The 123,069-nt window shown below is 38.5% G+C and overlaps 2 protein-coding genes across 2 annotated transcripts in view; both read right to left on the bottom strand.

The window, feature by feature from the left end:
- Positions 1-14,097: 14,097 nt before the first annotated feature.
- LOC127442208 (laminin subunit gamma-1-like) lies at positions 14,098-93,726 on the bottom strand. Its single transcript, XM_051700058.1, has 28 exons — positions 93,061-93,726; positions 50,275-50,579; positions 45,931-46,061; positions 38,793-38,959; positions 35,874-36,062; positions 34,919-35,036; positions 32,562-32,660; positions 28,985-29,121; positions 28,699-28,821; positions 28,105-28,294; positions 27,853-27,965; positions 27,236-27,457; positions 25,395-25,583; positions 24,828-25,073; positions 24,209-24,362; positions 23,962-24,104; positions 22,463-22,641; positions 22,220-22,376; positions 21,524-21,729; positions 21,342-21,421; positions 21,119-21,256; positions 20,758-20,902; positions 20,507-20,656; positions 18,457-18,571; positions 18,130-18,329; positions 17,837-17,995; positions 17,644-17,743; positions 14,098-16,697 (listed from the first exon to the last, which is right to left on the bottom strand). The coding sequence occupies exons 1-28, from the start codon at positions 93,425-93,427 to the stop codon at positions 16,441-16,443; spliced, it is 4,779 nt and encodes a 1,592-aa protein (XP_051556018.1). The 5' UTR covers positions 93,428-93,726; the 3' UTR covers positions 14,098-16,440.
- Positions 93,727-106,914: 13,188 nt separating this feature from the next.
- The window catches only part of LOC127442215 (ATP-dependent RNA helicase A protein-like), a 16,653-nt gene continuing 498 nt past the window's right edge, over positions 106,915-123,069 (bottom strand). The window contains 28 exon segments of the mRNA XM_051700077.1: positions 106,915-107,176; positions 107,179-107,455; positions 107,611-107,811; positions 109,359-109,474; positions 109,581-109,810; positions 109,936-110,063; positions 110,182-110,343; positions 110,604-110,715; positions 110,800-110,960; positions 111,106-111,258; positions 112,359-112,432; positions 113,140-113,234; positions 113,363-113,576; positions 113,752-113,849; positions 113,998-114,154; positions 114,260-114,342; positions 114,498-114,639; positions 114,745-114,936; positions 116,859-116,936; positions 117,100-117,261; positions 117,348-117,437; positions 117,524-117,660; positions 118,379-118,425; positions 119,427-119,575; positions 119,824-119,954; positions 120,139-120,253; positions 120,358-120,498; positions 120,599-120,719. Coding sequence (XP_051556037.1) covers positions 107,048-107,176; positions 107,179-107,455; positions 107,611-107,811; positions 109,359-109,474; positions 109,581-109,810; positions 109,936-110,063; positions 110,182-110,343; positions 110,604-110,715; positions 110,800-110,960; positions 111,106-111,258; positions 112,359-112,432; positions 113,140-113,234; positions 113,363-113,576; positions 113,752-113,849; positions 113,998-114,154; positions 114,260-114,342; positions 114,498-114,639; positions 114,745-114,936; positions 116,859-116,936; positions 117,100-117,261; positions 117,348-117,437; positions 117,524-117,660; positions 118,379-118,425; positions 119,427-119,575; positions 119,824-119,954; positions 120,139-120,253; positions 120,358-120,498; positions 120,599-120,709 — 3,885 coding nt within the window. The 5' untranslated portion in view covers positions 120,710-120,719 and the 3' untranslated portion in view covers positions 106,915-107,047.

Here is a 123,069-nt window from a genome sequence, read left to right as displayed (position 1 = left end):
AAAGCAAAATCTGTACATTATTCCAAACTTTTGGCCACCAGTGTATATGTGGGGAAATCTATGTTTACTTGCTACTATATGTCTAAAACAAACTTTTTAAATACCATAGAAAGATACAATTCCAATAGTGTCGGAAATTAACGGGCACTGAAATTGACAAAAATATTCCAGAAATTCAAAATAATGGGGCAAAAAGTGCCCACACGAGTTCCCGTGTTTTATTAATAATATCTGATATAGTTACAATTACATACATTGGGATCTTCTTTTGACTTTTCACAGAACATTATTTTTTTCCCCACGGTCCGGTTCCTCGCACCATCGCACGCACAGATGGGCTCTCCGCTTCTATCAATCCGCATCAGTTCGGTATTGTATTCCCGCGTTATATTCCGTAACCGTTCGTCCCTCTTGTTAAAAAATAAACTGTCCTAGTGGGTAGCACTCTCACTCATGGTGCTGTACTGTACTTCCCTGCCCTGTGCTGCTGTTTATCTGTCTGAAAAGCCTCACCCGCTAGAGGCCAAAAGTGCACAAGGGATGGATGTTATATAAAAAAGGTATGAGAAATCACAAAACATAATGTAACCAAATGCTACAATTGACATAATAATATATCAATATGTTAAATAACCATAATGTTCATTAAGACTTTATTATTACAACTGTAAAACAATAATACATATTCAGAACAACCTCTTTTAGTGTTTGAATCAATCATATCTCTCACTAAACACTGTATGAAATGTTTATTTTTGCCTTAATTTATTCACTTGGCATGTATGAGTTGATAACAGCTTGCTTAATAATCTCATTCCATATCTGGATAATTGCTGCAATATCATAGAGGATAAATTTCCTCCTCTATGATATTGCATTATAGTAGTTTTGTACAGTATGTTAACTTAATAGCCAAAATACTTGGACATATGTGAATGAGAATAAACCTGAAATAGGAATGTATTTCAGTCACAATGCACATTATGTAGTTTAGAGATGATTTAGAGACATTTAGAATGTTACAAATGGCTATTTCTATTTAAATAAATGTTGTATTCTTAACATTTTCTGTTTGTCCAAGAATCCTCTTGCAGCAATGCAGGTCTTTGGCATTTAGAAGCTGCTAGTTTAGGACCTGTGAGAAGTCAGTTTCTCAAACTAGAGACTGTGATTTACTTGTCTTTTTGTTGCGCATCTGGCCGTCCACTTCCCTCTCCATCCTGGATAGAGATTCTTCAGTAATGCATGGAATAGCCTTCATCTCTCTAAAACAATAGACTTTAGGAGAAAATAGAATTTCCGGAGAAATGTGTTTGTTTTTGCCTATTTTTAAAACCATAATTTGACTTGCAAGTGTAAAGCAACTTGTAAGTAGGGATGCACCGATACCACTTTTTCTCGGAAATCTCAGTATCAGCCGATCCCAATCCGATACCAGTGTTGTTTATTTGCATAATCAGTTTAGAATATCTTTACATTATTGTGTGGAACTAATTGGGTGTACTCTTTAATATGTAAAGAAACACAAACCTCTAACTACACATTATTTCAATATAAATGTATAGCTTATTAAGAAAAACTTTATTGTTAACTAGTATACTGGATAATGTAGCAGCAAAATTGACAGTAATTCCAGTATAAGTCATCAGTAGAAAAGAAGCCGTTTTTTGGGATTTTTTTGCAAAATTTTTTCAAATTGCATCTGGACTTTAAAGGATTCAGATCTCTTTTTTGTTCAATTTAGTTGTAAGATATCAGCTCACTTTTCATGCACACAGTTATTTTTTGGAACCCATTCAACTTAAATATGATTATAATTTGTAAACAAATGATAATAATAATAATATATTATAATAGTAATATATAGTAATATATCTCAATCGTACATCTTTTGTCATGGATCCACCGGTCTCTCTCTCTCTCTTTCTTCCTCACTGCCCTCACAGCGCTCACTCTCCCCTGAGATTTGATTACACGCACCTGCACATCATTAGTGGCTAATCAAGGATTGCATATATACCCCACTTTCACACACACACTTTGTCTGTTCTCATCGATAGTATCTCTGAGACTCCAGACCTTTCTACTATGCCAAACATACCTGTGTCTTCATTATTGCCTGCAAGTATCATAAGACTGTTGTGAGTTATCATTTCATCGTGTCTATACCCTGTCTGGATATTACTCACCTGCTGTTTGCCACTCTGCTCAACTGGATTTACTCACAATGTTTATATAACTGTTTCAATCATCTGTTCAATAAACCCTGCTACTGCCTCCGTGACACCTTTAACTTTTAAACCCTCACACTTTTATTTTGACATTCTGAACTCTCCAGGAAGTCTTGTATTTGTCTGTTTGTAGGAAAGTTCACAGTAGTTTAATTAGCTTCTTATTCAAATTCTGGTAAAAATGCACCTGCGGTGCCATTCTAAATGCATATAAGTGAACCAAACTGTTGAGCATCTACATCTGAGATGTTGTTCGTGAGTAGTGCTCAAATATTGCGCACTGCTGTGAAGGCTAAAAATAGGCGCACGTGTGTAAACAGAGCAGCGCTATTCAATAACGCGCTGGAGCTGCGCGTGCATTTTATATATTTATTTATAAAACGCAGCCTTTTGTGATTCACAGAACTATCACGTCTTCAAGTGGCTTTGAATAAAATGCACGAGTTATATGAACTACTTTAATTGTGTTCTAATGGTTCTTTTATGTCATATTTTGAGCTTGACAGTAACGAACATGACTAACACACAGTATCGGATTTGGATCGAACTCATCGGACCGATACCCGATCCGTTTAAAATTGTCAGTATCAGTGCATCCCTACTTGTAAGAACTCAATACCTCAGCAAATGGGAGAGTCGTGTGGTGCCAGGTAGAGTCGGACGTGTGAACGGCGAGCTCTGTGCACTTTGCCAGTTTTTAATACTTTTTGTGTCATAAACCTGAGATTTGATATACCCTTTTCCATAACTGTTCTACGAAGACAATATGTCAAAAAATTCAAAATCCTCGGGCTTTGGAGACATTAAAAGACATTTACGTGCTCAAGCTGATACCCCTAACAGGGCCGCAGACTGGGGACTCAGTTTGGACGGTGCGGTGGGAAAGATTCAGCGCCAACTGTCGAGCATGTCGGCAATGCTGTCGAAGGTCATTGCTGACTTGGAGGATCTTGCTGTAATACGTCGATTGATCACTGCCATGGAGACTAAATTCTCTGAGTTGGATACAAGAGTGGGGGACTTCAAGAAATGGATCGATTATCTGGAGTCACCGGAGAGGGAATTAGCTGCTAATCCGCTAGCGACCAAGGTGGACCTGGAGCGTGTTTGGGAAAAGTTGGAAGACCTTGAAAATCGTAACCGGTGAAACAACGTCCGAATTGTTGGAATTCCTGAGAACGAAGAAGGCAGAGATATGGTGAAATTCTTAGATGAGCTCTTTCCGAGTCTGCTCAACATAACAGGCCATAAGCTGGAAATCAAGCGAGCTCACAGAGTTCTGGCTCGGAGATCTGTGGAGGATGACAGGCCCTGATCAATTCTGGCCAAATTTCTGAGATCATCCGATAAAGATCTTGTGTTATGTTAGGTGAGGAGTAAAGGAAGGCTTTCTTGTTCCCAGACTTTGCGAATTCGACAAGAGATAAACGCAATTGATTCAAGGAATGCAAGAAACTCTTACATCAACGGAAGGTCGCTTTTGCACCGATGTTCCCGGCCAAATTGAGAAGAGATACTAAGGATGGCCACAAAATATTTACAGTACATGCCCACAGCAAGCGATGTCCTTTTATAAAGTCAATGGAATGAGTAAGTCATTGTGTGATTCTCTCGATGCAGCCAAGTGGACCTGACACACTGATCATTCACTTGATCGTCCGAGGAAACTGGGTGCCTTCTTTGTTTCTTTTTGTGTTGGTTCCGCCTAGCGGCTGGAGTTGTTTTGTGTAGCAGCACTCCTTCGGGACAGTTTGTGGATGTATCTGCACATTCTTTGTGCTTATGCCTCCTATTTGATGGAGTTTGTTTTGTATTTCTTGCAAATCATTAGAGTGATTAGGGCATCTGTTTCACTCATGTAATGGCCGAATGGGCCGGCTCACTGAACATTCATTTGATTGCCTGAGGAAACTGTACAGCCTTTTTTTTTTTTGTTTTTTTGTGCTGGTTCCGCTAGCGGCTGGAGCTTGTTTGTGGAGGAACACACCTTCAGGACAGTTATGTGGATAAATCTACACATTCTTTGTGCTTATGCCTCATATTGGCTGGAGTTTGTTTTATAGATTATTTTCTGTTGTGTAATTATTTTTAAGATTTTACATAGATTCTATTGGACCCCCTCTAGATTGTATAAGCTGGGTCTTAAAGACACACCCACCTGCTGGTGATGCCAATCAGAAGATGGAGACACAGCCCATGTTTTTTGGTGGTGTGTTAAGATACAAGAATTCTGCTTGAGGGTCCAGAATTTTATGGGTGACGTATTAGGTACTCAAATCTCATTTTGCCCCAGATTCTGTATTTTAGGTGATGGGGCAGTCATTGATGTAGGGGATAAGTACGTGAAGAATTGGATCCTGGCCGGTGTTATGATAGGCAGACAGGTTATCCTTAGAGGATGGAAGTCGGCTGGAGCGCCCTCGTTTCGTGAGTGGTATGCGGAGATGGGCAGGGTGGCAGCATTTGAAGAGTTGTCATATAGAATGCTAGGCAACATAGATTTGTTAATTAAGAAATTGGACAGCTATTTAGCCTTTTTAGAAGGCTCTCGGGGAGGGGCAGTGGAGGGAGACATGTTGTTTTAAATGTGTGTGTTGTAGCCTTTTTTGTTTTTGAATGTATATTTATATATACAGTATTTATACAGTTGTGCTCAAAAGTTTGCATACCCTGGCAGAAATTATGAAATTTTAGCATTGATTTTGAAAATATGACTGATCATGCAAAAAAAAAAACTGTCTTTTACTTAAGGATAGTGATCATATGAAGCCATTTATTATCACATAGTTGTTTGGCTCCTTTTTAAATCATAATGATAACAGAAATCACCCAAATGGCCCTAATCAAAAGTTTACATACCCTTGAATGTTTGGCCTTGTTACAGACACAAGGTGACACACACAGGTTTAAATGGCAATTAAAGGTTAATTTCCCACACCTGTGGCTTTTTAAATTGCAATTAGTGTCTGTGTATAAATAGTCAATGAGTTTGTTAGCTCTCACGTGGATGCACTGAGCAGGCTAGATACTGAGCCATGGGGAGCAGAAAAGAACTGTCAAAAGACCTGCGTAACAAGGTAATTGAACTTTATAAAGATGGAAAAGGATATAAAAAGATATCCAAAGCCTTGAAAATGCCAGTCAATACTGTTCAATTACTTATTAAGAAGTGGAAAATTTGGGGATCTCTTGATACCAAGACAAGGTCAGGTAGACCAAGAAAGATTTCATCCACAACTTCCAGAAGAATTGTTCGGGATACAAAGAAAAACCCACAGGTAACCTCAGGAGAAATACAGGCTGCTCTGGAAAAAGACGGTGTGGTTGTTTCAAGGAGCACAATACGATGATATTTGAACAAACATGAGCTGCATGGTCGAGTTGCCAGAAAGAAGCCTTTACTGCGCCAATGCCGCAAAAAAGCCCAGTTACAAAATGCCCGACGACACCTTGACACGCCTCACAGCTTCTGGCACACTGTAATTTGGAGTGACGAGACCAAAATAGAGTTTTATGGTCACAACCATAAGCGCTATGTTTGGAAAGGGGTCAGCAAGGCCTATAGTGAAAAGAATACCATCCCCACTGTGAAGCATGGTGATGGCTCACTGATGTTTTGGGGGTGTGTGAGCTCTAAAGGCACGGAGAATCTTGTGAAAATTGATGGCAAGAAGAATGCAGCATTTTATCAGAAAATACTGGCAGAAAATTTGCTTTCTTCTGCAGGAAAGCTGCGCATGGGACGCTCTTGGACTTTCCAGCACAACAATGACCCTAAGCACAAGGCCAAGTTGACCCTCCAGTGGTTACAGCAGAAAAAGGTGAAGGTTCTGGAGTGGGCATCACAGTCTCCTGACCTTAATATCATCGAGCCACTCTGGGGTGATCTCAAACGTGCGGTTCATGCAAGACGACCAAAGACTTTGCATGACCTGGAGGCATTTTGCCAAGATGAATGGGCAGCTATACAACCTGCAAGAATTTGGGGCCTCATAGACAACTATTACAAAAGACTGCACACTGTCATTGATGCTAAAGTGGGCAATACACAGTATTAAGAACTAAGGGTATGCAGACTTTTGAACAGGGGTCATTTCATTTTTTTCTTTGTTGCCATGTTTTGTTTTATGATTGTGCCATTCTGTTATAACCTACAGTTGAATATGAATCCCAAAAGAAATAAAAGAAATGTGTTTTGCCTGCTTAATCATGTTTTCTTTAAAAATGGTACATACAGTATATTACCAATTCTCCAAGGGTATGCAAACTTTTGAGCACAACTGTATATATATACACTACCGGTCAAAAGTTTTAAAACACTTGACTGAAATGTTTCTCATGATCTTAAAAACCTTTTGATCTGAAGGTGTATGCTTAAATGTTTGAAATTAGTTTTGTAGACAAAAATATAATTGTGCCACCACATTAATTTATTTCATTATAAAACTAAAATGTAATTTAAACATTTTTTTTTTTTGTTGAAATTGATGACTTGGACCAAATAATAAAGAAAAGCAGCCAATAAGTGCCAATCAATACTGTTTAAAAATGATCCCAGGGTGATACATCAAGAAGTTGGTTGAGAAAATGTCAAGAGTACATGTCTGCAAATTCTAGGCAAAGGGTGACTACATTGAAGATGCTAAAATATAACACAGTTTTCATTTATTTTGGATTTTGTTTAGTCACAACATAATTCCCATAGTTCCATTTATGTTATTCCATAGTTTTGATGACTTTACTATTATTCTAAAATGTGAAAAAAAAATTATAATAAAGAATAAGTGTTTCAAAACTTTTGACTGATATATATGGAGGGGCAGTGGTAGCTCAGCAGTTAAGGCTCTGGGTTACTGATCAGAAGGTCAGGGGTTCAAGCCCCAGCACCACCAAGATGCCACTGTTGGGCCCTTGAGCAAGGCCCTTGACCCCATCTGCTCCAGGGGCACTGTATCATGGCTGACCCTGCACTCTGACCCCAGCCTAGCTGGGATATGTGAAAAAAGAAGAATTTCACTGTATATGTGCAAATGTATAATGTGTGATAAAGAAAATTATAATTATATATATATTTCTAATATATGAATTGATGGAGGATCACTTTTGCACTGATGTTCCTGGCCAAATTGAGAATAGATACTAAGAATGGCCACAAGTATTTACATGCCCACAACAAGCGATGCCTTTCATAAAATCAATGGACTGAGCAAGTCATGGTGTGTTTCTCATGTGGCCCCCGAGTGAACTTGACTCGCTCAATATACTCTTGACTGTCTGAGGAAGCTTTGCACCATTTTCGTTTCTTTTTGTGCTGGTTCTGCCTAGTGGCTGGAGTTTGTTTTGTGGAATAACACTCCTTCTAGACAGTTGTGGATGAATCTGCTCGTTCTTTGTGCTTATGCCTCCTATTGGATGGAGTTTTTTTCGTGGAGCATTGTAACAACTTCACAGCAGAAGGGAAGGAAAACACAGGGAAGCGGGTTTTCCAGGCTCAGGTAAGACTTTTAATCGGCCACTTCAGTGCTTTACAACTTCACACACTCATCAGCTTCACAGGCACATAGTTACTTAAACACATCAACTTTCATAGGCACGTAGTTACTTAAACATATCAGCTTCACAAATACAACAGAACAAACGTAACAGCTTCAGGAGCACCGTGGCCTTCCTTGTGCCAAACTCTCTCTCTCCTCTGCTGGTGGCGTGGCTGCTTATATGCCGCTCTCCCCATGCTCACTGGAATTAGAGACAGGTGTTACACATTATCTAGCTCAGGTGCAAGCACCCTTACCGCTTTCTCTCTCTCCGGACGGACGCTTGACCACAACCCTCCCTGCCACAAGCATTTTTTGCAGGACACTGGAATGATTACATCATCTACTGCACTCATGAAACAGCCGACTCACTGAACATTCGTTTGACTGTCCGAGGAAAATGAACGGCTTTATTTATTTATTTTTTGGGTCCTGGTCCCACTAGCGGCTGGAAATTGTTTTGTGGAGGAACACACCTTCAAGACAGTTTTGTGAATGAATCTACACATTCTTTGTGCTTATTCTGCCTATTGACTGGAGTTATTTTCTGTTATGTAATTCTGTCTCACAAAATTTGTGGTCAGTGGCGAATGATCAGACTCCGGTCGCGGCCATCTCACTTGACGCTGAAAAGGCGTTTGATATGGTAGAATGGGATTATCTTTTGAAGATTTTGGAAATATACGGGTTCGGGAATATTTTTATTGGATGGTAAGTTACTTTATAGACACTCAGTAGAAGAAGACGAGAATCAGAATCAGCTTTATTGCCAAGTATGCTTACACATACAAGGAATTTGTCTTGGTGACAGGAGCGTCCAGTGTACAACAATACAAAAACAATACAAAAACAGCAGCAAGACATAGATAATAACAAAAAATAATTATACACATACGTACATACACACATATACATACATACACACATACATAGTGCAAATCTAATATAAATTCTAATACAAATCTGTTATATATCACAACTCTACCCAAGGTGCCACCCTGCCCATCTCCTCACACCACTCACGAAACGAGAGGGCTCCAGCTGACTTCCATCCTCTAAGGATAACTTGTCTGCCCACCATAACACCAGCCAGGATCCAATTCTTCATGTACTTATCTCCTACATCAATGACCGCCCCGTCACCCAAAATACAAAGCCTGGGGCAAAAGGAGATCCGAGTACCTGATATGTCGGCCGTAAAATTCTGGACCCTCAACCAGAACTCCTGTATCTTACAACACCCCCAAAAAACATGGGTGGTGTCTCCATCTTCTAAATGACATCGCCAGCAGGTGGGTGTGTCCTTAAGACCAAGCCTATACAATTTAGAAGGGGTCCAATAAAATCTATGTAGAATCTTAAATTGCATAAGGCGCACCCTTGCATCTCTAGATGCAGACTTGATGTCAAATTGAAATCTTCCTCCCTTAATCTTTTGAGTGATTTTAAAGCTCCGTCCCCCAGACTCTGAATTAGCAGGGAGTAATACACTGATGCCGAGTATCTGCCGCACTAGGGGGGTGCGTGTCACTCCCAAGAACAGTGCAGAGTAGGTGGCGCAGCTTTAAATACTTATAAAATTGAGATCTGGGAATCCCAAAATTTTGATCCAAATTTTCAAAAGGTCTCATTACTCCACTTTCATATAGGTCACCGAGTGTATTAACCCCCCTCACAATCCAATCCGACCAACATAAAGGGGACTTATTAATGCATAGTTTAAGGTTCTGCCATAAGCTCGAGGCTACGTTTAAATAAATATCCGAATTAAACACTCTGGACATTTTTGACAAAATTTTTACATCTAGTTGGATCAGGGAGACTGGACGGTAACTTTTACACTCGCTTGGATCTTTGTCTTTTAAGAATCAAACTGATCCGGGCTTGTGTCGTGGTTGGAGGAAGCTTTCCATTCTTTAATGATTCAGTATAAACTTCTAACAAAAGTGGAGCCAGTTCTGTAGCATAAGATCTAAAAAATTCTGCGGCAAAACCATCTAGCCCCAGAGCCTTGCCAGTAGGTAGGGACTTAATTACCTCATCAAGCTCCTCAAAGGTTATCTCAGAATCAAGAGCGTTTTTTTGCTCAGTCTTCAGTTTAGGAAGATCTAATGGTTCCACAAAGTTTCTAATATCTTCATCAGTAGATGAAGATGTGGAACTATAAAGATCAAGATAGAATTCTTTAAAGGCATTATTAATATCAATGGCTGGGGTAAAAATTTCACCACCAGCAGATTTCACTGAGGAAATGGTAGAAAAAGACTCTCTGCTTTATATATCTAGCCAAAAGCTTCCCTGCTTTGTCCCCCGACTCAAAGTATAACTGTCTTGCTCTGAATAACCAAAACTCCACTTTCTGCAACATAATAGTATTATATCTATATTTCAATTGGGTCAATTCTCTGAGGCCATCAGATGACATATGGCGCTTCAGCTCTGCCTCTGCACTTTTAATATTTCCTTCCAACTCCACAAGTTCTCCTGCTTTGGATTTTTTGGTGAATGAGGCATATTGTATGTTTCGACCCCTAAGAACCGCCTTAAGTGCCTCCCAAGCCACGCACACAGAGGATACCGAGCACCAGTTGGTCTCCATATAAACGTTGATTTCAGTCTTTAACGTTTGTTGGAAATCAGGATTTTGCAAAAGGGATACATTAAGGCGCCAACTATGTGATTTCTTTTTCTTTATGTGGCAACACCTCTAAACTCACCAGGGCATGATCCGAGACTAAAATGTTTCCAATTGAGCAATCAACAACAGATGAAATGAGGGATTTGGATATTAAAAAAAAATAAAATAAAAAATCTATTCTAGAATAAATCTTATGGGCTGATTTAAAAAATGTATAGTCTCTACCAGATGGGTTCAAAAGTCTCCAAATATCTGTAAGACCAAGATTTGTACACATCCTGTGAAGCGTCAATGTTGCTTTAGGGGGCTTACACACTTTTGCTTCACTATGATCAAGGACTGAGTCCATCAAAAGATTAAAGTCTCGTAATCGATCGACGTATTACAGATAGATCCTCCAAGTCCGCAAGTACCTTCGTCAACATCACCGACATGTTGGACAGTTGACACTGGATTCCTTCTCCCACCACGCCATCCAAATCGAGTCCTCGGTCCACAGGCCTGTCTGGGCTTTCATCTTGAACCCGTAAGTGTCTTTTAATGTCTCCAGAGCCTGAGGATTTTGACTTCTTTGCCATGTTTACCTCAAACAGTAAATGTGTAACTGGGTGTATCGAATTTCACCGGATTATATCATGAAAATAATAAAAAATTAGCAAAGTGCGCAGAGCTGTCTCTCACACGTCTGCCCTTCGCATGGCGTCACCGTACTCCCCTCACCAGTTTATATTTTAATAAGTTACATAGGCCGATTGACAAAGGTGGGCTAGGCCTACCAAAGATTTTGTTTTATTATTATTGCATGGCGCCCCTATGCATTGCATACCTTGCATATATGGTTTTTGCGCCTCTGGGCTCATTGGTTGCTTCCATCTCAGAGAGCCCCTCCCTGGTTTTGTATTGAACAGGAAGTTCTTGCCCCTATTTTGCCATTACAAAGCCTTTCTATTAAACTAACCAGAGAGGTTAAGTCTATTATCTCACATTTGCACGCAGTATGGACAAAAGTGTCCTGAGTGTTTAATTCGGACATTTATTTAAATGTTGCCTCGAGCATATGGCTGAACCCAAAATTCTGTATTGAAAGGTCCCCTTTCTGCTGGTCAGAGTGGATTGCGAGGGGGGTTACTACACTCTGTGACCTATATGAGAGTGGAGTGTTGATTTGGTCATTTAAATTTGTAAATTTGGTTCAACACTTTGAGATTCCCAGATCTCAGTTCTATAGGTATACAGCTGTGCCACCTGCTCTGTACTATTTTGGGGAGTAGCACACACCCCCCTAAAGTGGCAAATACTCTAAAAGAGGTGATTACTGCTTTTGGAAAAGGGCATGAGGCATCAATGTATTACTCCCTGTTAATTCAGAGTCTGGGGGATGGAGCTTTGACTTCTCTCAAGAGATTATGGGAGAAAGATTTAAACTTGGTATTGGAGGAGGAAGTGTGGGCTAGGATTCTAGCATCTAGAGATGCAAGGGTGCACCTTATGCAATTCAAGATATTACATAGATTCTATTGGACCCCTTCTAGATTGTATAGGCTTGGTCTTAAAGACACACCCACCTGCTGGCTATGTCAATCAGAAGATGGAGACACAATCCATGTTTTTTGGGGGTGTGTTAAGATCCAAGAATTTTGGTTGAAGGTTCAGAGTGGTATGTGTGATGTTTTGGGCACTCAAATTTTACTTTGCCCCAGACTCTGTATTTTGGGTGATGGGGTGGTCATAAATTTGGGGGATAAACATATACAAAATTGGGTTCTGACCAGTATCATGATTGGCAGACAAATTATTTTAAGGGGATGGAAGTCAGACAGAGCGCCATCATTTACGGAGTGGTGTCTGGAGATGGGGAGGGTGGCAAGTAGAAGGCTGGGGTTTCGGGACTTGTTTGTTAGGAAATGGGGTAATTATTTAGCGTTTTTGGGGGACTCTCTGAGGGAGGGGATGGGGAGAGAGAAGTTTCGTACTATGTAACACAATTTTTGTTCCTGGGTAGTAAGTGTTATTTCCTAATTGCTTATGCCTCAAAAGTATAGAAAATGGCTATTATTACCCACAAACTTTGCTTTTGTGACCAGGACAGTGATATTTTGAAATGTACATATTTCCAATGAGAAAACGGGCGAATTTGTGTCGTTTCGTTCACATTAAGTCAGAAAAAAACAACATATCATTCCAAATTAACATGTATTTATACTAAAGTAATACAAAAATGATTACAAAAGATTTAGAAGTGAGTAGTTTTTCGAGATTTAAAATTATACTGTAAATCACTTTCACGAATCGGCCCCCAAATGTAGTCTCCCATCATGTTCTCGTTATACTGTCCTTGGTAGCGGCATTCAAAGTCCAGTTCTCCTTGAATTTATCAAGATAAACATCAAGGATATGGACTTTGAGGGACATCCTACAGCCCATTGTGCCGTAGTTCTTCACCAGAGTCTCAACCATTTCCACATAGTTTTCGGCCTTGTGACTGCCCAGGGCGAACCACTGTGACAAAGCTGTTCCAAGCCCCTTTCTCCTTACTAGTTAGCTTCTTGGGGAATTCATTTCACTCCAGGATCTTTTTATCTGTGCTTCCACGGAGTACTTTTTCACTCTTGTCTTGATAAATTGGCCGCAGACATAGCAAAATGTGTCTGCTGGATGCTTGCAGCCTCTTGATGCCATCTCAGAAAAATGCAGATATGTATCCACTTAGGCAGCTGGAACTAAACTGAACTGGCTATTTATATTACTGGAAAGCAGTAGTGGATTTAGGCATGGGCGACATGTGCAGTTGCCCAGAGCGGCATCTTGCGGGGGGGGGGGGGGGGGGGCGACATGAGGCACCCGCACAGATTATTTCAAACCATAATAATATTGGCAATTAATGATTTTGGCAGTATCTTTGATCAATTTAATGCATCCTTGGTGAAAGGAAGCATAAGTTTCTTTCAAGAACAAACATTTCTTTGTGTTCTAAAAATGGAAGCACATATACTATATATAATATAATTTTCATAAAGTAACTTGTGACGTAATTACTTCTAGTTTTTCGGCAAACTACTTATTTACTCTTCAGTCATAATATTTCTTAGTACTCAAGTAAATGATTACTTCAGTAGCAGTACTTAAGTAAAAAAAAAAAAAACTGTACTCTTTCCACCACTGATTAATACCAATTACAGCCTTTATTAGCCAAATAAAAAAGGACACTGCATCTACTTGCACTTTCACAGTCAATTCAGGATGGACTTCGACACATTAATCTTACAGTTCAATCAATGTCCTTTAGTTTGAAACATTTCACATAACAACATCAGTTTATTTAATTAATACATGACTTATATTACACATCGTTATATAATATTGGCATTATATTCATGCTGTATAGCCAGAAGTTTTTCTCAATTAACTTCTTTTTTTTTTTTAACTAAAATCTTGTGGAATTTTGGGTTCCTTGCACTTTGGCTTGCTCACTTGGGGCCTAAAGACAAATAATTTTTAAAACATTATTTTCAATCACATTTTTTAATTTAAACCGCTCAATGAGGACATCATTTTCTGTAAATCTGCTTAGAATTTGGAGAGTGTAAACTGTGTAGTGAAAAGCGTTACACAAATAAAAATGACTTGACATCACACCCTTGTTGCTTTTGTGAATTGCACAATTATAGAAAAGCAAAACCACACAATTGGCGAGTCCTGTAATAACCACTGTTTATTATTCAAATGTTATGATCGGATTTACAGGCAAATGGGTAACAAGCAGAGGTGTGTCGGTCCTTTGGGGTGTGTTTGTAAAATGCCTGGATAAAAGAGGGATGGGGTGTCTTTAAAATCTGTTACACTCTCTAGAACCAAAGGACCACATAAAAACTGTGCATCAAACATACTCTTACTAAAGAACAAGAGATCACAAATACTTGATACATTATAAATTAAAAATACTGTTTTATACATAAATGAGTACGTGTTGCACTTATGTCCACACTGTTGTAGAGAGAGGGCAGAGGCCTATTTGTCTACAGTTTAAGTGGCACATTCCATAGTTTAATCTCTCAGTTAAACATTTCAAATGTTGGCTGAGGAATCGCTAAAAAAATTGTCTAAATAAGACCATAACTTAAGAAACTACTGATATGGTAATAGTAAGAAACAAACAGTGAAATGTAGAAAGATCACTTTGCTTCTTAAATCAAAGGACATCAGCATTGAGTTTCTTATAAGTTAAGATGTGATGTCCATAAGCAGAACACATTTAGAAGATTGTGACATGGATTATGTCCATAAATTTAGGCACAAGAAACTAACAATGATTAACTAGCAACATTTGATTACTGTCTCACGTAAAGCAAATCATTCAGATAAATACAAAATATTAGAGACATATAGTGTATGTTCAGACATGTTTTGGGGTGTGCAAGTTAACGGTCAATAAAGAGGGTTCTCATTATGCAATGTCTGCTGAAAATAAACCACAAGTAAAATAAATGACAGAGCTATGATGCAACACTGAGCCATGTATACAGGCAAGCATATATATATCACAGAACATATTATGTAGATTTATATATATATATTATGTGGAAGTTTTGGCTGATTTTTTTGTTTTGTTTTTTGTAAATGAACTGATGAAGTGGCTGGTTGGGTCTTGGTTTCAAATCAGCCATTCCTGAATCATTTAAGCATATTTACACAAATAACAGTTCCTCAACTCTATATTATAATAATTAAAAAAAAAACAACATTCACACAAAAATAGAACATTTGAAATAATTATTAGCACCAGTGTATCAGAAAAGGTCTTGCTACGCAAATGTACAAAGTTGCATAGGGTTGAATTTTGCTTGTTAATACGATTTGCAGTACACCTGTAGTAAGCAGCAGCCTTTAAAAAAATAAAAACACATAAACATGAAATTGTAGTGTTTAAACAAATAGAAACATGAAATGTATTGCAACCATGGTGGGTCATTGTGATGTATGAACCCATGTGAAATCAACTTGCTCTCAACTTTTAGTACTGAATTTATATACACTTAATCTGAATACTGTATTTATATATATGACAGGGTCAGTACCAGATCTAGGATGGGGTACTGAGAAAGTAAATGCGCATTATGAACAAATAAAGATTCCTTCACTGTTAGCTTTGAATGAGTAGTAATAGGCGACCAAAGTATTATAGATTATGATATATACTAACTTAAGTAGTAAACTTCCCCAAACAAACACAAAATCCTGAAGTCTCGCTTTATGGTTGGCTTCTGTGTTCATTTCATTTAATTCTGGCTAAAAACAAGCACATGATGGCCTTCCCTTAAATCTGTTGTAAAGACCAGGAAGGTTTGAGGTGGTCCAGTCATGTGGGTTTACGTTAAACTCAAGGAGGTACACATCATCTCTTGCAGCTTGCTGTAAGACACACACACACACACACACACACACACACACACGTTGGTGCAGCTATCCTTATGAGGACTCTCCATAGACATAATGATTTTTATACTGTAGGAACTATAGATTCTATCCCCTAACCTTACCCCTAACCTCACAAAAAAACTTTCTGCATTTTTACATTTTCAATAAATCATTTAGTATGTTTAAGCAATTTAAATTATGGGGACACTAGAAATGTCACATTTATAGCATATTACCCTAGTAATCACCAGTTTGTAACCTAAAAAAATTTCCTTGTAAACCACCCAAACCCACCCACCCACACACACGCGCACACACACACGCACAGTTGGTGAGCGCCATTACTTGGAGTTCTTCACGTTGTAGCATTTCTGCACATCGAAAATTAAAAGCTGCTTTCATTGTCTTGTAGGAAAATTTTGGATTGAAAAAAATAATGTCTTACAAACCTAATAAAAGTAACAAAACAAAACAAAAAAAAAAAGGTAAAAAGGATATGAAACAAAACAAAGCCTGTTTTGGTTGAGGGTGGCTTCTTGACCATGTGTCGGACATGGTAGAGGTCCACGGCATGGACAAGGGGATTAGAGCGTAAGGCAGACATAGCGGTGTAGCATGAAAGTTAAGGCCGCTCTAAAGACGGAGTGTTGAAGCAGCCCTCTGGCAGAGTATTCTTGATGTCGTTGAGGTTAGCGATGTCTGTTCGAATCTCTCGGATCTGCCGATCGTAGTCAGTGATCATGTCCTCCTGGCTCTTGGCTATGTCATTCAGCTCCTTCAGCTTCCTGTCCAGCTCACTTCCTGCCATCTTCTCCTTGGCATCTTTTAGAGCGTTATCGATCTGATTCAGCTTGTTCAGATCCACCTTATCGATGTTGCCTGGAAGAGGACAAGGTGGGGTTTTTAAACCAATATTATTCACCAGTGGCAGAAAATTTGGTGATTTTTATCAATGACTATAGTGGTATCACAACCCCTGTTTTGTGTACATAAAACCAAACCAGCCTCATGTCAGTACGGATAGGAATCATACAAATTTTTACGTTTCTGGGTCCAACTTGATTCCACACTAATGATTCTAGTTCTTAATTGGTTGAACGAATCTTTTAGTCGTTTAAAGAAAGATGTATTTGGAAATAATAAATGCATTTAATAAAATGAGATCATTTCCTTTTTTAACAGAAAAGATTCTTGCAAATGGTGTTTACACAGACTAATGGAGATATTTTATTCATTCTTCTACTTTTCTTATATATAAAAAAACAAAAACACTAATTACAACAAAACATTGTGTATCTTGAACAACACATTAGCTGCTTTTCCACTATCGAGCTGACTGGTTCTCATTGCAGAACACTGCCATTCCGTACCGCTCAGGGCTCGTGGTTAGGGCTTCTTTTTCTACAATCGTGCTGCGAAATCAGGATTAGAATGGACAAGTGACACTGGTCCCGCAGTATGTTTCGTGTTGTAGATTTAAAAGAACCAACTCATAAGAGACATTCATTAGAGAAAAACTGAGTATTTAGTCTGCATCGACGTTTAGCATTTGGAACTTTCAAGAACAGTTAAAGGAACCGTCACATCTCACTGTTTTTTCAGCGTCACACTTCTGTCAGCAAATTAAAAAGCAGTAGTTCAGAGTTGGCCAGATCACACACATGTGCAATGTCGAGTCCAGATTCTGAGCTTTTAAACGACACCTATTTTTGTCAAGTGAGTATTTTAGAATTAATTAGCTAAACCCATTAGTTGAATATCGGTTATAATTGGCCCATAAATTCCATATCAGTGCATTCCTTATTCTTCTGGATATTGTTCTTACCGAGTTGGCTTAATAAGTCATTGATTGTGTTCAGCACTGTCCTGACAGCATTTTTGGCTTTCCGGGCATTGCCCTCTGCTTCTTTAGCATTGTCAGATGCCTGTGAAGTAGAGAACAGTCAATAAAAACTCAAAGACTGCATTGAGATTTTAAAACAGGTTTTACACAAGAGGTCAAAGAAGCCATAACCCACCATGTTTGCCATCATCATGTCTGCATCTGCCTCTGCTTTCTTCTTTTCTAGCTCTTTTTCAGCAGCTGTCAGCTGGCCCATCATGTTGTTCACTTCTCCATCCAGTTTCATGGTGTCCTCAAAAGCTTTTTCTGCATCAGCTTTTGACTTGGCTGAGCCCTGAGAAACAAGCACATTGAATCATGTATGTAGTTCCAGCTTCAGAAATACACCCCGGAAAGGACACCCCAGAACTTCTTTACAGTTTTGAGTCTAATAGTTTGCAAGTTCTTTTAGTAAAACTCAATATTTACCTTCTGCACATCATTGGCGATTTTCTCAGCTTCCTCTGCCTTCATCTTGGCCTCTTTAGCATCTGCTGCTGCATTTCCTAGAGCCGCCTCGGCCCGTCGGGTCTTCTCATTGGCTGCATTGATTGTCGCATTGATTTCCGGGATTCGCTTCATGGCATCCTCGGCAGCAGTTTTGTTGTCATTTACTCTCTTGTCAAAGTCTGAAGTGAGATACATATTTGTAGTATTATTCTATATTTAAAACAAATCCAATTATATCAATTTCTAAGATATAATGTAATTAATTCAACAATCTGAAATTTTAGGCGGCGACTTTAGACCCCTCACCTCTGAGGTTGTTCAGAATGTCCTGGGCCTCCTGGAAAGTAGATCGGCCTTTTTTTGCTGCCTCCTCAGCCAAAGCCTTGGCTGCATCTGCACGTGCCAACAACTGATCAGCCGTCTGAAGGGGACAGGAAGATAAGAGGAAAAAATTTAAGACAAAGAATATGCGGGGAAGGCTTTTTTTTTTCTCTAAATATTTCTACTTTATTCACGCAATATAGAATACTCAATGCTATGCATTCATTCTCATAATTTTGACTTCATTCACAAAACATAACTTTTTCTCTTAATGCCATGACATTCACAAAATAGTCGATTTTTTTATTTTGACGTGGCACTAAAACGCCATTGAACAACCATTTAAAATCAAGTGATTCTGTAATTTGGCAACTAAGTCAATGGCTCTATTGTCACTCTCTAGTACTGCCTACTTTGGAAAACGATGATGTTAGGAAAATAGAGTTTTCAAATGAAAAGGTATAAGTGTGGATGTGGCCTAACAATGTGGGAAGGTTTGTAAATGTTGTGGGAAAACAAATACACAAGATTAATACATAGCTCTCTGGAATACTTCACACCGATTGGTCAATTGAGGCATTTCACTGTAAAATATGTTTGTATAATGACCGTTAAACTGTATGCAGTATTTGTCTGTTGTATAGAAAACAGCAGCAGCAGAGATTCTTCAAATTACCTTATTTTGTGGAAGAAAAACGTCATACAGGTTTAGAACAACATGAAGGTGAGTAAATGATGACTAAATATTAATTTATGGACAAACTATTCCTTTCAGCAGCTAAAAAGTAATTAATACTCTGAGCTGAGTTTAATAAGCACAATATTTGAGTTCATGGCTCGGTTTTTTCATTAAGAGCATGACATTTAGCTCGATCAGATTATGATGAGACTATGGACTATGACCAGCAGTATCACTCATCTCTCATCACTATCATTTATGTGACTCCTGGCTCTCTTGCTACATGGTTAACTCTTACATTCCAACCACGTGAAAGAGCAGCTGACCTAAAAGTAAGAAGTAAAAAACTCCAAGCACCACCACAAAATGATAACCCTCATGTATATTGAAATATTTACTTGTTTCAGTTCTTTTATACGTGGCTGTGCTGAATAATTGTAGTACAGAGAACATCTTATCTATGTTTAAATACTTTCTCATATTGTATTAACCTCATGCGACCTCGCGTACAACTGCATGGACATTGTATTTTGGCTTTGCTTTATGCACGCATAATTTAAATTCATTTAAACCAACTCATCTCAGTTCAGGAGACCCTGTGCTGTCAGTAAAGGGGTAAAGTTTCAACACACGAGTCATATGACAAAACAGCATGGTGCCGACCACAGTGGAGTTTGTCTTTGTGAGAAACGGCAACAAAACTACACCTGGTAAGAAACCTAATTAAGTTTTTACATTGAAAACTGTCAAAAAATTAGAGTCTCTAGTTTCATCCGAAATGCGATTTTTAAAATGAGCGATTTATCGCAAAACGCCACATTGATAAACACAATGTACACTAATGTGTACTTAAGCCCATTTTTTTCCTTAGAAATCCTATATTTACTGTGCATTTTCACATTGAGAATCAATGGGTTCATCCAAAAGCTAAACATTTTTGCTTTCAGAGGCTTTATATGGAGTTAGGATGAAAATAAGGGAGCATTTCGAACCTGTTCTGAGACCAGTGCAGACAGACAGCACACTAGAGGTTAAATAATTCACTAAATAAGAAGCAAGCAATTTGATACTTTGAATAAGAATGAATTATGCTAATTTCGGATATAATGTCTGTAACATCTCAAAAACATGAATACCAACACTCCTGGAAACATAAACAATTCAATAAAAAAAAAAAATCTGACTTTCTATAGCTTGGTGTTATTTAAAATTTCACAACTTAGTCCCGCTGGCAACATATGTTTTTTTTTTTTTGCATGTTTATTAGGTGCTGCTAGTTACAGATCAAAAAGGGAAATGGAATATGCACATGGCAGTCATGCTGTGGAAGAAACTAAAAATAAATCGTTTGGATACCTGTTGTTCAGTCTTTCCTTTCTCTAGTAGTTTGCGAACTTCAGTCTCTTTGCCCCTCAGGTCCTCCCTCAGGTCGTTGTACTCCTTCTCTGTCTTATCTATCAGTTTGTCCAGGTCTGAAGCCTCCTTCTTAATCTTATTGGCCTCATCCTGAGATCAGAGGAAAGGATATTTGATTATGGATACATCAGAGTTGATAATGCACAGAAACGTGCGAAGCAAGACAAGTCAAAAGTTCTAAAAATCAGCACCTCTAACGATTTGGTGTCAAATGGGGGCAAGCTGGTCAGGTTAGCATAGATCTTCAGAGCTTTGTTGCCAGCCTCCTCTGCTTCAGCATGCACCTTGGCAGCCTGTTTCTCAAGGTTCTTGGCCAAGTCCTTTGCCTCATTGTACCTGAGAACATATGGACAACCGGTTAATTTTAAAACATGACAGCTTTTTACATCAGTCTACAAATGTTTCCAATTAGACCCTAAATGAGCAGACTGATATTTCATGCTGACTTGGGGACTTCCATGACGATGGAAACCTTGTAGTACTCTATTTGCATCCTTACCAACTGAATAAATGTAATAAAATGTACTTTGGTAAGAAATATCAAATACATACTTCCTGTTGAGTTCATCAATGTCACTGCTCATCTTGTTTTCGCCATCCAGCACCTTCTTCAGAAGATTATAAGCTTTGGTAGAAGTGTCATTTGCGTCCTTTGCAATCTTCTCAATCTGATCTGCATCTGTTTTATGTCTGTATAAAAATTAACAGAACATGTTAAGTAACATTTGTGGTGTGAAAAAGCAATGTCAGATTAATTTTCATTAGAATAACTCACTTTTCTGCCAGTTTACGGGCTTCCTCTGCCAGAAGCGTCATATTGTTTGGATCTCCAGAAGGTGAGGGTACTTTAATGTCCTATGGAAAAAATTAAAAATGATTACAATTAAGAGATTTGGCAATTTATAGACATTCTTAGAATATTAAGGTATTTTCTCTTAACTGGGTGTAAAAGCTCACCACTTTACTGATTGCCTCCTTGGCTTTGTCCAGCTCTTCTCTGGCAGTACTGATCAGGTCCTCGGCATCACGGACTCTGTTACGAGCTCTATCTGCCTGATTGCCTGTGTCGTCTACTGTGTTTCTGATTTTCTGCAGTCTGTTCCACTGAGTGTTCAGGGTCTTATTGATGTTGTTTAGACGATCCAAAAGGCCTTTATCAACTTCTGTTTGGTAAAAGTGAAAGATGACAGAATAATGATGACACAAAGTGTCTTATGTGACACTGTTAAATACTGAATAGACGTTGCATATACCATGTGACTTCACAAATGTGTAATGCAAAAATGAAAATATTAGGAGTGTAAATATTTGCTCTAAGAATGATTTGAAACAATTACAGTTCTTTGCTATATGGTGGGATCCATCATGACATCTGAAATTTGGTCATGATTTTGGTATGATTCACAATTAATTTTCAAAAATATGCACAGACAAATGTTGGGAGGCACAAAATGTACACCAGGTTTTACATTCATAGGCTTGAGAACTGAATTTTAGAGAAGAAATTAACATGCAATATGCTATTGTAGTTTGTTATTATGGAAGTATACAAATTGATGCATTGATTTTTATTTGTCAGATTGCACTTTATACCAAAAACAATAATACAGAATAATATTTTGAAAATTTTGAAAAGACTTTGACAGACAATACCTTTGCTAGCCTGAGCCTCTTCCAGCAAGTCCATGATTGTTTTCTCTGCCTCCTTAAGTCTGTCCTCAAAGGCCTTGTCACTCACTGTATCTTGACTGTTGTCAAGATTATCAATTAAAGTCTGCAGGTCAAGAAGCTTCTGTCTCTGCTGGTTAACCTATGCAAAAAAGACAGAGGAATCTGAACTGGTCTTCTCAATTACAAACAAAATGTGTAGCTGCATTCAGAAGATTAAGCCCTTACCTTGTCCCTGACCAGACTGTAACAGTTCGGGCACTGCTGGCAGCCTGATGTAGAGCGGTTGTAGAAGTAATTCTCCTCACACATGTCACAGCGAGCTCCCACAAACCCTGGACGACACTGGCAATGCCCGTCTTCCCTGCACTGGGTGGACTGGGAGCCTTCTGGGTCACAGTCGCAAGCTGAAACAAAACCAAAAAAAACAAAATGAAACCAAACAAAAAAACCAAAACCAAACCAAAACAAACATAACAAAGAAACAAACAAACAAACAAACAAACAAACCAAAACAAAAACAAACCAAAACAAAAAACAAACCAAAAAAAAAAAAAAAAAAAAAAAAAAGCAAATCAAATCAAACCAAATAAAAAACCAAACAAAAAACCAAACAAAACAAAAACCAAACAAATAAAAAATTGCACAGATAACATGGCTATCTTGGTGAACTGCATAAATTGACTAGCAAAATATATAATACTGTTAGGGGTCGGTGGATTGACCAAATTCTTACATCACGGTATGAGTAATTTTATATCATGAATAAGGCATATGACAATATAGTTATTTTTTCCAGAAGTCCATCAATAAAATGGTTTATATTAGATAACCACATGGTTTTGCCTATTTTTGCATAACCCAGTACATTTACAAATGAAAGATAATTACACTTTTTATTTGTAACTTGATGGACAGGTGGATGCGGGTGCATATTATGGCTCCCACAGTATTCCCATCACCCATATCTGCACTGCAAGAGGCTCTGTGTGCCACGACAAAACTACTGTAGATAAAAACTAGGCGTGTGTGATGAGTTTTCAGATTACAGTTTTCTGCTTGATGTTAGATTTTGTTTTTTTAATCTAAACCATGTCCACACAACAGCTGTCCCTTTAGTGACGAGTTCTTCCTTGTCTTGACTGTTTTGGGACACGTCAGGCTCTGTACTTTCTGAGTCTTCCAGTTCTATTCGCCACTCCTACGTGTAAACGTGTAAATACCGGGGCAGTGGTGGCTCAGCGGTTGAGGCTCTGGGTTACTGATCAGAAGGTCGGGGGTTCAAGCCCCAGCACTGCAAAGATGCCACTGTTGGGCCCTTGAGCAAGGCCCTTGACCCTATCTGCTCCAGGGGTGCTGTATCATGGCTGACCCTACACTCTGACCCCAGCTTAGCTGGGATATGTGAAAAAAAGAATTTCACTGTATATGTGCAAATGTATAATGTGTGAAAGATAAATATAATTATAAAAAAAAATTATTATTATTATTAATTATATAATTATAAAAATTATTAAAAATAATATAAAGCAGTCCTGCTCACTGATAGCCATGCAAAAATAAAACTACTGCAGTATAAACGTGCAGCATAGTCTCTAGAACTTGACACATTTCTACCGTCACAAGTACACTGTCATGACCGCCCAGCCCTGTATACAGTTATTCTGCTTTTATTAGAATAATAGTTCTCAGGAGATTTGTTACGCAAATATAGCAGGAAATCTTACGTTTGCATCCAGAGGAACTGAAGCCGAAGAAGCTGACCTCACAGCGCTCACAGTGCTGACCTGTGACCCCAGGCTGACATTCACATTGACCGCTGACAATGTCACACTGGCCGTTTGTGGAGCCAATAGGGTTGCAGTTGCATCTGTGGAAACAAATTCAAAGGCACATTTTAAAAATGTGCAGGTCTGCTAACCTTTATGCTGCAATTCGGCATCATTGTAAAATGGAGAGAATTCAATTAAATACCTTTCACAGCCCTTGCCGCTTTGTAGGTTGTAGAAACCAGGCTCGCATGCACTGCAGTCTCTGTTAATTACATATGGAAGGCACTTACACTGGCCTGTCACCTGTGAACAGGTAGTCTGCCTGTTCACTGTACCATATGGAGAGCACGAGCATGCTGCAGAGGTGAAAATATACATACATATGTTATACTGTATGTGTAAATAAATATTTGCTGTTTTAGAAATGAGGAAGGATCTGAAACTTTCTACCCTGCTGGAAAATCCAGCTAAAACTAGCTATAGGTGGTAGTACAACTGTTTTGTGCAGACTGCCATAAGATGTTACTCTTGTCAAAAATGTTTACTATTTCTAATTTAGTGTATTTATTAAAATATAAAGTACATTTTGTATATAATCTACCTACCCACCCACCCACATACCAACCTACTTACCTTCCTAAAGCTGGTCTAAATGTTTATTCAGCTGGACTACCAGCTGGTGGACCTGGTTTTAACCATCTTGGTCTTTGGACCAGAAAAAAATATGTTCCAAAAAACAGACTGACCACCTTAAACTGGTATTCCATGGTTGTTCTAGCATGGTACATTCTGAGTAAGTATCACGGTTACAAAACACTCACGTATGCATTTGTCGGCTACATCTGCGGCACGGGCGTCACCGTAGAAACCCTCTTTGCAACGGTCGCAGAAGCTGCCAGCGGTGTTGTAAATGCACTTGAGGCATTGGCCTGACTCTCGGTCACAGTTACCCACAGCATTGGGGTCGATGTTGTTATTGCAACTGCATACACGACACGCCCTGACGGGACCTTTCTCACCCAGAGGGTCGCCGAAGAAGCCATCATCACACAGTTCACATCGCTTACCTGGACACAGAATGACATCAGGTATGGTTATATTTACTATAATCAATTAAATATGATCACACATAAGCACCAAATGGGATACATGCTCTGAAAGGGATAGTTCACCCCAAAATGGAAACAGTCGCCATTCACTTTCATTGCATCTTTTTTCCACACAATGAAAGTGAATGTTGACTGAGGCTAACACTTCGCCTTACATCTCCTTTAGTGTTCCTCATAAGAAAGTAAGTCATACAGGTTTGGAACAACACAAAGGAGAGTAAAAGATGAAGTTTCATTTTTGTGTGAACTATGTCTTTAAGAGTTAAAGATTCATTGTACCTGTGGTGCCACTTTGGCAGTTAGTACAGACCACCTCTTTGGTCTTGGGCACCACAGCACATGAGGCACCTGCAGGGCAGGGACAGGGTTTACAGTCTGTAGGAGACCCCACCGTTGAATCACCATAGAAGCCGTCCTTACACCTCTCACAGCTCATGCCAGCAGTGTTGTGCTGGCAGTTACACATTCCTGCAAACAGAAAACGAGGAACAACCATGTAATACTACACATCACCACAAGATGGCAACATTATACAAACACGAAGCTAAAAGTAGCACATACTGTAATCTTTATTCGGATGGGACTAGGGCTCTGTTAGGAATAGCATACTACCATTATACTTTTACTATTGCTGCAGTACAGAAAATATACTGTGCACAGTTTAAAAATTTTCTTTATCCATACAATAGCCAGATGTCTTAATTGCCTAAATGTGCAGTGTACAACAGTTTACTGCAATGATTACTGTATCCCACTAAGCAATGTGCATGATTTGACTTTCAACTGAACTAGAACTAATATGAGCCCTAACTTCAAAGGAATAGTTCACCCAAAAATGAACATTCTCTCATTATTCACTTACCCTGGTGCCATCCCAGATGTGTATGACTGTCTTTCTTCAGCAGAACACAAATGAAGATTTGTAGAGGAAGTTAGAGCTCTGTCAGGTCCTTATAATGCAAGTACACGGGTGGCAGCACTTTGACGGTCCAAAAGTCATATTTAGGCAGCATAAAAGTAATCCACACAATTCCAGTCGATCAATGAATGTCTTCTGAAGCAAAATTTTTTTTCGATTATTAAAACATTATTAACTTTTAAAAATCACTTCCTGCCAGCAGCTGACGCGAAGCATAACGTAAGTGCGTCAGTGAGTTCACGTGAGAATTCGGAAGCGCCGCTTATTTACAAAAGAACGAAGAAACCCTGGATGGAAGCGGCAATTTAAATTTACAAACATTTTAATTATTGACTTGTTTCTTACATAAACCTATTGATTTGCTTCAGAAGACATTCATTGATCGACTGGAGTTGCATGGATTACTTTTATGCTGCCTAAATGTGACTTTTGGACTATCAAAGTGCTGGCACTCGTGTACTTCCATTATAAGGACCTGACAGAGCTCTATCTTCTAAAAATCTTCATTTGTGTTCTGCTGAAGAAAGACAATCATACACATCTGGGATGGCATCAGGGTAAGCGAATAATGAGAGAATTTTCATTTTTGGGTGAACTATTCCTTTAACATTTCTTTCTTAAAGGGTCATGAAACCCCAAAACAAATTTTTGAGATGTTAACAGATATGTACAGGTTGCACATCACTGAAAACTGTGATAGCACTCATTATGTTTATTGTCAAGGGGAAAGTGGTTATTTTTTCGTTTAATTGAGCCATTTCATTCTTCCGGTTTCAAAATGAAAGTTGAAGCAACCCTGGGTAAAGCTAATTTCGTAGTTAACATATAAAGAATAACTGTCTGGTTCACCCTCATTATGGATTTAGCCAACTTTTTCGGTAAAAAAACAAAACAAAAACAAAAAAAACTGGTGGTTCAAGTACCAGGAGACTGCTAAGAATGGCAACTGTAGTAGCAGCGTCAGGTAAGATCTTAATTCCCTTAAAAATATACATCATGTTATGTTAATTTTATAGTTTATATTCAATGCGTTTCATGGTGCACGCACCCAGAGTATATGACCTTCCGGAATGCCCACATCTAGACAACAGATTTGAAGTTAATATCCAGCCTGTTACCTTGAGTCTCCTGAGAGAAGATAAGTAATAATATATCAACACTATGGCAATGCTATGGTAATAAGCCAGTTGTGATGACGAACCTGTCACAGGGTCACAAGTGTCACTGTGTCTGTTGCAGTTACAGGGTTCGCAAGGGCTAAATTGGCCCAGCTCAGGTCGACTCCTCCTGTATCCCAGATCACACTTCTCACAGTGCTGCCCCACGTAACCCTGAGGGCACACGCACTTCTCCACCCAACGAGCTGGAGTTCCAGGGCCACGACGGGCGGTCATGAGGGAAACGTTGTCCAAATAACCAGCACCTACAGCAGAAATAAAGACTTTATATCTGAAGGATTGAACTTACATACACTTGGCAGACACTTCTATCTAAAGCATCTAACAGTGTATTTAAGCTATACATTTTATTTATCAGCAGGTTTGTTCCATGGGAAGCAAACCCATGACTTTGGCATTGCTAGCGATATGATCTACCAGTTGAGGTAAATTTCAAGGTTAAAATGACATTGAGTGTCTCACAATGGAGAGCTCAAGAACCTTGTCTTCATTGTAATACATAACCAGAGTACAAATCAAATTTTATCAGTACATTTGGGCAGATAAAGTATCGTTCAACAGAGATCAAAACACCTCCATATTCTGTCTTCATAAAGTGCTTAAAAATAAATGTTAAACTACAGTGAACTAGCACACATACTTCTCTCACTGTAGGTTCCACGAATCATGGCAGAAGTCAGATTGTGCAGAAGTTTCTGGAAGTCGGAATGTTTCAGGGTGGGTCTCCAAGGGTAGTCAGGGGTGTCGTGGAGCCTGAATAATTATAATATCATTAAAAAAAAAAAAAAAAGACATTTAACATGACACTGAAACTAACTGCACATCAGGCACGTTATGTATAAATCAATGAATGAGCTGAAAATCTATTATTCTCCTAACAAAAGAAACTCACCTAAACACAAATGTTTGCATGCCTTCTCCTGGGTAGGAATTGCCCTGTGCAATAAGTGGCACAGCAACCCGGAGCCCTGCCCCCTCCAGTACAACATCCTCTGCTGACAGTCGGGCATCATGTCTCTGAATCCTGAAGTTCAGCGTGAGGTTCTGCCCATAGCTCAGCAACTGATTACCTAGAAATTTCTCTATTAAAACACAAAGAAAAACATCCAGGTTTGTTAGAAAAACACTTCTAGATGCCACTCATTTCACACATTTATTAAAAACCAGGGTTCCCACCTTTTTGACCTATGAATTTCAATGTAATTCCTGTCGTCTGTGATTAAAAAAAAAATATTCAGATTCAGATTGATTTGGTAATGAATCATTCATACCAATTTGTGAATCACTTCTACTTTTTTATGAATTTCCATGACTTTTTCAGGCCTGACAAACACAATTTAAAATTTCCTAACATTTCCATGGCTATGGGAACCCAAAATCCAGCAAAACAGTGCATTTCTAAGGTATATTTGAATTTGATTCTTAAATATAGTTGAATCTTTTGCCACTTCATAAAGAGAAAACCATTTTTGATGTTGTAATGTACCTGGAGCCACAAAGTAGATGGGCAAGTAGTCTTCTGAGATGAGCGAAATCTCTCTAGAGCTGGGAGACCACTGCACAGGCATGCTGGAGCCATCTCTCAGCTGCCCCTTCCAGCCCTCATCATCTATAAAATAAGAGTTAACTCATGACTGGTTGGAGCAGCTGTATTACATTGGCATGCATTTCTCGATAACCACATTACCCAAGTTTGTGCACATATAACGGGTATAAACAGGGCTTTATAGAGTGTAGATAGAGTGTGTGTGCTCTACTGGACATACACTGACCTCTGTCGAAGGTGGAGGTGATGGTGTGTATGCTGTAACCATCAGCACTGTCACACACTGTGGAATGCTGGAAACAGAAGCATGGTGTACATCCCTGAGGATTCTGAGGGTCCAGATTAAAGTAGCCCAGTTTACACCTGACAGGAAAACACATACATTTATTAGGGATAGGACAACAATTAATGGAGGTCAACTAGTTGGTGTATTTTAGATTTAATATCTGACATTAATGTTGAGATTAAGGTTGTTTTAATCATTGTTATTCTAATTACTTGCAATCTTGCTGTTGTGGTATTCTTGCTTGTGTGACATTCGTTGAATATCTGTTTAGTTACCTAATAAAGGTCTGCGCCAGAGACTATTTAGGAGAGACGGGCCACTTCTATTAATATGAATGGGAGAAACTGAAATGCCCAATGGTCAACAGATGTATAAAGGAAGTCCCGCCTCATCTCTTAGATACATACATCACCTGTCAATCAATTCGAGAATGCGCATGTGCATTAGCTGTTGTTGGGAAAATTGCTTATTTTGTGCGTAAACATTTTTGTGTCGGATTTTACTGCTGATTTGAAATATATTCTTTTGTTATAATCTTGACCAAACATTTGAGAGATTTTGGTCTTTTCCCATTCAAGTAGATAGGAGCTGGACTTTCATGACTGGAAATAGCTTCCTGGGAGCGTTCCAAAAACGTCCGCCAGTGGACTGACTTGCTAGAAAGACTTTGCCTGTGCTTAGCATCCATGCATCTCTATGAAACGTGTCTTGCACTGAAATCTTGTTATTTTGCCAAATGATTCATTCAACATTACAATATTGAGAAACACTGTCAAATTGAAATTGTATGCTGGTCCCCATCATCAAGTTTTGTAATGGATCATCACTGGGTGTTTAAACCACAAACAATCACACATACATCAAGAACTGTAGTTTCAGCCACGCTTCTTTAGTCCGTTTTGAACCTCTCTGTCTTTCCACTTCACCCCGTATTCTCTCTCTCTCTCTCTCTCTCTGTCTGTGTCTCTCTCATGAGGATATACAGCAGTGATTATCCAGTCCATGTGTGGCCAAGGTAGGTGACTGAAAGGAATGTCACAGCCGACAGAGAGGGGGTGAGAGAAGAGATTTTGTGAAAAGTGCTAGGTAAATGCAGGCAGGAAAGCTGGGATTATGGAAATGCCTAAGGCCTGGGATGAATGCGTTTTTAGAGATTGCCCATCAACATATTTTCAAAATCAACTAGTCGGTAGGTTGCCTGAACGACTAGTCAACCAACTGGTCTTAAGGAAGCCCTGTATATTTAGCAAGGTTCACCTAACCTGGATCTGATGCATTCCTTAGGGGGCATTTACAGACGGCGTGCAATGGAATGGAACAGAATGCATCTTGAATTTTTATTGGAATATTTTTAACTCAACATGCTTAAAAAACAAAAAGCTTGTGTCAGGATACTCAAAAAAATGTCTGTAGCGAAGATACTTTCAAAGGGATGAATTTAAAGATGCAAATACAATTATATACAAAGAAAATATATCAATTAAATACTTGTCGGTTGTAGGGCGACAAGTTGCCCATCTTGACCCATCCCTGTCATAGTCAACGAGCAGTCAGCGCCGAGAGGCTGAAGACCAGGCTAGTTAAACTCTTTTATGGTGACTGCAAGTCTGGAGACCCTACATGGTCTGACTGAGGGCTGTCAGCAGGGAAACCTTTACCATCTCTGAGCTATTTTCTCTTCCATCTGACACTGAGAGACCCATGCTCCTAATTCTATTTCTCAGACACACACACATTCCCCTCAGATCCTCTGTCTGTCAGGAAAAACTCCCACATACTGTAGGGACTTTCCATTAGGAAAAGAGGGTAGACAACATCAGATGCTTCTAATAAACAACTGTTTGATGAGACATCCTTGTAAAAGAACAGAAGCTGAAAGGTGGAGAATGTTTATGGGGGTTTTGGCATTGTGTTGATGTCAGTGTTAATTCTGGTTCACAAATGTTGATGAATCATTTGACAACTATAAACGCAATGTAATTATAACCAGGGTCCGAAATTAACTTTTCACACCTGCCAATGGCGGGTAAAGGCCATAAATATTTCCTACAAGCCATGAAGCTATATTTATATCAGAATTTTAATATAAAAATACATTTTTCCATGTGACAAGGGGATTAAGCTGATTTTTCTTTAAAAAAAAATGTGTATCACTATTTTTGTGACAGCACAAGCATACTCAATCGGATTGAGATCTGGGGAATTTGGAGGCCAAGGCAACACCTTGAACTCTTCATCACGTCAAATTGACATCCACATGAATGGCCGGACCCAGTGTTTCCCAGCAGAACACTGCCCAGAGCATCAAACTCCCTACACCGGCTTGTCATCTTCCCACAGTGCATCCTGGTGCCATCACTTCCCCAGGTAAACGTCGTAAACATACACATACACATACACGACCGTCAATGTGATGTAAAAGAAAACAGGACTCATCGGAGCATGTGACCTTCTTCCACCGCTCCAAGGTCCAGTTCCAACGTTTGTGTGCCCACTGTGCTTTTGACATGGACAGGGGTCATCATGGGCACTCTGACTGGTCTGCGGCTACGCAGCCCCATATGGAGCAAGATGCTGTGACAATTTCCTCCCTCAACCATCATTACAATTTTCTGTGACTTGTGCCACAGTAGACATTCTGTCGGTTCGGACCAGATGGGATAGCCTTAGCTGCCCTCATGCATCGATGAGCCTTGGGCGCCCAAAACCCTGTTGCCGGTTTGTGGTTTGTCCCTCTTCGGACCACTGTTGGTAGGTACTCACCACAGCTGACCGGGAGCACCCCACAAGCCTTGCCGTTTCAGAGATGCTCTGACCCAGTCGTCTGGCCATAACAATTTGGCTCTTGTCAAAGTCGCTCAGGTCTTTACTCCTGCCCATTTCTCCTGCATTCAACACGTTGACTACGAGAACTGATTGTTTGCTTACCATCTAGTCTACCCAGACCTTGACATGTGACCTTGTTAGGAGATGATCAACGTTATTCGCTTCACCTGTGAGTGGTCATAATGTTTTGGCTCATCAGTGTATGTATCACCACATGAAGTTCTGGAGAAAAATACTTTAGGCATCCTAGATAAACTTTTGAAGGTACATTTTCCACTAAGGTAAAAGTTGCTACAAGATGCGCAAGTTGTGACAAATGTTTTCAAACAAATGTTTTTAATAGACAGTCTGTATGGCTTTGATTACAATTGCTCTCATCACTAACATTACATAAACACATCACTTACTTAAAGTTATCAGCAAACTGGTTTTATTTACTCGCCAAAGCCAATTTTTACTCCCATTTGGCGCTTGGTGGGTGATCATTTTGGACCATGATTATAACTTTTGTCCAAGTCAACTATGGACAACACTAACACACCAGAAGCATTTAAAAAGCCACAGCAGCTGCACGGTGTTTGCATATGTATGTACTGTGTGTGTGTGTGTGTGTGTGTGTGTGTGTGTGTGTGTGTGTGTGTGTGTGTGTGTGAACATGTGCATGGATATTTTGAAAAGTAATGAGTCTGACCTGTCACAGCTAAAGCCATCTACATTGTCCTTGCACTGACAGCGTCCTGTCTGAACATCACACTCCTGTGTGCTTCCGGCAAGGTCACAAGAGCACGGCCTGAAGACAGAAAGAGGGAAAAAGAAAATAAGAGGGATTGAGGAGAAGGAAATAACATTACGAGTAAATCCCTTGAATAAGCGACCAAATTTTGCAGTATGTGACTTCAAATGTCTGTTATTATCCAATAGATGGTAAATATTCAGATTTCACTAGCCAGTGATTGAGTTGTGTAGTGGCGAAGAAGAACTTTAGCACCGAGATCCTTTCACTGCATGCTGTAGTCTCATGAGCGTGCAACTTCTTTCGTGTTGTGTGATGCGCTCATTCAACCATAAACATTTGTTCACATAACTGCGGTTCTCTTAAAGAGACAGTACCATTTTAGCACTTATTATAGTATATATATATAAAATGTAAACTGTAAATACTTGTAATAAGTACAAATTATGTATATAAACAAACATGTAACAGAATTTAGTAATGTAGTAAGTGTAATAAATGTGTAAATAAATAAATACTTTTGATGTAATAGCACTTAAAGGAATATTTCACCCAAAAATTAAACTGCTCTCATCATTTACTCACCCTCATGCCATCCCAGATGTGTATGACTTTCTTTAAGAAAATCTCAGCTCTGTAGTTCTACACAATGCAAGTCAATGGTAACCAAATTTGTGATGCTCCAAAAAGCACATATAGATAAGACTCCAGTGGTTTAGTCCATGTCTTCTGAACCAATCCAATCGGTTTTGGGTGAGAACAGACCAAAATATAACTCCTTTTTCACTATATATTAATCTTGTCAGAGTCTCTAGGCATGATCATGATTTCAAGCTCTATTACACTTCCTAGTGCCATCTAGCACTCTACGAATATGTCAAGCATCAGAAAGTACAATTGAGCTTGAAATCATGATCATGCCTAGAGAGTCTGATGTCAAGATTTATAGTAAAAAAAAGGAGTTATATTTTGGTCTGTTCTCCGCAAAAACTGATTGGGTTGCTTCAGAAAACACGGATTAAACCACTGGAGTTTTATGGATTATTTTTATGTGGCCTTTATGTGCTTTTTGGAGCTTCAAATTTGGTCACCATTCAGTTGCATTGTGTGGAACTACAGAGCTGAAAAATTCTTAATAAAATCTTCATCTGTGTTATGCAGAAGAAAGACAGTCACACACATCTGGGATGGAATGAGGGTGAAAAAATGAGATATTTTTTTGGGAGGTGAACTATTACTTTAAATGTTATATGTGGAACTCTATTTTTATTATTAGGTTCTGATCTTGTGAATATTTTGTGTTAAAAATGCGTATGAGATTTCAAAAAGATCATTCACTGTAACATTATATCATTATTCAGGGTTGCTGCAGAGTTTTTAAAATCAAATTTAAGAATTTTAAGACCTTTTTCCAAGACCTGAACAAATAAAATTAATACCGTATCCCTATACCAGAACAAACCCACACAATCTCAAAATAAATCATGTATCACAGACTCTTACTTAAACAGGCAGGGGCACACGATCAACATGGCCTTAACAATGCTTATCAGTAACACAGGGTAAGCTATATGCAAGTTAAAAATACTCAAGACATGTTTTCCACATATGTATATCACATTAAAATTGTACCATTATATAAATAAATACAAATTAGAGGTCAACCAATATAGGATAATGTGTTGAAAGAAAGGCAATTAATCTGACAGCAGTTTTTAAAATTGGGAGCCTATATTAAATGTTCTTAGTCTTTCCTTCCTGTGATGGGAAGGGCCAGACAGAGGCTACAAGAGTCTAAATTGAATTAAAGTCCAGATGCAGTTTATGGTGCAACCAAAATACCAATTACCGTGTGTGTGTGTGTGTGTGTGTGTGTGTGTTATATATATATATACATAAATACATATACCCTATATTCAGTGGGGGGCTTTGTGGGGGCCATGCCATCTCTTGCAGGGCTCCCTGTTCAATTCTATTCTATTTTCAAAAGGAATGTTTATATATATATATATATATATATATATATATATGTGTGTGTGTGTGAAGATGCCCCCTTCCTGGTTTCCTTAATATCTTTTTCAGTTGCATTGCGCTTGTATGTCGTCAAAAGTCTGGCGAGTAAATAAAAACATGTTTAAGCCGACAGCGATTCTTTCTCCAATGTGTCAGTAGAGGGTTGCTCTGACAAATTTAAAGCCATTGACTAACAGGTCTGCAAATATAATATATCCTTCTAGAAAAGGACTGAATAACAGGTTTCTGAGTAACAGGTTTCAGGGTTTAAGACACACCCGTGGAGGTTTAAAGCACACTACCTGCAGCCTGCCTCAGTCAGTGTGTGGTACCCCGGCTGGCATCTGTCACACTTTTCACCTATCACTCCTGGCTTACAGCTACATTGACCAGTGTTGTCACACTGGGTACTGAGAGAACCTGCAGCACCAAATAAAACAAACTGTTACAAGACATGCACAGAAAACACAGATAACCGCATAAAGGCCCAATTATTCAGAGATGTTCAGTACAGAATGTTTTAACAGATGTTAAAAAAAACAATGCATTCCTATTGGAACTTTCACAGCGAGTGGAAAATTCACCTTGTGACAAAAATGGGGTTTTTTGCAGCGTAGGTTGATACTTTATGTTTGGGTAAAAACAAATAAAAAGACATGAGGTTTTGAGAGCTGCTGATATAGTTGGTCTCCGAGAATGAGGAATATAAAAATACACAAAAAATAAAACAAAAGGTCCAAGCACTGAGCACAACTGAAATACAAACCATACTCAAATGTACAGTATAAAAAATGGCTGTTTTATAAATAAAAAAATATTTTATTGTTTGACAATAGAATAATAATAATAAAAAAACAGGCTTCCAATAGACTTTTCGATGAGCAAATTTTCTTGAGGGAAAATTTGTGGAAGATATGTCTTTAATTTTAAAGGCCAAATGGCCAGTAGTTTTGTTTTATTTACTCGCTCCAGCCAAGTTTTACCTGCATTTGTCATTAATTTTAAACTGGATGGGTTGTATTAAGGAATGTGAATGACCAGAGCAGATATTCGTTCAAACATGAAACTTCTCATGAACATTATGCTTGTTGTGAACAGTTTAACCAATTAACTGGCATGTGGCTTTGTATTGTTGCTCTTGGTGTGAATAGGACTTTTCGGATAAAGTCAAATCCATTGTGTGAGGTGTAGTTTGATACAATATACAGTATAGGTCTGTATATCCCATCTTGGGCCTGCGGCGTGGTTGCTACTCACCAACTGGGTTGCAGCTGCAAGGGAGACAGCGCTGGCCAGAAGTGTCTCTGTAGTAGTTGTCCAGGCATCGCTCACAGTTCGGCCCATCTGTGTTGTCGGCACAGTTGCGGCAGTGACCTCCGTGACCTGTGGCACGATACAGCTCTGGGTTGAAGTAACACTCCGCGCTCTTGCCGTTACAGTTACAGGCTGCAATAGAGACAAGCATTCCAGTCTGAACTTTAATGAATTCCAGAGTGTTTGACAGATAGGAACGTGTAAGCTCCATTTTGAGGGTGTGAAAAGAGCTGTGTAAGTTTGAAATCAAGTGGTAAGCGTGAATTGGGTTTCAGAAAACACAACTAGACACATATGGGGGTTGGTTGTCATTGGGATTGTGAAGTAAGACCTCTGTTGGAACACTAAATGGACACATTTTAGTGAGAGAGAAATGGAAACAGGGAGACACAGTGGAAATAAGAGGGAGGACCAGGAGCTGTGTGGGTGTGAGAATACTGGGTCTCAGGCTGCTGTATATCAGATGTGCACATTAGTCATGCATGTCCAAATGAGGGGATGGAGGACAAAACAAGCTCCCTTCCACTCCTAATATGATCTTCAGCTGAAGAAAACAAAATATTACTCAGTATGGATGGTAGGGAAACACTAGTTCTTGATGGTCTTAAAGGAATGGCTCAACTAACATGTCACTGCAAACCTCTATGCTGTTGATGAATGATTTTTCATGGAACTCAAAATGACCCATTTTTGAAGAATCTTAATGCAGATCTAGCCTTAAAAGTTCTTAGTGATAACCACTGTCGAGCTCCGAAAAGGATAAGAAAATCCACCAAAAAGCACCATAAATTAGTTTGTATGATACGACTTGCTAGTTCTTATGTTAATACAGAAAAAAACACCATAAAGAGACAGTTGTGAAAACGGCACTTACCTAAAGGCTACCTGATGAGGGAAACCATCCAAAATGCTTTGAAATCAGCAGACTTTGACTTATGAGACAGCGGTATGATATCCATTAATGCTGCATGACTGATTGAATTAAGACTGAAATCGCAATATGGCCTTGCTTGATTACTAAACCTTAAAAGGCTGCATTTCTGCATTCAGTGCTTCAGTCAGCGCTGTGAGCAAGCGCCACCTTCTAGTGGTATGGACGGCATTATCCATTATACCACTTCGATACAGAATTTAAGTGCCAAAATATCGGTACAGGCTTGTATTTTTTCTTAAAATCAGTATCAGTAAAAAAAAAGTCATTATTCATTGATAATCTCCATTCAAAATGGTGCATCAGGATTGTTTACACATGCCAGAACCAATGCCATTTTAGTGTCAATCACGCTGAAGCACCATTTTTGAATTTGGACGTGAATGTGAGCTGGACGCTAGTTTCACATGAGATGGAGATTATTAGTGAATAACCGTATAATCATATGGCTTTTGAAGACTTATATATTTTATTTATATATATATATATATATATATACACATACACACACACACACACACACACACACACTGATCAGCCACAACATTAAAACCACCTGCCTAATATTGTGTAGGTCCCCCTTGTGCCGCCAAAACAGCGCCAACCCGCATCTCAGAAAAGCATTCTGAGATGCTAATCTTCTTACCACAATTGTACAGATCAGTTATCTAGTTTATCATAGACTTTGTCAGTTCGAACCAGTCTGGCCATTCTCTGTTGACCTCTCTCATCAACAAGGCATTTCAGTCCACAGAACTGCCACTCACTGTATTTTTCTTTTTTTTTTTTTTTTTTTTTGGCACCATTCGGAGTCAATTCTAGAGACTGTTGTGTGTGAAAATCCCAGGAGATCAGCAGTTACAGAAATACTCAAAATGGCCCGTCTGGCACCAACAATCATGCCATGGTCGAAATCACTGAGATCACATTTTTTCCACATTCTCAAAATCAAATCAAATCACATTTATTGTTTCCACATTCTGATAGTTGATGTGAATATTAACTGAAGATCCTAATCCGTTTCTGCCAGATTTTATGCACTGCAGCCACATGATTGGCTGATTAGATAATGGCATGGATGATTGTTGGTGCCATATGGGCTGGTTTGAGTATTTCTGTAACTGCTGATCTCCTGGGATTTTCACACACAACAGTCTCTAGAATTGACTCCGAATGGTGCCAAAAAAAAAAAAAAAAGAAAAAAAAAAAAACCATCCAGTGAGCAGCAGTTCTGTAGACGGAAATGACTTGTTGATGAGATAGGTCAACAGAGAATGGCCAGACTGGTTCGAACTGACAAAGTCTACGGTAACTCAGATAACCACTCTGTACAATTGTGGTGAGAAGAATAGCATCTCAGAATGTTATTACCTTGATATTATTATGGACCTACACAATATTAGCAGGTGGTTTTAATGTTGTGGCTGATCGGTGTGTAAATTAAAAAAATACTACTAATAATAATAATTATACACACACACACATATATACATATACATATATATATATATATATATATATATATATATATATATATATATATATATATATATATATATATATTATACATACACACACACAGACACACAGTATATGGACTTCTTTTACTGTGCTTTTGTGTCATTTTTAGAGATTGACATTCTCTGGTCATTATGAACTATTCTTCAAATTTACTGAAAAACAGCATACAAGATTTGATCAACATGAGAGTAAGTAAATAATGACCGAATTCACATTTTTTGCCAAACTTTTCCTTTAAATGTCAGAGCTCATGAGGAATGAAATCAAACTGGTGGGATTCTGCTTCTTCCTACGCATTCCACTTAATGCCGGAGAGGACAAGAAACTTGGAAATCCACTGGAAAAGAAGTTAGTCTTGTCGACTTTGAGTCTGCTCTGCGATTAAAAGAGACATGGAAGATGAAACTTACGCAGGCATTCGTTGGGGTTGTCAGCTGTGGCTCTCCTCCAGGGACGGTCATTGTAGAAGGGCTTGCACAAGTTGCAGTCTGCTCCCTCTGTGTTGTGTTTGCAGTTACACACCAGTTTTCTGTACTCATTCTTCATGCATTCACTGGCATGGCCGTTACACTTGCACCTGGATGGGGAGGGGGGAGGTAATAGACCGGTCAGGTGCAAAAGGCCACTGCACAATGATAGGGCACACTTACTGTATGTATGTACACATCCTGTCGCTGTTGTGCAGAACACAAGCCAAGCAGGCACAAACGTGCCGCAAAGCTGTTCAAACAGCGCTCTGACAATGTTTGTTGAGCCTATCACTGAAACATCACCATGCCTTTGTTGTCAGACTGAGTGGCTGATGTCTTTGTCCTTATCCTGCCTGCCCTTTGAAACTGTTTGCGAGAGAAACTAAAGTATGATGTGCTTCCAAATCGAATAACCAAGTCACATTAGTGCTTTTTTTTGTCTCCAAGTCTTTTAACCTGCAATAAATTTGTATTAAATTGCCTCTTTTGACTTTCTATGTGGAGTTCTATTTATTTTTTACATTTAATGCAAAAATTAAAAGGACCAGTTCCACAAAAATGACCATTTTTCATTTACTCAAATGATTTACTCACCCTTATACTGTTTAAAACCTGTCAGACATTCTACAGAAGAACACAAAAGGACATCTTTTTAAGAATGTCACAGCATAAAGGAACTACTACCTATAAAGGGCCAAATAAAAAAGCACCACAAAAGCAGCCAAACTTTTTCAAAGAAATAGGATAGCATTGTGTGCTGAACAGACTGAAATATAAGTCGTTCTTAAATAAAAACCTCCCCCTCCACAGTATCTCTCAAATCTCATTTGCAATTCCAAATTTTCCAACTTGCTGCATCGCGATATGTTATGTGACATGTGACAACCAATGGCATACAGCGTCATTGACTTAAAACTGATGTCTAACCTGGTGCAACAGACTTCACATAGCATTTTTGAATCCACACAATTGTAAATTAAAAGATTTGTGAACTACGATGGAGAGAAATATTATCAGTGAATAACAATTTCACACAGTCTGTTTAACACAAAGCTATTGAATGGCTTTTGAATAGGGCTGGGTGATAAACTGCCCAAAAAAACAAAACAAAAAAAAAATGCACCACACAGGAAATTATCAACATAGTGTAAATGTAAAATAAACTAAAATCTAATAAACCCAGATGTTAAAAAATAAAAGTAAAAAATAAGAAAACTGCAAAATACTTGCTAATGTAGGTATTAATTTTTATCTTAAACAAGTCTATCTAGAAATGATCAAGGTTATCTAAAGAGTACTCAATGTATATCAAACAATTTGTATGTATAATCATAAACTGCTGCCAATAGAGTCCAGGCCAGGGGCGCCCTCTACCGGTACAAACTTAGCAGCGCAGCAATATGAAATGATTTATAACCGAAATTCAACTCGTAAAGTTTGTCAAAATGATCGCTGACCAAATGTTGGCTTTAGATGCAGTACACATGAAACATGTCACAGAATACAGCAATAACAAGATTCAGATCTGAATCATCATGGTAAAAGAAGGACTGGTAGATGTTTGATTCTCCAGTTTATAGCCTAACCATACGATTTCATATGAAGCACCCATAACTGTCATGGAACTAATGCTTTATTACTGGTATTTAAAGAAAAGAAAGGAGACCGTTCAGCACCATGTGCAGAACGCAGAGGCCAGTTATGGTCTTAAGCCGGTGTACACATGCATTATGGATGAAGCTGAGCTACAATCACACTGTACAATCGTAATATAAATATAACTGGTGGCTTTTATATCAGTCTCTCCATGTTGTTAACCTGTTACGTTTGTTTGAAGCACACAGACATGTGCAGTTGATGAGATTGGGAGCAGCATCAAGCCAAGCGCTATGAACATCTATTCTCTAACTTATTCAGCCTTTGGTAGATTGACAATGTGTCTAACTATAGCGTTTGCTAATATTTTTATGCAAAACCTCGAAAACATTTAAATCGTGTCAAAGTGTAAATTCGAAACTAATCTGAAAAAATCCCCCAGCCCTACTTCAGAACACTTGAAATATAATGCGTGAGTCATATAAACTACTTATATGGTACTTTAATTGCACTTGTTGGAGCTTGACAGCCTATGGCATCAGTAAACTCTATTCAAAATTTCTCTTTTTGTGTTCCACAGAGGAATGAAAGTCATACAGGTTTGGAACGACATAAGGGTGAGTCAATTACATACAATATATATATTGGTGGTAGGGGGTCAGTTATTCTTTTACACACTCATACAAGGGGATCGGAGGCCAAGAGAACAGAAGCAAATTGAGAATTCCTTTTAGAAATTCTTTCTAAAACACTGTTGTGAGTCAGGTAACTCTTGCCAGATTACCAAAAAACAATTTAACATCTATTCAGTACCCATCAAAACAAGAGCATGGGCCAAAGTTTGGCCACAAAACCTCATTCCTCCAAACATATTCTCCTGCAGAGACACTTTGACAGAGGCCTCTCAGAACAAGAGGACTTGTGCAGCAGAAGCCACCTCTTGCACAAGGTTTATCTTAGCAAAGCCTCATGAAAATGGTGACATGATTAATAATACCTTGGGTGCAGGATGTGCCATATATTTCCTGATACTAAAATATATATTTACTAGAGATGCATTAAAACTCCCGGTAGGCCAGTCTGCTGCTGGCCACCAGAAATATCTCTGCAATCAAAAAGCTCAGTTTTCTTTGCAGTCCAAAGGAAGAAAAAAAAAAAAAAAAATAGCTACAATTTGTTGACAGATTGTTCATCGGGCATGGTGCGAGTAGATCAACAGATTTCTGTTCAAGATCTCGGTTATAAAGAACATTCACACCGAATATTCGGTCTTGGTGTGAATAGACCTTAACCAGCAGGGCTGTACAATAAAATAAAATAATAATAATAATAAATAATCAAGATTACGATTAACTAATTGTTAAAAGTGTCGACAGCATTCCATTTAGGTCTACTCCTGTTGCTTCAAAGGTCAACAGCTTCGTTGATTATAATGGGATGGGAAAATTCTAGTTTTGATGAGTTGTTAGCTTTTTGTCTATAATTTATTAAATATCTGAAAAACCGTTTTGTTTTTCACGCTGCTAAGAGGTCTAATGTGAAGTAGAACATTTAGGCTTCGTCTTAACTTATTGATATATAAAACAGCAATAAGTTGATTCAGGAACTGAAGCTTGTTTTGGATGTGTAGTCTATATAAAGTATATGCATGTGGTTGCAAATACAAAAGCATTTTAATGTAAATTGTATTAATGATAATTAAAAAACTGCGATCAAAAATGAAGAGGAATAATCAACAATTATAATTTTGTCACAATCGTGCAGCCCTACTATACAGGCTGAGCACATGTGCCCGTCAGTCAGTGCAGATGTGTCTGCAGGACAGGAGCTGTGAGGCCCTTGAGGCAGCAGGTGTAAATTATTCCCTAGGCTCGGCCTCACTGCCTCATTCCCTGCCCTCCGCAGACCTCCTGTCTTTCCGCCCACCCCATTCCAGTTCCTCTGCGCTCTGTAATCCAGCATTGCCAGGCAGGAATGTGGGGAATGTGGACTATGTAATGGAAATCTGCTCCACATTTCAACAAGGTGAAAAGATAAGCAATGGAGGCACCAGGAGACGTTTCACACTTGTTTGACTGCTCTGATCCCTCACACTGGCTTCCTTTAACATCCTGACTTCCTCTCTAAAGATTAATGTCATATTTGATTGATTCGACAGACAGGCAAAAACATACAGGAAGTAAATAGCAGAGATTGTACTGTGTTGTACCTTGAACTGGCATGCAGGTTGGAATATTTAGAGGTGCAATGTTACATTTATATAATGATGTGAAAACATTAAAAGGAAATGGTGTTAAAGTAGCTATTTTTGGCTTCTGTCAGCTTTGTCAGATCAGTACAGGCCTATTTATACAGTACAAGATGAAGATTTACAACAAAACAAAGGATACTAATAAATGTTTTTTTCTGTGCATTGGTGTGTGGATGTGCATTGTCAAAACAAATGTAATTTTTACCATGACAGCATCCACTACAGTTTCACAATCATATTTGGCATTAAAGCATGTGAATAACTGGAATGCCTTTTGCTTCTGCTTGCAATCCTTTCCCAGACACTAACAAGAATAAATCATTTGGCATGAATCATTTTCGAGCAAATAATTAAAAACAAAATGTTTTTTTATTTCAGATTGTTCGGAGCAGAAACTGTATTTTTCATTCTGTTTACAGGGTTCGGCTGCCTCATTTCCAACTGGTAACCAGTTAGAACAAAATAAAAAAAATGGTTAATAATGATCTTCTTTTAAAATGACAGTATTCTGTGCAAAGGGTGCACCATTTCTTTTCACCATGTGCATACCTGCCAACATCGGATTGTGAAAAATAGAGGGTTCGCATGTGCGAGGAACGGCAGCCGGTGGAGTTTCTATTGCCCCCCTAGGGTAAGATGGTGCCCCATTAGGGAGTGGGTGCACTACGCAGACTGCGTAATATGCATATAGGGAGCGGCAGTACTGGTCAATAATACTACACTGAAGATTAATAATACCAAGAAATGTATTCAGATGGTCCCTTACCACATCCTTCACAGTTTTAGCAATAAATGCTTCTTGAGTTATTATTAATAAAAAGTGAACATCCTTTCTTATATGCTGAGAACTTTCCTGACCCATGACTTATAAAAATATAATTCTATTTCTTCGCTTATTTATATTATTTATGCATACATCTTTTCAAAATTCATTTTGTTTTTACTTTATTTTGTTTATTTTTTTCCTTCGCCTGTACTTCTAGTCTTTATGACTCAGTTATAGTATTCATGCATCTTATTGAACATTTATATTGAACTTTCTGTTTTTTAATAAAAAATCCATAGTTTTATGTGTGGACTTTTCAGACGATCCCTTACCCAACATATGAAACATTTCTAACTTATATCAGTGTTAAATAAGTGATCTGGAACGATTTCACCATGACGCCATCTGACCAGCTTACGGGACAAATCGCGTCCCGTGTTGATACAGGACGCATACGGGACAATTCCGTATTTTACGGGACAGGTGGCAACCCTACCTACAGGTCTAATCAATTCTAATGAGCAAAGTGTGGATGTGGAAAATCTTGAGTTTATCGGGAGAAATTGTAATTTGGGAGTACAGCGGGAGGAGGGGTGGAAAAACGGAAGAAACCCGATAAAATCAGAAGTGTTGGCATGTATGCATGTGGGGGAATTATCAGAAAAGAAAGGCTACATCCATGATGTGCATTAAGGCAAAGAAAAGTGTGATGCAGCAGTTTCCATCAGAAACGAAGCACATACTTTTTTGGGCAACAGGAAGTGGTGTAATTCCAAAAATGTACTGTAATAAAACATTTAGACTTTGGTGTCATGAAAAAAATTGGAAAAAAATGAACCAGTTATTAACCAGTAATCAACATTTTAAAATGAAGTTTTCACTCCGAAACAACTGAAAAGGGACTTTGTTCCTGTTTTCGGTTATGTTCTGCAAAAAAAACAAAAAAATTATGTTTCACCTTGTTTTATTGCCGTGAATTGCCCATGAAATTCAGCGGTGGATTAAGCCTAAGTACTAAAACATGCCTATTCCTTACAGTCAACCGGTCTGATTTGGTCTTACAAAAAAAATTCACCAATATATTGACATACACTATATTGCCAAAAGTATTCACTCACCCATCCAAATAATTGAATTCAAGTGTTCCAATCACTTCCATGGCCACAGGTGTATAAAATGAAGCACCTAGGCATGCAGACTGCTTCTACAAACATTTGTGAAAGAATGGGCTGCTCTCAGGAGCTCAGTGAATTCCAGCGTGGTACTGTGATAGGATGCCACCTGTGCAACAAGTCCAGTCGTGAAATTTCCTCGCTACTAAATATTCCACAGTCAACTGTCAGTGGTATTATAACAAAGTGGAAGCGATTGGGAATGACAGCAACTCAGGCCACGTAAAATGACAGAACGGGGTCAGTGGATGCTGAGGCGCATAGTGCGCAGAGGTCGCCAACTTTCTGCAGAGTCAATCGCTACAGACCTCCAAAGTTCATGTGGCCTTCAGATTAGCTTAAGAACAGTGCGTAGAGAGCTTCATGGAATGGGTTTCCATGGCCGAGCAGCTGCATCCAAGCCATACATCACCAAGTGCAATGCAAAGCGTCGGATGCAGTGGTGTAAAGCACGCCACCACTGGACTCTAGAGCAGTGGAGACGCGTTCTCTGGAGTGACGAATCACGCTTCTCCATCTGGCAATCTGATGGACGAGTCTGGGTTTGGCGGTTGCCAGGAGAACGGTACTTGTCTGACTGCATTGTGCCAACTGTGAAGTTTGGTGGAGGGGGGATTATGGTGTGGGGTTGTTTTTCAGGAGCTGGACTTGGCCCCTTAGTTCCAGTGAAAGGAACTCTGAATGCTTCAGCATACCAAGAGATTTTGGACAATTCCATGCTCCCAACTTTGTGGGAACAGTTTGGGGATGGCCCCTTCCTGTTCCAACATGACTGCGCACCAGTGCACAAAGCAAGGTCCATAAAGACATGGATGAGCGAGTTTGGTGTGGAAGAACTTGACTGGCCTGCACAGAGTCCTGACCTCAACCCGATAGAGCACCTTTGGGATAAATTTGAGCGAAGACTGTGAGTCAGGCCTTCTCGTCCAACATCAGTGTCTGACCTCACAAATGCGCTTCTGGAAGAATGGTCAAAAATTCCCATAAACACACTCCTAAACCTTGTGGAAAGCCTTCCCATAATAGTTGAAGCTGTTATAGCTGCAAAGGGTGGGCTGACGTCATATTAAACCCTATGGATTAAGAATGGGATGTCACTTAAGTTCATATGCGTCTAAAGGCAGGTGAGCGAATACTTTTGGCAATATAGTGTATTTATCCTGAAGACTGAAACAAACAAATTCTATAATGATAACATTTTGCAAGGTGGATTTGGGGGATGGCCTTCTCTGCACAAAAAACTCAAGATTTACTAATTTTATTTTCAGGGTGAAAAAAAACCCCACATCTTACCTTCCTCCCACTGCAAAGTCTGAAATAGCGTAGTAGTAAGACTTGAGCACTTTGGGATCATTGAAAACTTCATCTCCGAAAGTGTTTAATCTGTTCAGGGTCACTCTGATGTCTGTGGCAGTCACCCAATCCTGAGCAGATAAAAAAAAATAAGACAAGAGCAGCAGTGTTACAAATTATGTACTATTATAAAGACACATACAACAATAAAAATAAAGAATGTAGATTATGCAATGCAAACTAGAGAAAGGACAGTCAGAGATGACTAAATTATTTTGTTTTCATTTTTTGGAATGTTTATTGGAGAAAAAGAGAGTCTACATTTGTAGGGAAGGATTCCCATCTGTTCTGTGAGAAAATGTTTAAAGAAAATAAATACTCTGGTCTCTAATCTAAACCAAACCTGCTGGAGTCACATTGAGGCAGTGTAATGTTGAGAGGAAACAGGCATGTCTGCGGAGAGGATTCATGGGAAAAGAAAAACACAATTCTAAAGTTTAACCAGAAAATGCCATTTAAAGTCCTTAGAAACATTATTTGCTATTGAACTTTGTCTGCTTGCAGTCACATGCTGGGAGTGCCAGTGGGAACAGCCTCTGAAACCAATGAAACCATAACATGACCTTTTTCTAAAACCATTTTCTCCAGCTTCTCTATAAACTCTGAGTTGTTGCTTTACGAGCAGGACTGACAGAACAACATGGAAGTCAGTAAGAGTAGTAGCGAACATCTTCAGTCCACTAAACCCCTGCTGGGCACCTTGGAGGAAAAAGTCCTTAAGTCATTCTGACACCTTCAGCTGACAGCTGTGATTCAGCGCATGTTCCTGTTTGGGAAGAGTGCCAAACCTACAGCAGCTCTCCTCCCATATCAGGAACATGTTAAAAACACAAATTCCTCATACTGAAATGTGTGGATCATCCATAATATCATCTGTTCCTCTCACACACAATCTAGCTAGCCTAGCTTTAGAAGACTTGAAATAGAGCGTAAAAAATGTATAGACAATGTTTTTTGAGCTTGACAGCTGTAGTCATCATCCACTTTCACTGTATGGATAAGAACGAGAACGACTGTGTTCCATTAAGCATCATGAGGGTGACATATTTAGGTGAAATATCCCTTTGATAAATGTGATATAACAATATCTAGCACTGTCAGCACTGTTTGTAAAGTAACTGCTAATTTTCAACTAACGATAATAATAATGACAGATCATGGTTGAAACAACTTTGCTGTGGATTATTTTTACAACAAAGTCCACCATGAACCTGGTCATCTTCACTCATCCTGCGCTTCTGTAATGGAACAGGCATGAAGGCCATATTGTGGTACAAAAACTGATCCATTCCACATTGTGGGCTTTGGTATTAATAGCTTCATGCCACATGAGATGTCTACTATGGAAGTATCTGGAGACAGGGCTAAAAGTGTACATTTTTAGAACATAACACTGAAATAAAGGATGAGCACAAAAAAAACCACAGTATTGCATATTTATGCCAGTCAAATAAGGTCTGACACATTAAACTTCAGTTATTTGATGACACATGAGTATATTTAGGCAGCAGATATAATAAAAGTTGCACATCACTCAAGTAAATCAGTGAAACTGTCTCATTAAAATAAAGACTTCCAAAATAATAAAAAAGACATGACTAACATTCTGACCTGATTTCCATAAAAACCATGGTGGTGTCCCACAAGAATATAGACCCCTACCTCGTTTTGGACAGATTAAATACTCCATTTGCATGCAGAAAATATGCAAACTGATTTGGAATGCACAAGATGGGGAAATAAACACTATATGATAAATGTATTTATTTTTTTAAAGGGATAGTTCACTCAAAAATGACACACAAAAGGAAATGTTAGGCAAAATGTTAGCTTCACTCACCATTCACTTTCATTGCATCTTTTTTTCATACAACGGACGTGAACGGTGCCTGAGGCAGTCAATCCCTAACATATTTTGTATTCCACAGAAGAAAGAAACATCATAAGAGTGAGTAAATGATAAAACTATTTTTCATTTTTGGGTGAACTATCCCTTTTAAACATGTTCACATGCTTCAGGCCATAATGTTCCATTGCTCTTTACTACACACTCCATGCACATTAAGAGTTGTCGCCAAACACACACAAATACACACTCTTTTCCAGCTGTGTCTGCATGTTGCCAAGCACAATGTGAACAGGGGTGGGAAATCTGGGGGCGTCACCCTGTAACATGTTGCAACTGTTGGCTGTGCTGAGCGAGCAGGAGGCTGCGTACCACCTGTATGGCAGAATGCCTCCCCACAACGGGTCTCACGAACACACACCATCCAGCCTGCATCCATAAATGATCTGATTTCAACCCACTTCTGCTCTTGTACTCATGGTATCTCACATAACCACTAAACAGCAGCATCTTGCTTTGGCTCAGCATGCAGGCTGATTTCCTTGTCTGACAATGAAGACGACTATCAAATTCCATAGTCAGCACTTGGTATACAGTGTAGCTGTATAGTAAACATGTATAGTTTTATGAGCCATTTTGCTGTATGTAGTGCACTGAACACAGCAAAAATTCTACAACATAAAATAATTAAGGATTGCGAAATCATTTAACATTTTTAAACAAATTACATGATAGGCCAATTAATTAATAGAATTAATTGCATATATAAATATTTGCAGAAAAGGCCCTCAAAATAACAAGAATCCACAGTCCACAGCAATCCATTCTGCAATTAATTTTGTCATAGATAGATTTATTATGAGGGCTTGTCTAAGGAAGCATCAATATAAACATGCATCAAATGCATGCTTTTAAGGGAGGGTCATGTTGGTTGCATCGTGTCATAAACACAGCATTTTTAAGTCACAAGTTAAACATAGTTTGAAACAGAAAAACACGCTTCGAGATCCCTGCATTAGGAATTGCGCTCTGTCCAGCTGTTTGAATGCAAGAACGCATCCTCATCTTGTGCTGTTTGCTGTGGTTTGTTGGCTGTACAGCTGCATGTTGACTATACACGTAGAGTTTCGCTTACTGCCCCCTGCTGAAAAAAGGTGGTACTTTAAGTTTGAATTACTCAGCTGGTACGAATACTGGGAACTTTATTAGAAACACCTGTACTTCTACTTATTCATGCAATTATCAGTCAATTGTGTGGTAGCAGTGCAATGCATAAAATAATTTGTACGGGTCAGGAGCTTCAGTTAATGTTCAAATCAACCATCACAATGGGGAAAATTGGCATCTCAGTGATTTCGACCCTGGCATGATTGTTGGTGCCAGATGGGCTGGTCTGAGTATGTCTGTAACTGCTGATCTCCTGGGATTTTCATGTACAACAGTCTCTAGAGTTTACTCAGAATAGTGCCAAAAACAAAAAACATCCATTGAGCGGCAGTTCTGCGGATGGAAACGCCTTGTTGATGAGAGAGGTCAACGGAGAATGGCCAGACTGGTTCGAGCTGACATAAAGGCTACGGTAACTCAGGTAAACACACTGTACAATTGTAGTGAGTAGAATAGCATCTCAGAATGCACAAAACGTTGAACCTTGAGGCGGATGGCTACAACAGCAGGAGACCACATTGGGCACTTTATTAGTACCACAGCGTGTCTAATTAAGTGCTCAGTGAGTGTTTATTACTTATTACAGCCCGGGGACATGATTAATTGCGTTAATTTTTTTATAGCATTCTTTTTTATATCTTTAATCGCACTGAATTAACGTGTTAAATCAACAGCCCTAAATATAATGGATCAAACTACTTATCCATTGTTTGGGGGAAAAAAGTCTGTTCTAGTCAAGTTCTAGATAATTAAGCAGTTTATAGTCTACACTTTCTGGCTTGGGTTCCCAGTTTGTACCATTTGGTAATAAAAGTGAATGTAAATGTGATCCCTCCCTCGACGCAATTAGATTTCACAACAATAAATTTTGTTGTAATTATCAATAGCCCATTCCCAATAAGCATTTTATAATACATGGCCATTATGTAAAGAAATGTATAGATCCACAACTCTGTTACGCAGCAGAAAAAAAACAGTAAATCATTATTCTTAAACTGAAATTAGTTATTTTATTGTTTATTTAATTTTACACAAATGCATTGCAAATACTTTGCATATTGTTTGTTTGGAAAATGTTACTCAATCTGACCAGAACATTTTCAGAATTGGAGCTTGGCTGCAATCACAACATTATTTCACAACCACAAATCTGGCAACAGTGTTTTTCAATTCCCACCAATCTCTCTGTGGCTGTCAATGAAGTGATTGACTGCATTAGCGAGTAACAGTGATCAAAAGACAGTGAGAGGGAGCGAGAAGACTTTCATTACCTGTAGTACTGGACTGTTATCGAAATTATATGCACTGGGTCGGCCCTCAAGTGTAGAAAAGGCCACGTTTCCTCCGGTGAGGGGCGAAATATCGCTGAACTCGTCCGTGCACAGTGCCTGCTGCTCGTCCTCTCCTGTGCGGATGAAGCCGCGATTCGTTTTGCTGTATGTCTTTTCGCAGGAGCCACTGTAGTATTGGTAGGGAATCCAGGGCCCTTCCTCGCTAGTGCGCTTATAGATGGCAAAACTCTCAGGACGGCTGGTGTGGAACTTTAGTCGCACATAGGTGATGTCGAAGGCCTTGCCTAGAAGACACAGGAAGAGACAATATTAAGTACTGAACACTACAGTCCTATCTTAATTCATACTAACTGGATGACAAAACAGGAACTTTGAAAGCAATTAAATTTATCAAAGCATTAAACCAGAGATCAATGGATTTGGAGAAGTCCTAATAATCAAGATGAGAAATACCATCAACTTGCCAATAAATGAAGAGAAGGTTGGATCCAACCAACCTGAAATAGGGGGTGTGCAAAGTCACCAAGCACTGCACGGGAAAGACACTTTTCTAAACAATCTCTGCTGTAGTATGCCCTATTTTTTTTACATCTACTTTAATATAATTAAACATTTTCACAACTCTAAAAGATTGTAAAGAAAAACAGATTAAAGTTGAGCAGACAAAACTGATGTAATATACAGCTGGCATAATGCCACACAAACATAACCTTGTTTCACTCAAAATACCTCTGCTCCTTCCTGCCTGATAAGATCTGCAAATCTTTCCCTTAAAACAGTCTTTGTTCTGTTAATTTCTTTTTCTAACTACTGCTTCGCAATAATCAATGCTGTGACCACAGTGTTTCCCTTATATGCATTCAGGAGTGCCGCTGTTGAATTATGAGCGGCACTATTATCTATCCGCTATTTCACATGGTTCATTAATATCCATGACACAACGTAACACTTACCAGCACCAGTCAGTTGAGCGCTTATACTGTGTGCAGTCAAATGGGACATCTGTATGAAGCGAAAGGGATCCCACCATATACACGCACATATTCACAGTGACATCATCGTATAGCAGCCCGTCAAAGGCTGTTCGCGAGTGCATACACATACACAACAGAGAAGCAGGAAACCCGACATGATACCTCTTCTAGCGGAAAGACATTTACTCTGATAACTTCTTTGGCAAAGGTAGTAGACATGTAAGTTCTGTTAGATAGGTTTATATTTTCTATTGGTGTTTATGTTTAATAAAAATAGTGAAAGTGATTTTCTGAGCGCTTCAAGTGTCAAAAGCTCCCAGTAAATAATAAATACACACATGACAAGGCGAACATGAATAACCCATCTACGTATAATGATTCTAAGGCCATTTTAAGCTATTACTCCACCGACTTGCGTAAATATGGGTCCGGCCTTGGGGGCTCATGGATGCGCGCACAGCAGCCCCGATGCTGAACAAATCCTAGGGGAAACACTGGACCATAATAGACATTCAATGTCCCTAATAATAGTGGTCAATCAATATGGGGTTTTCAGATACTTATTCTTAATATTTAACCTTTGGCCCCTCCACCTCAATGCTGAAAATTCAGTTACATCCTTAGCAATACTCACTGTACAATCACCTGAATTATTTAATCATCAACCAACCTGAAATCCTTCCTTCTACTTTTTAACGCACAACATGCAATAAAACATTGTGTCATAAATAGGGCTGCAACTAACGATTATTTTGATAATCGATTAATTTTACATTTATTTGAAAGATTATTCTGCAGTTATTACAACGATTAATCATTAGCTCTATTAACTGATTATTCAGCTTGTGCCCAGACTTAAAAGGCTGTATTAAACGTACTTACTAACAATAAAAAGGACAAAATCATCTTTTAAAAATACCTCTATATGACATTCACTGAATTAAATGGAAAAAAATACTTGTTTAATTCATTAAAGAAATTCACAGCAAAAGAATTTGTGTTTTTGTCTTGTTTTCCATTTAAAATTGTCTAAAAATCCTTAAAACAAGATACATTTACTTGAGAGGCACCATATAAGATATTTAGACTTGCTTTAAGTGAATGTATCTTAAATATGTCTATTTTGTATATAAGTGTATTTTTTCACTTAGTTATACTTCTGTGAGTGCAGTAAAGACAAAATATACTTATATTCAAGATCTATTCTCTTAAAGCATGTCTAAATATTTTATATACTGCTTCTCAGGTGAATGCATTTTATTTTTTTTTTTAAGGATTTTTAGATATTTTAAAATCATTGTATTTTTAAAATTGTATTCAACATTCTCAGATAACAATTTTTTCTTCAGCAGTATAGCTGCTAAAGTAAATGTACGTTGTTTTAAAGGAGTTTTAGATATTTATATTGGAAAACAAAACAAAAGCAAATAAAAAACTTATTTTGTTGCAGTGTATAATGGGGCGAAGACTACCATCTCTCACCTTTCTGTTCACTTCAATCCATCTTTAACTCACAAAAAAAAAAAAAAAACACTCTTATTAATAAAGCTGTGTATTGCCAATTTTCTACATGATAAGAAATGCACAGTGACATATATTATTCAATAAAACACGAGCCATCACATTATAATCTAGCTGCATTAAGCGTGCACGCTCAAGGGACGAGCGTCCCTACGACAGTGTGTTCATCAGCCAGGTGCAGTTTCAATCTCTCCCCCTTAGATCGGGACATTCACGCAATTTATAGAAGAGGAGCTGACCGCACAGAGAAATGCCAGTTTCAGAGTTTGTAGTTATTAACATGATCTGATTCCATATTATTTGAACATTAATAAAGCTATAACACATTAAATATAACTGCATTCAAGATGTAATGCCAGGGTGTTTCCTTTAAAGAGCTCCGGCTCCACTTATTCCACAACGAGAGTGATTCGGTATTTTTGCATTATAATTCCCTCATACTTTGCGATCTATATCACCTTAAGCTGTTTGGAAGGTTTGGAGTGCGTCTGTGAGCTGTGTAATTCTTCCTTGCCTCAGTCATGTGCGAGCTGCAGTGCTGCTCTCGCGCGTTAACATTAGAGTTTAATGTGATCTCATGTTACGTTAAATGAGATCAAACCACTATTCGACAATAAAAAATTGTCGGCAAAAATTTTCGTTGTCGACAACGTCTACTAATCTTTTCAGCCCTAGTCGTAAAATGGAAACAAGAGAATGATTACACAAAACCTCCAAGTTTTTAGCTTTGCTAGGTCCTCCAGCAATTTTGTAGAGCATGTAAAAACATATTTTTGCATGTCTGTGCAAGCCATGTATGTTTGGGAGGATGAACTAGAGACTGTTACCAGGGGCCAAATGGAAATGGTATGGAGAGACATCATTTATTCAGCGTAAAGAAAATGACACCATCTTTCACCAGAGCAACAGGGGGGACCAATATTTGCTTAAAGAATTTGCTCTCCAAACAAATCCGCAAAAGCTAAAAGAGGGGAAACTGTGTGAAGTAAACAGACCTATGGATTGCATCAAAAAAGTTAAACTGCAGCTAAAGCAGCAGACTTTTTTTAAAGCAATGATAAAGAGACTCATTTCTTGCAGCAGTCTTTGAGTGCATTATGGCTGTTGCAATACAAAACTTGATGATTATAGGAGACCCTGCACACATCAGGCTGTCAAGGTCAAGGTTCAACTGAGGTGGGAGACATTTTTATAACAGGGCTGTGCTTTTGCTCACATAACTCAGTGAATGAGTTGGAAAAAGCCTCATTTGGTGCTTAGAAAGAAGTTTATAAAAACTCAAGGGTGAACCAAAGATTTCAAGGGATCATGCACCAAAAACTAAAAGGTGCATTCCAAATTCGCACAATTCTGCACTATTCTACGCCATTTTGTAGTGTAAGTATAGTGTGAGTAGTATGTTAACAATGAAAAACAAAAAAAGAAGTGTACTACAATTACCCAGATGATGTACTTCTTGAACTGAAAAAAGAAAAAAAAAATGGAGTGTGGAATGTTGGACGCTTCATGCACTCAACAATTGCAGCTTGCCATACGTAGTGGAAGGGGTGGAGTTATGGGCCGAAATGCTGGCCTGAATGTGGCAACTTGCGAAACTTCTGTGAAGATAGCACCTTACAAATGGGACAGCACCTTACAAATGGGAGTTAAATGCTTTACCAAGACCTCACACAGTGTGAATATGTACATTACTTGAGTATTCAAAGTGTTGAACTGAGTTTGGCTAACACGCTGAAGCTAGTGACAACATTTCTGTCAGCTGAAAAACAGCGAGTGCTTCCGTGTAGTAAAACACATACATGTTCCATTTGGGATGATACTACTCTTGAAAATCCATATACTATATGGCTGAGTGCATAGTGTAGAATATATTGTAAGCGTGTCATTCGGGACACAGCTTAAATGGGCGGTCACACTAGGCTTTCTAATTTTTTCCAGGCAAAGCAACGGACCAGGATATGATGTCACAAGGGAGAGCATATGGCTTTAGTAAATAACATTTCACAAATAACACAAAATATTAAAATAAAAATGGGAAAATACAGTACTGTGCAAACGTTTTAGGCACATAAGATGTTTCACAAAAACATTTGTCTTAAGATGGTTATTTATCTTCAGCTTTAGTGTGTCAATAGGAAAAATATCTTTTAGACTTCCAAACATTCCTTTTTTCAAATAGAAAAGATTAGAATAGAAGAACAGGGCACTCTGCAAGAGATGGCATTGCCCTCACAGAGCCCCCCACTGAACATCGTGTCAGTCTGAGATTACATAAAGAGACAGAAGCAATTGAGACAGCAGAAATAGATAGAAGAATTGCGGCAAATTCTCCAAGAAGCTTGGAACATCCTATCTGCCAACAACCAAGAAAAACTGTGTCCAGGTGTAGCTAGGAGAATTGGAGCTGTTTTAAATGCAAAGGTGGCCACACCAAATATTGATTTAGCTTTTTTCTGTTTACTGGACTTTGAATGACATTAACTGATAAATGAAAACTATTTATGCCATTATTTCTGAAGACATCCTCATTATGCAAAATTTTTCACAAGTGCCTAAAACATTTGCACAGTACTGTATACCATCTACTCACTTTCCAGCAGCAATAAAAACATGCAGCTTTAAAATATACATACTTTGAATTGAGCCAAGTGGTCAGTGCATGACGCATCTTCTATTTGTCACGTGTCTTCTCGTCATGCAGATTCGTAGTTCAGAGTTCGTTTTAACTTTGGTATGCAGCGTCGCACAATTTTTTTCAGAAAAAAAACAACAACTTGTGTGTCCGGTCATGCATTTGAATGGTAAAGTGTGGTGTGATCGCCCCTTAAGCCTTAATCAGTCATCTACTCGCCATCATATCACCCTTTTTTAATTTATTTTTTTGGTTGTTGTGAAACTCTAAAAAGTTTTAAGTTCTAAAAAGTACTAGAAAAGCACTCCATATGACTAATACACTATTTTAACTATAAACTAGCAGTTCACTAAGCACAGATACTCAAAACAGTAAAAGATGGCACACAAACAACAACAAAACAAGGAAACCAAAATAAAATGCTGTTTAAGTCCCTACACAGAGTCTTGGAAAAAAATATGGAAAGCAGTGATTGTCATGCTCATAAAATAAGACAATGCCCTAAATATTGGCTGTTCCACAACACCAAGTCAGACAGCACACCAGTGAGTCAAAGGTATCTTCCAGAAACAGTTTAATCCAATAAATGTCTATATTTCTTATGAGGCTTTCAAATTTACTTTGCATATATTGCAGGAACTGAGACAGTCAGCCTCACAGCCTTTATCCAGATGTTTTCAGGCCAGGCCTTTACCTTAATTTGCCTCTAGGTTATTCATTGCAGGTAAGGTGTGCACTGAAACAAAAGCTTAAGCCCTACAGTGTAGAAAAACAAATATACCCAGAAAAATTGCACATGATGTTGTGTTTAAATAGAACAGAATATCTGTCATTCAAGGCCTAATTTAAACCACAAAAAGAACAATGTGCATACTTCAGTGTACATTGAGTGTTAATACTTCTGCTCCAAGTAACAGGATTTATGATGAGGGGGAAGAGGGGGAACGGGATTGGGAAATGGGTCAAAGTGAGTAGAGATGGGCATTTTCTGCATTTTGTCCACTCTGGAGGCACTGCTAGATCTATGTACATATGCGTCAGATGGATGACTTTGGGCATTAAATAAGGTTGCACTGCTTTTAAAACCTTTGTTCTGTTCCGTTGAGCTGTGTTCTCTCTACCTGTTTTTTTAAAGGAAGTACACATCCTGTGCCGCAACGAACAGTGCCATCACTGATGTCTCACCTCTGAGGTCTCCCCAGCGTCCTTGCAAAAAAAGACTAACCAAATCTGTTGGCAAAGCTGTGAAGAATGGAGCCAGAAGCTGACTTGGTGGAAAACAAAAAAGCCCCTTCACGTAGCCATCATACCGGTGAACGCTTCAGGAGAACAGACAAAGAACACTTGAGCACTGACTCGTAGTGTTCACTGAAGCATTGCTGGAGCTCAAAAGCATGAACTGAAGCCAGGGCACAGATGAAGAGGAAAGGGTCAGGCCTTGTGGGGCTGCAGCACTGAACTGTCTTTGAACTTAGTCTTGTAACATCCTGTCTTTGTCACAGATCCATTGGAGACTGAAAGCGACTGAGTTGGTGTAATTTTGGGGTCTACATATCTGTGGTAAAAACCCTACCTCTTGTATACCAGAAGAAGAAAATTAAAGTAAAGCCTGTTTTAAACATTTGTGAACAGCTTGGTGGCAACTCAATTGTGCAACAATTCACATTTTAAAATTTGACTAGTTGGTGGGTTGTCTGAAAATCAAGTCGACTAATCAGTCTTAAGCACGCCTTGTATAATTAGGCTGGTTTCGGGTGCACCTGACCCTGTTCGGAAGCGTGTTTTTATGGGGGCTAGACATGTTACTGCATTCAAAAACAGCTCGAATGCACAGCGCACACGTCAAAAATTATTGTTATCAGTACAGTAAGCATGGACTGTCTGTGTGAAGCCTAGATTTTCTAGGCACTTGGACAGTCCGTATCTTTGTGTCATCACCACATGTGCCTGGCATTGACTGTGCTTACAGTATCAAAGCAGTTGTCGTGCGCATGCGTCGTATGGGCATACATTCAATACTCGACTGTGCGCAAGACGGAATGGCATGCGGAAAGACAAAGTACACTCTAGCCTTTAAAAGTCAAAGTATTTTTAACTTAAAATGCAGACATAAAAAATGCAACGCTCATGGCTCAATGCACTAAAACAAACAAACAAACAAACAAACAAACAAACAAACAACCAAAAAAAAAAAAAAAACATTGATTGCATAGATCCATCAAAACAAGATTCCTAATATGACAGATTCAGCCAGCCTTGTCAACCTTTGGAATCTGATGTTCTCATGATTCGACAAATATTGCACATCCCCTGGGCAATAAATTATTTCCTTTGAGTCAACAAAGGAGACATTGCACAGACCTAAGCAGTCATCAACTGCAGCTGTGGGGGAAGTAGCCACAGGTGTCCCCTGAAGCAGTGAAAAATCTTGCGATAAACTGAGCGCGCCTATTTCTCAGAGTGCATGCCAGCTGGGGGCCTACATTTAGATCACTAGGATGGAGCCCTAGAACATATCAAATCCAATCCACTGATGAAAACCTTCAGACTCTTATTTATCGGTGTTAAATGCAAAGAGGTATTTGTGGAAGTAAACAGCTTGTAATATTCTTAATTGACTGTTTAATAATGACTCAATCTCAAATTAGGCATTTATCTCATTATATGCACATAATTTTTTTATAAAATTATTTTATCATATGTAGGCAATATCAGTAAGATGATCTCCATGGGAAGAAGTCACTCTCTCTGCCTTGAACTAATGCTGGTGTAAAGCTGAATGATGTATTAAGGTCTACTCCAAGAGTTAAAGCTTTTCACAAACTCGACCTAATTAGGCTCATATAGAGGCAAATTGAAGGGGTTCTTTTATCCTCACAATCCACCATTAATGGGAAATTCCTCTGTACCCAATCACTATTCATTACTGGTGCCACCAAATGCATATATCATTTAGGCTATAATCTAGAAATACAGTGGGGTCCGAAAGTCCAATGTGTCCAGAGTTTACAAGTGAAAATGCTTCTATATAACATTTCCAACCACATTACCAGCATTCCAATTTGAGTAAAATTTGCTCTTAAAAAATTAATATGAATTATAGAATATGACAGAATGCACTCGAGTTGATATGGACTCCATAAGTTTGTGCAAAATCTGATGATTCATGTTATCCCAACATGATTTGGGAATGTTACAAAGAGCTTCTTGTGTGCTTCAATGGACACAAGGAAATCTGAGCTTTCACACAAAGGAGTTAACATGGTCAATGTTGTACGTCATAACATTTCTTTGTTATTCAAGTTTTACAAAATGCTAAAACTTATTTATTTCCAGGTTTAAATTAGATTTTGAATTCCATATTTTAAGACTTTTGGACCCCATTGTATACTTAATAAAATGGAAACTGTAAGAACTTCATGAAGAGTACCATGTGCTTGGTGGCTTAAGAATGACAGTACTGCATGGGTTTACCCAGCCTTTCAAGTTAAGGACTGCCTTGAGCAGAAGCCCAAGTGGAATTCCACCACTCCTTTCAGAACAATCAGGGTTTTGATGACAAAAACGGTGAGGCTCCCCATTGTGAGGATGAATAGATAGAGGCTGGAAAAAACAAAAATGTACTTTGCCATACCGCTCAGATAAAAATATGTCTCAGGCATATCCACCATCAAGACTTTTGTATATATTAAACACGGCTTTGAAGTTATCAGACAATGACCTTCTATTCCACTTCCTGTCTTTCACAATCTGTCTTCCTCTCACACAGACAGACTTACTGTGTGTGCAATCATATCTAGGGCTGCCAACACAATCATATATCAATATATCACACTTCTTTTTCTCACAAAAACATAAATCCTTTATCAATATTTTTGTGTTGTCTAAGTAACTGCAGACTCTAAAACCAGCATTTCTCAGAGCAGTCAGATCCTCTTCTATGAGGTACTGTACTGGACAAAAGTAAAGCAAATCTAGCGAGCAAGATTGAAACTAGGGCCTTTCGGCTGCCGTAAAATCAAATTCTGGTAAAATGCACCTCCGGTGCCGTTCTATATGCACATTATAAGTGAACCGAACTATTGAGCATCTACATCTGAGATGCTGCTAGTTTTACACATTGAGGAAGGCCTGTGCGCCGAAACGTCTGTGTCCATTTCCCCTTTACAAGTCATGGAATAAAAACATTAATAGTTTACTATCGGAGTGCTCTCTCTTCATTGTGTTGCTATAGAACAACACCATAATAGGACAATCTTCCTAGGGAAACCTGAGGTTAAGTGCATTGCTCCACGGCACAATGGTGATGGAACCACCAACCTTTTGATTATCAGCCTTGAGCCTTTACCACTACACCACACCACTATCAAGCTTTTATAAGCTTTAAACAAATTCATAATGCTGTTTTTCTCTATGTCATACCTGACTCTGAATGACTTTAAGAATACTTTTATAGGGGCAACTTAAAGACTGCTATTGCAGCTCTGCTGACAGAATACTTGTAGCTAGAACTGTATGACAAAGACAGGAGGAGTAAAGGTGGGACGGTCACTGGCTGAACTGATTAGAATGTGCGTCTACACAACAGTGACTCCAGTGAATGGGGTCAAGCAGACAGAGATATAGAGAGAGATAGAGAAAGACTGAAAGAGGAAGAGACCATCTGTAAATGATCAAAAGAGAGAGGGGACAGCACATGACAGTTTAGCATGAAAGATGAGACAGAAAAGAGATAAAACATTGAAGATAAGGTCAGAAAGGCCATAGGGGAGAGGCGCATTTGTTGAAGCTCAATGTTTTGCCACTAAATGAAAGAACACAAGAAAGCGTGACATGGCTAAATGAGCAAAGAAAAATACATGCAGCCACTTTGAAGGCATATCCTCTGAAGAAGAGAAGAAAGTCAAGCCTATTCATGAAAACACCACTGTGTGGTTCAGTGCGGCTTAACTGGTCATAATGAAAGTTGGGACAAGTGCTCAGGCAACATGCTAGGGCTTGTGTGTTAGCCATAAAACACAGACCTCACTAACCAGCTATTCTTACAAATGTATTACTGTAAAAGCATAGAGGGCAAAACCATAAAATAAAGAAGAACATAGGGCTAAATCATAGATAAATATAAAAAAAAAAAAAAAAAAAAAAAAAACCACGCTATCGGTAAAAAAAGATTCATCGGTTGAATAAAGATTATTTAAATATTCTCCTTTTTAATGTAATGGAAAAATAACAGCATACAGGTTTCAGATGACCTGAGAGGGAGTAATTAATTACATAGTTTTCATTTCTGAATTTTGAATAATTTCTTAAACCGTTTCTGTTGCTGTAACACAGCAACATCCCTCCCTGAATGGGGATCGATAAAATGTACTACATTTTCCACTTCTCAAAAATGTTTGTAAATCTAAACTGAAACACTTTCTTAATGTCTTAGATCTATAGCTTGGATTCTAAACAAGCCTCACAGACAAATGTGACCAGTATTTATAGCATTGTACATCACATTTCAGAATTAGTCCAACACTGCAAAGTGAGTGAAGAAAAGTAGCAGCTGTCTGGAGAGACTACATCTATTCCATAAATCTGTTGACCCAGCATTAGGGGACAGGAAAGGGGGGACTAAACTTTGAAAAGGGAACACATTAGCCCTGAAAAAGAGACTAAACCCAAGAACTCATGGTCTGAGAAAAAGAGAGATACTGTACATCCTTGAGTTTTTCTGTGTGCGTGTCACAACAGCTTCACTCCTACTAGAGTTTTCAATGGCTGATTAGCAGAAAAGCTGCAGTTCCTCCTTAAACACAGTTACTGGACTCTGATTAGAGCGAGGGAAAAGAAAACAGATCAACTAAAACAATGTCTTTGTTAGGAATGCCAGTCTTAAAAAAGGTCCTGCTTTTCAGGGCCTTGTGCAAACTTGCTTTGCAAGGCAGAGGGCAAAAGATTTAGCCTTTAAAAGTGTCAAACACATTTATTTGTGTGCTGATGGTAAAGCCAAGTTTTATGGTGCAGATGATTAAACTGAAAAGCCCTTTGAAACGGAGAGCCTGTCTCAGCTAACAAAACACATCCACTGGTCTCCCTTGAAAAGGAGGCACTGCCAAAGAGGCCCAGCTCTGAAAATCACATCCCATTAACATGGTTAGTCTTGTTGGTATGCAACTGTCACATGGCCCCAATTAAATCCTTCTAAAACAAACACAAAATAAGCACGAATCCCAAATGAAACACTAATGCACAGTTTGCATTGTGTGGGGGAGTTTGGCCCATTCATAAGTTCCAAAGGTGAGATCCACATCTTTGCAACTACAGATTCCATTCAGGATTGACATTCCTGGGCTTGGAAAAAACAAAAGGTGGAGCATTTTGCCCTTGGCCATACTATGAATTCACACCTATGGGCTTAACTTTGGGCACTTTCGGAGATGTTTAGAGGTGATAAAGATCTACAACAATTGAGTAACAGCTCTGTTAAAACAAAGAAAGCTGCATTCATTCATTCAATCAAGAAAATGGAGCCCCGGACCCCAGGCTGGCTGGCTCACAGAGGACGAAAGTAATTCACAAAGCTGTTTACAGGAGGGAAAATAAAACTCAGAATGAGTGCCTGCATTATCTAAACAAATCTGAAAGGTTTACTGTTGTGGGTTTACAGTTGTGTGAACGTCCAAATAGTGGTCTAAGGTCAAGAAACATGATTAGCCATTTATTAAGCTGTCCTAAAATATGGTGTGGTGGATGGAGAAATTTATGATGAGAAAGAGAGATTTGCTGTGTTTGGTGTTTTCACTGCAAGAACGAAGAGACTGACAGGGCATTGCTCTTCATACTTGCTCTGTCATTAGCCATATCCCACCAGCTGAAGACCAAACAACAACATTCATCTTTCCTAAATTCATATATTCCACTAAGGGGAATATCAGTGGGACTCTCAAGAGTGTAATATTCATATATTGTAATTCAATCACGACACCAGAAAGAGTAAGGGTGAGTCTCGCAAATACCATCAAGAAATTTCTGGGTCATATTTTACTTCAAAACTCACTATATTTCACGTAATGAAAAGTCTTATTTTATGGTTATGATCTTTTTGCATTATTGCCATGCAACATTATTTTCATTAAAATTAAGCATATGCCCTTCCATTCCAAGTCACCTACTGAAATGCAAAAGAAAATCGCATTCTCATTACTGATGCCAAAAAATATTATTTAAACTGTAAACTGCAGTTTTAATTCTACATGGCAGTACAATGTAATTTTACAACTATGTAATTACATGAATATTTTTTGTCGTGAATGTAATTTATGCTCATTAAAATAAAACAATTAACAATTATAATAATTTCCAGTCTGAATGATTTTCATTACTGCTTTCCAATATTTCGAGTTTTTTTTCCGTATAACGGGGGGAATTTGGGGGGAAATGTGTCTTAGAAAATAATGTTACAATTTCATAAAAAAACATCTTTATGCTGATAAAAATAATAATAAAAAAAGGTTAAAATTATTATCTCAGGGTGTGCCTGTTTTTGCTCCAAGAAAAAGACATTCTATCGGGTAAGGTAACTTTGAGAGCTTGGGCCACTATCTGCATTCCTTTAGCACTCCTCTTACCCTCTCAAGCACAGCCTGAGGTAGAGATAAAGAGAGAGAGAGAGAGAGAGAGAGAGTTACAGTATTTTATTTTATTTATTATATTATTATTACTTGGCACTGGTAATTATATTTGTATTGTTATTGTTCTATTACTATTATTCTTTTTTTCTTGTCATTATTTGCTTTGTGTATTTATGCTTTAGCAATATTGTATGTAAACACAATCATGCCAATAAAGTACTTTAAATCAAATTTAAATTGAGAGAGAGAGAGAGAGAGAGAGAGAGAGACCCTCAGGGAATTAGAAGGAGTAAGGGGTGCTGTGTGAGTACATGAGTTGGGGGGCTGTCCAGAGGGAGAACCTCAGCCTAGAGCTACAGGCCAATTAAACTTCCTCTCATGACCTCATTGCATTCTTCCATGGTGGGATGAACAACGATGGTTTTGACTTTTAAACATGAGTTTTTTTTCTTTACATAATTTTTTACCATCTGCCCATCAGCCTGCTGGGAGATATATAGAACATCTGTTTGACTCCACACCACAACATCAGCCTGATGCACAAACCATACAGAACAAGTTCATACATTCCTTCAAATGTGTCTTTTTTTTTTTTTACTTAAGAGAAATCGTGACCAGTTCCAGGACCTAAGATATACACTAGGGATGCACAATGGTCTTAGTTATAAGCAAAAAGCACATTATTAATTCACATTAAATTAATTGTAAAAGGCCTCTTGTAATTGTTTTAATGTTCTTAACTCGCATTCACTGAATGATGAGGCTTGTCCCTTTTTAGCTGAAGCAGCCTCCACTTTAGCTTTAACAAACTCATCATATTCCTTGCTGTGTCGAGCTTTAAGGTATTCAAATGAATTGTGTCTAAAGTTTTAACGATAGTTTCACCTTATGAAATTCTAGTCATGCAAATTTTCCAAATTGCAACTCTGCTGTCATTGTCACCCAATTCAATGCATTTCCACACAAGAGACATTTTCTTTCCCACAAAGCTTGGGTTGTAGACCAACTGTCTGAAATAATCGGCCCTAATCATCAGCTGTTGCTTTTCAAAAAAAAAATTCAAAAAATTGCTTTTATCAGCCGATATCAATGTTTGGCGATACATCTGTGCATCTCTAATATACACTTTCCAAAATCTTGAAGTTGATAAAAACTCTGCGTCATCTACTCTGTTATGGTTTTAATTGGATAATACAAACACACATTCTACCCTTTTAAAACATTTATTATAGTGGTTGACTGAAATGTTTTTGTAATGGCCGATGCTGATGGTAGATAGCAGTTTCTTCTGATTTTTTGTTTAGTCATTCCATTTTAGTCATTTATTTGCACAAAGAAATTTTTAATATGTTAGGAAGAAAATAACTGATGGCACATGCACAATAGCACTCGCATTTTCTCACAAAAGACCTGAAGCAAACTAATTGTACACACAGTGCACAGTGAATATGACATTTACTCAAAGTGCACGTGAAGCGTTTTTACTATGAAGTTGCTTTCACACAGTAGAGCGGATCCAGCGAGAGCAGCAATCTACTGACAGTTTAAATGGCCTGGATCACCTGCTTGGATTGTCACGCACTGACCGCCATGCAAAATTCATGAATCATAGGAACTGAGCTTTGATCCAGTCTATTATAATTCATGCTTCAGAGGTATAAAAAAAAAAAAAAAAAAATCTGAATATCATCCTATTTATCATCCTCGGCGATATATCAGTCAACCACTAATTTATTTTTTGTGTTTTTTGTGGGACTATCAAATATTCATATTCTCAAAATGTGCAGTAAGGGAGATCGCATAGGTCAACAGAATGCTTAGTTGTTAACCAACTTTTTGGTAGTTGCACAAATAAAAAAATAAAATAAAAAAAATAACAAAAACACACTGCCCTCAATTTTTATAAGCTTTCGTCAAGACTTAAGACTCCTTTCACCCCTGCACATTTGTCACTTAAATATATGGCTTCCCAGCAACAGTCAAGCTCAATTTAACCTGTAACCCATGCAACAGATACACTTTCCTTCCTGTTACTCATCCAGAACAGTTACTGTGACAGTTCATCTGGTGAAAACAGTGAGAGGATTTACATGGAAACCTTATTCCAAGTAAATGAACAGCAATATATTCACAATATAGCCTAGCCTTAAATGTCTTATTGCTCTTATAAAACAGCTAATACAAAATTGTCATATTCTTATGTTGCCGCCTGAAGATGCAGTTCCTGACATTACACTAAAAGATCATTATTCTATGGGTGCTTGGCAGTGACACAGTAGACAGGTGAAAAAGGTGTTTCACCAGACTGATCTCAAGTGAAATCGAAAATGGTAGGTTGGCTTTTCTTTAGCTAAAGTCGGTCTGTACTTACCGAAATGCGAAACCAAAGCGGTGAGCTCCAGTTTAGTTTTTTAGCTGTACAGGCTGTTATACAGTTAAGAGGAATGCATATTTTATAAACTGAACCCCCAACCCCAAACCTAAACCTAATCAACAGTTGGGTAAAAATGTAATGTTACAGGGAAAAATGCGACCTTCGAATCACGCTCATCACTGATTATTAGAAATGCTATTACTGGGGGGGCCTGGGTAGCTCAGCGAGTATTGACGTTGACTACCACCCCTGAAGTCGCAAGTTCGAATCCAGGGTGTGCTGAGTGACTCCAGGCAGGTCTCCTAAGCGACCAAATTGGCCCGGTTGCTAGAGAGGGTAGAGTCACATGGGTTAACCTCCTCGTGGTCGCTATAATGTGGTTCTCGCTCTCAGTGGGGTGCATGGTGAGTTGTGCGTGGATGCCACCGAGTATAGCGTGAAGCCTCCACACACGCTATGTCTCCGCGGTAACGCGCTCAACAAGCCACGTGATGAGATGTGCAGATTGACGGTTGGAGGCAACTGAGATTCGTCCTCTGTCACCTGGATTGAGGTGAGTAACTGCGCCACCATGAGGACTTAGAGCGCATTGGGAATTGGGCATTCCAAACTGGGAGAAAAGGGGATAAAAAGAAAAAAAAGAAATGCTATTGCTTTCTGGTTTCAAAGCAGGATCTGAAACCGAGTCTCCCACGCTGTTGACGCAACCCGCTTCCAATCAGGCCACAGAGGAAGGAAAAACACTGGAGCCTATGCAAAAATGTCTGATAGAAGGTGACGACTGTGGGTGAGTTGCAAAATATGGCCAACCCTAAGGTACTGGCACTCTCAGAAACAACATGCCAACTTCCTGTGTGATCATCTTGGTTTTAAATCATAGCTAAGTATATTTATATTGTGTTTTCTAGCACAACTGGAATGCTGTATCGACCAATCAGCATACAGGACTTTGAAGATTGATTTTAGAGTGGGTAGGTGGAGAGGAGGTTGGCATGCATTTCCATAGAGGAACGTGAGGAATGCACATTCTAGACACTGTCAGAGATGAGCAGATTACCCTTTAACTAAACAGCTATAAACAGAGAGTATCTGATTTGACAGAGAAGAAAAGAGACATCTCAACTCTACTACAAACCTCATTTGTGCATAAATCAGTGCCAATTCTCCTCCTATCTGGATGATTGTGGCATCATCCAGGATCACATTTGTAAAAGCTCTCTCATTGGACTAAACTTCTAGAAAACATGCGCACCACTGCCCAAAGATTAGAAGATCAGACACCCACATTTCATAAGGAGCTTTAAAAAATGCGTTTTCCACCATACCAAATGGCAAAATAGTTTCCACAAATACTGGTTACCTCAAGTTTGTGGATTTAGGAGTTAACGTTCTAAACCCCATGAGCACCCAATGAATTCAAACAGATACGTTTTATTTAAGCCACCCCGTATTCAGGATCTATCTTCACCCAAACTTGAGCACCTATTCAAGATTGCTGTTTGCTTGCTCTTTAGTGCTATGTCAACAGTGTTAAGGTGTTGAGCTCCATAAGTGTATGCTCATAGGGGAGTGTGGAGGGACCCCTAGGGTGGTTCTACGGGCAGAGTGGAGGAGGACAAGGGGCAGGAAGGGGGGAGGATGAATAACAGAAAGGAGGGAGGGAAGTAATGATTGAGTTTAATGCCTGAGGTCCCCTAACTGGTTACGGAGCAGACAGACCTTGGGACCACTGGGGTGAGAATCACTAATGGCTGGTGTTAACATGACACGGCGTGTCGGTGTAGCCGCATGGACAACTCCACCCAAACATATCTTGGTAGCAGCAATCAAACCACCACTCCAACATTTGGCATGTTATATCAAGACCCAAACATCAAAAAAATAAACATAGCACATCACAACACAATAGTTTACCTTTTAAGTTAATGGATTTTCTAGCAAACAAACCACTAATTTAATTAAAATAAAGACTGATTTAACGCCAATTAAGAGTAACTAGCTTCACACTGTTCCAGCCAAACAGAAATAGAGTAGGTGTCAAAACAAAAGGCGCAAACGTGGGCTTTGATAGCAATGGTCACCTAGGATCACATGGGGCTACAAATATGTGTTACACTGAGGGAACCAACACATAGTAAAATGGGGTAAATAAGGCCACCCAGGAGTCAAAGGAACAAACAGCAGATCACCCCCTATGTCCTGGTATTTTATTGAATGCTGTAAACTTTCACTAGAAAACTGTCCAACATGATTTGTTGCGTCGACTGCCGTGTTATAATTGGGTGAATTCAAATAAATTCTCCAACTTTTTGACATTGAGAGGAGTCAAAAATTACCCAATTTACCAGAACTATAGCCTATTCAGAGAATAGACATTTTGTCTGAAGTTTGTTGACCAAAATTGAAGTAAAACTTACGTAATTTTTTTTTAATGTTAAAATTCGTTATCGTATCTCAGCTTAAGAACCATGCAGAATAGTCAACTTTAAGTATGCCATTTGTAGATTGCTTTCACCAGAAATGTAACACTGTGGGGCTCTGTGGCAAACAGAATGAGCGTGTTTACATTTTGAGGTTTTATTAGCTAGATAAAGCTTTTAAAGGTATATAATCTTGAAAGTCATTTTTAGTCTCTCTCTCTCACCTTCTTTTTTCTGTAGATGTGTTCAAGATACTAAACTTGGCAACACTAATGCCTAGAAAATGTCTGCTTTAGTGACAAGCATCAATTTAATTAAATTAACTGTGAATCATTGCTAAGTAAGCAAGCTCTAAAGATGTGGATTACTTTTAATACAACTTTGTGAAACCAAACCCTGTAATCACAGGTTAACGGGGACGCTGTTGGGCAAAGCTTTAAGGTGCTGACATGTTTTAAAACACATCACAAGTAGACGCACTGCGGCCACACATTGCAGCCTCCCAGGAAGCACATCAGAGTGCGTTCATAGACAAGTCTTTGTGGTCGACTAGTCATAACAATGGGATTTTCTGCTCTGTAACTCCTCACATGGTGATAGCTTGTTGAGTTCTAGACAGCCAGAGAAGCTGTGTTGGCTAGTCTGGTCTTGCTCACTCTACTGTTAAAAATAGTAAAAGTTAATGTGCATGACTGTCAGTCTGTGAACTTACATGAAGTGCAATTAAAAGGTCACCTGCAACCACTTAATACAGACTTGGAACTATTAAGGCGATCAGTTAACAAACAAACAGCTTTTAAACACCCCAAACTTATCAGACAAGATGATGGCATCCTTCAGGTCTGTGCATGTATAGAGGAGTTAATGCTAAACTAAATAACACTCATAACTTTACATTGACAAAATCTATTCCACAGGGCGTCTTGGCTCAGCACTCACTTTCCTGTTCATTAACTTCGGTCTTTCGAGGCCCCCATTTTGAGGGCCCCCATTCCAAACCAACACAAATCTTAAAACTTTCTAGAGGAGTTCAAACTTCAGAAACAGGAGGGGGAAGTTTCAACCAATTCAAGATTGTGCCCAGATATTCAACATGCACGTTTTTAGGGAATTGTTTTAGAGCTCGATAGTGATAAACAGTGTGGTTCGAGGATGCATGTTTAAACATGGATGCAAGACATGCAACAGCTGCATAAACAGTTACTGAAGTGCTGCCAAAGTTCTTGTTGGGCCCTCTTCCTCATATAACCCTCCCTGTGCTGGGGTAGTTGATATTTTAAGGGCCTTCTCAAGAAGGAACATATCACCATTTCTGAGTGAAGGGTCAAAGACATAACAATCCCAGATATTATTTTCTACATCCTCTATTTAATCTTCTGACACCTCAGGATTATGGCATCTCCGGGGTCAATCAGCCCACTCTTAAATTTGGAATATTTAGACTAGTGAGTAGGGTAGCAAAACAAAAATAAATGATGATTTTTCAGCTTTTTGATGATTATTAAAATGTATCTCAGTAATGTATCTTTGTTCTGATAGGGCTTCATTTTTCTATTATTTTTTTTCAATCGGAGGAACCATCATCTCACCCAGCCATTGTTGCAAAATTAAATTCAAGAAGTAAAATACAGTAAAAATATTGTTAAATTAACCAAGGCATATTTTCAGTTTTTTTTTTTTTTTTTTTTTAACTAAATGAACAAAAGGAAGATCAGATTTTAGTCATATTTAATAATTTTCAATTATATGCATCAATATAATTATTAGGGCTGGGTATTGATACAAATTTCCCAATTCGATTCCGATTCACAAGCTCTCGATTAGATTCCGAATTCGATTATCGATTCATAGGGGTATATTTAAATTATAATGTCCCATTTGCTTACATATTAAATAAATTATCTACTAGCTAATGCTGTGTATTACACAGGAGACCTTCTAACTAGGTACAATCTAAAAAATAAAAAATAAATCGAATTATATTTTATTTGTTTTTTTTTTCATCATTTTGCTCACATTTTAGCTATTTAAAAATTAACAAATCAATGTTTTTAATCAATAAATATGATATTATATTGCATATATTATATTTTGTTAAATTTGTATTGTTTAATTGCATAATTTGTACTAATTACAGGTATTTACATGGATTTGTTGAACACGTGTTTAAACCCGGTACTGTCTCTTTAGGGAAATCTGGCATTTCTGTAAACAGTGTCTTTAAATTAGTGAATGTTAACGAGAGAGACTCGAATGGCTTTATCTCATCTGTTTTTTGTCTTGTTTTATGATCAACAACTGACTGTTAAGAACAGAAAGAGTATTAAGAGACCATATTCAATGACAAATCGGTTGCATGGATTTCATCTTTGGACACACAAGGAACATTTTTTACATGCAGTGAAAGGATCTCGCTGCTGAAAACTCCACCACTACAAAATTACTGGTGAGTGAAATGTAAACATTTACCAGCCAGTTGCCAAATATATAAATTTTTAGTTGCATAGCGCAAAATTTGGTTGCAAATGCGAGTGATTCCCTCTCATTGAAGTGGTGGGTTGTGCACTGAGTAAAAGATCGATCCATGACTTGAGAATCGATATTGAATCGACCACATTTGAAAGAAAAACAACTAATCGAAAAATCTCTTTTTTGCCCAGCCCTAATAATTATACAAAATAAACAGCAATATTTACCTACATGGGCCTATATTTTACAAAAACATTTAATACATGAAAAATGTCAAACAATGATGTTCGTGAACAATTTTTAGCAGTGATGCAAATGAATAGTTTAACCAGAGTGTAACCATTTATTTTTTGTATTTTTTTTTTTTAAATAACTCTCCCCAATTTGGAATGCCCAATTCCCAATGCGCTCTAAGTCCTCATGGTGGCGTAGTGACTCGCCTCAATCCGGGTGGCAGAGGATGAATCTCAGTTGCCTCCGACCGTCAATCCGCGCATCTTATCACGTGGCTTGTTGAGCGTTACCGCGGAGACATAGCATGTGTGGAGGCTTCACACTATTCTCAGCGGCATCCACGCACAACTCACCATGCGCCCCACTGAGAGCGATAACCACATTATAGCGACCACGAGGAGGTTACCCCATGTGACTCTACCCTCCCTAGCAACCGGGCCAATTTGGTTGCTTAGGAGACCTGGCTGGAGTCACTCAGCACACCCTGGATTCGAACTTGTGACTTCAGGGGTGGTAGTCAGCTTCAATACTTGTTGAGCTACCCAGGCCCCCCCTTTAACCAGCTCTTTGAAACTGAACATTTGAACTGATTCGTGGAAATAAATAAAACTGTTAACTCTTGAGTCACGAGACAAGTAAGGATTAAGTAAGGAAACTTGCAGCTTGATATTTACAATGTTGCTTTATTTCTACATTGACAGCAAAATCAAAGCAAAAATATCATGAATATTCAATATATAGCCTAGTCCTACCAGTAACTAAACAATTTCTGTGCCTGGTTTAGCATTCAGTAAATATGTAGTAAAATTACAGGACGATGAATAAACATCCTACAGCACAGTAAACAAATATCCTGTTTGCGTCACCATAGCCAATCTAATTGAGGTACCTGCTTACATTTTAAGATCAAGGTCATGCGAGTAAGGGAGTCAAATGTGTGTCTGGTGAGTGGAACTTATCGAGAGCAGCTGCCGGAAAGGACTTAAAGGGTGGTACAAACAAGAGGACTTCGGTATAGGATTTCAGTCTCCTGTGTGTAAAACACTCCTGGGTGTCAAACACATTCTCCATAATTATCAGTTTATGGCTTCTTCTGCTGGGTGCTTTATGCTGCTTTTTTCATCTTAAACTGCTAGACACCCCAACATTCTAACCACCACTGACGAAGAAAATCGCTACAACACTGTGTCATGCACCAAAACAAAGGGTTTTTAAACTACTTTGACTATGTCAAGTTCCCAATAACGAGATAATTAAAAGAGAGAAAGTAGTTTTTATTTATAAAGTATTTAATTCAACAACTGGATTATCCAAAAATAGACATTACAGTATGGTTATTTCACATACAAACCTATTTTTATTTATTTTTTTGTAGAAAAAAAACATTACTGTATCGTGATATATATATTGTAATCGTGATATAAAATTATTCATATCGTGATATAAGATTTTGGTCATATTGCCCACCCCTAATTAAAGCTTTACATTAAGTCTACATTAAGGAAAGTGTTCTTTCAATGGTCTGTAATGTTCAACAATCACCTAACAACCTTTCTGTTAACTATACCCTCAGCTTTTCCCTCCACAGAATGCAGCACAAACAGACAGCAAACAGCAGGACTGCTGATAACAACCATTAAGACCAAAAAAAAAATGCAGCTCCTTCCCAGATCCAAAGGGGATGATTGGCCTTTTCAAAGGGTCCTTCCCAAGAGTGATAAAAAAGGAGACATCTCTTTCTTTAACAGACAAAATCTCACACACACACACACACACACACACACAAAGTCATCCATCAGTTGTTCTCATCATAGCTGTACCTGTTGGCAGCTGGGTTTCTAAGATTTATCATCAAAGATTTTAGGAGTAAGGATATTGCATTGTTTAGTCTAAACCACCATATGTTAGACATAATGTTCAGCAGAGATTTCATATTTTAACCAGCCATATGAGCAGTACACCCAAAACAAGTATTTTTCAATTGGCTATATAAGGGCTTTAAGATAGTGGTTGACAAAGTAGGCTAGGGCTATTATGCTAAATTAACCCCAATGAATAAAAATAAACTTCCATGACGTGCCTTTTATCACACAAATCCCTTAAAACTACACAGGTTAGACAACAATGAATGAAGGAAAGCAAGGGTGAGAGGTTTAGACCTGTGTAATTTAGAGTAGAGAGCAATACATTTCTGAGACTACACAACAACAAATGTCAAAGGTCTGGCACTGTTCTAAAATAAATACATTCTATTAGACTTTTGCTGATGTAAATAATTTAATGATAGCAGATTTTTAGTTCACAAAGCTGTGTCAAAGCCCCAAAGGAATAGTTCACCCAAAAATGGAAATTCTCCCATTATTTACTCACCCTCATGCCATCCCAGATGTGTATTACTTTCTTTCTTCTACAGAACACAAACAAAGATTTCTGGATCTGTAGGTCCATACAATGCAAGTGAATGGTGACCAAAACTTTGAAGCTCCAAAAAGCACATATGACTCCAATGGTTTAATCCATGTCTTCTGAAGAAATCCAATCGATTTGGGTGAGAACATACCAAAATATAAGTCCTTTTTTTCACTATAAACCTTGACATCAGCAGTCTCCTTGGCAATCAAGATTTCAAGCTCGATTACACTTCCTAGTTCTTGACGCATGTGCAGGGCGCTAGATGGTGCTAGAAAGTGTAATCAAGCTTGAAATCATGATCGCCAGGGAGACTGCTGATGTCAAGATTTATAGTGAAAAATGGATTTCCGAAATCTCCTAAACCAAAATCTTGAAAATGTTTGTCAAGCTTACGTTTCAATAACATATATACAGTATGTTAGCATAAATCTGACTTCTTGAGCACAAATCATGAAAAAAAAAAAAAATTGGCTATTTCTCAACCTATGTGCGTTCTTGAGAAACGTTTTTTTTTTCTTTTCTCCCTAATTTGGAATGCCCAATTCCCAATGTGCTTTTAAGTCCTTGTGGTCGCGTAGTGATTCGCCTCAATCCGGGTGGCGGAGGATGAATCCCAGTTGCCTCCGCGTCCGAGACCTCCACCCCGCACATCTTATCACGTGGCTTGTTGAGCGCATTGCCACGGAGACATAGCGTGTGTGAAGGCTTGACGCCATCCACGCCCAACTCACCACGCGCCCCACCGAGAACAAACCACATTATAGCGACCACGAGGAGGTTACCCCATGTGACTCTACCCTCCCTAGCAACCGGGCCAATTTGGTTGCTTAGGAAGCCTGGCTGGAGTCACTCAGCACGCCCTGGAATTCGAACTAGCGAACTCCAGGGGTGGTAGCCAGCGTATTCTACCACTGAGCTACCCAGGCCCCCGACAATTGTCTCTTTTAAAGACTCCATGACTTTTAGCGGAAATACACATTTAAAATGTGCATTCCTTCTCTCCTGGGTAAACGGTCCAGAAATATTGAAGACTCATCTTGCACTACACAGATTTTTGCCCAATTAAATGCTCTCAAGAATGAGAATGCCCCTCCCCCTAATACCACCTGTAGCCAACTAGCAAGTAGCACATCATAGTTCATAGCTATAAGAGGACTAAAGCCAATTGCTTATTTTAAAAATAAGGATGACCCCTTCGATATTTCTCAACAGTATTTTTTTTTAAATAGGAAATATGTCAGTTCAGGAAAGAAAGTGCACTTGGCAAGCAATTTTGTGTGAAAGAAAAACATTACTTTCCAAAAGTTGCAAAATTAAGCATTACAATTTCTCCCATTACTTTTTCTATGAGTGGACATTGGCCTCCTTACAGTGTCTCTAGCTGTGTGAAGGCTCAGAAGAGTATGCCAAGCATGCTAATTAGCACAAAATTGAAATATTCTATTTGGTGCCAGGCAGAACATTGAGCAGATACAAGTCTACCAAACTCTCAGGACAAAAAAGTCATGTTAGTTCTGTCTGCTTGGGGGGGGACTAAATTTGGCCTTGAAACTAACAGAACATAGACAGCTACATGACAGCTGCTATGGCTAAAACAAGGCTGCAAAGCACAGGGAAGAGCACCCAGAGTTTCAGGATAGAAAATGGCTAAAGGGCAGGCAGATAATAACATGCTTGTTTCATGTCTCAATATATGATTGTTCCACAACATACTGTACATGAATAGTAATAACAGTTTTTACAATTCGCTTCAGCAGCCACATTCTTTCCAACTTTGCAATGCCTTGAATTCTAAATGACATCCCTCTGCATCTGTTTTCTGCAAGAAACTTCCTGTATCGCCAGCAGCAGAAATATACAGCTGAGTAAAGTTGTTATTTGGTGACATCTGGGAGACAGTCAACACTGCGATATATTTAGCTTATTCCACCATTTGCTTCAGACAGATTACTTTTCCCAACATATCTAGCATACATTCAAGGACAAAAGACAAAAAACCCTCAACCCCCATTACACAAAGATTTCATGTCTGTGAATGACTTCAAACTGGACATTCTCACCACATCGCCACACACAGAAACAAAAAGCTTTAGCAGACTCTGTATGTTAATTACGAACCCCTGACAGATACAAGATCCTTAATGCTACCAGTTCCTCATCTCTGCTCAGTTTCTGAATATGAGCTGATAGGGACAAAGGACAATTGTTTCTCAGACCAAAAGATGTCTCCAAATAAAAAGATTTTATTAAAGTAGTGTAGATATCAACCAATTTGGGTTTTTCAATGGTTGGCGACAGTACAGGTAATCTCAAAATGGCCAATTACAGGCTGATATATCAGTCTGTCACTACATTAAGTAAATCAATTGGTTAATTGTCCATTTTTTTGTTCTTCTTTCCAAAATGAACTTCAAATGTTCAGCTTTTCTAATTTTATCATTATCGACTTTACTAGAGAGTGATGTAAAAACCTGGTAATTCCCTTCTAGCATTACGGACTTGTAGCCATCTTGACCCAATCCGTGTAATTATTAGGGAGGAGTACAAAGACTTGAACTTTATTTCTACATGACGAGTGATCGCCAAAACCAACAGTATCAAAATTACCTACAGGAGCATATGGAAATCCTGCCCTATCCCCTGGAAATGTAGGATTAAGTTGCTCTTATTTCAATTTTAAACTACTTTTTTTTTTTTTTCCCCAACTACAGCTTCTCTGCAAAAGCTATCCAATACCACCCATACTGACAATGCCGAAACTGGTTTGTGATCTATGTGGAGAATGAGGAAGGTAACTGGGAGTTAAAAGGGGTTATGAGTTAATGGTGGCTAGTGAAACATGGAGCATGGGTAAAAGTCTGGGGTGTCCTGAGGGTACCATATCCTTTGGTATGGCATGTTTCAGCATGAAGGACATCTACCGGATAAAAAAAAAAAACGACTACGTAATGAAATCTCACGGGTCACAATACGTTCAGTGACATTCCTGAGTGGACTCGTTCCTAACTGAAGAGTAGAAAATGCATAACTGTCAGCCAAACAAGATAATTTCACTATAGTTAGGACTAATAAAACACAAGCGATGTGGCTTCACATATAATTTAGGAACACCTGCAAAAACATGTATAAAATTACATTATAAGGCAAGTTTTACTTCAAGAGGGATTAATCAAAGTAGGGCTGCACAATTATGACAACCATAATTTCTGATTGTTTCCCTTGATATTGTAATTGTGATCATTCATTTTGATTAACAGAATTCGACATCAAAAATATCACATCAATTATTTTGTGTTGGCAACCATATTCTGTACACATCCAAAACAAGCAGAGAACTGTGTTCCTACGATTTCATACATCAGTAATCAGTAAAGAGTGCCTAAAATGATTGTTCCCTTGATATCGTAATTGTGATTATTCATTTTGATTAACAGAATTCGACATAAAAAATATCACATCAATTATTGTGTTGGCAACCATATTCTGTAGAGATCCAAAACAAGCAGATAACTGTGTTCCTATGATTTCATACATCAGTAAATCAGTAAAGACAGTGCCTAAATTGTCGAATTCAACTTCACATTGGTCCTCTTAGCAGAATCCAAAACAAAATACTCAGAATAGAAATTTTAAAACATGCAGTTGTATAACAGACTTCTTAAAACTTTAAGTCATTAGGATAATTTGTCTTTAGTAGGGATGTGCCATGGTGGTCGACTAATCGACAAGTTGATTAGTGGGGTTGACTACTAACATTATTATTTTTAGTGGTGGTGGTTTTAATGGGGGATGCAATTCTAAAATTAATTGAGAGATGCAACTTCTTGCCGTTTTTGCGTGATTATAGCTTGCTGTGCTTAAAAGTGAATAATAGTCAGCAGAGTAAAGCCCTCTTTAAGAAGTTTCATCTTAATGCTTCAAGTTTAGTCCGTTTATGCACCACTGCTGTTACAGCCATCAAAGCGCTGCATTAACAATGCATTTCAAGATGATCACTGTCGGACATTAAATCCTCTGCTGTGAGTAAAGCCCAAAGTATACTTCGTTTTTTATGCGAACGCTTAGCGTCTGCGTACAGTCGAAGTAAATACATGTCAAAGTATACTCCATTTGACGATGTGCGCATATACAGGCGTTTGCCGCATGCACACTACGACTGCTATGAGACGCCGGACAATTACTCTTCAGGAGTTTAGACCCATAAAGATGTCTTTACATTCCTTCAGACTCAAGTTTTACAAATGCAGGTATTTCCTGACCTCCTCACACACGCGCACCTGACGTGCATATCTACTGTTGATGTTACCTTTGTCTCCTGTTATTTACCAGTGATTATGTCTTATAGAGTTTCTTCGTGACAGCAACGGCTCAAATGTGAGTATTGCCACCTTGTGGATCCACAAATCTGTGCAGTTAATTCCAGGCGCATGCGCAGTCTGCGTGTTCAAAAACGTGCGGTTAGAAAAATCAGGCCACACGCATTCAGTGCTCGAGCACTCTGCTGATGACGAAATTTGCATCAAACGCCCTGTTGCGTCTGACCGAAGTATACTTTGGGCTTAATACTTCTGCATTTGTGAGATGCTTTCGAGAGATTAAAGTCGGTGGCTGATTCTGTCTGACGCTGCTTAAATACATAGTTTAAAAGGGTTTAAAGGGGTTTAACTGCTCCATGTTGTGAACTAGATGTTTACCCACAATATTATCTTTCAGTTCTGCACTTTTTAATGGGCAAAAGTGCTCCCAAGTACTCTGGTTACATTAAAGTGCGTCATTTTGCGTTCAGGACGCACATTAGCGGTTTTGTGCCTCTCTGTATTGGAGCCTCTTATTTTTCACTTCTCCTACTTTGATAGTTTTGTGCAATAAGATATTATAGTTATTTAGCCTATTTATTTGTTAAATATATCCGGTAGTTACCATCTATGATGAAGTGCTGCACTTAGCATCCGTATTTCCCTCTGAAACTTATCTGATCGGGTTCACATGAACATAACGGAGCCTAATTATACATTAATATACTGCAATTGACTAGACGATTAGTTGTTTAAAAAAATACGTCTAGTCGATTATGAAAATTGGTAGTTTGGCACATCCCTAGTCATTAGTGACAGGACTAGTGTCTTCAACGCATGTCTGTGATTGATTACAATGCTCATGTGCTGCACAAAGACTTTGTAAATAGAAAGCTTTGACACAATGGTAGACTTCAGTGAAATGCTTTAATTGACACTTTTCACAATTATTTAATTGCGGTAGCCGTAATTATAATCTTGAATAACTGTGCAGCCCTAACCTGTAGCAACGTCTTCCACTCAAAACCATTTCGGTGTTCTCGCACCTCCCTTCCCTCGGGGACAACAGCAAGAAATGGGCACATCCCTGATGACATCCTTTGTCATCCTGACACGGTGCTCTAATTTGCTGAAATGGAGCACTTCGCCCCCTGCCCCCCTAAACCCAACACGCTCCCAGCCCTTCAATTTACTCCAAACAGCAGGAATGTTAAGTTTAAACTTCAAAGTAAACAGTGATGAATGGACTCCAAACACAGGCAGTGGTTAAGCTTTTAGAGTGTACATTTGGTGTTTAACATCTCATCCAGATGAAGACTTCTTTGAAACGGTGCAGAGAAGTTGAGTGTGAGAGTGACTTCTAATTAAGAATATTCAGATTGAAAAAGAAAGCCAGAAAGAGAAGAGAAAAAGTAAGGGGACAGAGGAAAATGAGAGAGAAGAAAACAAGGAGACAGAAAGGTGGGGGTGTATGAACAGACAAGTAGGAATAACCAAACAAAAAGACTAATCCAGTTACTGGATAACCCTTCCCGCATGTAAAGAAAAAAAGACAAAGGGGTTTTGTGAAGTAGAACTTGAAGAGGGTGGGCTGGAGTTGATGGGGAGCACTGGCCCATGCCTCAGATCTAAAGATAGGACCCTGACATCCACTCACACGAACATATGATGGAGGCTTCTCTGGTGGGACGGTGCTCCATTCAAGAGGATTAAGGAGTAAGCGGCCATTGAAGACATTCCTTAAGCAGCTACAACTTTTCTCTTTAATGGGCTCCTTGGTGGAGTTCCCCTTTATCCTTGCTGGCCTCAAATTGCTGAAGACAGGTCTATGCAGTTTCTGATTGCCATAAGAAGTCTGAGACTAAAAAGAATGTGAATTTACGTTAAAACGTTGATATATATTCAGGTAGGCAGGAGGACAGAGTAAACCAGCTTTCAAGATGCTATGATTATGAACAACAATTATTCCAGCCGATCTTATGAAAATTACAAGACTAAGGCAACATTTTTGCAAAATTACATTATGTGGTTCATTACATTTTCAAGGAGAATTGTCCACTGTGTGGCTCTAAAAGCAAGTTTAATGTTCTCCCAAACAGATGAGGTTTTTCAAGTGAATGATCTATCGAGTTTTAAATCAACCCCCCCCATTTTGTGGTACTTCTAAGACATGTTTGGCTGATGTGTCGACTCGCTCTTCCGGACATGTACCGCGTTCCTTTGCGTTGCAAGTGCAATGCTCTATTAGTTTGTGCAACTTGATCGCACTCAAATAAGCTTGTAAATGTAGTTGGTTATGTAATAAAAACATTACAATGTCTTAAAAGTCATGCACTAGGGGTGGGTAAAAATATTGATATTCTGATGCATTGTGATCTTCATATGAACGATCTCAATATCGATTCTTAAATACCAAGATCAATCTTTAACTCTATGCGCAACACTTTACTACAACGAGAGGAACTAGCATTAGCAACCAAATTACACCCTATGTGACTAAAATGTCTCTATTTGGCAAATGTATACATTTCACTCACCAGTAATTGAGTAGTATAGTGGTGGAGTATTCAGCAGCAAGATCCTTTCATTGCATGTTGAGAGTAAAAGTTGTTCCATGTAATGTGTGTGTGTGTGTCCAAAGACGACATCCACATGACCCATTCGTCATTGAATAATGTCTCTTTTAATACCCTTTCTGTTCTCTACAGTCAGTTGTTGGTAAAATTAAAAAAATAAAATAAACATTTAATTCTAATTATACATGGCACAGATAGGATAAAGACATTCGAGTCCTGTCTCATTAACATGCGCCCATTTACATCTGCTCTTTACAGAAATACAGATTTTAGCATGTGTTCAACAAATCAGTGTAAATACTTGCAAACAGTATAAATTATGCAATTAAACAATAAACATGTAACAAAAATAATATATGATATATAATATCTTATTTATTGATTGAATACATGGATTTGTTAATTTTTAACAAGCCAAAATGTGAGCAAAATGATGAAAAATTAACCATATATATATATATATAGTAAAATTAATATTTTCATAATGTAGCTAGTTAGAAGGCCCCCTGTATGATTTACAGCATTAGCTGGGAGATAATTTCTTTCACATGTATGCAAAATTGACATTATAACTGAAATATACCCATATGAATCGATATAGAATCGGACCAAGAGCTTGTGTATCGGAATCAAATCGAATTGGGAAATCTGTATGAATACGTTCAACAAGCCACGTAAAAATCATTTTGCAAATATGTAGCTATAGTGACGTGTTTCTATAAAACCAGATTAAAATATTCCCAGACTGACAATGACAAAACTGGGCTGCATGTGGACATCGGGCTCTGAATACTATTTTGAATGTAAACAAGAGCTGAGGTGTGTACCCAGTTAACAATGAATTTCATCAAAACGAAATAGCAAATATTAAAGAAAGTTTTCGTAAGAGTTCCACAAAAAAAAATCAAGTAGGAGCTGTTGAAGAATGAGAATGATAATGCTTAATTCTCTGCAGGAAAGCCATTATCAACTGAGAAAAGGGTGTAAACTATGCACAAATAAAGCAGCAGAGATTGCTTATAGTATAGTATAGCACACATGACCATATGGACTAATACAGACTTGCCGGAGCGCTCCTTCTGATAAGATTTAACTGGATTATAAATTAACAATGCGCTATACATTATCTTTGCACTTTCCTACAGTTTTTCAGCTCTCCCTACCACTTCAACCCACTTAACTGCAGTGGTGTAGGAGGGCATTTGGAGAAACAAGCAAACGTGCATTCTGGCCAATTATCCAACACAAAGGCAGGAGAAATGTCACAACTAAGTGAAGAATTTGCTTTGTAATTCCTCAGGAGGAGATCATGTTTGGACAGGGGAGACAAAAGGAAGTGACTGCTGAGATTCCGATTACAATCTTGGCTCAACATTTTTTTTCTGGGTGCCGGAAACCAAAATGACCTTTGGTCAACTCTGATAAACAAAGAAAATAACACAGAATATCGGTATTCAGTCTGTATATTGCAGAATATATGGGAAACATTTTAAAAATGGTTAAAAAAAAATAAGATAAGAAATCTAGCAAATATATATATATATATATATATATATATATATATATATATATATATATATATATATATATTCTAAAGCTACAGTTCGGTAAAAAAAAAAAAAAAAAATCAATCCTTCAAGGCTGAAATCAATAGACTTTTGTTTAAGCGCTGCTTTTAGTTGAACCATTGTTTCTAAATTGGCTAGCCAAGCCATGATGACAAGCAGCAATCACATGGATCAGAAAATTCTAAATTAGTACTGAGGGTTTTGACATGTAGCCAAGATGCATCATGTGCTTTTGCCTTTAATGACAGACATGAGTGTGTCCACATTAATAAGTCAAATGTATAATCAAAGCCAAATGTGGAAAGACTTTTCAATTGTTAACTTAAGGACATTACTGACTCACAATTCAATGTTTTTCAGAACGCAAGACTGCCCATCAAGTCACAAAAAGGGGGTCAACTTTACCCATAAACCAGCTCTTAACATTTATAATGGCATAAACTAAGCTACTGTAAATTAAGTTTAATGCAATGCGAGATATTGCTGAGCTGGTGCACTGATTCACGAGCTGGAATTAGAGTCTAAGATCAAACCCCTGTCATGGCTTGCCAAAACGTCATTATTTTTGATCTTTTATGCACAACAGTCTCTAGAGTTTACTCAGAATGGTGCCAAAAACAAAAACATCCAGTGAGCGGCAGTTCTGCAGAGGGAAATGTCTTGTTGATGAGAGAGGTCAACAGAGAATGGCCATAATGGTTCGAGCTGAAAGGCTACGGTAACTCAGATAACCACTCTGTACAACTGTAGTGAGCAGAATACAACCCGATCTCATGGAAAGTCGTACATCATTTATGAGTTAGCTATTTCGTATGGTCTTGCACGATGTTGTTCACATAAACTTGTATGACTTCATCACATGCAAATTCCCGGATGTCTAATGCGGAAGTAAGGCATTAAAGACATACTTATTAATATTATGCCCTTACCCAAACCCCTTATCTAAACTTAACCAATCAGTGGAGTGTGTAAACATGATAGGAAGCTGTTGTGTGTCAGAAGCAAGTAATTGTCGCGTATTCAATGGAAACGATGTCCAGCGACGTCATTGGCTGTAGTGAAAGTCATAGGAATCCAAAGAAGTGCAGTCACATGAAATCATACGAATTAGCCAAATTTAGAAAAGTTGTACGAATCCTGACGATTTCGCCATGAGAGTGTGTTGGCAGAATAGCATCTCAGAATGCACAACATGTCGAACCTTGAGGCAGATGGGCTACAACAGCAGAAGACCACGTCGGGCGCTTTATTAGCCCCATAGTGTTCCTAAAAAAGTGCTAAGTGAGTGTATTATTTGTTTTATTTTCTGACAGAGAAGACGGAGTTTATTTTTCATGCACTTTAGATTACCATAACACAGGAAACCATACAGTAACTCAAGGTACAGAGGACTAAAACAACCATTTGCCCAGCCACCAAAGGAAAGAGCACCATGTTGTTTTTACAAGCACATATTTCCCCAAACAGCATGCTGTTTGACCATCCTAATGTTATCCAGGTTTAACAAAGGAACGTATGCCATTGGAAAACTGTGAATTTTTACCCTATTGAAACCGTATCGAACCTTTAATCAATTCTAAGATCAGCTTTGCGTGAGTTTTTTTTTTTTAAGTACTGTATCAACATGCTTAAGTTAAAAATATGCATTATACCACAGATTATTATTAATTAACTGATTTAAATGTAAAAACATGAAAGCAAAGTTTCTATGTACATATTTTTTTGCAATTAACAAATCAACATTGATTGTACAACTTTGATTGTATATTAGTTAGAATGGACCAGGTAATATATTTGACCTATTGTTCCATGCACTCCCTGAAATGTCTTTGTAAACCTCAGTTTGCTCTACTTTCAAATCATGCTTCACTGTAAAAGAATACAAACCAGCTCTTTCAGCCATTCGTTTTGTGCAAGCATGACGGTTTGCTGGAGGAACCATTGAAGACTAAATGACAATCAAGTTTTCTTATTGTGTTGGAACAACAACATTTCTGATCCCATCTGGCTTGTGAAGCTCTGTTTATGTGTGAAAACAGCTGTATTTGGCAACTGACAATCTGCAAGGAAGTTTCACACTTCAATACCTGGATGCAGTGCTTTGAAGCTTTTGAAGACCTCTTTGTTGGAAAATAACAGAGCGAAGGGCCTGCCATTGGATATGTTTTGAAGAGCATGTTTAAAGTTGTCAGTAAACTATACAGCCGTTTCACTGCCCACTTTCAGAGGGAATTTAAGCGAAATAGATCCATAGAAACTTGAATTAATGAGACAGATTTAAAGGAACACAGTTAAATGACAGCTAGATAATAGCCTGTGTATTAGTAGATTATTAGTATTGTCTACTTTACTGTAATATCACTACAAATATTAAGTAATATTAGATAAAATATTTATAGTCATATTTACATTCAGTATTTACTGATATAAAAATAAAAACAAGACAAATAAAAAACAAAACAAGGTATGTCAGGTTAAATGCTATACATGAACTGACTGACCCAAAACTATGAGATACCAGGTCATATGAGACTGCTGATATCATTTCATTTTGGCAACTCTGCAGCAGGTTACAATACTGGGATCAACCCAAAGGCCATCTGCTACGCGTTTAATGTTGAGGGGAGTGTTTTCCTGCTCCTGATAACACTGATGTGAGAATAACCACTCCACAGTCTCCTTCACCTCATCAACAAGCACGTGTTTGAGCTGTCACATTCATGCTTTAAAATACATTTCCATTACAGGTTTAGACTGCAAGCCCAGATCAGATGAAGGAGCAAAACAGTAAGGTATGACTGATTTGACAGTACAGCTCTGGCCAAAGGAAACAAAAGCCTTCTGCAAACATATGCCATCACCGGCCTGGAGTTTAAATGCATGTTCTCACCTGCAAAGACTTTAATAAGGTGGCCTATTGGTACCTTAATGCCTACACGCCCAATCAAAGACATCTGAGAAGGGCCAAATCCAAACAAGATGAGCACTGCTTGCAGGTGGAGCTGAGAGTATTGAGCCTGTTAAGCCTCAAGGTATTGAAAGACCAAGGACAAATACTGTACATCCAGAGTGCGTGTAAATAGGTGAGAACTAAGTAGAGGAGGGTTAACTGTGGGAATGCTTCCATTCTTCCTTAAGACACACATCATAGCAGCAATACAACTAATTCCTAAGTTGCTCCTCTCTTTATCGGAAGAAAAACAAACAAACAAACAAACCATACAATCAGGTTTTTTTTAATAGGGATGTGTGATATATGGTATTGGGGACCTTATAAGTATCAACCATCATTTTTTTATCATCATTATCAGCAAGCAGTTAATATCAGACCTTAGTTTTTCTTATTCAAACTAATTATTTTTGTATTTGTTTTGTATTTCAGATTTCACTTGCATTGTGAGGACCTACAGAGCTGAGATACTCTTTATTTGTGTTCAGTAGAAGAAAGAAACTCACAAAAAAATATTAAGGATATTAATACAAAAATAGGTCAAGTGGGCACAGTCAATGAGTGTACACAGTAATACATTCACACAAATATCTTAATCTTATTTTAAAAATCCAGTTTATGATATTTGAATATATCGGATTATAGGCCCTACTCTTCTGATGTCAAAACATAAACGGTCATTGGCACATTGGATAATCTAGTAAGAACAGCAGTAATGGTGTTTAAATGCGACGTGAAACCGGGATATTGAGCAAAAATCCTTAAAAAGGAAACCTGTTTAAGGCAACAACAACAAAAATTTTTTTTTTTACAATATTTACAAGGTGTCAGGTTAAATGCTACATGCACTGGTTGCTTCATTAAAACCATGTTAATATGACATTTGAAATCATCGGATTATACTCTTTTGATGTCAAAACAAACAGTCATGTGCACAACACTTGCACACATCGGATAACCTGGTGAGCACGGCGGTAAACATCTTAAACGGTTTTCCTTTATCGGGGTATAAGATCATAAATGGTTTAGACAAAAAACTATTGGCACATGTAGATTTTTGCTCAAAATCCCAGTTTCACGGCGGTAAAGGGGTTAAAATGCGATGTGAAACCAGGATACTGGGCAAAAATCTATGTGTGCCAATCGTTTTTGGCTTGAACCATTTATGACCTTTCCTCGATAAAGAAAAACTGTTTAAGACGTTTACATGACCTTACAGGTTGCCAGCTTATTAAACATAATCAGTGTAAGAAATGTGCATGTAAACGCGTGCTCATTGAGGACCCATTTACAGAACTCTATCCAAAATAACTTTGTCCTCCAATATTTTAAAGAATCTCCATTATACTTGGGAAAATTCTCTGTGAAACTCATAAAAAGCAGATATGAAAATAACCCCTAAATGCTTCCCAAGATCCCAAGCACCTTACACGGAGAAAGAAAAGCACCATGGAGGTATGTAGAAACCATCAGCCATTACGCAGACAGGCTTATTTATGCCAAACTAGCGTTAAATCTCCAGAGCTTAACTTTTAATGGGGTCCAGTCATTTGTTACAAGCACTAATCAGTGATGGCAAGAGCAGCAAACAGTGGCCCCTGAGGGCATATTCCACTATTTCACAGTCAAACGGGCTCACAGTACAGCACTCTTGAATGACACCAAAGCCACAGTTCCCCATCCGATGGCTCCTATCGTTAGCAACGTAGACCCAGTGTGAGCTTTTTCATTACACGTTTGGACAGTCTGGCAGGACTAGAGGCTCACAATGGCTTTATCACCAGGAAATGAGGGAGATTCTGCACTTTGTCCACCCTGGGTGGTCTAAACCTCAAATCCTGAGCCTGGCTGTACAATTTAAGTCACCAAACAGCCCAAGTCACTGCCTTCTCAGAGTTGTAGCATTGCAAATTTGTGGAAACAACATGCCTTTTCACACTTATAGTGGAAAAACACTGTTAGGTTGAATTAAATTTGCTATGATGATGCAACTCTAAACAAATTCACCATGAGCTGCTAATACCCTCTCAAAGGGAAAAAAGCAGCCATAGACAGATGACAACTGGAGTTACATGAACAGCAGAACTGCAAAGGTTGTTATAAACACAAATTTCCTACACTGAGATCATACCTTCCAGAGAAAAACAACAGGTTCTAAGCAGATAGCTTGCTTTCCTTCCAGCCCCCTACATTCGGATTGGTATAATTTGGACCATCTGGTCCCTTTTCAGAAATGACACGTTCTTTGATGGAGTTTGGGGGAAAAGCCTGTGAGGGATGAGAGATAAGGACCCCTGAGCCCAGGAACCATTAGGCTGTTCCCTTTCCCACACTACTAGCACTCATTGTCTCCCCTCATTCGAGGAATTGAGGAAAAAAGAGAGAGGAGATGGGAAAGTGACAAAGAGAAGAAGAAAACAACTCCAAAGTTTTGGCTCTTGTCAAGTAAATCAGGGTCATTTGGTCATCTTATTTAACATACTGTATGCTAAATGCCCATTATCTCTGAGTAAAACAAGCTTTTCCTGACTGATAAATTATTTATGGCAACCTTTAAGGAAGTCAGTATTAAGAGTGCAACTCTGAGAGTGTTGCGTATTCTGGAAAACAGAAGGCCAGCTCCTGTAAAGCAGACATGAGGCCAGCATATGAATTTTGCTGCATTACCAGCTCAAAGCAAATGAAAACAGCCATTAGGGTCTGTAGTAGCCTTAGTAGCTTATTTGTGCACAATTTGATCACATAAGGACTGAAATCGAAAACAAGCACTGTGGATTCCTTCTTTCTAGTGAGGGAGGAAATAGGGCACGATAGGAAATAGGGCCATTCACGAATTCAAGTTAATGAATTACCGTCTGTTGCAGTTTATCAGATGAAAAGGAAATTCTCACCATCCACAATTTGTTGAGCATTTTGAAGAAAACCATTATCTGAAATCCATTTTGTCCTTTCAAGAATTTCTGAAGAGAAACATGGACACAATGCCTGCTCAATAACAAGCTACAATGAGACAGTTTGGCAAAACTGCGTAGTTGAAGCAAGCTTTTTTTATGCTGTATACACCTCAGTTAGTACATTTCCATGCATAGTTCTAATCATGCTACAGGTTTTTGCATAGTCAAGCTACAGTCTTCAATGGTGTGTCTAAGTATACATGACACAATGCATAATCAATTATTTAAAGGGAGGACGTCAGCTGAGGAATACATGCAGTGTGTCACCTATCGCATGCTTTAAAACGTCGAGGTCAATAGTGGTCCGATTAACGTGTATACATACTGGACGAGGCCACGCTACAACCACTTTATCGAGATATGTTAGTCTGACATCGCAAACATCGGACTGGTAAATTTTCACTTGGACTAAAGTGTTTGCATGATATTTTTACAAAGATAAAGTATTGTTTTAATTAGACTGAAATCAAACTTTTAAAGTGCATGTATGTGTTTACATGCACACAATGCACTGATAGCTCCCAAAAGACACCTGCATTCTCACCAAATGTTGCCACGGTCACGTAATTTTCATGAGATCAGTCTGGTTAAGAGAGATTAAATGTCTTTCAATCTATTTAGAGATCAACTAAAGAGGTTTCAGTGAGTTAAATGTAATATTGATGACATGTGAAAAAAAAAAACCTAACAGGGTTATTATAGATTGAGATTATTTAGTTTTTGTTTCTATTTTATATTCAATTTGTCATTCCAGTTTAGTTTACTCAGTGTTTTCTTGCTTCAGTTTAGTTCATTATTATTTAGCTTTAGTATTTGTTGGCCACCAAAGCGTTTACTGGTATCATTTAAATATGTCTAACGTCATTAATTTCTCAGGACAGTCTTGTGTTACCTTCATCTAATGGCATTTTCATGTTTAATGAAGATGGACTGTAAATGTTTCACATTTTGTGATAAGGGATGCTCCGATCAGGACTTTTACAGCCGATACTGATCACCTATCTTCTTGTCACCTCATCGGCCGATACCGATCCTGATACCGATCATTTCACCTTTTATCAAGATCTTTGTCATAACTGGCTATATGTAAGCTTTCTGCACACTGTCAATTTTAATAGAATTTTCCTCTTCCCAGTAATATCACTTTGCCTAGTTTTTGCTGACAAAAAAGTTTAAATGCTTATTCAAAAAGATTTTAAAACAAGTATAGGCTAACAAAATATTCTCTATATTAAGAGAGATAGCCCTATAAAAAAAAATGAAGCTTAGTGTCAAACTGAAGACAAACTGATAATCCATAGGTACAATTAATGTGACATTGATTAATTGTCATTATTTAATATAATTATTATTATTCCTTATTTTATTTCTATTTTATTGTTGCATTATATTTAATACATTATATTATGGTATCTTAATACTGTATAAAGAATTATTATATTTATAAATTCCTTCCCCGCCTTTTCATTTAGTTGAATGATTGTATTAATAATTCATTTTTCACTTGTTGCTGCTTGAACTTTAATGAGGGGAACACGCGCTCTCTCATGAAGGCAAGAGATGAAAAGAAAGTGGAGAAAGAGCGCATGTTTCAGAACTCAAATGTGCTATATTGTTAATGCCATTTAATCGGGATATATTTAATATTCATAGATGTTTGAATTACACCACATCTTGTTACTCGCATTATTACTGAGATGCCTATTCCCGGCAGAGACTGAGAAGCTGCAACCATGAACGATAATAAGTTTCACAGCTCGCACTGTTTTCCCTTTGCCTTGTCACGTGTGAAACGCCACATTAACAGTACAGTACACAAGAATTTCATATTTGCCATACCTCTCCCACTGCAACGTTCTTAACTGCTGAATCAAGTTTGCTGTCTTACAGCACTATTGCCAGTATTCCCCACACTCCATGCTGCCATGAATGTACTGCTCAAGTCTTGAAGGAGCCACGTGTCTTTTGCAACATGAGCGATCGGTTTATCTGATCGGCTAAATTACCGATCAAGTCATAGGATGTGAATATCGGCCGATACTGAACGGTGGCCGATCGATATGAAATATCGAGATATGAAAAAGTATTTTTGATTAGTTTTTTCCAAACAAGACTGTTTTTTTTTTTTTTTTGTTAAAGATAATAAAGCTGCCTCTTAACTGAAATGTATTCTTACAGAATACTGGGGATCAAATTAGAGCACAGTATGACACAATGTACCTAATTTATGATCACAATCCCTATGGGCTCTTTCTGCCTTTTAATTAGGCCAATATAAAACAGGCAGCATCAATAACATGCCTATGTTTCCAAAAATAGTACATTAACCTTCCCTTTCTTCAAACCACTACACTATTTGCCTGTACAAGTTCAGATGCCTATGTTTCCAAGACTTCATTAGCCATGGTCTGGCTGATGATTCACGTTTCTCAGTCTCATCACATTCTTTGAGGGTATAAGGCCAGCCAGAACTGGCTAATAAAGAAAGAGTGCAGACGTCCATGATCACATCTGATCTCTGGGACACAGAACTGCTCAATTCTAAATCTTCCCTGCTCATCTCTCCTCACCCCCTCAGAGTCTGCTAGGCCAGGCCAAATCTCCCCGCTCTCATTGAACTCTGAGCATCATCAAGTTAAGACATGCCTGCTTCCTCCTCGACCATCCCAACGAAGGCAGAATAAACATAAAAGCCATCAAAGCACATAAAATAAAAGCTTATGGCTGAGACCCAGACTTCTTGTGGGTTCCCACCTACTGAGTCGCTTTGAAAAAAGAGAAAGAACTGCAGAGCACATATAAAATAAACACAAATGAACAACTGTGAGATTTTAGCCTTAGTTCTTTGTACAAGGTACAAAAGAGATGATGTGTGTGAGTGTGTGCATGTATGTATGTCCATTTCAGACCATCATTAGTGACCATCAATGCTGGGTAATTACAGATTTAGGATGTGTATCTGTCACTCAGGATGCCTTTGCTCTCACAAGCAAAATCACTGGACAAACATTCTCAAGACACTAGATAAGGCCTTGACAAATCCTTAAAAGAGAAATCTTCAGGCTGGGTATTCTATTCAAATTTGATTTGATTTGATTAAATTCTGATTCATTTGGGTACATCTCATTTATACTGTACATTTGGCTTAAACATGAAAGAAATTATCTCACAATTAATGCTGTAAATTATATAGGGAACCTTAAAATTGTACATGGCGAAGATATTCATAAAAAAAAATTTAAAAAAAAATAACAATAGGGACCAAATTAGTCAGTCCACTTGCTATTTATTTAAAAAAATATACCCTAATAATTAACACAATTCAAAACTGAATAAAACTTTCAAAATTGATCATGGGATTTTAAGAATCAATGTTGGGATTGTTCAGTTAAAGTTTGTGCTTAATCTGAAAATCAATATTTTTACCCAGCCCAGTAAAACGTGTAATTTACTGCAAAACTTAATGGAACTGAAATACGTTTGAGAGGCCTGACCCGGCTGGACATTTTAATATTGGCTCAACCATTGCCTTGAGTTTGGGGTGGGACTACCTGTTTGTCTGAACAAAGATGGGGGAGTTTTTGCAACTAAATTTCCATTGCAAGCACCACTATTACTAATACTTACAGTTAGGGAGCACATAATCAAGGCAGACAGCCTAAAATATAGTAGGAGCCTGAAAACCGTGTACCAAAACACTTTTCACACCATTTCAACAAGAAAAATCTAAATCAACATAAAAGAACTAAAGTTAATTTGAAGTAAAGAAGACTGAGTGAACGGCCCTGGTATAGGCTATGTGCTAGCAAATGGGTTCTAATTAGTCAAGTGCGTGATAGGGACATTAAAAGAGAAATCACTTCCTGGTTCATTATCCAAAAGCAAATGTCTTACTGACACACTGATTACTAACACATACTTATTACTTCCATTCGGCTATGATGAATATTAATCGGTAGTGTAGTCTTTTACTTAGGTATGAGAGGCTGCATAGGTCAAAGCTTGCTGGAACCCTACTAATTAGTTAAGTTGGTGCTCTTTTCCCACAGCCAACAACCTCCTCCTGCAACCCATTCGTTTTGCTTAGGCTGGCAGAAATTCAATGATTCGTGTAATGCACACAACTTCACCCTAGTAGAGGGGCCAGTCCATGCCAAGTCCATAACAGAGGGTTATTTTTGTATGAATAATTGTGTAAAATCCATCTGGGGACATTAGATTTTCCAAGCAATTTGGTTTGTTCTTAAGTTTGATTACTACATTCAACATTTGTGCTCGAGTGTTTATGAATCATGTTATTTATTTAACTATTAACACATGATGTGCAATAAATCTTTAAAAGCAATTTTCAACCATTCAGGGTGCGAGGTACCATCCAAACCACAATGGGTGCTTTCCTTTGACCCTTACCCAGAAAATTATATATAACTGTCCTTTGTCTGACTGTCATTGTTGGATATTTTGGACAACAAGTTTAAAATATTTACCATTATCTATTGCAGTAGACAGATGTGTAACTTTCTAAAAAAACATAATTTTGGTATAAAAAAATAAAATGATTATATTCTTGTTTTTAAATAAAAACAACATCTATGTGATTTCATAATTCATGCACCAGGGGGATAAAACATGAACAAATAAAATAATTTTGCCAATATAAGATCAAAATCAAATCTCTTTGTATGTGCATTAAAAGGAATATTCCGGGTTCAATAAAAGTTGAACTCAATCGGCAGCATTTGTGGTATAATGTTGATTACCACCAAAAAAAAAAAACAAAAAAAAAAAACGTTTCCCTCCTTTTCTTTAAAAAAAGCAAAAATATAAGTTACAGTGAGACACTTATACAATGGAAGTAAAATGGAGCCAGTTTTTGGAGGGTTTAGAGGCAGAAATGTGAAGCTTATAATTTTATAAAAGCACTTACATTAATTCTTCTGTTAAAACACACATAATTTGAGCTCTAAAGTTGTTTAAATAGTCATTTTTATGGTTTTAAGGGTTTGTTGACATAACATCGTCATGGCATCGAAGTTGTAAAATCAGCTATAACTTTACACAGAAAAGGTTAGTAAGTGATTTTATCACACTAATATCACGTTAACACACATTTTGTTTATGTGTCGTAGCTATACTTCTGAAATAGTGAGTGTTTTAATATTTACGGGATGGGGCCCATTCACTTCCATTGTAAGTTCCTCACTGGAACCCAGGTTTAGCTTTTTTTTTTAAAGAAAAGGAGGGATGAGTGGAAATTAGTTTTTGTGGTAATCAATATTATGCCACAAATGCTGTCCATTGAGCTTAACTTGTATTGAACCCGAAATATTCCTTTAAATGTACTATTTTTTCAAGAATAAGACAGTAGCTTTGAGCCATCCCAGCAAACACAGAACGTTTCCATATTGTTAGAATATGGTTCCCATTTGGTTATTTCATGGGAAACAACTAACGTTCTTTTTGTTTTATAACAATAAACTAACATTCCCAGAACGTTGCAGAGATGTTAGTTAGGACAAGGAAGAGTGACTATCGCCCAGAGTGGCAGATTTGAAAACGCCTTTAGCCAACAGGACAGGGTGTTGTGATTTATTGATATAATAAGGGAAACTAAAAGCGCCAGATGTCTCACCTCAGTGCTAATCAAAGAGTGCACGAGAGCACAATACATAAAAGTACTGCGCTCGTGCGCCGTTTCCATGACAGCAAAGAAAAGGGTTTCCTCCTCGTGCAGCACGAAAACAAACACGAACACAAAGATGCTTACCCAGGTGAAGGGTCAGATTGATGGCGTGCGGGTACTGGATGCCTGCTAACATGGTCTGACTTTGCCACCAGGTGGTATCCGCTTGGTTGTTGTAATCGGTGAGATAAGCAGCGCCGTGATGCTGCCTGGGGTCTCCTGCGTCGCAAATGTGGCATGATTTTGTGACCCCCGTAACCCCGGTCTGTACACAGTACTCTTCAGGGGGTGAACCACAAGTGTTGGTGGACACCACGGTTACATTAAAAGCGGCGTTAACAAACTCCGGCATGCAGCGTTGAGGCCGATTGGATTCGCCTATACATTCATCCATTGCTCCATGACTGCACGCTGCCCACAAAGTCAATAATGAAAAGTGAAGTAGCAACATTGTGTCCTTTCGTTAATGCGACTTCAAATACCTTCACTGTCTTGATCCCTTAAATCCTAGCAGCCTTTAAAAGCTTGCGGCAACTCGCCAGCTACCGTGATTGCAGATTTATAAATAAAATCATGCGGAAAACTGTGGGCTTCTCCCCCCCAAAAAAGCGACCGTTACGTCTTAAAGTCCTCGTTGCTCTCGACTTCTCTCTTGCGACTTACCACTTTATTACCGCTTACTAACCAACGCCATGGAAGAAAAAAAGTTTTGGAGAAAAGGAACTGTGTCCGACAACACCCTGGCAGCTAGTGCGCAAGTCAAAGAACTTTCCAAAAAAAAAAAAAATCCCTAATTCTACTTCCGCCTGAAGGATGCTTTGATGGACCGCCGACCCCGCTAAACAAGGCATGTCCGACTGGACAGGGATACGTGATGGGCGTGGCGTACGTGTTGTGGGCGTGGTCTCTGCCTTTTCCAAATGGTCAGTTTCGCAGTCAACTCCAGGAGTGGGCGGGGACAGAATTTCATACCTCATACATTCCCAACGAAGCGATTCATAAACAGACATATTTAGCCCTTGAAACTAAGCCTTAATTCGTCATCAACAATTCTGAAGAAACGAATTTTAGTCTGATTCACCACACCACTTTATTAAGTAAAAAGCATTGTAATAGCAATTTCAATTTCAGTATTAATGTACTTTATTGACATGATTGTTTCAATATACAGAATAAAAGCGGTGATTTTTTTTTTATATAAATAAAAATAATGACAGATAAAATAAAATAAGGTGTCAGCTATGGTAATATAAATATTAGTATGAGCAATATACAATAAAATAAAAATCAACAAGACATTAAAGAACAAAGAATGCTGTTACAGATCTACATAGAAGCTCTTTATTACGTAGATCAAAACAATATCACTCCTTAGAAGCCGTCCAAATGAGAAATGCAAGCACACTTACATTTTATTCAATGTAAACATTTCTATGACCTCTACCTTCAAATTTTTCTAGTTGTATCTTCAAAGAGACATAGTTTTTGAATGAATCTCCAGTGCTATGAATAACCAGGAGAAGATAGCTGTTGCATTATTAGCAGTGGGGTCAAAGAGCAAGGTTATATTTACTCCAGGCAAGGGTGTAACCGAAAACTTTAAATTGCTGAGCGTTTACGTTTTTGTGGACTGTTTAGTAATATTCTACCAACAGTGTTTCAAAGATTTAATATATAACCCCCCCCCCCAAAAAAAAGGTTCCCCCACACCTTTTCGTTCTAAAAAACGTTCAGGTGGAGCATAAATCTTTCAGCAGAGACTTTAACAAGAAAGATAATTTTAGAATTTTGAAGTATGCACATTTATTGAAAGCAAATATGTCTGAGACTAAATTATTTTCCACAATAATAAAATAAACCTTAATAAATTTAAAAATAAAAAATAAAAAAATAACAAAGTTCACAGCTTAATTACCCACAAAACTCAGTATAAACCAGATAAATGCTGGTATTTGGCCTCCTTTCTCAATGTATGGTATATTAACAGTTCAAGTTAGCATACTCTGTGGATTGATTGGAAAGTGAGGCCTGGAGTACTATATTATCTGAAATGGTATGTGTGCTGATACAACAGATAAGACACTGTACCTGATACTCTGCATGAGCCTAATGAGTGTCTCAGATTGCCAGCAAGCAGAATGGTCATCATCAGATTGAGTTAAGACATTCCTTAAGATAATGCAATTATGATTTAATCAAAGGGTTTTACTTGGTGATCAAAGAACTCTGGTGTTTTCAACTGATTAATTGCTTTAATTGACATCTTTCTAACATAAGATAAAATCAGCTCTGTTGGAAGCAGCTCAGAAAAGTTATGCTTTACAAGACTAACAAAGCTGTTCAAATTATCCCTACAAAAACACATAACAACAGGCTTATATGATTACTACTTGTCCTTATTTAGGGTTGGGTGGGTTACTTTTAAAATGTATTCCACTACAGATTACAGAATACATGCTGTAAAATGTAATTTGTAACGTATTCTGCTAGATTACTCAAGGTCAGTAACGTATTCTAAATACTTTGGATTACTTCTTCAGTACTGGTAAATTTGTTCACTTGTTTTAACTATAAAAACTCTGCCAGTACAGTAAGACAGAATACACATGTTAAAAATACATTCTCTGAAAAACCTAAATATCTTATGCAGTGTTGTTTCTAAAACAAGATAAATCTAATTGATCTTGTTTTAAGGATTTTTAGATATTTTCAAAAAAAAAAAAAAAGAAAAAGGTTTTTGCCCTAATATCAAAGGTCTTACAAGAGAAAAGAAAGGAATGATCTAACATGGATTTTCTTGATAAAAAAATAAATATGATTGTGCCTGGTAACAGGTGCATATAAAATGGCTAGAAATAGCATTTTAGCTTAGCATAAAGCTAAATGTTCACATGACAATTTACACAAGGTTTATTTCTATTTCTGCTGTCCCAAACTTACTTCAAACTTACTTCTCTGTCTGTTCGTATGAATGTAACACATCATAAGAAAGTGTTTCATCGCTGTTCATATGCACATTGGTCACTTATAGGTTAACTGTTTTCCAAATGAATAGACTAAATATTAAATGAAACAAATGACATTAAAATGCAAAGTAATCTCTTCAGTAATCAAAATACTTTTTGAATGTAACTGTATTCTGATTACCAACAATTTAAATGGTATGTAGTGGAATACAGTTACTAATATTTTGTATTTTAAATACATAATCCCGTTACATGTATTCCATTACTCCCCGACCCTGTCCTTTAGCTGTAACTCCAAAACAAAGAGTATCACTTTTCGGAACATTCAGAATGAAGAGTCTTCACATCTAACAATACTATAAAACCTCTGACCTTGAGCAATGAGCTCTATGCTATACTTCTGTCTATCCATCAATACATGCAGGAAAGGGGAAATGAGAGTTAGACGTATATATGTCAAAATGAGAAATGTGTGTCAACACACTGTCAAGTAGTCATTCCAGCCCCTCATACAGAGACGGTGCCCTGTTGCTTCAAGCTCAGGCATGCCGATGATGTGCATTGTCTCATTTATTTTTACCTCTAAAACTTTGAATTCATTCATCAGCAATTGTTCTCTAAGGGGGCTTAGTTTCTTTACATACAGGAGGAGGAGGAGGAGGTATGTATCCAAGGTATGTACCCCGCAACATAACCTAGAGGCTAAGACTTTGTTCCCACCAAAGATATTCATGCCTTCTCTGGAATTTTTGTTATGGTACAAGATTGGCTTTATTGGGTGAATCAGATCTGAGGCCTATGTAAAGACTACAATGCTAAAGTAAATAAATAATAAAAAAAAAAACAGCTAAGTTTGTAAAAACATTAGGAAACCCAGAAAGAAATAAAGAAAAACAAGATTAAATATAGCTGCGAGCAGCAATTAACGGGGTTCAAGCGGTTTAAGGCCTTTAAGCACATGCGTAAAAAGGTATTATGTTTTATTTGGCAAGCATATAACCACCTAGATCATAGATGGAATAGACCATTTACAAACAATACAGGCAATTTACTAAGGAAATACATGGTTTTGAAAGCTTTTTAAAACTCATAGTGCCACCTATGGTCCGATCTCCATAAAAGTCTGTATGCTTGTTTAGAATCATATGTCACATGTGCTCAGCTAATTTCATGAAGTTCTGAGTTTTTGTTTTGGAATTATGGGCTTATTTGTACACTTCACCACGGCCATTTTCTAAATGACACTGTTATAGCTACCAAAGGGTAAAGGGTGTCCGATTTCTTTCAAATTTCTCACAGACCTCTAGAGCCAGGAGTTGAACAGGCCCACCGAGTTTTGTGCCGATCGGCCTCCGGTAACCTTGTCTAATAGGTGCTCAAATTTCATTGGCCGATGGCGGCCATGTTTTTTGAGATACGCCAATGTCCTCATAGACAGCTATCAGGTGATATATATTACTTGTGTTTTTTCACAACACTGCATTATATACAACTATTAACACCTACAAAAATCGTGATAGCACCACCTAGTAGCCAATTTTTTTTAAACTTTGCACAACCCTCTCAGACCAAGAGTCAAATAGGTCCACCAAGTTTCGTTCCGATCGGTCATTGTTAACCTTGTGTAATAGCTGCTGAAATTTGATTGGCCGATGTCGGCCATGTTTTTCAACATATGTGAATATCCATATAGACAATGATGGCAGCTGAGACAAAGACAATGAATGCAAATTTTGAAGTCAATAGGATTAACTGTTTCATAGTTACAGCCAATTTCATGTTTTTTTTTTTGGTATTATAGCACCACCACCATATGGCAAAACCGCGCCAACTTTTCTGGGCGACCAAAGATTGACCTCTTACCTAAGCATGCCAAGATTGGTGAAGATATTTCATTTCCTTTATAGCCATTTACGTAAAACTGGCCACTCCTACTTCCAATGTTTTCGCATACCATAGCTAGCTGGAGTCGAAAGTTCAAACTTTTTTTGTTAACTTTTGATACTGAGATTCCATAGAATCGTTTGGCACTGGTTTGGTCCTGATCGGACGAGATCTGTAGGTTTTATGAAAAATCCAAGATGGCGGAAAATCAGAGATACACGTTTTGTTTGGTTTGAGCCAAGGATTCCAATGGTATAAAGCACTTGAGTCTACGACAAATGGTCTAGAAATTATGATCAGTTTTATGCCCAATCAGTTTTATGGCAGAATAATAATAATAATAATAATAATAAAAATCGTAACAATTACAATAGGGTTTCAGCGCTAAGCGCTTGAACCCCTAAAAATGCAATTTATTAACGCATCAACACAACAGTATTTACAGGTTAGGTCAGTCGAGCACACATTTTCATTAACAAGCAAACAAACGAACAAATAAACAATTCAATAAATATGTAATCTTTGAATGCAACATTCATAACCTACTATGCGGTTTTAAGACTCCCTCTATTGGTATTTACTAGCAAGCGCCACCATTCTAAACCAAAGAAATCCAGATGAAGGTCAGATATGAGATTAACCCGATATATATATATATATATATATATATATATATATATATATATATATATATATATATTAAATAATCGTCTAGGCTACTCGAATTGTTAACTAAATTTTGTAACTTTGTGCGATTTTATTATTTTTATTATTGGATTTAATTAATAATAATATTAATATTATTAATAATAAAAAAGAAAAATACAAAATTTTTGTCAAATGAAAAATCACAGTGGTATGTTATTTCTTAAGCAAAAAGATTGCTTCGCGCTCGTGCAGCAAAAATCTTTGCAAAAAAATTGTGATAAAAATAACTATAATTTTGCAATATAACCGATGATAATAAAAGACCGATAAAAATAAATCAGGTAACGTAAAGCTAACGGCTCAACTTAGGGAGTCAATGCATTAAGGAAAGAGGCCTGTATGAATAAAGTGAGTTTACAGAACTAAACTTACCTGAGATTATTACAGCTGCTTTCAGTTATTTGCGAATGTTGCCACACAGAAAATTAATATATCTGTTTATTATATTAATATAGGCGGAGGGTTCACAAGTGATCATGCTGAAAGCTCATGCTGGAAGAGTTGAATTTGACCACGTAACATTTGTTGGCGTCTTTGGCCCATCAGTTGAACTGTCAGCAGTTTTACATTTGCCAGTGAGATATGACTGATTACAAACAATACCGAATTTATGACTCAAGTAAAGGCCTACTGCTGCTTCAAATGGTCTTTAGAAAAAGGGATAGTTCAGCCAAAAATTAAAATTCTCTCATCATTTTCTCACGCTCATGCCATCCCAGATGCATATGACTTTCTTTCTTCTGCTGAACACAAAATAAAAATTTTATTTTCAATGCAAGTAAATGGTGGCCAGAAATTTGAAGGTCCAAAAAGCACAAAGACTGCATAAAAGTAATCCATAAGACTCCAGTGGTTAAATCAATATCTTCAGAAGCGATATGATGGGTGTGGGTGAGAAACAGATCAATATCAAAAGTCCTTTTTTGCTATAAATTCTCCTCCCTGCCTCGTAGGTGGCGATATGCACAAAGAATGTGAATTGCCAAAAACAAAAGATGAATGTGAAAGTAAAATAGACTTAATTATTGATTTGTTCCTCACCCACACCTATCATATCACTTCTGAAGATATGGATTAAACCACTGGAGTCATATGGATTACTTTTATGCTGCCTTTATATGCTTTTTGGAGCTTCAAAGTTCTGGCCACCATTCAGTTGCATTGAATGGACCTACAGAGCTGAGATCATTTTCTAAAAATCTTCATTTGTGTTCAGCAGAAGAAAGAAAGTCATACACATCTGGGATGGCACGAGGATGAGTAAAGGAGAGAATTTAAATTTTTGGGTGAACTATCTCTTTAAAAAACATTCCAGACCACTTGAGTGACAGAGGTTTTGATTGATGACCGTTTCTCATAGGTGAACACCATATGAGGGAACATCCCAGTCATTGTAGGAAACAAGGAAACATTTGTTTATAGAAATGTACATCAAAATCCTGATTTAAAAAATGTACACCGATCAGCCACAACATTAAAACCACCTGCCTAATATTGTGTAGGTCCTCCGCCAAAAGAGCATCAACCATCAGTTACTGTAGACTTTGTCAGTTCGAACCAGTCTGGCCATTCTCTGTTGACCTCTCTCATCAACAAGGCATTTCTGTCCACAGAACTGCCGCTCACTGGATGTTTTTGTTTTTGGCACCATTCTGAGTAAATTCTAGGGACTGTTGTAAATGAAGATCCCAGGAGATCAGCAGTTACAGAAATACTCAAACCAGCCTGTCTGGCACCAACAATCATCCATGCGATTATCTAATCAGCCATTCATGTGGCAACAGTGCATAAAATCATGCAGATATGATAACTTAAGCTCTTCAGACAAGAGCTTAAGTTAATGTTCAAATTTGATCTCAGTGATTTCGATTGTGGCATGATTGTTGGTGACAAACGGGCTGGTTTGCGTATATCTGTAACTGCTCATCTCCTGGGATTTTCACCTTTGGGGTGAGAAGAATAGCATCTCAGAATGCTATTGCTATTCTGAGATGCGGGTTGGCACTGTTTTGGCAGCACGGGGGGACTTACACAATATTAGGCAGGTGGCTTTAATGTTGTGGCTGATCGGCATATATATATATATATATATATATATATATATATATATATATGGAATAATGTACATTTTGCTCTTATGGAAAGTAATTGGTACTTTTATTCACCTGTATCACAAGTGGCATTCAACTGATCACAATGTATAGTCACATTATTAACATGAAAAATTACTATTACAATTTGAACTTAAACTACTTCAAAGAGTTCTCATCAAAAAAATCCTCCATGTGCAGCAATGACAGCTTTGCAGATCCTTGGCATTCTAGCTGTCAGTTTGTCCAGATCCTCAGGTGACATTTCACCCCACACTTCCTGTAGCACTTGCCATAGATGTGGCTATCTTGTCGGGCACTTCTCACACACCTTACAATCTAGCTGATCCCACAAAAGCTCAATGGGGTTAAGATCCATAACACTCTTTTTGGATCTTAACCCCATTATCTGTTGTCCAATGTCTGTTTCTTTGCACTCTAACCTTTTCTTTTTGTTTTTCTGTTTCAAAAGTGGCTTTTTCTTTGCAATTCTTCCCATAAGGCCTGCACCCCTGAGTCTTCTCTTTACTGTTGTACATGAAACTGGTGTTGAGCGGGTAGAATTCAATGAAGCTGTCAGCTGAGGACATGTGAGGCATCTATTTCTCAAACTAGAGACTCTGATGTACTTATCCTCTTGTTTAGTTGTACATCTGGCCTTCCATATCTCTTTCTGTCCTTGTTAGAGCCAGTTGTCCTTTGTCTTTGAAGACTGTAGTGTACACATTTGTATGCAATCTTCAGGTTTTTTGGCAGTTTCAAGCATTGTATAGCCTTCATTCATCAAAACAATAAAATAATAATAATAAAAAAATAATAGGGTGCTGTCACAAGAATGCAGACCAGGGCTATTCTGCTTCACAGCTAAGTGGGCCAGATGGAAAAAAATCTCTGGGGACATGCGGGCCAAGTCAGAATATTTTGTTAATGAAAAGCTTCTATCAGATATTGTGTTATAGTCGGCCTATAATATTTGTTCACTACATAAATAAAACATCAAGAGAAAAATTTTCCAGCAAGAAATTCTGAAAAAGAAAAAAGATAACATGAGACAAAAAAATCAACTAAAAAGTGCTTTAAAATTGGTCCATAGCTGAGAAAAGTAAATCAGATTTATACAACAAACAAAAAAAATAAATAAAAATTATTGAACAATAACAGTGAAGTTTGTTATTGATGCAATGATTCAAACTCGAATGTTTTCTTCACCAAATTAATGAATGAAACATTAATTTCTCCTAACTCACTCTTATCAGTCGTCCATGATTTTAGCTAAGTATTATTTGTAGCACAACCTCTGAAAGCATCTAAAAACGCAGCGTTCCCACACGGGACACTGTAAAAACATTGAGACCAGCGACCTCCTTCTAGCGTAAGTTTACATAGGAGAACAATTGAAAAACAGCATGATCAGACACAAAACGCATTTGGTGTGAACAGCCCCTCATGACAAGACAACCTCATGTGGTCCACTGAAAATTTCAAACGGGCCGGATTTGGCCCAGGGGCCACCAGTTGAATAGGCCTGATGTAGACCTTACTTCATCTTTAGATTCTCCATCTGCATGTGGAATAACTGCCTTCATATTGATAACTGAATGCACACGGCAAAACAACATGACAAAACAGATTTATATTTTTCAAGAGACATGTCAACACAATTCAGACCCCACCTCAGTTCCATAGGTATTTCTTCCACACAATGCATGCACTATAAGAGGCCTAGTCCAACACACATATTAGACACTTATTTTCCAGCAGTGTCTGCATGCTGCCAAGCAAAATTAAAAACAGGGATGGAAAATCTGGGGGCGTCATCCAGTAACACGTTGAAACTGTTGGCCGTGCTGTGAGAGCAGGAGGGTGCGGACCACCTGTATGGCAGAATACCTCTACATGCTCAGGTCTTCCATTCATTAAGACAGCTATAAATTATCTGTAACACATCCACTTCTGCTTTTCCAATCACCGGATCTCACACTCTTAACCATTTCTCAACTACGCTCGACTCCATCGTCATAGAAAAATGATATATTATTATTAAATTGAAAATGTGTTTGTTGTTGTTTATATTTTTGCAAGTGTTTATATCATGTCTCAGATGCACAAACACAATTCTAAGTGGTTTGTTTTAGGCTGCAGTATCTTACTCAATCAGAACAAAACTTGGCTGGAATCACACATTGTTGCAAAACTAAGAAGATTGATGTTTCTTTGGTAACTCAAACATTTTAAAAGCACTAAAAGTATTTTCTTAAGCAGGCTGTGCAGAATGTTTAGGTTTTAACCCCTGTGGAGCTCAGTCCTTCTTTTGGGGAGCAGAGTTAGTCTTGAACGTGTGGTCTTGGTCTTGACAGGGGTGTAGAAAGTAGAAATGCTACTGCAGTATGGCTATTATGGTGTTCAAATCTTATTCAATTCAAATTATCTGGGCAAAAACATCATTTCATGAAAGTAACAAAGTTATGACATTTTAATGCTTTAGACATGGATTCATGACATCAAGAGGCAGAAGATTTTCTCATTACAGTGACTTTATCATAGTTTATTTTAAAATAAAAAATGGCGACAACTTGATTTTAGAGTGTTCAAAATGAGCGCTGCATTAAATTCAACATCTCTCTGTAACAAGTTCAAGGAATGAGGAAGCGGGAGATGGCGAATCCAAACTCAAAGGTAAATTTAATATCAACACAAACACGTTCTCTTGCATGCGCAACAGTGTAGCTTCAGATAAATCACTCAACAGGTAAATCACTCAAATAGCTTGTCAGCTAGGCTCTCTCTCCTCACTCTGAGGTCTGGCCCCTTTTTATTTCCCATCTCTCACTGCAAACATAGAAACAGCAATTACCAGCCATTAATCTCAGGTGAAAACCCTTACAACTTCCTCTCTCCCCAGACAAATGCTCGACCACGCCCTTGCCTCTAAATTTATAAAAACGGAGGTTAGACCAACAGGTTTTGGTCTGAATAAGGAGTCCAATCTTGGTCTATGACACCAGCAGCACTCATGTTCCACTGCTTTCCCTCCTTAATGGGAGTTTTTTTTTCTTCATAAAAAGATACACTTTATGCATGGAGATTAAAACTATAGCGATTACCAGTTGTGATGGGTTTCATTTTTAAATACAAATATATTTACCACCCCCCTCCAAAAAATGTAATGTTCCTAATAAAGTTCCTGACGTAGCCTTCTGCTGTTGTAGCTCATCCGCCTCAGGTTTGACATGTTGTGCATGCTGAGATGCGATTCTGCTCACTATAACTGTGCAGAGTGGTTACCTGAGTTACTGTGGCCTTTCTGTCAGTTCGAACCAGTCTGGCCATTCTCTGTTGACCTCTCTCATCAACAAGGCATTTCCGTCCACAGAACTGCCGCTCAATGGATGTTTTTGGCACCATTCTGAGTAAATTCAGACACTGTTGTGCATGAAAATCCCAGGAGATCAGCAGTTACAGAAATACTCTAACCAGCCCATCTGGCACCAACAATCAAACCGCGGTCGAAATCACATTTCCCCCCGTTCTGATGGTTGATGTGAACATTAACTAAAGCTCCTGCCCCGTATCTGCGTGATTTTATGCATTGCTGCCACACAATTGGCTGATTTGCATGAATAAGTAGGTATACATGTATTCCTTAAAAAGTGCTGAGTGTACACGAAGCAACATTTTGAATGAATTTTGTACAGTCAATTTAATCATATTTGTCTCTTTAATCACAGACTGTCAGTCTTTTCTTTTTTTAATCATACTATTATCACCTTTCTCGATCCACTAAATATCTCTAACAAAATGACAGGGCACCACGTTTACCTGACCAGAACAAACATAGTTTACCTGATTCAGCTGAGCTTTCATGCTGGAGATACAAAATGCCTCACTATTATAGTTTCACTTCGTTTTAGTAGTTACCTCACCATATCGTGATGAGGGAGAAAAAAGACCGTAGCCACGCAAGCACAAGACTGTCTACCCCATTTGAACGGAATAATTACGCCAGAAGCAGGACTTGTAACTCAGTAAAATGTCACTACAATCCCTACGGCATAGTACCAAAAATTCACAGAATAATACATATATATACACAGTGCATCCGGAAAGTATTCACAGCGCTTCACTTTTTCCACATTTTGTTATGTTACAGCCTTATTCCAAAATGGATTAAATTAATTGTTTTCCTCAAAATTCTACAAACAATACCCCATAATGACAATGTGAAAGAAGTTTGTTTGAAATCTTTGCAAATTTATTAAAAACCCCCCACACCACACACACACAGCCTTTGACCAATACTTTGTTGAAGCACCTTTGGCACCAATTACAGCCTCAAGTCTTTTTGAGTATGATGCCACAAGCTTGGCACACCTATTTTTGGGCAGTTTCTCCCATTCTTCTTTGCAGGACCTCTCAAGCTCCATCAGATTGGATGGGGAGTGTTGGTGCACAGCCACTTTCAGATCTCTCCAGACATTCTCAAGGACATTCAGAGTTGTCCCGTAGCCACTCCTTTGTTATCTTGGCTGTGTGCTTAGGGTCGTCGTCCTGCTGGAAGATGAACCTTCGCCCCAGTCTGAGGTCCAGAGCGCTCTGGAGCAGGTTTTCATCAAGGATGTCTCTGTACATTGCTGCATTCATCTTTCTCTCAATCCTGACTAGTCTCCCAGTTCCTGCCGCTGAAAAACATCCCCACAGCATGATGCTGCCACCACCATGCTTCACTGTAGGGATGCAATTGGCCAGGTGATGAGTGGTGCCTGGTTTCCTCCAGACAAGACGCTTGCCATTCAGGCCAAAGAGTTCAATCTTTGTTTCATCAGACCAGAAAATTTTGTTTGTTTCTCATGGTCTGAGAGTCCTTCAGGTGACTTTTGGCAAACTCCAGGCGGGCTATCATGTGCCTTTTACTGAGGAGTGGCTTCCGTCTGGCCACGCTACCATACACGCCTGATTGGTGGAGTGCTGCAGAGATGGTTGTTCTTCTGGAAGGTTCTCCTCTCTCCACAGAGAAACGCTGGAGCTCTGTCAGAGTGACCATCGGGTTCTTGGACACCTCCCTGACTAAGGCCCTTCTCCCCCGATCGCTCAGTTTGGCCAGGCTGCCAGCTCTAGGAAGAGTCCTGGTGGTTCCAAACTTCTTCCATTTACAGATGATGGAGGCCACTGTGCTCACTGGGACCTTCAATGCTGCAGAAATTTTTCTGTACCCTTCCCAAGATCTGTGCCTCGATACAATCCTGTCTCGAAGGTCTACAGACAATTCCTTGGACTTCATGGCTTGGTTTGTGCTCTGACATGCACTGTTAACTGTGGGACCTTATATAGACAGGTGTGTGCCTTTCCAAATCATGTCCAATCAACTGAATTTACCACAGGTGGACTCCAATCAAGTTGTAGAAACATCTCAAGGATGATCAGTGGAAACAGGATGCACCTGAGCTCAATTTTGAGTGTCATGGCAAAGGCTGTGAATACTTATGTACATGTGATTTTTTTCGTTTTTTATTTTTAATAAATTTGCAAAGATTTCAAACAAACTTCTTTCACATTGTCATTATGGGGTATTGTTTGTAGAATTTTGAGGAAAATAATGAATTTAATCCATTTTGGAATAAGGCTGTAACATAACAAAATGTGGAAAAAGTGAAGCGCTGTGAATACCTTCCGGATGCACTGTATATGGTGAGCTACATGTTATTAGATTAACGGTTTCATACTGAGTTCGGACTCTGTAGTATGGTCACGGTATCAGAACTGTTGCAGTTGCTGTTTCTTTTCAGATTGTCTGTCAAGATTTTCTGCCGAATCCCAGATGGATTGGATTTCAAAAAGAGTATGTACAGGTGTGGTTATTCTAGGCACAGTCACCAAGATATGAAATGACTCAAACAGTGATAAGATTTTGGTAATATTGACCACCTCCAAGTCATTCATTCAATAGAGATCATTCATTCCCTATTTGGACAACAAGATTGTCACGGTGGCCTCCAAGCTCCACTCTGGGGCACTCTAAACCTGATTACTTTGTCTGAAGTACAAACCTCACCGCCTCATTACCATACAAATGAAAGTATAAATAAATAACTTACAGAATAAATAAATGTGGGAATAAATGTGCAAATAATTAATTGTGGGAATAAATGTATAAAATAAATGTGGAAATAAATACAGTCATGCATTTGGGGGGGGGGTCCACCAAAAACACTGGTAACAACCGCTAGTAGTTGGCAGTATGAACATAGTATTTTTCATTATTTTATAAAAAAACAAAACACAAACAAATAACATTAAAGAACAGTTTGAGAAGTTTTAATCAAGAGAATGAGCAATTAAAAAAAGTGACAACAACTAAACATAAACATACTTTAATACCCCCATAATGGTACTCGTAATCATGGACACATGCTCAGACATCCAGCTTTAAAAGCCACCTCTATTTCCTCCCCAGCCTCCTCTGAATCCCCTCCCTCCATTTCCTCCACCCCCCCTGTATCCACCACCACCACCACCCCCACCCCCCCTGTATCCACCACCACCACCACCACCTCCCCCCTGTATCCACCACCACCACCCCCTCTGTATCCACCACCACCACCCCCCCTGTATCCTCCAGATCCCCTGTATCCACCCCCACCACGATATCCTCCCGACCCTCTAAAGCCGCCTCCACCACCCTGGTAGCCTCCACCTCCTCTGTACCCTCCACCAGACCAGGATCCACCATCGCCACCACCTCCCCTGTATCCTCCTCTGCCTCGGCCCCTGAACTCTCCACCCCCTCCGAAGTCAGTACGGGCCATCTTGGGTGGCCGTGGCCCATCTCCAAAGCTGTATAAAACACATATAAATGAATTCCATTCACAAAGAAAGCAGTAAAATGGGAATAAAGGCAACTTTCTCAATTTCAAAAAGCACTCTTTCACACCTACTGTATTGGCCTTTATCCTAAATAGGCCAAATAACTTAATGCATGGAGGTCTCACCGTTGGTTAGTGGCCATCAGGTTGATGCCCGCTGACGATGGTCTAGACACAAGCCGTATGACGTTCAGCAAGCGCTCATTGAGTGGATCCAAATTTCTGATGTATTCTGGGTCTTTGGTCACCTCCACCACTAGGGCTTCCATAGCTGCCCTCAGGGCTGCCACACCACCAGCTATATCATGGGGAATCTTTAATTTGATCCTACACAAGAAAAGGATTGTCTTGATGAACAAGGATTTGACTTGTTCACTTGTCTTATTCAACTGGATAAGTATTATTTTTAATAAAGCAGTTCAATTCAGACTGATTCTCTAATGACTCCTTTGGATCAGTTTGTTAAGGAGATAGTTCACCCAAAAATGTACTCAACCTCAAGCCATCCCAGATGTGTATGACTTTCTTCTGCAAAACACAAATGAAGATTTTTAAAAATATCTCAGCTTTGTAGGTCCTTTCAATGCAAGTGAATGGTGACCAGACATTTGAGGCTCCAAAAATCACAAAGGCAGCATAAAAGTAATCCATACGACTCCAGTGGTTTAATATATGTCTTCTGAAGTGATGCAATCGCTTTGGGTGAGAAACAGATCAATATATAAATTGGAGATTTATAGTAAAAAAAGGACTTAAATATTTATCTGTTTCTTACACACACCTATCAGATCGCTTCTAAAGACAGATTTAACCACTGGAGTCATATGGACTACTTTTATGCTGCCTTTGTGCTTTTTGGAGCTTCAAAGGTCTGGTCACCATTTACTTGTATGGACCTACAGAGCTGAAATATTCTTCTAAAAATCTTCATTTGTGTTCTGCAGAAGAAAGTCATACACATTTGGGATGGCATAAGGGTGAGTAAATGATGAGAGAATTTTTTTTTATTTTAGGTGAACTACCCCTTTAAAAATCAACGCAAAATAATTTTTTTGCTCAAAAATCAATATAAATGTGCTCATAAATCAGACACTACTATGGGTTGAGAGCACATTTTACTTTACATAAGAGTAATACCTAGCCAGTGAGAAATTGTGATGATTTTTCCATTAATTTTAAGATCTTACCCCATGCCCGGAAAAACACTATTTTAAAAATCCCCACTATTTCAGAATTTTCCATGACCGTGGGAACCCTGTGCTTTGGATAAAAACCATCTGCTCAATATTAACTATGGTTATAAACCTAGGAATACTGGAGGACTATACAGTACTCTGCAAAAGTTTTAGACACTTGTGAAAAATGTTGCATAGTGAGGATGTCTTAAAAAATAATGCCATAAATACTTTTCATTTATCAATTATAAAAACATAAAAAAGCCAATTCAGTATTTGGTATTTCAAATACCTTTGCTTTCAAAACAGCACGAATTCTCCTAGGTACACCTGGACACAGATTTTCTTGGTTGTTGGCAGATAGGATGTACCAAGCTTCTTGGAGAATTCATCTATTTAATTCTATATATTTAGGTTGTCTCAATTGCTTCGGTCTCTTCATGTAATCCCAGACTGACTCAATGTTTAATGGGGGATTTTGTGGGGGCCCTGCCATCTGTTGCAGGGCTCCCTGTTCTTCTATTCTATTTGCAAAAGTAATGTTTGGGAGTCTAAAATTTTGATTTCCTGTTGACACACTAAAGCTGAATATATAAATAATCTAAAGACAAATGTTTTTGTTAAACATCTTATGTGCCTAAGATATTTGCACAGTACTGTATATTTTTTGTTTGTGGTTTAACTTTATGAAACACTTACCAGTCATCAAGCTCAACAATTTCCCCATTGGAGGTGATCTTCTTTGAGCCAAAAAGAATAAGCTGAAGAGGGCTGACAAGAGTCATTCCTTTGGCTGAGATGGCTCGGGTTCGGATCTGAATTTAATTAAAATGTATTAATTTAAGTAAAATATAAACAGCTAAATAAAACTATAATTTGAAGTTGACACTTAAATTATAATATAAAGAGTCTCAAACTAACCTTTTCCCCAAAGACAAAGAAGGGAGATGGGTAAGCCATATCATGGTTGCTGAAAGGACAGTTGACTGAGGATTTGTGAATGAGAGCATTTCGGCCCTCTGTGGTTAGGATCTTCCTTTTCTCTTTGTGGTAACACACATTGGGGTAAGAGCCAAATGTCAGCAAAGAGATCACCACATCCAAGTTATTGTCTGGTCCCACATTGTTAAACATTTGATTCATGAGGCACTCTAAAGGCAAGGGTTAAGATAAAAAAAATTAAATCAGCATCTCAAATTACACTGAGGGTTACAATAAATAGCACCACAACACCAAACAATATGGCACATAAAAGAGTCAAGAAACACTGGTAAACCTTCAGGAAAGCCCACGTTAACAAGGATATCTTTCAGCTGAACCTTGGCCTCCCAGGTCATCCTCAAAGTTGGCATGTTCAGCCTCTTGTGCTCACAAAACCTGATTTCTGCATCCTCACCACCCATTCTGAATACAACGTAACACAGAAGAATCTGAATCCGTTTAACTTGATACTCCTCTAACAAATTAGAAGACTAAATGTGGAAATGTCCAATTGGAACAGTGCTGTCTCCTTATGACCCACCTGACTTCATCCCAGGCCTGAAAGACAGAGAGTAAAGCCACGTGGTCTGAGAAACGTGTCCCAGCAAAGTTCCTATGGACGAAGCCGAGGCGTTTGCCCTCATTGATGAAGGGCTCAGGGAAACAGGATGCTGCTGAGATGGTGCATACTGCATCTCCAACACTAAAAAAAAAGCACCAACACATGCACTGAGTAAATACAATGCACTATATTTATATATAATATGTGAACCTCACAAAAACATGCCCAGGTCACATTTTAGACTACAAAACAAATATACAACTTATTTATACAATTGATTGTGCATTTTGCTAAATTTGCATTTCTTTTAATTTTGGGTTAAATATGATCTTGACAGGTTTCGTGAGATTTGCTCATTTCAAAATTCCAACAGCCAAGGCTAGGAAAAAACAAACTCTTACTTAAAGATGCATCCCATGATCATCATCTTTCCCAGACGAGGTTCTATTGGGAGTTTAGCCAGAATGCGTCCCAGTGGAGTCAGCTCATCGTTACAGTCTAAAGCATCCAACTCTGGGGAACAACAGAACATCATTACAAAACGAATGCAATATTAAGCATTAACTGCACTGCTATGAAACTGAATATTAACTGTACCTCTAAGTGTATGTTCTGCCTCAATAACAGCATCCAATGGAGGGGGCTCAATAGCTTTGGAAAGGAACTGCCCAATGGCACCCAGTCTTAGTAGCTTAATGCTGAGGGCCACCTCATGCAGTGGTGTGCGGAAGATTTCTGGAGTCAAGTGGGTCTCTAGTCTGCAATACAATCATGGCAATCATCAGCATTTCTTTTTTTTTGGAGCACAGCTTGTTTTTCTTAACTGGATTTAATTACATTATTGATAAATGAAAATGTATTGTACTGAAACAAGTAAAAGGCCAATTCTGTGACAATTCATACTTGTCAAAACGAGCTCTGCTGCACAGGTGAAAGCAGAAGCCTGGTCTGACTCGACCAGCTCGTCCCTTCCTCTGCTCAAGGTTGGTCTTGGAGGCCCACACTGTGGCGTAGTTTGTCATGTTGTTGTGAGAGGTGAACAACTTCACTTTCTGCCTACAAGAAACAAATGTTTTCCCATTTGTGTAAAGATTTGAAGAGCACGTAGTGGAAAAAAATAAATGCAGCTTTTTTCAACACCTTTTGACCAATGAATTTCCATGATTTTTCTATGAATTTTTCAGTTATTCCTTAAAATTATAATTTTTTTTTAATTATACATTTATATAGATTGCACACAATGAGTAATTCAGGGTTCCCACCCTTTTTGACAAATTAAATTACATGACTTTTCCATGACCTTACCAGGCATTTATAATTACTGGATACAGATTTTTCTTTTTAAATATAATTTTAATTAAAAGGTGCACCAAGTAAGATTTAAGCTGGCTCTTACTCATCCCATTGTTCCCTGCAGTACTTGTGGTTTTGGATTCAATACTGACACCCATTGTCCTAGATACTGGAAGTTTGTTTACTAAACGCTGCCGCTTTACACCAAAGATGTTTGTTTATCTTCTGTTTTGTTACTTTTTAAATGTGTTTTTCCCATACTACACACATTGCTTCTATGGACATTCTTGGATTTAATCCAAAAGATTTGAGCGTTGTGCACTGAACTGTGACCGTGCAGCCGCGACTTGATTGCTCTCTGCCGGGCTGAAGACTGCCGTCACACTTGGCATTTGATGTTGCGCCGTTTAGCCGTAAGAGCTACAGGTAGTAGTGGTTTGTTTCATTACATAAGCAAGGACTTCTTGTTTAGACATTTTATCTCTTCACTTGCTCTCATTCTGTTTAGCATTGGCTGAAAGCACTATAGTACTGGTAGTATCTCAGTCAACTGCATGACACAGTGTCATGTGTTGTCAACATGGCAGCGCCCATGAGGGGGTGACCCGCTCCATGTAAAATTAAACAGCTTTTATAGGGTTACTGATATGACTGGAGTCTTCATCTCATGTGAGTGTACATCATTTTCAACATATTTCTAAAAAATGCTATTCATTGCAAAAACTTACCTGGTGCACCTTTAAGACCGATTTTCAAAAGAATAATTTCAACTGCTTTGTGATACACAAATTTCTTGAAAAGAACTGAAACCAAGTTTTCCATGACCGTGGGAACCCAGTACATGAATTAAATGAATCACTTACTTGCAGGAGTCGATGACGAAGACCACATCGTTGATGGTGATGCTGGTCTCTGCGATGTTGGTGGACAAAATCACCTGTAGTTGTTTGCAAAATGTCAGGTATAAATCCATAAGACTGTGTGAATTTTAGAACGGTCAAAATGAATGTGTTAATGCATGCGATTAACGTTTAACGTGCTAATTCTTCTTAATCACGATAAACACATTTAGGATTTGAAAACTAGTTGAAATAGGGCAGAAACTTTGCAATGTGTCTGGGCCTCAAGGGTCATTACACTGATGCACACTCTACAAACACACACACAACAGTGATTGTGTCAACAATCAAGTGTTGGAGAATGTACTGACCTGTATTTGTTTTTACAAAACAAAACCAGATGGGACCTAGAAAAGCTGCATTCATGACGCAAATCATGTAAATGCCACTTCACGACTGCTGTAGCAATGTGGATAGCCATGATTATTATAGTGGAGTATGAGAGTTTATGCCCATTGCAATGAATACTATGGGGACTAATTCTTTCAATTAGTCAACCTTCCACACAGACTTTGGTGAATTTTAGTGAATTTCTGTCTTTATATTGTAGAATACTGTTTACTAAAATTTTTTATAAAACATTGTTACATATGGTTTTCTTTTGTAAGAAGGAACTAAATGCATTTTGACAGGCGACAAAAGTATATATATATATATATTAATTTCGATTAATGGTGATTAAATATTTTAATTGACTGACAGCACTAGTGAAATTCTAAAACAGTAAAAAAAACATTCTACAAACCTTAGTCACACCATCAGGGACAGGTTCAAACACTCTCCTCTGTTCCTCCCTGGGGATCTGAGAGTGGAGGGGCAGAATTTTGTAATGATGACCACCTGAGACAGACACCACATGGGAGGAATCACTACAATGAACAGTTGATGAAGTCAAAACATTTGGATGGGCAGTCTTAGTGATGTAAATTCAGGCTCAAGTATAATCAAAGAAACGTTAAATTACAGACCAAAGTGCGGGTTCATCTCCAAATGTTTCTGCATGGAATAGATGAGGTTCCAGCCTGGCAGGAAGACCAGCACAGCTCCAGGCACTTGCAGTGTTTCAATGTACTTCAGCAAAGCCTCTATCAGCTCAAATGGAGTTTCCTTCTCATTCAGCTGAGACATGGCACGCTTGGTCTCTGGAGTATACTCCGGTCCGCAGATAACATTACAGTTCACCTAGAGACGAGACAGAAATATTAAACACCAAGAATTTCAAGGTTTGCTTTTAGGTACATTATCCCGAATACACCTGCCACCTACTGTAAATACCGATAATGCACAAGTAATTCTATGGAAATCACTGGTGGCAATTTGACCCCAGGAGTTTTTATGCATCTTATTTTTCAAGTACCTCTTCCTCTCCACCATCTTCATCCTTATCTTTTTTCTTCCTATCCATAGGTGGTGGTACAAACTGGGTTATCTGGATGCAGTCTTCCAGAAAATAATCTAGAAATATTAAAGAAAAATTCATATTTATGTTAATATTTTAATTAATATTTATATTAAAATACTTAATCCATTACTTGATGTTAATATTAAAGTACTGTAAAATGGCATTATAATACAGTGCATTGTGAAAACAAAGCTTACTGACCTTGTACGGAATGTGCACGTCCATGCACCTCGATGATAGGACAGTTAAAAAAGTATTCTCTAAACATGGTGGTGTCAATGGTGGCAGACATAAGGATGATGCGCACATCAGGGTAGGCCTGGATTACATCTCTCAACACTACCAACAAGAAATCAGTCTGGAGAGCCACAGACACAAAAACATGATTGTCAATTGTCAGATAACAGCCGGAATAATGGCATAATCTATTATGATTAAATTGGTATGTCAACGTCAAACTTACATTTAAGTCCCTCTCATGGATTTCATCCACAATCACATGACTGATGCCACGGATACCAGATTCGAGCTTCCTTAGCAACACACCTGAGAATAAACAGGAAGTTTATGGGCACTGTCTATGTCATATCATACAATTATCTTTCTCAGGATCAAAGCCTGTTACAGTGCGATATGTTCTGAATACCAAAGGACAGACTTTGTGAGCATGCAGCAGTAAGAGATTAAGAAGTGAAACATACCAACTGTGCAGAAGAGGATGCTAGCGTGAGGTCTGGGTAGGACAGACTCAAAGCGCACACTGTAGCCACAGCTTTTTCCCACCTCCTCTCCTCTCTCAAAAGACACACGTTCTGACACTGACACGGCACTGATCCGTCTCGGCTAGGAGAATAAGCAGTAGCAGGGTCACAATATAATACTATATGAGTGCTGACGGAGCACACAATGGGACTTCTTCAACAGAACAGCTCTTTGTACTTGACTCACCTGCGTAACAATAATATTGCATTCAGCAGCCCTGCCTCCATGTATGAACTCGTCCAAGATGTACTGAGGAACTTGGGTGGTCTTTCCACAGCCTGTAGCTCCACGAATGATGACCACGGAGTTATTGTGGATGGCGGACATGATTTGTTCTTCAAAGTTCTTCACTGGCAGGTTATTTCGCTCCGAAAGAATCTGCAGTAGACCAGGAGAACAAGCTGCAAGTTGACCTCAGAGGACCAAAACACTGTATATAAAGCATAACAACCTATCCTTGTCAATTTTTTGACATTCTAAATGTACACAACTATTATTTCTCCTGTGGTTATACATTGGCATTTTATGTCTACTTTTAAAATCCTCACTTAGGGAATAATGCTCACTGAACTTATTTGAAATATGGGCTTCCAGGCTGAGTGACTTTGGATGCCGTGACTGAAGTTGACGCTACAACAGTGCATATAGAAAATCATCATACCCCTTTGGAATAGTCACTTTTTTGTCTTACAGACTGAAATCAAAACCTATTAAAACTTTTTTTACTAGATTAATTTACAAATTGTAATGGGGAAAAAAAAGGTAACATTCCAAAATGTACAAAAGATGGAAAACTAGAATAACATGGTTTGAAAAGGGATCATATCCCTGGATTTAATACTTCATAGAGCTACCTTTTGGTTTAATGACAGCCATCAGGCTGTTTGGATATGTCTCTACTAGCTTCGTGCACTAGATTAGGGAATTCTTTCCATTCTTTCTAGCAGAATTGTTCGAGTTCAGTCAAACTGTGGGGTGAGTGGTGAAGGACTGCTCTCTTCAAGTTCATCCACAGGTATTCTTTTGGATTTAGGTCAGGGCTTTGACTTGGCCTCTCAAGGACTTTGACCTTTCTATCCTTATGCCACTGGATTGTTTTTTGGCAGTGTGTTTAGGGTCACTGTCGTTCTGAAAGGTGAACCACTTGCCCATCTTCAGTTGACGATCAGAGGGCCACATATTCTTCATGAATTTGGGTGTACATGGCAGCATCCATTTTCCCTTAAATTCTACACAATTGCCCAGTCCCAGCTGAAGATAAACACCCTCTCAACATAATGTTGCCACTACCATGCTTCAGAGTAGGAATGGTATGTTCTGGGCGGTGTGCCGTGTTTGGTTTTCTACAAAAATAGTGCTTGGAGTTAGGGTTAGGAAATATTTGTCTCATTGATCCATAAAACCTTTTGCCACATGGCATTAGAATCCTGCATGGTCAGATGAGACAAAAATTGAACTTTTTAGACTGAACTCCAAGCGTTATATTTGGAGAACACCAAACACAACATGGTGTGGATGCTGCCATGTACAACCAAATTCTTAAGGAAAACCTGGGGGCCTCTGCTCGACAACTGAAGATGGGCAGGAGGTTCACCTTTAAGGCACGACAATGACCCTAAACACACCGCCAAAAACAACAACTCAGTGTTTGAAGGATAGGAAGGTCAAAGTCCTTAAGTGGCCAAGTCAGAGCCCTGACCTAAATCCAATAGAAAACCTGTGGATGGACTTGAAGAGAGCAGTCCATCGCCGCTCACCCCAAAATTTGACTGAACTCATACAATTCTGCACAGAAGAATTGGCAAATATCCCCCAATCTAGGTCCGAAAAGCAAGTAGAGACATATCCAAACAGACTAATGGCTGTCATTAAAGCAAAAGGTAGCTCTACGATGTATTAAATCCAGGGGGTATGAGCACTTTTCAAACCCTGTTATTCTAGTTTTTCATCTTTTATACATTTTTGGAACTATTGCATTTTGTAAATAAAGCTGGAACATTTTTTTGATTTCAGGCTGCAAGACAAAAAAGTGACTATTCCAAAGGTGTATGATCATTTTTATGAACTTTGGCTTATATCACAGCCCCACACAACCATGACACCATTTTATTAGACAAAAATGTGTATATATGCCTGTGAGCAGAAGACACCATTAACATTTTTGGTCCATTTTTCCAGAAGAAAACAAATAATAAAACTTAAAGGAGAACACTAGCATATAACTGGCCTAAAAGCTAACAGACACTGAATAAAACACTTATTTTAATATCATGGAGAGAGTAAGAGCTTTTTTTGTTCACCGTCTGCAGGTTCTTGTCCTGCTCGAGTTGATAGTTGAGCTCATGTTGCAGGTCTCCACTGATCTGTTCTGGGGTGCACTGCAAAGCAGGTGATCAGAGTTGTCAAAACGTTGGAGGAATGCGATGGGTATTACAATAAGTCCACAAAAGTCAGTTGTATGAAGTATACCATATCACATGGAACTCAATGGCTTACATTCAACTACTTAATAAAAATACTAATGTAGAACTGAAGACTCACAAATGCCAGGGGTCCTTCATCGATATTGCTACTGGTCCAGGGGTTCCAGTTGACCTGGGGAGGAGACCATGGCACCACCCCTGCCATGCTCTGCCTCTGTGAAGGCTCAAAGTGAGCCAACTTCCCCTGCACCAGAGAAACCGGACTGTTGGGGTCCTGAGGCTAGAACAGGACAAAAAACAAAGTTCTTTAGCGCATATGATTCTTACGTCATACTACTGATACTTGAGTTTTTAAAATGTACTTACAGGTGGAGGGATTTGGATGGCAAGTTCCTGCACCAAACTTTGCACTTGATGCTGAAGATCATCACCAAGATTCACTTCATATACATCCACCTGTCATACCAACAAAAATAGGCAGTTTGAAGAGTCAGTAAACATAAAGGAAGCCCAAGATAGTTGATTTGGACTGCTGAACTCACACTTTCTCCCTCTTTCTTCTTGGTCTGCCCTGTGTAGGATTCTATAACCCCCAAATGGTAAAGCTGACGGACAAGAGACAGCGCACAAGACTGGGCAGCCAGCTTCTTATTAGAACCATGCTCACGGGCAAAAATCTCTGAAGAAGTAGTAGTAGGGCAGCATTAGCAAGGATAAGACTTTCTTTGTTGATGTAAACTGTCAATAATAGGGCTTTTCACACTTGAAATTGTTCACCCTGGGTCATTCTTAACCCTGGGTAAATGAAATCCTGGGTTACCTTGTTTCATACTTACCTTACCCTGAGTTAGGAATTAATTCTGGGTATTCAGGTATCGATTTTTCACAAAGTACATTTGTAAGACCTGGGTTAACATTCTAGGAACCAATCAGGTAGCGGGGATAAAGAACCTGACTCTGAAAGATGATAAACTGGGTTTAAGCGTAGTGTGAAAAGCCAAACTGTGACAGACTGTCAGTATGATACTTTTCCACATTACTGCCCCACAGCCTTGTTTGGCATAAAAATGTATTTTGTAGAAGGTGGTAGTGGTCAACCGATTTGGGTTTTTCAATGGCTGATGTGGATTCCGATATCTAGAGAGCAAGGTGGATGACGGCCGATACATTTAATACGGTTTATACAAACAAAAATTCAGTAACAGCAAATGAGAACTGTTTATTATAAAATGACAAATCTGTCAGTACATTTTGGAAATGACAAAGAGAAATGAACATTTCTGATAATCAGCAAAGCCAATTATTGGGCGATAATTTTTAAATTAATTGTGGCCGATTAATCGGCCTGACTGATATTACTCAATCACTACTGTAAAGTACTTTAAATTGGTACTTACTTCTACCCAGTTGTCTCACGAAGAGTGTCATCTCAGCTATAAAACTCCTAAAATAAAGCAAGACATAAAATCGAGCTGGCTGGACATAACATTCTGTTCATAGGTCTTTAAAACTTCACAAGCTTACAACAATGGTGAACACAACAAAAATACAAATGTACACTCCACAGACTGACCTCTTAACTGGACAGCACGAGTTCAACAGTAACATTTCAGCGCAGGGTGTGTACAGAATAACCCAATCTTCAGCAGGTGTGTTTTTCTGCCAGACTTTTAAGAGGGAGTTATTTCCTCTCTTGGTCATGGAGGCCTCGACCCCTGATGGACACCAGAAATCACAACCAGACATTACTTTGCCTCTAGATTCATCCAATCACAGACTGCACCATGTGACCTCTTAGTGCAGCCTAAGTCATGTCACATGTTTGTCCCAATGTAAGGTTGTGATTTCTGGCATCTCTATTGTCCTTCCTCTAGATTACATAAAGAGAATGTGTGGGTTCATCTCACGAAAACATGACCAGGTCACATTTAAACCCAAAATAAAGAGAAAAACAAAATTCTATGTTGCATACAGAAAATGAAGAGTATTTTTTAGGACTTTAGAAATTTGTGACAAATTTAATGACACTTTAAACAAATATAATTTGCTTAAATATCTAGTTTCTAATATCTTTCGATTGTAGGATGAAATGTGACCCGAACATGTTTTTCATAGGTTTCATGAGATTAACCCATATATGACACATATACTGTAATGGAACTTCCAAAAGGAGGCTGTCAATGTTCTCTGAGATCTCCTTGAGGTTAGATGCACATCAAGGAGTTCTCTGTCATTATTTCAGTCCAGCAGAAAAACAAACCCTCAATGTTACTTTTAAATGCAAAGTCTATATATTTTTTGATTAGGTAGATCAAGTGAATACTTAAAAACCTTAGGCAACAAATGAATACATATGTAAAAAGCAGGTTGAATGGATATAATGAAAAATTACTTAAAAACTAAGTTGTAGTAGTGAATGATTGTATTTGATGAGGACATGCTAACCTGTTGTGATCAGGTCCCACTTGACTATATTTGTAGTCGGTTTGGTTTTTCTCCTTCTGAAAAAACTGGTTCAGACGAGCCTTTGCATTGTCCAGAGTCCAGTTCCCATGCAGGCCAGCGTTCAGATCAACCTCCTCCGATTCTAAGGTCTTGGAGAAGTAAAATATTAAGAGTCATTACAAACTTTCTCAATTCTATACTATGGCTATGTTCAAAATAACATACTACCTTGGTACTACTCATTCTACTTCTGTATGTATACTATGCAATGTATGTTCGTTTTCTGTATGCATGGAACACCAAGATGACCTCTACACTTGCCAAAACATACAGTACAATAAACCACAATTTTTAACATCTTTTTCTTGACTCAGTATTTGATCTGATGAGGACCTACGGCTTTGGCTTCCTGGTCATCTCTCTTGGAGTAGTACTCCTGCAGGTTAGCTCCTCGCTCCCACTGAGCATTACCAAAGCCTGAGTAGCCCAAACCAGTGACTCCACGGACAGTTGCAGAACGCTGAGGTTCTGAGACACGGGAAGAACTTCAGCATTAGAACAGTTCCTTTATAGTCAATGTCTCATGTAAATAAATAAAACTATTGTGTCAATTCATGATACTTGAATGGTCATCAATGCTCAGTTGAAGCCTGCACAATCTCCTAAATCAGTGTCATATTCCATTTCTGCTGTAGTAACTATCGTTACATACCATTAGGTCCATCACTTGGTTCAATTTTCACAGCCAGATGTGGAGGTAGTGGACAGCTGGATGGGAGATTTCCAAACCCACCACCTTCTTCATTTCCTCCATCAGGCACACTGACCTGAAAATAACACACTCAAAATGAGACCTTTACCCAACACCACACAACAGAGATGTAGGTTAAAAGCAAAGAGAAATGTTCATAAACGTAGATGCTGTGCTGACCCCTACAGCAGGAACTTCATTAGCATTTATCTCTTTTGTTCGGACAAGATAATTCACAAAATCTCGGGCAGCATTGGACTGGGCATCCTTCTTGTTTGTAGAGTTTCCCATACCGATGTAATTGTAACCCTCGACACGCACCTGAGAGGAGAAACATGGTTTTAAACAGACATCCTGCTACAAGATAAACACCTACTGAATAAATCACAATTTCATAGAGACAGTACCACCTTAATCTTACCTCACACGTGAACTTCTGTCTGTTTTTATTTCCAGCTGCTCGGATGTCATAGTTTGGCGTTATCTTCTTTTTCCCACACCAAGCATACAGGAAGTTTTTAATGTCTGCCATTGTTGAAGGCCTGTATGTGAATTAGATAAACGACATAAACATAATGATTTAAGAATAACAATAACCAATAGGAAAACATGGCAAAATTAGCAAACACCCACTTACTGCTGATAAGAGATAAATGTAAACATGCAGAACTGATTCCAAGATTAAATGCCAAGTAGTACAGTATAGTTCTACTCAGCAGTCATTGAGTCTGTCCTCTGCACTTCAGTAACTGTCTGGTTTGGTGCAGCTATGAAATCGGACATCAGAAGACTACAAAGGACCGCTCAGACTGCTGAGAGGATTATTGGTTGGCCCCTACACTCCCTTCAAGAACTATACACTTCCAGAGTGAGGAAAAGGGCTGGAAAAATCACTCTGGACCCCATTCACCCTGCCCATTACCTTTTTGAACTGTTGCCTTCGGGCCGATGCTACAGAGCACTGAGCACCAGAACAGTAAGGCACAGGAACAGTTTTTTTCCTCAGGCTATCCATCTCATGAACAGTTAAAACTGCCCCATTGAGCAATAATTATGTGCAATACACAGCTTAGTCTATTTATATTGATCCAACATACTCTTCTGCCATTACATTCCCTTGCTTCTGTATATAACAGATTTGGATTTGCATATTGTACACACACACACATACAGGTGCATCTCAATAAATTAGAATGTCATGGAAAAGTTCATGTATTTCAGTAATTCAACTCAAACTGTGAAACTCGTGTATTAAATAAATTCAATGCACACAGACTGAAGTAGTTTAAGTCTTTGGTTCTTTTAATTGTGATGATTTTGGCTCACATTTAACAAAAACCCACCAATTCACTATCTCAAAAAATTAGAATACATCATAAGACCAATAAAAAAAACATTTTTAGTGAATTGTTGGCCTTCTGGAAAGTATGTTCATTTACTGTATATGTACTCAATACTTGGTAGGGGCTCCTTTTGCTTTAATTACTGCCTCAATTTGGCGTGGCATGGAGGTGATCAGTTTGTGGCACTGCTGAGGTGGTGTGGAAGCCCAGGTTTCTTTGACAGTGGCCTTCAGCTCATCTGCATTTTTTTGGTCTCTTGTTTCTCATTTTCCTCTTGACAATACCCCATAGATTCTCTATGGGATTCAGGTCTGGTGAGTTTGCTGGCCAGTCAAGCACACCAACACCATGGTCATTTAACCAACTTTTGGTGCTTTTGGCAGTGTGGGCAGGTGCCAAATCCTGCTGGAAAATGAAATCAGCATCTTTAAAAAGCTGGTCAGCAGAAGGAAGCATGAAGTGCTCCAAAATTTCTTGGTAAACAGGTGCAGTGACTTTGGTTTTCAAAAAACACAATGGACCAACACCAGCAGATGACATTGCACCCCAAATCATCACAGACTGTGGAAACTTAACACTGGACTTCAAGCAACTTGGGCTATGAGCTTCTCCACCCTTCCTCCAGACTCTAGGACCTTGGTTTCCAAATGAAATACAAAACTTGCTCTCATCTGAAGAGAGGACTTTGGACCACTGGGCAACAGTCCCGTTCTTCTTCTCCTTAGCCCAGGTAAGAGGCCTCTGACGTTGTCTGTGGTTCAGGAGTGGCTTAAAAAGAGGAATACGACAACTGTAGCCAAATTCCTTGACACGTCTGTGTGTGGTGGCTCTTGATGCCTTGACCCCAGCCTCAGTCCATTCCTTGTGAAGTTCACCCAAATTCTTGAATCGATTTTGCTTGACAATCATAAGGCTGCGGTTCTCTCGGTTGGTTGTGCATCTTTTTCTTCCACACTTTTTCCTTCCACTCAACTTTCTGTTAACACGCTTGGATACAGCACTCTGTGAACAGCCAGCTTCTTTGGCAATGAATGTTTGTGGCTTACCCTCCTTGTGAAGGGTGTCAATGATTGTCTTCTGGACAACTGTCAGATCAGCAGTCTTCCCCATTATTGTGTAGCCTAGTGAACCAAACTGAGAGACCATTTTGAAGGCTCAGGAAACCTTTGCAGGTGTTTTGAGTTGATTAGCTGATTGGCATGTCACCATATTCTAATTTTTTGAGATAGTGAATTGGTGGATTTTTGTTAAATGTGAGCCAAAATCATCACAATTAAAAGAACCAAAGACTTAAACTACTTCAGTCTGTGCGCACTGAATTTATTTAATACACGAGTTTCACAATTTGAGTTGAATTACTGAAATAAATGAACTTTTCCACGACATTCTAATTTATTGAGATGCACCTGTATATACACATATATACACATATATATATTCTCCTCTTGTGCATTTGTATATATACTTAGATTTTCTATTCACTTTTTATTTTTATTATTATCTCTGTCTTGTTGTATTGTTTGTATACTGGAAGCTTCTAAGACAAATT

This window comes from Myxocyprinus asiaticus, chromosome 6, assembly GCF_019703515.2.
Source record: "Myxocyprinus asiaticus isolate MX2 ecotype Aquarium Trade chromosome 6, UBuf_Myxa_2, whole genome shotgun sequence".
Taxonomy (NCBI): Eukaryota; Metazoa; Chordata; class Actinopteri; order Cypriniformes; family Catostomidae; genus Myxocyprinus; species Myxocyprinus asiaticus.
The sequence above is the reverse complement of the archived record's forward strand: the minus strand, read 5'-3'. Positions and strand labels throughout refer to the sequence as shown.

Coding starts and splice junctions, on each gene's coding strand:
- LOC127442208 (XM_051700058.1), bottom strand. CDS start 93,427: ATGTTGCTACTTCACTTTTCATTATTGACTTTGTGGGCAGCGTGCAGT. Junction 50,580..93,060: donor CAATCTGACCCTTCACCTGG/GTAAGCATCTTT, acceptor TGTGTCTTCTAG/GCAAGGCCTTCGACATCACC. Junction 32,661..34,918: donor CTGACTGAGGCAGGCTGCAG/GTAGTGTGCTTT, acceptor TTCTGTCTTCAG/GCCGTGCTCTTGTGACCTTG.